Genomic DNA, 139,003 nt, shown 5'->3' on the forward strand with positions numbered 1-139,003 from the left:
GGGAGCTTTCTAAACACAGAGAGTGCCAGCCTAAGCCAGTAGAGATTGAGCAGGGGGGCAGAGAGAAAATGACGCACACACAATTGGTGGCGGCGGCGGCATCGCTGTTGTGCCAGATGATATGGTTCCTTTGTATTTATATTGTACTTTATGTATTTAGATGACATGCTTTTTTTGTATTGAGCAAGTCAAACACGCAGGCCATTAGTCATGTTGCCAGAAGGGAGTCGACTCACCTCACCAGCACAGATTGCTGGACAGAGAGCCACAGTGATGTCATCAAAGTTGCTTCAAGACAGGTGGAGTACTTGCAGATAGATCTTTGGACGGCCTGTGGACATCGCATTGGGAGAAAAGTGTATATTACATGTTCTCAAATTCCACTTTCATCCATTAAAATGATCAAGATGTACAATTAGCCGCAGTCAGACTCTGCTCATCTGAAATTTGTTTGCTATTTATTCAAGAGGCACACTCTGTTTAGTAAGGGAAACCTGGCGTTCTCATTTATTGTGTAGTCTTGGATTATTCTGCTGTCTTTGTAATTATCTGTAAAAAACCATCCATCCATCCATCCATTTTCTGAACCGCTTAGTCCCATAGTTTAAGTATTATTTGGATTACTCCAATACCAACTATGTTAATGATTCATAGATAAACAAATAAATACATTACATTAAATTACAATGGATGATGGATTTTTCAAATATTTTGAGGCAAATGTGCCTTGAATGCCTGAGATAGAAAATGTTGGAATTCTCACAATGTATGACATCAGCATGGAAGGCAAGCTGTCATCCATTTCACTAGCTTTCATTTCAGTCATTGTGTTTGTTTGGCTTTTGGTGACATTCCATCTTAACAATGGCTGATGAAAACTCAAATGCCCACTGGAGGATTTTGTTGACCTCAAGATGACGGCTCATAATGCTTGTAAATATATTTTTCACTTGTGGTTGAAAAAGTAGCTTCCAATCATTGGCAAAGGTGATTCCGAGTTTCCAGCTGCTAAAATGAAGGACAAAGCTTTATGCAATCTGAGTCTGACGTCTTTTTCCCTGGTTTTCTCAGTAATTTACTTTGCTCTGCTTCTTTATCTCGTCTCTGATCATAAACTGATATTACACAGTGTCCACTCGAGTCGCAAAAGTCAGCAGACCACCATGTTTGTTGGCATGTGAAGAACGTTCAAATATGACATGTCGCAATTCCAGCCTGGCTTATTTGGTCAAACTCACAAATTGGTTCACATAGTTGTGCGTTAAAATGGTTCTCTGTGTTCCTGTGAGTTGGATTCAGTCAAGTTCAGTTCAGAAGAGGTCATGGTCGCATCTCCTCTATGTGTGTATTCCCTAAAATGTTCATCCTCTCTGTCGTCAAGTATTCCAAATTGTATTTTTTAATTTTTTTAAACCATGATGATGCTATCTGACCTTCCAAATATGCACAGCACACTTTCAAATTCTCAGATCGACACAGGTTGCCTTCCCCTATAGCAGGGGTGTCAAAACTCTTCAAATGTTTCAAAATGAATGATTGAAATCAAATATTTAAAATTAAAAAGATCTTTGCGGGCCACCTAAAATGATGCGGCGGGCCGTATCTGGCGCCGGGGCCTTGACTTTGCCACCCTATAGCTTGCCGTTCTTTGAGACGGCATAGGGGTCAAAGGCGGCATAGATATCTTACACAAACTCATCTAGCACACTCCAGTGAATTTGACTGGACAAGCTTTGGAAGATGATGGGTTCATAACAAGCAGTTTATTATCATAACACTCGGCACACATCTGGTGAACTGTAAAATATGAACGTGTCCTCAACTCTGGAAGATCTTAATCTCTCTCGGCGTGTGCATTCAGACATGACAATGGCTGCTACTTGCTCATACCATTTTGTTGATGTTAAATGTGGTCCAGAGACATAATTCACCATTTTTACAGAAAAGTGTTGATTAAATGCTTGCGGCTTAATTCTTTGTATGATTGATGAGGACGAAAGCCATCAAACTAAACAGTCTATACGATAGAGAGAGGCCCAGCTGGTTTTAGCCGAGTGCTGCTCCTACTTCCTTATGCGGGGATAAAATTATTTCCAACAGGCAAGAAACAACAATAAATCAAGTTTCTTCATGAATGATTATCTCAAAATCGCCTCGACATAACTGAAATTAATTGACCAGAATCCAAACAATTTGAATAAATATTGAGTGTTTTTTGCGGTCCATCGCTCCCAACTTTCAGCAAAAAAAAACCCCCAAAAAAACACCTCACACAATTTACTGTAGCTTCGTCATGTTTATTTGAAACATCTGACCTTGTGACTTCATTGGATGCTGTATCTGCCCTAAGTTACAGCAGCTCTGTGTATGCATCAACTGTCACTGGCTGCTTTTAGGGGCCTTCTAGACTAAACCACCATGGTCATAAAACAGGTAAAAGTCACAAAAAATCTTGGGCTTGTTTAATGCACTTTCAAATTAAGAACCATAATAATCCTGTGCTTTAGATTAAACCCAAATATGAGCTGAAGCTGAAAAGATGCAGTGCATTTGACCTTCATCCTTTCTTGTTTTCTACCCAGAAGTGCGCTTTGTTGATTCCTTGCCATACTTGTAAATAAGTCAGCTAATTCTTTAAGTTGTCCTTTGCGTTTGCAGCCACTATATCATGTTTATAAATGCAACATCACGTTTTTGGATGGTTCTTCAAAAGCTCCGGTCTGTGTTTACAGGTTGAGAGAGAGAGAGAGAGAGAGAGGGGCTGGGCTCCAGGATATGGAGCCTGTACTCTTTTACAACGTTGTCTTGTCTGTCACTTGACAGTTGACTGCTGCTCAGCGAACAGCTCTGTTATATTTTCCATTCGAAAAATCCCAGAGGTCACCAGTATGTCTGACTATTTGTTGAAGCCAGATGGGGCTTTTCTTATAAACAAGTGTGGCACCTGACGCCATAACAATAATCACACTGGTCCAAGTTGCCATAAGTCACTATAGTTTCATGATAGCCAAGTTATTATTATGAAATGGCAAATTATTCCGAATCTTACCAAAACATAAACTTACTGGTGACTATTCTATTCAACGTCTACCCTGAAGCCTGACCTGGGTTAGGCGTGCCAAAACTACTCACTAAGGAGACATCAAGAACGTGTCTGTAACAGATGCTGAAACTACCCTGGGAGGAATCATTCCTAGATAGCCCAGCTCCTAATGTTTATATTATGTTTCCAGCGTCTATAGCTATCATGTTTCAGGCCACAAAACGGGTCTGGTGTGACACAACAAGCCGGGATGGGCAAACATGAGATACCGTGACCGCTTCATGAAGCAAATTTGAAGCTTCATTTTCCCATCACTAATTTAATTGGCCATGGCATGTCTGGAATCACTAGTTCCAGCATCTTTACTTCATCGTGCCTCATACGCCTTACAAAGTCCTTACAAACTGAGCTCTCTTGAAGACTATAAAATACATGCTTTGAATATTCTCGGAGTTGATGAATGGAGCAGGGAATCCCCCCTTATCGATCCCTACTGTATATTAATTCGCAATCAACAGTGGAAATCCTGTCATCATAAATTCCGTATTAGAGTTCATGAAAAACATGGTCGCCTGAATGTTCCAGATAACAACACAGGCATTCAAGGAAAGAGATGGCCAGATGTGATCACTCAAAGTAATAACTAGTGAATGATGAGCAGGACTGATGAAGAGATTCAGTAAATGTTACTTGCTGCACCTTTGGGTGAAGATATGAAAAATGAAGCCACTTTGTTATTCCCCATGAAATACTACAAGCTGTCTTTTAGGTCTGACTGAAATAAAGATAATGAACATTTCCATCCAATTGAAAGAAACAATAAACTATGCATCAGGCTTGGTAGCGCACAACTATAATAGGAAATACTAGTAACCAAAAGACCACCTTTGGGGTTGTCCCTCCATTTCTTCCTCAACTATGTCAAATAAAAACTTTGAGATAACCTCAGAATTTTATGGTCTCATAAATAGCCTTTGTCTCACTTTATTCTTCATTTACACAGAACATAAAAATCACACAGAATTGCTATGTTGAGCTACTGACTGGAATACGTCACAGCTTTGTCACTTTTGGCCATATGCCTGCGTTGTTTAAAAGCACAGACAGCAAAAATGGAACACTAATAAAGTTTTAGACTTAAAACCTTTCCTTTTTTCTTTTATTAGTTATAATGGCCTGACCATCTGACAGTTCCTGCCGTGCTTGATGGGGGTCATCAAGGGACTCATTTTAAATATGTGGATGACAACATTCACAGCACGTGAGCCTCTGAAGATTATTTTGATGGATTTAAATGCCATCTTTTCCGACAGCAGCCCTGGCAATCGCATGTCACATAAGCGCTCCCATTTAGGTTTGTTTTCGAATGAAAATAAAGCAATCTCCCTTACGTTGATGGTGGCAGCTTCTTGACTTCTTGTGACTGGTTGGCTTTGAGCCTGTGTCAGCTGTGCAGTGTTTGCATGACCCTGTGCAGCCCTCTGCAGGTGTCCAACACGCTGCCTGTCTCCTGGACGCTTAGAGTGGTCCTTGGAGCATTTAATAGCAATCAAGACCCACACTTGACTGCCCTGTGAGTCACTTCTCATCTCCAGTCACCTCAACTCCCCTTCCAGAGAGTCATAGAGAACAGAGTGTGTACATCACAGTGTGAGGCACACAACTAAGTCAGCCGGAACAGCTTGAGGGCTGCGATGAACTGACTTTAAACGAGTGGAAAAGACACAGCAAACATCCATTTGAGTGTTTGCATTTCAAAAAAATCCTCTGCAGCATCTGGAACTGGATGACAGACCAACATTTGGTTTGAGGAATACAAAAACAGAGTTGAGAATTTTCATATCTTGCATACATGTCGATTTGCAGCACGTCTTTGTTTTGAATTATTTTTTGACTTTGGCATGCGTCCCTGAATCAGCCATCAACACAAAAAGGGACCTTCCTGTCTCCTGAACAAACACCAGTAGCCTCCAAAGTGTTTGTATGAAAAATGAACTCCAGAAGTGAGTCCCAGACATGTTTTCTACGCAGGCCGCTTGCCTTCACTTTATTTGCTAAAAAGTCTCTAGGGGCCTGCACCAAAAACATACAGATTTGTTTTCTTTAATAAGATCTGCTTGGAGAATAGAATGGGACGATGTAACACACACATGTACAGTATTTAAGGCTTTCTAATAAAAACATGTTGTTCAAGAGAGGGAGGGGGGATTGCAGTATTATCAGTACTGTAATTTAACTATAGATTATTTGCGGTCATTATCAAATAAGCATAAGATCCCAAAGTCCAGTAGAAGTACCTCATTTGTCATTCCTGGCTAAGTTAGAAAGCACTAGCACAATTGTTGATTGTAGATGTAATCAACATTTGCTCTGTTTATTGATGTTCAAGCCTGAAAGCTTGTAATATCTACAGGACATCTATTTGACACATTTAGGGTTGAAGTAAAAAAAAAAAAAAAAAAAAAAGGACTGACTGGTTGTTTTCTGCGACTATCTGTCCTGTTCTAGGAAGAAAATACTGAATCCACTCAGTCCATATCTTGACACAAAGATTACATGGAGTGCATTTGAAGGAATAAAAAGGGTTCGCACATCAAAATAAACATTAGTCCGGCTTAACAGTAACGTGCGTTTAGCTCAGAAACGAGACAACAGTAAACAGTAAATCAAAGTCCGTTAAAAGGCTGGAGGAGACCGAGACTCCTCCACGCAGCATCAGGAGTAAACGCTTTAATGAAATCTTAACTGATGGGCTTTGCTTAAAAGCCCACCCAGCCTCAGATAGGACCCTCGCTGACAATTTATACCATGTTGACAACCCCCTCCTGGATCAGGTGAAGATACTCCACGGGAAACAAAGCAGAACACAAAAAGATGCTCATCTATCTTGTTCGAATTTACTGCCATGACTCCAATTGCTTCATCTGACCACCATATCTGAAGGAAAAGGACAACTTATGGAAAGCTTGAGGGCAGAATGTGGATAAAAACAAACAAGGCTGTCTTCAAAAGAGCCAGGTTATGGTCTGATGTTATCTGAGGCCACACCAGAGGGAATGATGCTCTGGATCTGTGTCGACACACACCAAAAAAAAAACCACACGTGGCACTTGGAGCCACATCAAGATGAAGAGATAGCAAGTCCCCACTTAACAGTCGTCTTTTTATCGATTGTCTCATCCTCGGCGAGATGCGAGCTAGCTATAGTATCTCCCCCCCCCCTTTTCGCTAATGATTCACAGAAGAAGGAGTGAATAGACATTAGGACACGCAACTTGAAGCATGGTATTTACGACTTGAGCGTATCTTTAACATAGTGGGATTCTAATCTTTATATGCTCAAGATACTGGTCAGTGACCAGTGGTCACCAAATGTATGATGTCACACTTCCCGCATTGAAGATTATTCTTGTGAGTCATCCAATGGAACGCAACGATGTAACGTTCATTTTTGGACTTCAATACGGCGGTTTATAGGGGTCCTATGACCTTTTAAGGTCAACTCATTCACACAGTGATTTAACAATACATTGGACGTGACGCCAAGCAAATTTCAAATTTTTTTACAATATACTTCTCCATGGTGTGCTAAATTTAGAAGCTTTTCAGTAATTACAGTTGTTTGACTATTTTGACCATATATTGTTTCCTTTTCCAGAACATTGCATTCTACATCACTTTAATCAGCATAGTTTATTTTTGGTAAATGACCGTGCTTTGTTTGAATTTGATACAATGTCACAGCCACAGCAAACAAATACTTAAGCATCTCTTTTAAAATAAATTGTATGTGCCAGATAAAACAAATGAGGTCGAAGTTAATAATGAAGCCATCTGATGAGTAATGCATGCTCAAATGTCCAAGGGAGGATTCACAGCCCCAATCAACCTGTCAGTAATGGAAGCTTGGACATCAAAAGACCAAGGTGACACTATCTGAGAAACCACTGGAGTTCAAGCTTTATTTTTAGACCGATGCAGTCCCAGCGGAGTCTTGGAATAGCGAAAGCAACAGCGCGTTTCCCTCTGCACTGCAAAGTTTTCCATGATGTCATGTGTAGCGCAGGAGAGACGCTAATTGAAGAGGCAGATGAACACAAACAGGAATCTCCACAAATTCAAACGCTCACTTCATCCCCCTCATTCTTCAAATCACTTTCCAGACAGAAGGAGAGACTTGACTTTGGCGACTTAGCATGGAACGCACCTTCCCCTGCCTCACCCTTGTCTAAAGCATTTTAGTAGTCCACATGATGGCATCATTAACACAAGTTTGACATTCGTGGACTTACTGCTGCCTCTTCTCTGTGGAATTAAATATAAAGCAACTATAAACATAAAACGCGGCCTGTGCATTGTCCCTTTTGTCGACGGCAAGCAACTCGGAGTCCCAGCCGGGAAATGAAATATTATATTTGCTTTATTGTTGATGAATCTTCCTGGGTGTTCCTCCCCTGTCTTTTGTCCTGCCAAGTTCATTAGATGACGTCATTATCGAGAAAACACCACCAGTGTGTCAACAATATGAAAATAAAAGAAAAAAAATAACTGGCTGTCCCTGAGTGACTAACACCACCCAGAGTTGCTTTCTACTTTTTACTGTCTTCAGTAAGTGTGATATAAATAAACATTCCTACACAGCATAGTGTTTATTTCACTTTAGAGGATTGTTTGAATGTATCCATTACGTAGACTCCCTGGATATAAAATCAGCTATATCTGATGGGACCATTCATCTATTTTCCACACTGCTTATACGGCCGTGGATGAATTGAAGCTGACTTTTTATTATTTTATTTAAAATAGCCACAAAGGGCTTCTTATGCTAATTTGAAATCCACACCACTTAAAGTTGACACAATTATTGCGGTGAGACATATTTTGTATCAAAGATCAATCATATAGATTTGAAACAGTGATTGTTAATTTAATTTCATATTTCATTGTGTTTTAGTGAACCCTATTTATGCATCTTTCTATATTGTGGCACACCTTGGGGAATATTATCTTTATGACTCCTCTTCTAAATGGGCTTTTCAGATTTGTAAGCTACAGAAGCGAATGTTTTTGGAAACAATTAAACTTTGCGTGATTGTCATTAATATGCCCCGGACAAATGTAATATTGAAGGAATTATGGGCTCACTCCAGAAGCTCTGATTCAAAGAATTCATTATTTGGAAAGGTCTTCATGAGGACAATTAAAGGAAAGAGTGTCACCATAAATACCAGCCACGGTTATTAAAAGCCTTCCGGATTTATAATGTGGACGCAGTAACACGCACCGACAAACATGCGGGAGATGGGAAAATTAAAGTTCACGCAAATCAAACATATCAGTAATCTCGGAAGTATCAGTAAACAGTAGAGTGTGACATTTAGAACAAACAAAGATCAATGTGAGCATTATTTCTTGATCAGCTCTTAGCCCAGAATGATAAAAACCATCTCGGATTATCTCTCCGAAAGCTCCGGAAAAGATGAGGTCACTGAGCTATATTGGGAGAGCTTTAACGACGGCATATTAAACAAAACGCTTCTAAAATTCAATTAAGAAACCACTCGGCCACAATGACCTGAAAATAACCCAGAGTTATTCTAAAACAAAAGGCTCTGCCGCCCAGCCGCCGTGCCGCCTCACATGTGGTTTGGAAACAGGAGTTCTTAAAACCGAAGATTGTGAGCGGCTGCAGAGATTAATGAAGACTTTCTTTTTCCAGGTGTTGTATTGTGGATACAAGAGCTTTGGCCCGTGAATTTCGACCAAGACGAGAAATCCGCACGGTAGAAATGAAAACAGTAACACAATATACAGCTCTGATCCGGCTCACGACGAGAGGTTGGAAGCGCATTCCAGAAAGAGGAGCGGGAGCGCGCAGATCGTTCCAAGATATTGATCAGGGGTTTAGGAACATCCTTTAATGTGAAAGGGGGGGAAATCATCTTCTCAAATATTTAAAAAAAATAAAAATATATACATATATAATATGTAATATATATGCGTATATATATCATATTATATATATAATGTATATATATTATAACATATATTATAATAATAATCCTATGATGTAATTATCAGAAGACTCATTTTTAGAATAAGCTTCTGAAAGTCATCCTCTAGACCTTTCCTTGATGCTGCCAAATATTTATGAAAATTCACCTCCAATATTGGATGACAAATTGGAGCAACAACAGTGAAAATTTGAATAACCTATTCAGAAATACAAGGACCAATCAGATATGTTTTTCTTGAAACTGAATACACTATGAATTAGACGCAAGGCTGAGCAAAAGAAGAATTTGTTCACTTGGATTATATTTCTCTTAAATCGTCAACTTTTTTTTGGTTATGAGGTCATGTACCAAAAATCAATGATATCATGGTATCGCTAGAAAAGCACGTGTCCAGTCATTAGGCCCTAGTTCATTCATATTGCATAAAGCTGCTTTCAAGTTACGGAAAAACAAAGAAATAAACATTTTGAATGAAGATAATTCCCAGCACAACTAGGTCATGTCTTCCAAGCAGCACATCTGACGGACTTTCCATCCTTACACTTTCCATCATTAGCGTGGCAATTGAACTTTTGACCTTTTCATCATTTACAGCCACTGAACTCCAAAACACGCTGAACGCAACACTGTTTTTGTTGAGCATTCTTTTTTAACTGCAATCACAGATCATAAAAATATCATATTAAAGCCTTTCTGCTCTGCTTTTATTGCGCCGCTTGCAAAGAACCAATAACCCCCATAACGTAGACATTTGAAGGAAATATGTACGATGGGCCAAGTACAATACGCCCTGCTTCTAATAAGCGTGCGGCAATGTACACAATGTTGCATGCAAGGTGAAATCATTCCATTGTATTCTCTCTCTCTAGCCGTTCCACTAATGAATAAAAATCATTCATTTTTACGGCTTCACTTGTGATCAACCCAGGTACCCATTTGTCAAAAGTGGGAGAAAGTTAGAACCATATGGAAATTTCAATGGGAGACACCTGGTTGCCATTACGGCTATCCAGAAAATATTCCACACACACACACACATTGGGATGCAAGACTCACACACAAACAATGGAATAAGAAGCACATAGCACAGTTATGTGTTGTGCGATAATAGCATGGATTGTCTACCTCTGTCATTTGATTGTGCTTCTAGCATCATTTTTTTTCCAAATATATTTGTCTAATTTCAAATCTAAGATAAATATCTGACAATATGACCACCCAAACATCCAATCACAATTTCTCGTGGCCAGCATGAGAAAATACCGTGCTTTGATTCTGACCTTTGGATTCTTTGTTCTTCATTAAAGTAGGGAATCCATGAAATGTTGCCTCCAAATATCTCCTAAATGCTGTCCATCCCATAGGCCAAGTATAACATAGAGGCACGGGTTATATTTTTAGAGTTTGTGCCTACATACCAGAAGCTATGGGAATGGGCTTCAGCAAAAATAACACAATACCAACTTTTATATTGCCAATTGTATGTCGATGCTATCAGGGTTTAAGTGAAGATGTTCTTCAATTAACGCCCAGGACAGCAATCTAGTCTGATCATTTTCTGTTTATGTACCTTGTTCTTCATTTTCAGAAGACCTTGGAAATTTCATTAAAACCAAGAAGCAGGTATCTGGCTTTTGATCCACTGTTTGCTTTCCTTTGACAGCTTGACGGCTGTCCGATGATACTAAGACACGCGCTACTTGGCTTTTCGATCAAATTATAAACAGCAAAATCCTGCTGGAAGAATGTTTTGCATCCAATAAAAAGAGATTGGTTTGTTTTAAATGTAAAGTTTATAGCAAACTATCTTATTTACTTATGTAGAACCAATTTCAAAATATCTCCAGTATCCTGAAATTAACACTTCAGAAATCCAGGTAATATCCAAGGTAGATTCCAACATACACATAAAAATAATGAATAAAAAAATATAAATAAAAAAGTATATAAATATATATAAAAATAAATAAAAGAAAAAACATTTTTTATCAATAAAACCTAATGAGATCCAATTCTGAGTTATGAGGTCTGTTTTTTTTTTTCGTGCTACTTTTTTCCGCAACGTACACCCTTCCCACGTTCTTTGTACATTTAAAGTATGCCAAATTTAATGAAAGAGAATTTCTTTTGATATATCAGTATGTTTTATTGATTCATGTAAATGTAGTTATTCATCAAATAGCAAGAGTCCTGGCCTGTCTTGCTGGTATGCAAGCTAGTGGCCAGCGTGCTCTCTGACCTGTGGAGTCTGGAGCCAACAGCAGACCTTTGGAGAATTTCAGACAGCCGTCCCCACAGGCCATAAGTGTTCCCGTGTCTGACAGACAGGAATGATAAGGGTCGCCGTGTAGCACGTTTCCAACCGCTAAGCAGCCAAATCCAGCCATTAAATACAAGGTCAAACAAGGTATTCAAACCCATCACTAGATGAGCACGATTCCAACAAGGCCAAGCTGGTCTAAAAAATATACAGCAGTGTCTTCCTCCGTAAATCATTTGAACACAGTGTCATTTTTAAAATGTATTTAATATAATATATAATATTTTATTTCATTTTCTATGTTCTTTTCTACTGCAAGTTGCAATAATGACTGAGTTTAAATTCACCTTGTATGGAATAAATTTACTTAAGTGAGCTTTTGGCCCAACCAACAAACACTATGAAAGTTAGTATCGACCTTATATTATTGTTTATAATGGAGATGTGATTTGGGTCCAAGGGTGGATGTGATAAGTTGAGAGGCCTTCATAGAACGAGTGGAAACGTGATCCCGACGCGTACATTTCTGTGCGGTCGAGGACACTGTGGGGTCGTCACAATCTCTCCCGCCGCCGTTTATGCTCCGTCCGTCCGTCCGTCCCTCCTCCCTCCCCCTTGTCCTCCTAGCCCGTGTGGAGTCGCTGAGTTATTTGGCCTGCAGTGGTGGCGCTATTCCATGACTCAGGCAGCCAGTGACATCATTTGCGTGTGTGGAAATTGACACCTCTGACACATCATCTCCTTCGTCACAATATGAATCGGAGCTGAGTATGTCATAAGATTATCTGACAATGAGAACGCCATGATGATTTTGCAGACCACTTTGCTTTTCGTTCCATAATAGAACTTGTCTATAAAGGAATGTTGGGCTAATAATGAATGTGAAAGCACTGTGAGTTTTAAACTGCGTGACATTTAGCATAATTTGTGATGCCATGGCTGTCATTTCAGAGTCTTTAGACACTGTTCCAAACATTTTGGACACAGTGACCGTACACAGGGTAATAATTAGGGAGTATGGGAGCAATACGTGTTGGAAAGCCGACTACTCGGCAAAGAAAGGTCAGACATAACTTTTGGGGGATCCTGAAAAGGTTGACAGAAGCTCAGTGTGGAATTTTCTGGACTGACACATTGCAACATTTACACTTTAATTGGTATGGTTACACATATTTTAAAATGGAGCTTTCCCAAATGATTAAGATGTATTTATTTATAAGATCCACATCTGTCTGATTTGGTCATGATTATATATCATCATCTACTTTCAAATAGTAAAGCTTATCAGGGGCTTCAAGTTCCTGGTAAAAAGCCACTATTCATTTTGCACAAATACTATCGAATTTTGTATTTTTTTAGTTCTACAGTGTACATGATCAAATGAATAGCATAATGATTGCCTGTGAATTTATCCGTGACTGTTGGTGCTTTGTTTTCGACTGCTGAGATGTGAAAATTGCCATCAACAATGAAGTAAAGGCAATTGTTTTTCCACCAAGCCGAATTAGCTGGAGCTTCACTCTCATATATAAACATAAAGGAACACGCCAGGCTGGGTTAACAAGTACACAGACTGCACTTAAAGCAAAACAATACATCATATTTTTGCGCCCTTTCGAACATCTGATGACAATTAAACATAGTCAGGGTGTCAAAAGCTACCTCGACTGTGTAACTCGTGAGCATGCAAACACATGTGACCCACGTGCACCTATGAAACACACATACAGACTCAGTCCTATAAATAAGTCTTTGGTATTGAAGGGTCAAGTGGAGTCCAGTCCCGCAGATAGCAGGAATCAGTCTGTAGCCCTTGGCAACCTCTGGGTTCTGTTTTCGATCTGTCAACCACTACCAATACTGTACCCGGATCAGATGAGCGTTTCTGAGACAATTTACATCTCAGAAGTGACGTCTGTGTTCATAGCATTGCGTAGATGTCCTACGGGGTTGTGGGGAGGACAGGGTAGGGGCATACCAACAACAACATGGCTCTGTTTGACCATCATTGAGAGAAAATATGTGCTGGCTGACAGTCCATGTTAGTGACACAACATGGCTAAATATTTGCACTGTTGGGTCTTTATATTGGCAGCAGTGCGGACAAGTGGTTAGCACTGTCAACCCCACAAAGACATTTCTGGGTAGGGAGATTTCAGCTTGGGGGGGTTGCTTGTTCTCAACAAGTACTCGCAACACCTCCCACCGTCTCAAAACACGTACAGTTGAACCTCTAAATTCGAACTCTCCCTCACATGTCGGAACTATATACCAAAGACAGTTTGCACATTTATGGTATTCATCCTAAAGGGAAAATATCAATTCAAAATTTAATTTTAACTTAATTGGTCCCTGGAGTGTATGTAAGAAAACATTTGGAAAATGTTTTTAACTGCATAACATTATTTATTAATGTAAGGAAAATGTATGTGGTGGATGTCTCTTTTATACGTATTAAAAAAAGAGCTCAAAGCCGACACGCACCATGCTTCATTTTATCCATAGTGTTCCACCCGATATTATTTCAACTAATATTGACACGCTTTATTTCAATTTCACCAATTTTTACTTAATTAGTTTCTCTTTATAATTCGTCAAGCATGATAATAGAGATGAGATGAGAGCCGATTGCTCCACTAAATGCGCCTTTCATCTGCTCCAGTTAGTCACGGGTACACACATTACCAACAACAAAGTAGACTTTAAGTTATTAAATTTCTGATAGAGAAAATTCAGGAATGCCGTGCAAAGCCTCTCGGTAATAGGCAGGTGTTAGGAGTTAAGCTACGGTGATGCGGGGCTCGTCTCTGAGCTTGAAGCCTCGCAGACGCGGACCCTCGTTCCTCCTTCGGCTGTGGCCCCTCGCCAGGGCCTGCAGACTCCATTTGAGTCGATTGCAAACAAAAAAAAAACAAAAAACTAAACAAGCAAAAAACATAAAACAGTATCTCCCAGCTCTGTGTTTATGTACATGATGGGAGACAAGCTATCTCCCTCCCAGAGCTCTTGCAGTGTTTGTGGATTCCTTTTGGAATTGGCGGCAGACATGCGGCGCTCTCGCCCAATGCAAGTGAAGGTGACCGAGCCACAGCCCAGATAAAGATTTAAGAAGGGGGACGGACGGGAGAGTCCTGGCTAAGACTTAGTTAGGTTTTCTATCACTTTTGGTTTGGCTTTTCATGAAACATCTCTCTTCTGAAGCTCACTTTAAAGACAGAGGAGAAACTGATGCTATCCTGGCTTTCCCACCTCTTTGCCTCGGCTCGTAGAAAAATATAGCTGGTGTATTTTGCACGCCATGCCCTTGGCCTCTGTTTTCTATTTTTTCATGAGACTTCATTTTGTTTGCCTTCATAATTCCTCCATCCCCATCTTTTTCTTTCTTTCGGAAGCGCCAGCTCGTATCGTGGGAAAAGCCCTGGGTTTTTCTGATAACACTGATTGAGTGCTGAGAAATGACGGAATCACGCTCACGCTGGCTGATGACAAATACAAGTTCCATCAATCAATGTCACGTGGCTTTGTAAATTGGCAAAACTTAAGGAAATGACAAATGATGAAAGGAAAATTACACCAACTGAAAGGCAGGAATTTTTCAATGATCTAAGAAACTGTATTTCTTTTTTTTGCTCCCAGGCTCTACATTGGTATGATTTATTTAATATATTTTTTTTTTGTGGCCAAAACACATAGTGTATACCTTCAGGCTATAACATGCACCTCAATACTGATTGCCAGAGTTTAACACACTGTATAAATACTGAAATACAAATTCATAATGTCAGTTGACTCGGTGACCTGGCTTGATATCTTTCCATTTTCATCAATCAAGGGTTGGGGCGGTATTGTAATGTGAGTTTTCATTTTCCCACATCCCAAAACATCCAAGTGAGGTTCATTACAAATAACATAAAACAAATAACAAAAAAAGTCAATTCTGAAGTTTCCTTTATGATATGTTCTATGCGACACTACTAGTCCAAACACGGTTTTGATTAAGGGGGTGGCCATTACAGCTACTAACAATCAATCACATAACCAAACTCAGAAGCAAATCTTTAAAATCTGTCTGCTCATTTATGACAAATGTAAGGCAATGTCAACCCAGTAAGCAACTCTCAACTCCCTTTAATTAGGCAATGGACAGTAAATCAATTAGCCAACCATAGCCAGTTAATATGTAATCAATGATGCCGTTTTTTTTTTTTGTTCTTTGTGAGCCCTCATTCCTTCAATAATCCACTCTCAAGTCACTGGTGAAAGGTGTGAAGTGGAAGCAGACAGGCAGGAAGAAGCTAAACGGATAAAGAACTTCTAAGCCTTCCACTTTCCTCTCAGACCATATTACAGGCATCTACGTATCACACTGGCTCCAATCAAAAAGTACAGTGCCTACCCAGATTTGGTTGGCACTTCGATGCCAGCGCTGCTTGATAATAACTTCCATGTTGGCCCCTCAGCAGCATAGAACAAACATGCCAGTATTTCATAATTCATTGGAAGTGATTGGAACAATGTGACATTCCAAAACTGTGTTTGTAATTCTTGTGCCGAATCCAGATGTTAATTACATGATTTTTGTGCATAGTTTGAGCAAGTTATCTAAAACACAAGAAATCACAGAAAACACAAAATGTCATTTAGTTGATCTAGATGTCTGTGCAGATGGCCAATAAACATTGTGGCATGTGTGTGTGTGTGTGTGTGTTGGCTAATACAAAGGCATGTGTCATTTGCATCCAACTAGCAGCGGCAGGCGCACTTTCTTATATACGATCCATACAAAATGTGCCTTTAAATCTCTCTATTTGACATATGATGATCATTGGCTCTCTCTTTTGGTCTCTACTGGTCCAGGCGGTTCAGATGAGACTTGTCACGTCTGTTGACATAGGGCCCAATTAAAGGGGAGGATTAAGCCAGGGCTGGGTGACCTCTTTAGGAATCTCTCCAAAACACTGTGTGTACACTGTCAAAACCTCAGACAGAACCTTCCCTTAAAGCACTTTCACCTGCTAATTAAAGATGTCCATAAGGCTCTAGTGTGCGTACGTGGAGTCTAGTGTAGTGTAGTGTAGTGTGTGCTTTCATTCACAGTCAATTGGAGACAAATGTCCGCGTCAGCGATAGATTTGCAGCCTTAGTAGCCTTTGTGTAAATATTTGAATTTTGTAGCATCGCATGGCTCTCTGGCGGACGCTCCGGCACACGTCAAGGCGCGGCGGGCTCGTAGCAAACGCATAGGGTGTTATTTATTAGATGAAATGATGACATGTTGCGGCGCGTCCATGCTCCTCTGCAACAAAGGCCAAGCAGTGTTTATGCTGGGAAGAGATTAAAATGGCTAGTAAAGAGCAGTGAGCTGGACAAAGCTCTCAATGCTCTGTGACTTATTAGTGCTGTGTCACAGCGGTCTTTTACAGAATTTGTACAAAAGGTCTGCAGGAAGATCACCCAAGGCAGTGAAGCTTAACATGTGGCCCAAGGGGCCATTTTGAAACCAAAAATTGTTTTTAAGCCATCCGCTTTGAGACTAACACTTGGAGGTTTCGGCAAATTAAAAACACTAATGTTGTCAAAACTGACTTTCTCTATAAAGTTTGGTTAATCCATATCAAGAAATGCACTTTTGTCTCCAAAGCAATGAAAAAATATGTACATACCCCAATTCCAATGACTAGTGGACATGATTTGGTGTTTTTGATTGCAGTGCTGTGCGAGGGATCAAAGGTCACAGGCATTCCATGGTGGTTTTTGGCCCAGAGATTTGTCCAGATTGTCTAAATCTTTTGATGATCTTATGGAGTGGATTTGATGAAATTTAAATTCCTTGAAAATGTACATACTGTGTGCTCACACAGTGGTGAACCTCACCCCATGTTTGTTTGTGAACAAGTGAGATTTAGGGGGCGTTGGTCTTTCTCACCTGACTCACCTGTTTCCAATTAAGCCTTTTTTTTTTTGGGCCCTTTTTTTTTGCCTGCTTGAATGATATATGTGCAAAAAAGTTCAATAGTTAAATCTTTTCTTCATAGTGTACTCAATTAAAAACATAGGTTTGAAATGATTGATAAACCGTTATTTTTTAATTCACATTTGGCATTCTTTTTTCCCAAATGAGGATAAGATTTCAAAATAATGGAAACTCCAGTTACAAAGGAGAGAGTTTGTTAACCACTATGCTTTTGAAATATTGATTGACAGGCTGCTCTACAGTATGCCACTCATTAGAAAATCAATTCATATTGTTGTGTTATCATTACGTGAGTAATCCCCTAGAACAACAATGTCTTTTTTCATCACTCAAACAATCATTACTGTAAATGTCACTGGTTTATGTATTACATTGCATTCCAGCTTCAAATGGATAAACAAGCTCAGAGAAGGCCTTGGCATGACCAACAGACGGACGGACGGATCTTGTTGACGGATCGCTTAAAGAGGAGCGGGCAAGCGGCTTAGCTCTGCTCGGACAAATATCTAGCTGCTATGTAGGAGCTGGGCGAAAGGGGGACTTGTTAAATACAGAGTGGAGCATCTGCATCCAACTGCTGATAAGATAATCCTGTAGCTCAGCTGCCGGGAGAATGACTAGACTGCCACTTTTATTATACAATGCCACGAAACTTAACTTCATATTTTCAGCTATTCAAATTCAGTGCAAATTTAGACATACGATGAATTTTCCAACCGACGGCCTCTTGACGTGCCTCTCTGTTCTGTTCCACTACTATTTTGCTTTCAAGAGTAATATCACAGCTGGATGCTTCTATAAAAGATCGGAGGAAGCATGAAAAGTTGCCTTCTACACCAAAGACAAATTCTTCAAAATATTATTTCTGCCTATAAGTGTTTCAAACCACACATCAGACACTGGAAGTTTACTTGTGACAGTTCGAACTAATCATTTGCACCAAACGTACCCGTACATTTATACGTGTGTAGGTCTGATTCATGGAGAGTGTAAAAAGTTTTTGGAAAGCTGCAGCTTGAACTTTTTCTGTGACTCTCCCTCCGCTCTCCCCTCCAATAACACACAGCAGGGCTGATAGGCAGATATATTTACACTGGTATCATGGGAGGAAGAAGTCATCAGCCAAACCCCGTCCAGCCTCCGGCTCCTCTTTAGCGCAACCCCCGGGCCGCCTAGCCCCTCCCAGAGCAGGGCATATCTCTGTGTGCTTCTCCTGACTCCGAGCTCAGAGCTCTCAGCTTAGATGGGACCAAAGCCTTAGCAAGACTCACACACTTCCACATCAATCCCCCGGGGGAGAGAAGGGGAGCACTCGGAGATCCATCCGCCGCCTGCTGTAAACACCATTTCTGCAAGGTCTGTAGATGAGATAGGCAGAGTCTACTCCAAATCATCTCAGTCTCGGGGTCCAGAAGACACCAAGACGGGCCCAGGTGTGCGTGACTGTATCTTGCAACTTTTGAACCCTGGAACTGTACTCTAAAGCATTATGACTCTTCTGGGCTCTGAACACTCCATACTCATACGAAGCAAGTTTAGATCAGGTAAGGACTTGATGGTTTTACACACCTGTTCTTTTCGAGGTTCTCCAGATCAACATGTGTGCCTTTTGCAAGTGGTTTGCCTGTCAACACATCTCACAACGGCGGACTCATTACGCTCTTCCCTGTCCTCAAGAACGACTTGTGTTGACACTCACGATGCGCTCCTTAGCTCCAAGCGACAGGTGCTCGTAATATGCAGGGATACGAGACGAGGCAAACGTGAAAGGATGCTCAAAGAACTTTCAATGGCTTGGATGTTTTTCTGTCATACAAAAATGTGCCATTCAAGAGTGGCGAGTGCACTTGTTGCACGTCAGCCGCTGAGAGAAACCAGTTACTTTGACACTCTGGCTGGGTGCATACTGATAAAGGAGATTGGGGACTGCTGCAAGGTTGGAGGTTATCTCAATAAGGTTGAATTGGAAGCTAATGGTGCATGGATGTGGGTGAGTGGACCTGGTACTGATTTAAATGGCCGCTTATGTTATATACCAATTACATTTTGTCTTTAAGATTCATTTATCGTTGAATGAAAAAAAAAAATGTCCAGAATGCAAAGCACTTCCTGGATTGTTTTATCGTGAGTTGCCAAAATTTGACGCGTTCATTTGAGGCCGCAAAATATTTTGCCAACAAACAAAAACAAACAGCGTACACGCCGGCAGCTCCTTACAGGAAGGGAAAACTGTCGTTTGATTTTTGTGTCATAAACAGAAAATAATGAGGATAAGCATGTGGAAGATGGACGGATGGACGGATGGATGGATACTTTCCAAGATGTGATCTGAGCATGCGTTTGTGCACTCGACTTTGTATACAGTACGTACGTACGTATGTGTGCAACACTGCCACCTCCCTGAAGAAAATCAAACTGATGGTGGCACAGATAGAAGCTCATTTTGGTTTCCAGAAAGCTCTTCTTTTTCAAAGTAACGAAACTGAATGCTGCACGTACTGAGATAACAAGAGCATGTGTCTGAAAAATGTAATTGCATTGGAGGAGCGGCGGACTAAATGGGCCTTTTCCTTTTATGCTGTTTAGAGTAGATTGGCAGGGTGGGAAATGACCCAGCGTGCTCAAGGGAACACGGGCGGGATGCTTCACTACAAAACGTGATGTTCAGGTTGGGTGAGGAGCTAGCTGCCTTAATTTGTCACAGATGTGGAGACAGACGTCTTTATTCCCATAAAGGTCATCTTACTCCAGATCGAATTGATGATACAGTCAGAAAGGATTAACCTTGACAAGGCTGAATTCATGAGTTGAAAAACTGTGCGTAAGGCAAGTAAAACGACTCGTAAATTCAACTGCGGTCAGGCACTTTTGGTTTTGCTTTTTTTTTAACGGTAGAAGCTCGCATTTTATCGAAGCATTTAGACTACCAATTTGCTGATCATTTTACAAGCCGCATTATCAAAGCCATGGGAACTGTTGCTGCATGGTTGAATTTAAAAGATAAAGATCTGACTTTAAGTGTTCCCCGCGGACCGACCAATGTTTTGGGTGAGCGCGTAACGGACTGCTTCTCATGTTGCTTTGATTAGCAAGTCAAATAGCTGACTGATAAGGTGTCAAAAAAAATCCAACTGATGTCACAGGGTGTCCCCTACTGCCAAATCGACCGAGTTACAAAAGCAGATCCTACAAATAAAAAATGTTTATATGGTCCTCAAGTCATGTAGCAGTTGTATTTTAAGTGAATCTTTAAAAGTTGCTTCCTTTTCAATTATGATTCAGTGCGTATCTGAACATCACTAAAAAAAAAAGTCCAGCTGTTGACTCTGAGTCAATGTCAGTGAATCGGATCCATGGTTTTTCTGCAACGACCTGTTGACTCTTCTCCGTACTACCTCAGGCTTACTTTCACAAATCTGCCAAAGATTGTCCGGCGTGCATGGGGATAAGATTGGCGAGTTTATATTCATGGGAATTCACGGCTATTGCTCTAAAATAAACAGTAACATTCTATTTAGGAATACCTGTTTATGAGAACTTATACAGTTGTGCTCGTACATCTCTCCTGAGCACATTTCTGTCTGCTTGAGGGGAAATTCTGGGAATTGATGTTGGAAATTCGACCTGGCTCATTAGCAATATTGACTTTGTGTGGAACTTCTTTTCATTCCTACATTGTGCCTTTTTCAAATCGCAATCTCACCGCATGTAATTATCGTCACTTTACCAAAGCCCGACCAGGCAAAGAGACGATTTATTGACACAATAAATCTGAAATGTTGTAAATATGGTTTTGCATTTATGTACCGGGACACCCACATTGGAAAACAAATGAGAAAAAAGGGCTCATACGTTTGAAAGTCCATAACAATGAGGCAGCTGGTGTGTGTCTCACAAAGAATGATTAACTTTGAGACGAAGAGTTAAAATCATAGACGATGCGATGCGGAGGCTTTTTGGGACAGAAAACACCTGTTTCCTTTTGCCGACGAAATATGTGCTGCTTTTGGAGAACATGGAACAAAACCCCAATGGGGGCTGTTTCCGTTCCGTGTTTTGGTCATCGTACATTCCGCAACTACATCCTCTCTGTTATGATGCGGCTAACAGGTCATGACTTGTGTCACTGTAAACTAAAGCAGATGTCAGATGGAGAAGCTTAAGCGCTTCCACTTACATAACAAAGATGCTTTACTGCAAATGCGTCGTGCTCGCTTACCTGTGCAGCCTGACTTCAAATGGGACCAAAGCACCTGAAACAGAAAATGACCAAAAAAAATGAGAGTCTGGAAAAAAGGAGGAACATTTCATACGTGTGTGTCACATCCAAGATGTCAGAAGACCTTCAGATAGCAGCAGGGAGGGAAACAAAGACAGAAAGGATAGCCACCGACCGACACAAGTCGACCGACAGACACGGGGGAGTCTTGATGTTTATGACCTTGTACTCCCACATAGACTCGCTCTTCTTGTACAATTCAACATACACACATGAAACATGCAGGAGTGCGCGCACACCCTCAGGACCACACACTGCTCAACAGATCTGTTTAAAGCCAGGAGCACTGTTTATCGCTGCCGACATCCTGCTCGCAGAAATATTTGTGAGCAAGCTGCTTTGTTTTTTTTCTCCCTGTTTGCACAGAATACATACGTGTGTTCATTCCATCAGATTGCGTGAAATTCACATTTTCGGTCAAAAATACTAATCGATGATGAAATTCAACAAATAAACAACTATTTTAGTAATCTGGTAATGGTTGGCCTTCATAGATATTCCCTAATGTAAGCCTATTAATAGTAATGATTTATTAATTTGTGTAGTCATCCATGTTTATCTTTAGTGTTTAATCAAAAACTTGATATTTGCAAACATCTGCTTTTACTTTGGAAAACAATCACCGCATCAGTACCAGAATTGATTTTAAAAAAGTCATTGCTGATAAATAGTAAATGGGAGAAAAATCACGCAAAATGAAACTTTACCTGATTATTCGATTCAACGATGGAATCATCAAAAGAATAATCAATTGTGAAAATATAGCGTTCATTTCATCAGCAACGTGTCAGTGTAAAATAAACATGCATCATGCTTTGAATTGATCTAAGGCTAAGCAAATATAATTTCCCCTGCTTTTTTTTACTGTCCCTTTCATTCCACTTCTTTATTTCTTGCCTTCTGTTTGTCTTGGCTATCTGTCTGCCTGACTCTGTCATCATCCTCTTCCTCCCTCCCTCCCTCCTCCACCTTCAGTGCTACAGTTAAGACTTCAGCAGAGGAGGACACGAGAGCAGCTGGCAGACCAAGGCATCATGCCTCGTGAGTAACACCCGCCAACACAGCTGCAGACGGACACATACACACTCTTGAAAATAATATCCCGACATGGAGTCTTGGTAGGCCTCTGCATCAATCTTTGGTCCTTACATTGAAGACGATGAAACCGATCAGTGTACCGATATAATAGGTTTTATTTTATATTACCAATATTTACGGAGAGTAGCATTTTTATTTGTTTTAATTTCTTTTTATTTAATAATTAAGGTAAAAAAACATCCTTACACATAAAAAAAAAACAACTACACAACCCAAGAAAGGCTAAAAAATAACAACAAAATCGAAGTCCACAAATATTTCAACATGGTCAATAAATATCAAAGTCCGGTGTATCCATATTAGTCTTTGGGGCCAAAACATAAACAACTTTTTAAAATGCCTCAGAGTACCTTTAAGATTTTTTTAAATAAAAATAAATCCTTCTTGTAATAGTATAATAGAGTTCATATGAATGCTTCCATGTTTAGCATCTTGGAGGGTTTTCCCAGCTAGCTTCTGCCATTCTGTGCATGCCGCAACAGCAAACAAAGTTTTAACGTTGCATGCATGAAATTTCATTGTGGTTGTTGCTTCTTACAATTCTTGATTGTGCTGCTGATTCTTTATATTTTGTTTGCATGCTCGTTTTGTCTGTTTATACTTAAGCAACTCAATAACTGGGATAGGTTGTGAAATTTTCATCTTATATATCGAAACTAAACCTTCCAAAAATCTTAACAGTACTATAGAGTTTTCCTGATTCAAAGTGGATAAATAGTATTGTTATTCCACTAGCAGCTGGACCATGCAAAAAGGGTGCCATTGCAACGAGACAGCACGGCCAGTGAGTCAGCAGACAAGTGGCTGAATGACCACCGTGGAATGCTTTCATGTGGAGGACGCACTCAGTCCCAATTTGATATGCGACCACATTCGCATCGACATGACCTGTTTACAACACTGCATTTCCGTACAGAGCGGCACCAAACGAGACCTGCCAAATATTGACTTCAATACTTGAATGTCACCTGAGACATGATGCTGAGGACACGTAGACCCGACGGGAATGAGAGTGCACACAAATCTAGATTTGCGGCCTTTCCTGCTCTTCAGGTCAGGCCTATGCAGTAATACTTTAGTATTGACTGCCCTCTCTCTATCCATTCTCCAGGGATTGCCAAGTCTTCATATTCATTGTATCTAAATTTGATGCTGACCTTTGGAAATACACACAATTAAGACTCGCTTGACTTTTTTGTAGGATTTGTATTGTTGCGTTGATATGATTTTCCCGCGTCTCAACATGACGGTTGAACTTCAAGCAAAGGATTTGTTGAACCGTATCTTTGCCATCCCCAGATAAACGGTTGGTAAGTGTGCAAGGGAACAGAATCCAGAAGTCCGTCCGGCACTGTCCTATCAGGTTGCAGGAGGCTGTCACTGATAAGGCAGCGAGCGGAAATACAACTCATTTCAAATGGCTTTTTATCTATTGATTACAGGAAAGTGGCATGAGTTTATTCCGTTTCATTTTAGCCTTAAACCCAATGATGCAAGTTTTCAGAAGAGTGCTTGCCTGGCAGCATTATTTTGGCGAGGTAGACGGACGGACGGACGGACATGGCACCGGGCACGGAGGGAACATCTGCTGTTTATTAGATTTAGCAAGCATCCCAATCGAGCCCTTCTGACTGGTGTGTAAATCCTTTGTGGATGGAACGATTCCTGCCTAATGCACCATACGTTCTAGCTCTTAGTGTTGTGTTTACCTTTGACAAATACAGTCAAAAGGTATATGTATTACAATGGCTTTCAAGTGTTTTAATTCGACCGGTGAATGTTTGAAAGTGTGTAAGCCAGCTTCAAACTCAGCGGATCGTGTTGCAGTCTACCTATGTGGGCCAGATTTGCAGTTGTTGAGCAGGTTTTTAGGCAGTTTGGTTACATTGTTTAAACAATCTTAAAACTCTGTGACATTAAATCAGGCCGGCGAGAGACAGGAGAGGTGTTTGGGACAGCAGGACAGACTCCACGGCTATAAACAGATGATGATGTCATCTTGACGCTGGGCAGCAAATGGCTTTTCAAAGTTACTCTTGAAGGAAGACTACTTCATCCCTTTGATGAATCATTTGTGCAGTTTTAACAAATTCATATTTTTTCAAAATCTAATTTGATGTGTACAATGGAAAGTCCAAGTCAAATCAGATCCCATGAAGGTGCAGTTGCTTGATTTTTGAGAGCCACAAATGAATAAAATATGATATTGGCAGAGATATCATCTTGAATTCGGGATTGCTTTTTTTAAATATAATGTTATACGTTTTTCATCAGATATTAATACCCTCTTCAGCGCAAATATCCTTCATTTGCTCAAATTCAGTTTGACCAAATAAGTTTTGTTACTCTTCCTCACACTCAGATCATCCAAATGATTTGGTGTGCTGTGCTCGCCTCATTTCTCGTCCAAGCAGGTTTGCCCTGGATGTGATTATTTGTACTAGCTTAAACGGAGCGAGATTGTGAAAGATTGAACATTTCACCTGCTGCAAGACCTTTAATTACAGCCAGTTCATTTATTTGTCCAGTAAGTCTCTTGCTATACATGGCGTGAGGCCGCTGGACAGATGACAGATACGGGAAGAGTAGAAAAGCACAATATGAAAACACTTGGAGTTCCTCAGTTAGCTTTGGGTGCATTTTTAACCCACACAAAAAAATGCAAAGCAAAAAAATTAGCGTTTGTTCAATTGAGTCAGTTCATATCTAGTGAACGCTATTGAATTCTAATTTCAGATTCAGCCTTAAAGTGCGTTGACTGCAAAGGTATTTGAGTATGTTTCCCGAGTAAATGCAATCCGATATTCGAGTCTACGGTATCCCTCCCGTGTTGTTGATGGTGTGGCCCTGATGTGTGTTCTCCAGACTCGGCCTCAGTCAGCTCCTCACTGGGGGACCAAATGAGGTTAAAGCGAGGCCGTCTCGCAGAGGAACTCAATGAGAAACTGGCTCTCAGGCCAGGGCCCCTGGAGCTGCTCCAAAAGAATATCATTCCGCTAGACTCTGCCCTCACCATGACAGGTATCAGCAGAGAGATGACCCCCCCCCCCCCCCACCCCATTAGAGTATTAACACACCATTTAGTGCACCTGCAATTCAACATTAGCATTCTCAGCATGCCTGATTCGAAAGAGCATGCTGCTTTTCTAATTACACCTGAATATAATTGAGCACACTTAATCATACTGCGAGGGGGCACTTGAGTTGATGTGAGTTTACTAAACACGACTCCACTTTTTATAATATTATACACAAAAAAGAATAAACAATGGGGGGAAAATGGATTGTAAAATACTAAGAAGATCAGCTATGACTCTCTGGAGTCCTTATTTTCAGCGATTAAAGTTCTGGTGTATTTGTCTTGAGGTTGAATCATTGTTTATTAGGGAGGTTCAAGTGTTTGGGGAGCCCTCTTGAAACACCCTCCTGCTCTCCTCTTTGATTCCAGCTTGGATGCACTTGATTTGGCTTGATTGCACAATGTCCGACCTGGAGCGGAATCCCCCTTGACGTCTTGAGCTGCCTTTATATCATTGCTGACAGTGTACATGTTTGACTATAGTGCTTAGCGGTTCTGTTTGCCTTGATCAGTCAGTAAACGAAAGATGCGGTCAACTGGTTTACACGACTGCTGCAGAAGGATACAAGTGCTTTATTGGGATGAGCCACAGCTGTATTTAGGCCCATGTGCTTTCTTGAAAGTGTGTTTTTGTGCTCAAATGTGTGTGTGTGTGGAGAGGGGGGGGGTTCATTTTGGCACTTGTATCAGCTTTAACGGGCACGTGTGGCTCCAGCGAGCCACCAACAAAGCCATCTGACGGGATCAGGCTGTGGCTTGCCTGCAGCATGAACCCGTCACCTTAAAGAGCTGAACCATGAGCACGGTTCTCCCGACCTGTGCAGTAATTCTGGAAAGTATGTGACCCACCATAACTCTTAAACAGCCACTTGAAGAGTGGAAGCTTCGTTCATTATGCCACCTCAGTCTCTTCACGCAATCTGATTGACGCGGTTTCAACATGAACATAAGTCTATTCAGCTCATGTGTGTGTTGCAGGGGGTCAGTGGGTTTCATGAGCCCACTAGCTTGATTGAAAGCAGAGATCTGTTCTGGCTTGTCACATGTTTGGATGCAAAAAGACAATCTTCTATCCCTCACACATACACAGCAATCTACACCACTGCGCTTTCTCAGATAGACACTCTCAGCTCGTCCAATCAGGACCAGGGCCATTGTCTAGCCAGCCAATCACAATGTGAAGTGGCTATGTCGGTGTTTAAGCAGAGCGGCGTAACACCTCCACACTGAGTGTGCACCAGGTGTCAGTGAGACATGCAAGTCAAAGGTGGCATGTCTAGCACCCATGAGCACACCATACAAACATATGAGCAATTTGATTTAATTTAAAAAAATGTATCCGTTTTTATTTTCATAAAGGGTCAATAAATCAAATCTGGGCCAACTTTTCTTTTGCAAATATTTTTATCTACCTATTTTGTGTTTTCATAGCTACATACTCAAATTTGGTTTTGAACCAAATCAAACGAGTCACATCCTTGAATCATATTGTGTGGATCTTCTATCTTTCCAGTAAACCATGGCAAGTTCCCCAAGCAAGAGGACTCGTATGCCTTTGAGGAGGACAGCAGCAGTGAAAGCCTGTCTCCCGAGCAGCATCACAGCGACGAGTCTCAGGGTTCGGCCTGCCCTTCGTCTGAGCTGGGCGGCAGCATGCCCTCGTCCTCTTCCTCACCTACACTAAGCAGCACACAGCAGGTACGAGCAACCTTGGAAAACATTTATTCATGTGACTGGTTTGGCCTCCATCCCCATCTGCTTGTTTGTGCCCACTTTGACGGGTTATATAGTCTGTCATATCTTAATCTGGTCTCCCACCCTGTGGCGTCAGAGTAAACTACATCCTACTGGAGGGGGTTGGATGGATGAATATTATTTTGTTTCTTTGTATTTTACATGCAGAAGTAGTATAAAAATGCCAGAGGTACAAAACAAGATCAAACGCAAGTCGCAAAATGATACATTCATAAATATTGATCCCGATATATTTTATATTTGTTTGCGAACAGGAGGGCACGACCAGAGAGCCGTCTGACCAAAGACGGGATGAAGGACTCTCTGGAGTTTGCAACAACCATGCCAGCCCCCCAATTCCAGTTCCTGCTATTGTCAAGGTTGGTTCATTAGGAATGTCAAGTTCTTATCTTTGATAAATATTTTGCATATGTTTCAAAACAGTCCAAGACATCGGACAAGAACCGCCATAAGAAACCCAAAGACGTGAAGCCCAAAGTGAAAAAGCTGAAATATCACCAGTATATACCGCCAGACCAAAAAGCTGATAAGTCGCCTCCACCTATGGACTCGGCGTACGCCCGACTCCTCCAGCAGCAGCAGCTGTTCCTGCAGCTGCAGATCCTCAGCCAACAGAAACACGCTCACACCAATTCCCAGTCTCAACAGCAGCACACGCAGATGCAGGGCCAGGCTCAGCAGCGACAGCCTGCCTTCAGTTACCAGCCGCACCCGCAGACGCAGATGCACAAGTAAGAACATGGCAAAGAGCAGAGACAATATCATTGAAACCAAAAGTGACAAATCTTTGATTTTTAGAAGGTCCAGTGATCAGCTGTCAGTTTGTACGCCCAGCGGCCAATCCAATACCGGAGACGGCAATTCTTCCTCACCAGTCAACACCGCATATCCCAACCAAAACATCTCCCCGGTAAAGCCTGGGCCGCTACCGGCCAATCTGGATGACCTTAAAGTAAGTGCTAGAGTTTATTACCATTGCGCGGTTCTAATTCTCTTCTTGGGAATGCCACGTAAATATTCAGGTTTTTTTGTTTTGCAAGGTATCAGAGCTCCGGCAGCATCTTCGTATTCGTGGATTGCCTGTGTCAGGTACCAAGACGGCTCTCATTGAGCGACTCCGGCCCTTCAAGGATTCCAATACGGGCTCATCTCCATCGGGCTCCTCCGATATCACCACAGTGACCTTCCCCGTGACTCCGACGGGCTCGCTGTCTTCTTACCAGTCTCCGTCCTCTTCCAGCACGCTTTCCCAGGGAGGCTATTACCCTTATCCCAGCAACTCCTCTACCCCACCTATCTCACCGGCATCCTCTGAGCAGTCCCTCAGTGGCTCACTCCCAGACAGCTTCAGCGATGTGCCTATGTCCTCTCCACCGCAGTTTGCTGTGCAGGCATCCCCAGGTCAGCTGGGCATGGATGATGGCCTGGGAGGGGCTGGATCCAGATCAGGAGAGGGTGGAATGACTGGCATGGATGCAGAAAAAGACAAAATGCTGGTGGAAAAACAAAAGGTGATTGAAGAGCTGACGTGGAAGCTACACCAGGAACAAAGACAGGTGAGAACCTAGTGTCGTACAAATCCCAGACAACTGGTTCATGAAGCAATTTTGAAGCTGTGTATGGTACAAGTCAGCATTCAGTCAAATATTTATTCTTGTACCATTGCTCTTAGGTTGAGGAGCTAAAGATGCAGCTTCACAAGAGAAAGCGTTGCTATGGCACCATGGCACCACAAGGCACCATCACTCCATCTGAGCCCCACAATCTACCCATGCATAATCAAACTCCAGAAATGATGGGCCATCATCCCTACCAAGTGAACATCAAACAAGAGCCAATGTCCTTGTCTTCAAGCTGTCCACTCTCAACTTCCAAACATATCAAGAGCTCCCCAGGGAACTGCATGGAGGACATGGGACAATGCAATAGCATGCTCCCCAATATGGGGGGTGATTGCGGGCCACATTGTATGAACTCGGGCAGTCCGTCCACCATGACTGCTTTCCTCAGTCCGCAGTGCTCGCCGCAAGATTCACCCATCGGAAAGCCTTCCGGAAGCCCCCAGCCATCGTCTCCGAGCAACCCTTACATGCCACCTTCCATGGGGAGGGACGGCTGCGCTCACCCTACTGCCCACTGCAATACCAGAGGATGCATTATGCAGGTATGAGCAAAGCTTAAATCATTAGTGAGACATTTAAGGTTGAAATAGTTCCCTTAGAGGAGACTGGGCTTTGGCTTGATGGTTACGACTGGATAAGGCTTTAACATTGAGCATCTTGTCTTCAGCAGGTACCCCATAAGAATGGTTCTCAGCCCGTCAACTGTTCTTATCCTACCGACCAAAGAGGCCTTCAGGGAGTTTATTCCAATACATCTGATTATAGCCTCAATCACAACGGCTCAGCCAAGCCTGGCAACCCAAATATGCAACCAAAGGTAAAGAACAATTCAATAGATTTCCCTGATTTGTCCTTTATTTCCGTGACATTTTGGGGGTTTTTTTGCGACCATAAAACCGCCATTTACAAAGACCCAATTGATTGTTCCTTCAACTTTTTTTTTTCTCATGACTTAAAAAGAGCCGATTGGTAAGCTCCACCTCAGAGCTAATGTCACTTCTCACCTGTTTCATGTAGATGTCATTTTTGCCCCCTCCTCGTCACGTTGGCCAAAAGTGCCAAGTCTCCTTCAATAGTTCACATTCGTCTGACTTAAGCCAGCTCCCATGCTATGAGGATGCAATCATGCAGGTAAATTTGAATCCAAGCTTCAAATTCTACAAATCATGGCTGGCCCTTCATTTATTATTATTAGCATTATTATTATCATTTTGCCAACTGGCATTTCTCTCCATTCTGCCATCATCTGTTGTATATCTTTCTTCTTGTATTTGCTCTATCCTCTGCACTGTTTTTGGTTTTTATAGTATACTGTATTTATTTTTAACCACGCATAATAAAAGGTCAATTATAACCGTTTCGATTCACAAATGAAGTCACTGAACGGATTAAAATTGTGAACTAAATTTCTACTGAATTGTAAATTACATGTTGGTCAGGGTCATTAGCAAAAATAGTACAGTAAATACAGTAAGACTTTATTTATTTAATAGAGTAGTCGCATGTACTTACGGTAGAAAGAAAAGCAAAAATAAATCAATTAAAAGCCATGAAATCCAAGAAAATAACCCACCTGAGCTCCAAAAAAGCATCTGCCAACAAACATTCTCAAGAAATGCTTCAGTAACTGTTCTGCTAATCTGTAGACTGCTTAATGGCTTCATCTGTTCCTCAATCAATATTATTTACATTCAGTAATGTATGTCTTACAGCAACTGACCAGAAGTCAACAGATGGATGAACTTTTGGATGTTCTCATAGAAAGTGGAGGTAAGACAAATGTTCAAATACGTAACTCATCTGCAGGAGCATTAGATACGTAGCCTCGCCCAATCTAATGGATCCACTAAACAAGCTCTCAAAATAATCATATTAAAAAGGTTAGAATGCGCACTTTTGGGATCAGCATTCATGTTCTACATTGTATTTACAAATTACAGTGACGTGAGCCACACGACCAAGAGACACGTCTTAGAATTCTGCAGAATAGCTCAACATTATTGTTTATTTGGAATATTTGGATTTGTGTCACACTTGGTTTAATATGTTATTTGATGCGAAGCAGGAGAGGTATTTCTTTGCTAAGCAAAGCCGCCCTTGTTATTATTCCTCAATAAATATACAGGCCTGCTAGTGGAAAAATAAAATCACCACCTTGAACTGCTGCTGAGCAACACTTAGCATGTTTGCATTTGATCAATTAGATCAGGGGTGTCAAACTTTTTTTTGTCGCGGGCCAAATCGTAGTCATAGTTTCCTTCAGATCGCCATTATGACCATAGGATGGTCTACCATACATTCATCTATCAATACATTTAGTATAACGAAACATCTTCTTTCCCTTCAAGAGATGCCAGCTAATGCCAGAGAAGAGAAGGAGAGGTCCTCTGTAACCAAAGTCATTCCTGTGTTCTCAGGGTACCCCAGCCTACTGGTCCCAAGGCTCCACCGCCACTACGACCACCATTCACCCACACAGCTTCACTATGACCACCTGGAGACTCTGCTGGGCCCAATGAACAGGGGAGGGGAGCCCATCTCGGTGAAGATGGCCACGGATGACGGGCACCAAGAAGACGACGGCGGGAACAGAGACAGCGAAGGATACGGCAGTCCCCACAATCACCAGCGCCACCCTCACCATCCCCAACAGGAGAAGGTCGGGGCCAACCGAGATCTGCTGGACACACCTCTTTCACCGCTCAACAAGGTGTCTGCTATCCCCGAGGTGCAGGGGATGGTCAGTATGGCTTTCAGTGAAACACCGTGGGAGACCATGGAGTGGCTGGACCTGACGTCACCGACCTCAACCACCGCCTTCAACGTGCCGGCGCCCATTGTGCCGAGCATTTTCAACGCAGAGTTCTTGGATGTCTCTGACATTAACCTAAACTCTGCTATGGACCTTCATCTGGAGCACTGGTGAACACAGACGCTTGGACAAGCCAAAGGCAAGACAACATGAGCTAGGAAAGTAATCTAACTCAGAAGAACAATCTGGATTCAGGCCAATCCTGAACCAACACCAGACTTTAACATGATGCACCTTATGTGTATGCTATGGGATTAAGATCAATTCAGTATTTAAGGAAACTATTTTTAAAAAATACATGATCTTGTATCAGTATAACAAATCTTATGTTTTCCCTTTGCCCACATTTATTTCAAGTGATATAGAAATTGGTAATACGATAAGCAACTAATTAGGTGCTAGGATATGTTTTCCTTGAGAGGGGGCCATGGGGTGGCCGAGGATATTTTAGGTGGTCCCAAAAACAAACAAAATTGTTCTGAAAGCACTGAGAAACAAATAATGTGAGAAATGATCACAGAAATGTCATTATAGGGGCCATAAAGATTCATCATACACAAAAGCGGTACAATACTAATCCGAGGCCACTAGTTTTAGGGATTAGGTTTGTGTCTTTTAATGTAAATATGAACAAAAACTCACTACGCACCTTTAGTTTAATTGATACAGTATTTGATACACTTGCATTGCTTTGTGATATGAATATGCCTTGAGTATAAAAGTCTACACACCCTTGAAGAATTGCCTGTTTTTGTGATGTAAAATATTGAGATCAATTTTTTTCCCTCCAATAATGTGACCAACAATTGTAAAACTCATTGAAGGAAAAATGAAATAATTGAGATAATATTGTTGCACAAGTATGCACACCCTGAACCAGTCACCTTCAAACATTTTTAATGGGAGTTTGCCACCAATCAAAGGAGTGATGGAATAATTTGCTTGGTGAACTAGTTGTAGTGCTTGACTCCGCTAAATGACACTCTCTGTTCAGCATCATTTGAAGTGCCTCTTAAATAAATTCCAGATGTTCTGGTCGACTTTTCCGAATATTTTCTCTGTTGTGAAAATATATTTATGTTTTCAGTTGAGTTGTACAGATTATTCTTCAAAGTGTGTGTGGGGGGGGGATATAGATTGTGGAATGATTGATCTTGGTCTCTCTCACTTTTTTTTTTTAATATATATAGTATATATCACAAAAACCTTTAAATAGGGTGTGAAGATTTTTTTTTTTATATGCATTTGTACAAAGATGCCTGTCATTCCTTTGAGGGACCCTTTTAACTCTAAACTCTTAATTGTTAAAAAATATTTATCCATGGAGTGGCAATTTTAAAAACAAATTTTGCATTTATCTTCCAAACTGCTTATCCTCACAAAGGTCGTGGGCGTGCTGGAATGCTTATGACAATGATTTTGATCAGCAGAAATACATTTTCATTTCTGCTTCCACGCAAACAATGTTAAATCAATTGAATTGTAATCTATTTTTCTAACAAATACTTTCCGTCCTAAAATGTTCACCCCCTTTTAACTCAAAACCAAGTACAATTATTTATTTGGTGAAATATTCTTTGTACTGTTTCATGTATTTATGCTGACATTCCTTTCTATTTCGAGATTGCCGCTTATTTTGAATGAAATTGCCAACTCCAGTGCATCCGTCTTTTAAAATGTGATGCAAACTGAAATAGCCACATTTTCTTAAATCATTTGTCATAAGGAATTGTCCATTACGAGCACTTGTGGATAATAAATGTAATATATATAAATATACCTGTATACAAATTTCTACTGTGAATATTGCCTTAAAACTCACCACAGCTGTCTTTTACCAAGTACGTGCCACAATTAGCTGTTTGACTTTGTTACACATGTAAATACTTAACACGCGTTTGACAGCTCTTTGCTTTCTTGTGGAATTTGCTAGATGCAAGAATATGTTTTTTTTTCCCCCAAAAACATCTGACTATTACTTTGAGTACATTTTCCATGAACACATATTCTCTGCAAACCAATTTATTGTTACGTTGGACATGGCAATAGAAAATTCAGCTTTTCCCTGCTCCAAAGAAAGAAAACACCAAAACAAAATAGATTAACAGTTAACTTGCTTTTTGACACTTCAGATAATGCATTGGCGTTTATCTAGGAAACATTTTTCTTTATAGGAAAAACAATCACAGAGATTCACTGAAGCTAAGGCTATGAAGAAATGTAAACTCAATCATCCATGTATGCTGTATTTCTGTTTTATGTTTAAGATGTGCACTGTATATAATAAAATGTGTTTCCATTGGTTATTTACTGTGATGAAAATGCATGGTTCAAATTGCCAGACAGTACTTGGACATTCGACACATGTATATCATTTGCTGTTTCAAGAAAACAATACATCACATAACTGATACTTTCTCTTGTCATTTTGAAATACATAAGTCAAACCACAAAGAATATTTTGGAATAATTTCCCATAGTTTCACAATCATACAAATAATAATTCCTAGCCATTACTAAATCTATTTTCTTTTTTTTTTTAAATGTACCTGACAGAAGCTGCAAAATTGCTTAGCCACTCATTTGTTGGTTGTTTTTTTAACTCCTGTGCAAAACAGAAAATTAAGCAATAAAATCACCACATTAAAATAAGAAGTGTACTTTTTTTTTAGGTAAAAAAACAACAATACATGCAGTCTTTTCCACAGGAACTTTATTGATAACCCTCGATAGACATACAATATAATATTAATTGCCCTTAATATTATTTTATAATCTAATATGAACATTCTAGTAGATTGCAATTTATACACGTATCCCAGTCACTGGGGCTAGAAAACATACCCCATAGGTGAGGAACAGATCTTTTTTTTGGTAGGTTTGCACCATTTCCGCATTACAGATAAAGACAGACAGATAAGTAAGTAGTGACAGAATTCTCCAGTTGACCTACTGCAATAATTTCAATATTCCCAATTTACGACCTCTCTGGCCCCTATTAGGCAAATTCTGGCATTTCCATTGAAATACATAATGTGGTGTTTTATTTCTTTTTTTGTTCAGTGCAAGAGCGACATGCTTAGAGGAACATGCTGAGTCCGTGTTTGACTATTAAAGTCTTTCAGCACTCCCAACAGTTTATTCGTGGCAAAAGTGGAAGAGGACGTTATTGAGCAGCATTTGTCGTTTTTTCCATTAGGAGGAGGAAACCCTTGGCAGGCTATTTCTAAAATAGTTGGACCTGTTTGTCTTTGTAATGCAGCATGGTGGATCTGTGATCAGTGTGGATGAGCAGTCAAACTGTACAGTGCAAGGACAGGATGCTAAGAGGCATCAAGGCCGACTCCGAAACTGAAAAGTCCACTCAATGATTTCTTTTCTTTTTTTTTTCAACCTGCACTCCCCACCAATCTCTTTGTTTTGTTCGACTGGGCCTTAATGGTCTTGCAAAACCTGCCCAATAACAGCAGATTAGATGCACTATATACATACACATATACATCAGTGGACATCAAGTAACTTTACATCAGGCAAGGATTGCATTAGCCAGTTTGTCAAGTCACAGAGATAAGCATTTATTTTGTCTGCAATAAAAAAAAAAAAAACTCACTAAATTGATCAGTGTGGTGTGAAAAAAAGCAGTTTTAAATGTAGATTTAGATATCCAATCATAATTATAAATAGTTCTAATAATATGCGAGTAAAAAAAAAAAAACAATGCTTATCTCGGTGACTTGATTGCAATTACAGGAGAGACGCAAACCGGGCTGACCTTGAGCGTGAGCATTAACTATTGCGGTAATTGTGTGTTAAGACAGACCCTCACAGTTTCCACATTGTAGCGCAAAAGAAGGACATGAAGCCACACAACCAGATCCAGAATGATTGACCCAGATAAGCGCGCTTTACATACTTAGAGTGCAGCTAAAATCCAAGATGGCTGTGTGTGTTTACAGAGTATGTCTAGCTGATTACATCTGTACATTTCTTCAGGAGGTGAACACACAAAAGTATACGTACAGTCGACAACGCACAATCCAATAGTGGGCTATTTTCAGCCATGAGCACCATTGCTCTGTCTTTTTATTTGGTTGATTCTTTTTTTTTTTTTGTGAACAATGAGTGACTTTAGATGAGGTGTGGTAGAATCGTTGGCTTAACAATATTCATCTATCTCACCGCACCACTCGTGTTCCTGTCTTCTTTGGAACGTGACTAAATTGGTGATTCTGTAAAAGTCCAGGAGCTAAGATTGCAGGCATTACCACACAAAGCTTGATGGTTTTTCCTCCCAACTCCTTCAGTCCACATACATAGGAGAGATGGGAGAGGTGGGGATCTGATCCAGGATCCGGCACACGTAGCTGGCCACATCTACAAAGCGCTCTTCGTACATGAGAATGAACGGATGTTTCTGGGGGAGACAAACACACACAACAGAGCTCTGATGTTATTTAAAAATTATAACAGTACAACATAAAAAAAAAAAAAATCAGATTTATATGTGACTTTGACTAATATCACATAATTCTACAAAACAAGTGTGGTGTAAATAAAAATTAAAAAAGTGAGTAAGTAGGGTTGCCAACTGGAAATATAAGTATACGTCCTGAACTGACTTGTAAAGGCTCGCACTTTGTCACATAATACCGAGAGAGCCAAAAATAGTCTGGAAAATGTTGATGGAATTAACGAGCGACAGTGCATAACGCCTTACAGCATAGGTGTCAAACTCAAGGCCCACCATGTCATGTTATGTAGCCCGCTAAGACAAATTGTGCATCGAATTCATGTGCCAATACTAAAATAGAAAATTCTCTTCACTTTAAAAAAATGAAATATATTGCTAGCAATTTCCATTCATCTTTTTAAAATATTTGAACAGTTTTGACTGATTTGGAAACTAGTTATTCATCAGTTTGTGTACAAAAATTGAATTTAACACCCGTGCATGACAGTAACGTTCCTAGAGTGCTCCCCTCCTCATCTTAATGATCCAAGTACTGTTGCTTGCCCAACTGGGTCGCAGAACAAAACAAAGCAGCATGAATGACAATGACATACCTTGGAGCGGCAATGCGAACAGCAGCAGTTGTAGGCTTCTCCCCAAAAAAAAAGAAGCAGTAACGGTTGCAAAAATACCGAGGACTGGGTAGCAGAAAATACACGGCTCCAAAAAGTGTGAGGAAAATATCCATTGTGATGTTTGCTGGCGCTTTTTTTTTTTTTTTCATAGCCCATGTTGGACTGACAGACCTCAAGCAATAAGCTTCCGGTGGTCGACGCATACACAACACTGGAGAAGCCCCAGACAAATTGCTTGTCCACCAGGCAACACCAGAAAATGTAAAGGATTTTTTTTAACCCTCTGATCAAGGTTAATATGGGATTGTCAATGTCAGCATTGTATTGTATTGGTGAATCGATTAAAACATTTATACAGTTTTAAGATAAGCAGGAAAGGTTTCTGTTTTTTATTTTGATAAGTTTCAGTGTTAAGGTTTTGATGGAGAAAGGGAGCAACGTTGTAAAGTTTCACTCACAAGAAAAACAAAATCACACTAAGAAAGGTGAAGGCAATCAGGTGGGAGAGTTGGCAACCCCATCACTAAGTCAAAAGTCAGAAGACAACAAGAACGCAAACAAAAGCATCTTTTATGTGGACTGCACTTCATAATGGATTCTGAAAAACATTTCGAACTGTGACCTTGCACCTTTAAGTCTTGTCAACATGAGTGAGGAGGATAGGAATAAATAAATTGACCGCTACCCCTTTTGCTTCAACAAATACACTGACCATTGATGAGATGATGCACAATTCTTTTTCTTTAAAATTGCAATTTTCCATTTCTATGGTGTTGTTTACAATTCATGTGTCTGCTGTAGAAATGTAGCCGTGACATTTTTATTGACTCAGACAAAAGGAGAGAGACACTTACCAGCAACTCCCTGTACTTTGGCCTTTTGGATTCATCCTTTGTAAGGCTGGGGAGAAGATACAAGTGTAATTTTACAATCCACAAAAGATGATGTCATACACAGGAACCGTTAACATTTTCAATTTAATGTTGACTGACCTCACTGTTCAAATGAATTTGGCAGGATTTGAATACCATGACAGAACAGAGAACATTTTCACAGTGGAGGCCTGTCAAAGCTAACCATTGATCAAATATAACTCATGATCCCATTGTATAACCACTTGTCTAATTAACTAAGGACTTTTACAAGAATTGGAAGGAGAATGCCAAAAAGCGGCATGTTACACAGTTGTTTCATTTGATACCCTAATTTGCTGTTTGAGTGTTCAAGTTTTAAGTATGACTTTAGCGCCATCTGGTGGCACATTGAAGAAACCTGAAAATATGATCCATTTCACTTACCATAAGTTAACAAAATTGATGAACTTGGGGGAGAACTGCCTCTCCTCAGAGTTACTGAGCTGCGGAGGCTCTCCTTTCACCACTTGGGTCAGCTGATCAAAAACGCTGTTCCACTTGGGGTACGGAAACCTTCCAGTGGCCAGCTCATACTTGAAGCAATCAAAACGCGTATCAATCCACTGGGAAATAAAAGACACTATATGTTGGGGGATGGATTTCTTACCAAGGTGATTCCCAAGCTCCACACATCCGAACGGACATCGTAACCTTGTCTCGAGGCACTGGGGTCTATTCTTTCAGGCTGAAAAACACAAAATGAAGTTGTTTTTTGGGATGAGGACAAGGGTGTAAACATGTATTTATTTCTCTGGACTTACTGCCATGTAAGGCCTGCAGCCAGCATCTCTGGTCTTGGCTATGGAGTCCACCAGCTGGCCGCTGATGCCGAAATCACACAGCTTAATGTTACCCTTTCGGTCCATAAGAATGTTGGAAGGTTTGATGTCTGGAATGGTGAGATTAATAGAAAATGATCGCTTGTACCAATAATTCATCCCATCAAATCCCAGGAATAATTGTCAATGCAGCATGGCCTCACCTCTGTGAATTATTTTCAAGTTTTCCTTTAAGTGGTTCAGTGCTTTCACCGTCTGTTAAAAAGGTACATAAACAGTTATAATTCCCATCATATACGTGGGGGAAAAAAAAAGTTCATAGCTTTACTCACCGCTAAAGTTATTTTGCCCAATATTTCCTCTGGAATGACATCATCGAATGCACAATATACATATTTATAAAATTTGTCTAATGAGGTAGACATAAGCTCCATACAAATCCAACAGTCTCCCTGAAACACAAATAAATAAAATGGATAAATAATACTATAATATGATGATTCATTGAGTGTTTCTTGTCCTACCTCCCTGAAGAGAGCCCCGTAGAATTGAACAATGTATGGACAGTCGCTACTCCTCATCACCACGTCGAGATCCATCAACAGCTGTTTCTGCTCCTTTTCATCAACTGTGGAACGAATCCTCTGAGGGAAAAAATTGATTTTTGAATCATTGATGATCGGTGCTAAATTAGTAAGCGATACAATCAGCGCCTAAGTGGTTGGATGTCAGACAGTATCGTTTGCTCCTATTGATGAAGTCACCTTGACTGCCATAATCTGGCCCGTGGGTTTGTGGACCATCTTATTGACGGAGCCATAGGCCCCGCGGCCGATCTCCCCGAGGTCTCTCAGATCCTCTGCCGTGAAGTCGCAGTGCTGCTCAGGAGAAATCTTCAGCTTCCCTGATGATTCAATGCTGTGTGTTCTCAGCCGCTCTCTGGATGGACCATCATGATGGAGGAAATTAAACCATAAGAGAACATTATTATTGAAATGTTCATTCTAAAATAGTCTTGAATCACCAGGATTGCTCTCTCGCCATGACAACGGGCAAAATAATGACTGAAAATATTGCCTACTCACATGTGGGTGCTTTGGAACGCAGGGGGTGTTGGATTGAGCGGGGGGCGGGACGCTGGCTTCACCGGAGGGCTGGCGAAATTTAGCTTCAGCGCTTTACGTTTACCTGGCAGAACAAAAAGAACCAAAAAAACAGACCAGTCCATAGTGCCACAACATGCACATTTCATGTGATGCACTGCAAAACATGGCCTTAAGTATGATAGAATGTGATGGGAGAATGAGGCTTCAAAATGATTCATCAAACACTTGCTGTGTCATTTTGACCCTATGAGGATTGGAGATATTATCAAGAAACTCAAACTTATTTAAACTTGAAGATGTGTGTGTATGTGTGGTGAGGCAACTTATTGATCATGGGAAATTGTGTATCCCAGGATGCCACCAGTTGAGAAGCCCCCGCCCGGTCCAGAACAAATAATTTCACCATCTCTGCATTCCAGCGTTAACATCCTCTTTGTCATGCCCAGTTCAAAATAAGTGCAAAATAATCAAATACTAACGCAAACATACATAGATAGCTTTCGTGGTCAAAGTTGAGTTAAGCAGTGGACAGACTCCCAATCTACCAGAGCACCACACAGGCTTCCTCAATAGTATACAGTGGCTTCCTTTCACCCACTTCAAAACATCAAATGAAGAGATCCACATGATGCTGAATGACACACCCATTAGGAAAACCACCTTAGACTACTGAGGTATACATACGTGTACCCAAAAAGAGATTAGAGCGGCGTGATTAGCGTGCAACTTATTTGCTTACTTTGGGAAACTCCAGAGAAGCTTATCTGAAATCCTGAAGTAAGAATAAAAGAACACACACTTACTTTTGATTACGATTGCATCATTATTAGAAAGTCTCATACCAGTATGGATATTTGCTGATTATAATGTGCTGGAGAAACCACAACTGAGTGTTCCCTGTGACCGCTTGTGAATTAAAATATAGTTCATGAACCAAAGCATGATTTAGTTCAAAAGTTTATTCGTAAATTAGTGTCGATCAAGGTTTGACTGTATTGATAAAGTGAAAAATAATAAGAAAGCAAAAAGAATGGGATGGTTTGAGACGTACTGCTCGTATTTGCCAATACAAGAACCAAAGTGTAAAAATGCAAAAAAAGATCATTTCCAACAGCAGACTAAAGGATTGTAAGGTAAATATGAATACCTGTTTCATTTTGACATCTCCAGCAGCTGTTGGTTTCTGTAGGGTTTAAATCAAAGATTTGATACGACACATGGGCCACAGAATAAGATCATGCAAATACACATTCGAGAGGAGAGTGACGTCACAATTTTGATGTAAGGGGCTGAAGTAAAATCATTCAATGGATATGTCATTCATCAGCTAGCATTAACACTGATGTTGTCTAATGAGCCATCATACTCTTGTCCAGAAGAATTAGTCATTAATTGTACAAGTGTGACAACATTGTGTCAGCAGGTTGACACATTTGTCATTCCAACCCAATACGTTCAGAATTTGCAGCTGGGAGTTTTATCACATGGGAGATGACCCTTATCCTATAAATATACTTTATTAACATTTAAGAATAGATAACACAGCCAATCATGTTTGAATCTGGTTTACAAATGATAATGCTGCATAAAACATTATTTGATCTAAATGTGTACCGTGTTAGATAATAAAATCGGCTCAGCCACCAGCATTTGATGACAAAAATCAAGTGACATGTTTTATTCTTTTAGTTGCAATGATATATAGAGAACAGAAGAGTAGCCTAGCTGAGGAGAAATACTTTCAATTCGGGCCTGGCTTGCTCATTGCTAGTATCAGCAGAACGGCAGCATTAGCTGTGACGTTGCTTCTATATTTACTTAAGAAATGTGTTGCACATTTTTATAACCGCTAGTTTTTATAGTAATGCGGATCGTGTCGCATTACTTTTGCAAGGCTCCACGATGCCAAACAGGCCCGACGATGCAGTAGCAGTAGCTAAAGTAGGCTACTGCATCATTGCTAACATATTAGCTCTAAGTTGGTTGATGGGCTGTTTGAAGCTAGGTAAATCAAGCTAAGGCATTAGCGGAAACACTTCAACATAAACTTGTCTTGTTTTACCTTACTGTTATTTCTTGTGTTATTATTTAAAACTACGCGACAAATTGTTCATGATACCTTTCGCATTTATAATCTTTAAATTTTGACACTTGTTCTATTACCTTATTTGTATGTTAAAACAATTAATTTAGGATACAAGAGAACATTTTATTTTATTTTGAAAAATTAGACTAGACAGTGCGATGAAAATGAATTTTAATTGACAACAGTTCCTACTTCTGGGAGCTAATGCTACATTTCCTCACAGCTCGCGCTAGACAACAAGATGATCAATGTTTGTTGCGTACCTTGCATATTGCTACTCGGTGTCTGCTGGTGGAATTGATGCGACGCGGATCCTACAATGCTGAAGCTGTTGCTGGAGCTCGAGGAGTTGCTGTCAGGACTGGGAGTCGCCATTGTTGTGTTGGGTTCCGGCGGCCGGTGGGCAGCAGCGCTCGGGCTGCAATGCAGATAGTGAAAGTTGGCCCTCTCGCCGCCTCCAGTCCAGACGGGACACTGCGCAACTTGAACGCAGCACATGCGATATAGCCACGTCTTTGCTGGTGCTGCATTCAGGAACTGTCGGACAAACTATTAGCTTATTGCCACAATCTTTCCGAATAAGAAATGCTTTTTATTACTATATTAGTTCACCTTAGGTGTATCGGTATAGCACGATAAATCATAAGAGATCCATCTTTTGCCGTTCAAAAAAGAAATATATTGAATAATCGGTGTTGCTAATATTGTGCATCGCCTATGTAGCCATGGTAACCAATTTATCATTATTTGGCTCAAGGTGGAATTAAAGAAATCACTCCTACAAAAATTGTTCTTCCTTGGTCAGATTTTTTAATGTGCTTGCAATATATTTGAGATATAATACAGGTTGCACCAAATTTGAGATTTTGCTGAAAGCTCTAACAAAAGTCAATATACCTGTCAAAGATTTTACATTTTTATTTGTTTCTTTGTCCTTAAGCAAGCCTTATAAGCCAAATATTTGTTTCACAACTTGTCTATATATCACCAATGCATTTACATAAATATATCTAGAAAACTGCCCGACTTGACCCCCAAAAAATCTAAATGTTATACAATAGATTCAAAATTTAAAAAAATCTTGCCAGTGTAAAGGAAAAGACTATGAATTCATAAACATGCCTTCCTGAAGACATCACATTGTTTTCCCTCATGAAATATTTGTTGGTTTCAGTGCAAAATAATTCATGTGCAAAGTTTAACCATTTTTCTTACAAACAAATTTTTCTTAAAATCAAACCTTTAATGGCCTACAAAATGATGGCCTCCACAATGAAGACAGTTTGCAATCTTTGGTTGTCAATGCCTCAAAGACTGGTGTCAGGGAAAATAATATCAATATCTGGAATCCTCCCAAAGCCCTTCAACACCATCCTGTCTTCATACACTGAGATGGTTCCAAAGGCGTTGCTGTCTGGTGGCGTCTCAATGACTCCCTCCAGCGTAAGGTGGTGAATTCCCGTACTTTGATCCAAGCAATAGCCACCTTCATGATCATGTCCTGCTATGAAACACACCACACTAGTGTGAGATTGGATAGTGGATAGCAGCTCATCAAAGTTCCAGGCCAGGCACACGGGAGTGGTGGACGATGGATGGACTGGGAGGTGGCCTGAAGAAGAAGAAGGAAAAAGGACCATAAATATTACATTTTTCTTACTTTGGGCTAGACTTTGGACATTCATTACTTTTCTGTCACTCATCTGACATTAAGGTAGTCAGAAAAATACCACTTACTGACAATGGTGACTTTGTCATGTTTCTTGTCACTCAAAGCCAAAACAGAATCAAGCCAGTCCAGCTGGGCCTTGCTGAAACCACCATTAAACTGGCAGAACCTCTGCTCTAGGTCATCATATAAACCTGGGACAAGTAGAAAAAACACTCAACTGACTAACAGGTGACATTTCAGTGGCAAGAGCCTGCAGGATGTTACCTGGAGGAGAATTGAGGTCCTCGTTGCTGTTGTGCTTTCTTATCCAATTGAAAGCCGTGTGATACTGCACACTGTCCTCATCTACACCAAGCAAGCTCACATCATAAGCGTCCAACACAACAAATGTGAACCCAGGGAAGGGACTGAAGCTGTAGGCGTAAATGTCACCACCGAGGCTGCTATCGCCAAGGACGGAGCTGTTCAGCTTGGAATGCAACAGCTCGCTTCTACTGAAGTTGTAGAATTCATGATTGCCCCACACATGGTGAACATCGATGGCACTGAGGCTGAACTCTTCCAAGACCTTCTCCAGTGCTCGGCTTGAGGCGCCGTGACCCTTGTTAAAGCCGTCAATGATGTCTCCCAGTTGAATGATGAACTTTGGACGGGCGGCCGAGTTAGCCCAGCTCTCCCTGGCTTTCCTGAGCAGCCCAAGACTACTTCGATAGTATCGAGTCCTTGTCTGGCTGTAATTGAGCCCGTCGTCCATGTCGGCGTACTGAACGTCAGCGATCACGCCGAATGTAAACAATGGCTCGCGTTGACAGCTGTCCTCCATCGCCGGCCGGTCTTCCCTTAGCTAACAATCGGGAGCAGGTAGATGTGTTTATGGGAGCGTTAGCGGTGTGCAGCATACGTAATTCTGAAAAACCATGTCAACGCAAGTTCCTCATTGCAGGGGCAGAGTATTTCCCTCACGTCAGTTCCGAAGATGACAATCCTGGAGCGTTGTCCATGTCCGTAATGGTGTGCCCGTATTCATTTCCGGCTTATACCTTCAAAATAAAAGTAAAAAGGTAGAAAGTTACAATTAAGAAGTGGGTAAATATTAAGAAAACAATAATTCTATATGACTTATTAACTTCCGTAAAGGACGAAATGGCTTTCTATAGATAACTTTTAACCAACTTCACACTTTTTTAAACACCTGTGTTGCTCTTAATCGCCACCAGGGGGCGACAAAATCGTTATAATAGCAGCTGCTTCCATAAATAGTATGTATCCTATATCATGTGGTAGTTTTTGTTTTATATACGTATATATTGTTATTATTATTATTATTATTATTATTATTATTATTATTATTATTATTACAAAGATTAAAATCCATATGGAAAAGAAATTCCTTCCATTCAAATAATCAAATGATTGTCTGCATTATTTTCACAAATGACTGTTGTAAACTTGTAATCTCAAACAGATAATAGACTATGACCTGTGCTTAGCACCCCCTTATTTAGACAACTTGAACTCAACTTGACATTTACTCCTAAGCCATGAGATTTGGCCATCTGTTACATTACAGACTACAATAAACTCTTGTTGCAATCCATCGCATTCAGTCTGGCTTTCAAAGACACACAAGGAGGTGCTGGTCCAAAACCATTTCAATCAATAGAAGCACATAAACACTGCAGTTAAAACAAGCTAATTTTAGTATCACACATAGTCCCCTAGAGAACACTCCCTAAGAATATCTACTAAATCGATGGAGCCCATACTTGTAAGGCTGAAGGTTCATAGCCTGCTTGTTCATGATTTAACACCCGTCTTGTCAGTTTACAGTCATCTCATTTTCTCCTGCATGACCCTGACAAGGGATTTTAAACTGATTGACAGTTTAAATACATCACATCAAAGACTATAATAATATAGGGGAGAGCGGGGCGAGTTGTCACATTCCAATTATATTCTTCACCAGAGGGCACATACTAAAAGTGGAATGTTTTTTTTTTTTTTTTTTTTACTTTTACTTTTTATGGCCAGGGACCTTGTTCTGGAGGAGAAGAAAAATAGTACATTGTAAGCCAATTAACCAATAGATTGCATCCAATATATCATTTTGTGATTAGTAGTCATTTGAAATATGCAAAGAATGGGCTGATGAAAATGGAGTGAAGGGATTCATTTGTCAAGTTTTGTTTGACTGTTTGTAATCCAGTGCATGTTGCATAAGTATATTTAATGGCTATTTCAATCATTGTTTTTTCATTATAACCATTTTCATAGCTTGATTTGATCATGTATGTGTGCCTAAAATTGGCAGCACACAAAATAGTATAATGACTTAACTGTGTGTCCTTCAAAGATGGAATATTGAGAATAGTCCCTCGGTATTAGCATGTATTGACACATACTTTGGCCAGCAAACAAAAGTGAGCGAGCGAGCCCATGATGAGGCATTATTCGAAAGCTCTCTTGACTTAGCTTTCTGAGATTCACATGTACGTAGTATGAGTGAAATCAAACAACTGCAGCTCTTGTGTGTTGTGCTTGTTGCCAAGGCTGAATCATCTTTGATGGAGCCTTAATTGTTTCGGGCTTTGTATCGCTTGTAGAGGTCGCCATCGTTTGACATTCTTTTTTTCTTTTTTTTCATCTTTAATCCCAGTAACTCCGTGCCTTGGGTTTATAACAAAAGCTCAGTGATATCCCCCATTAAATCACATGCCAAAGTAATCGCTCCTCTACCCGCCACATGGCTTTGCCCTAAATATAGGTGTTGGAGACCTTATAAAAGACTTTAGCGCCAATGGCGTTGGCATTTTTCAGCTGAGACGTCTGCTGGTAAGTATGTTGGACCCTTTTGGGTTGTTGAGTGATGGACTGATTGGAGATAATAATTCATATTACTGTTGACTTGTACTTTTAGAGAAGAGTGCAAAAATGGATGCTGACATGGCTGTGTTTGGGGACGCCGCTCCATATCTAAGGCGGCCCGAGCGGGAGCGGATTGAGGCCCAGAATCGGCCCTTTGACGCCAAAACCTCCGTCTATGTGGTAGATCCAAAGGAGCTTTTTGTTAAAGGCACTATACAGAGCAAAGATAAAGGCAAAGTGACTGTCAAAACAGACGCCGGAAAGGTATGCCAGATCAAAAAAAAAAAAAACAAGTGTATCATCCAATTGAACCGTTATTAACATTACAGGTTGTCACGGTGACGGATGACGATGTGTTTCCAATGAATCCGCCCAAATTTGACAAAATTGAGGATATGGCCATGATGACCCACCTCAATGAGGCGGCTGTGCTGTACAACCTCAAAGAGCGTTATGCGGCGTGGATGATTTATGTGAGCATGGCAGCATTTGCTTGGTCTATATTCTTGCCCAATTAAGTTTTCGTCAAGTTGAATCCTCTTCTAAAATATGGAGTAAATTAAAAAGTAAAAAAATTAACCTCTAGGTTACTTGCAATTATTGTCTCTTGTATTGTATCCAATCATCTGCTTTCAAATGGACTGTTTATGTTTTTAGACCTACTCGGGACTCTTCTGCGTCACTGTGAATCCTTACAAGTGGCTTCCAGTGTACAACCAAGAGGTCGTGGTGGCCTACAGGGGCAAAAAGCGTCAGGAGGCACCACCACACATTTTCTCCATCTCTGACAATGCTTATCAGTTCATGCTCACTGGTAAATTTAAATCCAATTCAATAAATGCAAATGAAAATTTAGAATGCAACGATCCTTTTGTTAATTCCAGATCGAGAAAACCAGTCCATCCTTATCACGTAAGTTGCAAGTTTAAGAAGGGAAATGGAACAAAAATGGAAAATGACTCCTGTTTATTTCTATCGGGTAGCGGAGAATCCGGGGCAGGGAAGACTGTCAACACCAAGCGTGTCATCCAGTACTTTGCAACAATTGCAGGCTCCGGGGACAAAAAGAAAGATTCTGCTGCAGCTGGCAAGTTACAGGTGACTAGCAAATGATTTCTGTATACCTTCTCATGTAAATCAAGTCACATTTCTTTGCATTATATGCTGTGTATGTATTTTGAGTTCGTTTTTATCGTTGTAGGGAAATCTGGAAGACCAGATCATTTCTGCCAACCCTTTACTTGAGGCTTTTGGAAATGCCAAGACTGTCAGAAATGATAATTCCTCACGTTTTGTGAGTAAAGCAAGCACACTGAATGAATGAGATCCAATTCAAAAATATTTTATTGATATACTAGATTAATTAATATACTATATATATTTGTTTTAATTCCAGGGCAAATTCATAAGAATTCACTTTGGAACAACAGGGAAATTGGCCTCAGCTGATATTGAAACATGTGAGTTGAATCAAAATCAAAGATGCATTTTATTGTTGAGCTTTTACTATCATTCTTGTTAGATTTGCTGGAAAAGTCAAGAGTCACTTTCCAGCTATCTGCAGAGAGGAGCTACCATATTTTCTACCAAATCATGTCCAACAAGAAGCCTGAGCTAATAGGTAACATTAGGGGAAAAAAATTATATTGTGAATAACATTCTTACCCATTGCGGCTGAAAATGATCTTTTCAGAGGCTCTGCTTATCACCACCAACCCGTACGACTACCCGTTTGTCAGCCAAGGGGAGATCAGCGTCGCCAGCATCAATGACAGCGATGAGCTGATGGCTACAGACGTAAGTAAATAAGAAAATAAATCAAACAAGATATTTTATTGAAGGATATCATCATATTATTCTTTTAGAGCGCCATTGACACCCTCGGTTTCAGCGGAGACGAGCGGATGGGCATTTACAAACTCACCGGTGCTGTCATGCATTACGGCAACATGAAGTTCAAGCAGAAGCAGAGAGAAGAGCAAGCGGAGCCAGATGGGACAGAGGGTAATTTGGATCATCACATGATCAATCGTCATATTTGTTTGATTCGCTGGTTTCTTTTCATCAGTGGCTGACAAAGCAGCGTATCTGATGGGCCTGAACTCGGCCGACATATTAAAAGCTCTGTGTTATCCCAGAGTGAAGGTGGGCAACGAGTATGTCACCAAAGGACAAACTGTGCAACAGGTACGTGGGAATTGCAAATAGCATTCCGACCTCCTATATATACTGGATAGAATTATGCAATCCAATTTCTGTCTTGTCATTATGCAGGTGTACAATTCCATCGGTGCTTTGGCCAAATCAGTGTATGAGAAGATGTTCATGTGGATGGTCCTTCGCATCAATCAGATGTTGGACACCAAGCAGCCACGGCAGTTCTTCATCGGCGTCTTGGATATTGCTGGTTTTGAGATTTTTGACGTACGTTCCCATTGACATGGAGTTGTTGTTTTTTTGGTAAAAGTCAAATTGTTGTGTTTTTCAGTACAACAGTCTGGAGCAGCTTTGTATCAATTTCACCAATGAGAAACTGCAACAGTTTTTCAACCATCACATGTTTGTGTTGGAGCAAGAAGAATATAAGAAAGAGGGCATCGAGTGGGAGTTCATCGACTTTGGGATGGATCTGGCTGCTTGCATAGAGCTCATTGAAAAGGTGGTTTACAAATAATCTTGGCATTGTAGAAAAATATTCATTTTTTTTTACTGCCAACTCATTCCAGCCAATGGGCATCTTCTCCATCCTTGAAGAGGAATGCATGTTCCCCAAAGCCTCCGATAGCACCTTCAAAAACAAACTGTATGACCAACATCTTGGAAAGTCCAACAACTTTCAGAAGCCCAAGCCTGTGAAAGGCAAAGCCGAAGCTCACTTCTCCCTGGTGCACTATGCTGGCACTGTGGACTACAGCATCACAGGCTGGTTAGACAAAAACAAGGACCCGCTCAATGAAAGTGTAGTCCAGCTCTTCCAGAAGGCAGGCCTAAAATTATTGGCTTTTCTCTATAGCAGTTATTCGTCATCAGACGGTAAGACGTATTATCTCTTTTCTTTTTTATGCTTGTAATCACATAAGACGTTTTTTATCAGATAACTCAGCTGGTGCAAAGAAAGCGGCCAAAAAGAAAGGCTCCTCCTTCCAGACTGTTTCAGCTCTCTTTAGGGTAATATTCTATTCGACTTGGGCAAGTTTGCAATATTATAATGACGATGACTCTCTCCAATCCAACAGGAGAATCTCGGGAAGCTGATGACAAATCTCAGGAGTACCCATCCACATTTTGTTCGGTGTCTCATTCCAAATGAAACGAAAACTCCAGGTATTTCAAATTAGGGTACCTCAAATGCAGGTGTCTCCTTGTTCTAAATTATTAGCAGTAATAATGGATTGCCATACTTTATCTTTCAAAAGTATGTATACGTTTGTCAGCAAGTTAGTTTTTGGTGTCATTGAAAATGGGAGATATTAGAAGAATTGGATTTTTTTTTTCCAAACAATTTGTATACTAGGGCTTTGAACAACTGCTCAAAAAATTGTTTTAATTTTTACACGATAATATTTCTGTCAATTAGGAATTATGGAACACCATTTGGTTATCCACCAACTTCGATGTAATGGTGTGCTGGAGGGAATCAGGATTTGCAGGAAGGGCTTTCCGAGTCGAATTCTCTATGGGGATTTCAAGCAAAGGTTTGGGACCAAAGCGCTATGATTTCATTTCATTTTGTTGTTCAAAAAGAATACAAGTCAAAAACTTCATTTTTATGTTATTTCCTTCTAGGTACAAAGTATTAAATGCCAGTGTTATCCCTGATGGCCAATTTATTGACAACAAGAAGGCTGCAGAGAAGCTCTTAGGATCTATCGATGTAGATCATTCTCAGTATAGATTTGGGCATACAAAGGTATTTTCACTCCAGCCACCCTCATCATATTCCATAATTGATCTTTTTTTGCTTCTTTGTAGGTGTTCTTCAAAGCAGGCCTATTAGGTCTCCTGGAAGAAATGAGGGATGAGCGACTGGCCTCGCTCATCACCATCACTCAAGCCTTGTGTCGGGGCTTCCTCAGGAGAAAGGAAATCCAGCAAATGTCGGAGAGGAGGTAAGGAGAATCATCGCAACGCAAATATTGATCATCATAATGACCTTGCATGAAATCCATTCCCTTCTAGAGAATCGGTTTACACCATTCAGTATAATATTCGCTCCTTCATGAATGTCAAACACTGGCCATGGATGAAGCTTTACTTCAAAATCAAACCACTTTTGAGAAGTGCTGAGACAGAGAAGGAAATGGCCATGATGAAGGAAGAATTTGCAAAATGCAAAGAGGATCTAGCTAAATCTGAGGCGAAGAGAAAGGAGATGGAAGCCAAAATGGTTTCCCTCGTGCAGGAGAAAAATGATTTGTGTCTGCAGATCCAAACTGTGAGTAGAAACTTTAGGACGGACGGACGGATGGATGGATGGACAGACAGCAGGATAAAACTATATTGTTGTGTTGTTTATTGTCATTTAGGAAGGCGAGAGCCTGGCAGATGCAGAAGAAAGATGCGATGGACTCATAAAGAACAAGATTGCATTGGAGGCAAAAACCAAAGAACTGAGCGAACGACTGGAGGATGAGGAAGAGGTGAATGCCGAACTCACGGCAAAGAAGAGAAAGCTGGAAGATGAATGCTCGGAGCTGAAAAGGGATATTGATGATTTAGAGCTCACCCTGGTCAAAGTTGAAAAGGAAAAGCACGCCACGGAAAATAAGGTTTGCAAACCCAAGTGTGGAGCAAAAGAGGAACGAACGTCTGATGACTTGATTTCAATTTTCTTCAGGTGAAAAATTTGACAGAGGAGATGTGTTCCCTGGATGATACCATTGGCAGGTTGTCCAAGGAGAAGTCAGCCTTGCAGCAGGCACACCAGCAGACGCTGGAAGACCTGCAAGCAGAGGAAGACAAAGTCAACACTCTGAGCAAAGCTAAGATCAAGTTGGAGCAACAAGTCGATGATGTCGGTCTTTGCATTTTGATCACAATTCAGACGAAGATATGAATAATACAAATATATATTTGTGTCAATGGGTTAGTTGGAGGGGTCGCTGGAACAAGAGAAAAAGAACCGCATGGATGTGGAAAGGACCAAGAGGAAAATTGAAGGAGATCTTAAATTAGCCCAAGAAGCCATCATGGATTTGGAAAATGACAAACAAACGTTGGAGGAACACCTTAAAAAGTAGACCAGTACAAAAGTATTTCAACAGCATCAGAGTTTCATTTTGAATGTACTCATTGTTTTTTTGGGACATTTTCAGGAAAGATTTCGAATTAAGCCAACTTACATCCAAAATCGAAGATGAGCAGAGTGTAGCTATGCACTCGCAGAAGAAGCTCAAGGAGCTGCAGGTAATTCACCAATGATGGACCTTCTCCTAAAACATCAATAAGTAGTATGAAGTTAGTGCAATCCAAATCCAGAAATTATTCCAAATGAATTATTTAAAATAAAATATGAAATGTAACATGTATTGTTATTTTAACTGTGTCATCATAACATTCTAATTTGACGCTCTTTTCGGATTGTCAGCCAGTTCTGTAATTGTTATTTTAACCGCTTCTGTACAATTGTATGATATTTCCAAATGGTTCCTTCCCCTAGGCACGCATTGGAGAGCTGGAAGAGGAGATTGAAGCAGAACATGTTGCCCGAGCCAAGGTGGAGAGACAGCGTGGTGAACTCGCACGGGAGCTTGAGGAGATCAGCGAGAGGTTGGAGGAAGCCGGAGGGGCCACCGCAGCTCAGATCGAGATGAACAAGAAGCGTGAGCTGGAGTTTCAGAAACTCAGACGGGACCTCGAGGAGTCCACGCTTCACCATGAAGCCATAGCCGCCGCCTTGAGGAAAAAACACGCCGACAGTGTTGCCGAGTTGGGAGAGCACATTGACAACCTGCAACGGGTCAAGCAAAAGCTGGAGAAGGAGAAGAGCGAATACAAGATGGAGGTGGATGACATGTCTGGCAACATTGAGGTTACAATCAAAGCAAAGGTAAGAAGGGATCGCTGTCGAAATGCTTTTTGGGAATGACTTCATGAATTTCAATCGATGAATACAGAGTCATTACGAGAAGCTGTGTCACTCCATGGAGGACCAACTGAATGAATACAAGTCCAAACATGACGAAGACTCTCGCTTGATCACGGAATTAAACACACAAAGGGCAAGGCTCCAGAATGAAAATGGTGAGAACGTGCTGATGACATTCCTGTCCAAATATGTGAACACTCGCTCAATTGAACTCTTCCATCAGGTGAGTTTACTCGTCTTCTGGAGGAGAAAGAGGCAATTCTTTCTCAAATGTCCAGGGCCAAGCTTGCCTTCACCCAGCAAGTTGAGGAGCTCAAGAGACAAGTTGAGGAGGAAACAAAGGTCTGCTGTCTTCAAAATACAAACAATGAGCATCTTAGCGGCTAATTGTCATCAGGAACCAAAGAGTAGCCTCGAAATAAAAATATCTGTTTGGTGTCCCTTTCCGTTAGGCTAAGAGCGCCCTGGCTCACGCTCTGCAATCTGCACGTCATGACTGCGATCTGCTTCGGGAGCAGTTTGAAGAGGAGCAGGAGGCCAAAGCCGAGCTCCAGAGGGCAACGTCCAAAGCCAACAGTGAGGTGTCACAATGGAGAACAAAATACGAGACTGACGCCATCCAGCGCAATGATGAGTTGGAAGAGGCAAAGTCGGTATTCTACTCAAAGGGATACTTGGAGTCATTGCTCAACTCTTAACGGTTGCATTGGTTCAGGAAAAAGCTCACGCAACGTTTGCAAGAGGCTGAAGAGGCCATTGAGGCTATGAATGCCAAGTGTTCCTCGTTGGAAAAGACAAAACAGAGGCTTCAAGGAGAAGTGGATGACCTCACGGCTGAAGTGGAAAGGGCCAATGTGCAAGCAGCTCTCCTTGACAAAAAGCAGAGAACCTTTGATAAGGTTAGAGGGAGGGAGGGAGGGATGATACTTAGTCACTCTTGCTTCCTAAAAATAGAAGATGACTTCACTTTGCTACTGGATGGATGTTAATGATGTGTTTAGATTTTGTCCGAGTCGAGACAGAAGTTTGAAGAGAGCCAAGCTGAGTTGGAAGGATCACAAAGGGAATGTCGTACCCTCAGCACAGAGCTCTTCAAAATAAAGAACTCCTACGAAGAAGCTTTGGATCACCTCGAGGTCCTCAAGCGAGAGAATACAAATTTACAGCGTAAGAGCCTGTTTCTTTTCAAAACAAGATTCTGATCTGTGTCTGATAGTGACTATGAACTATTCTTTGTAGAGGAGATCTCTGAAATCTCTGACCAACTTGGTGAGAATGGCAAAGTCATGCACGAGCTGGAGAAGACTAAGAAACATACAGAGAGTGAAAAAACGGAGATCCAGACTGCTCTGGAGGAAGCTGAGGTAATATGGCCCACTTTTGGACAAAGAAAGCTGCTTGGTCCAGAAATTTCAAAGCATCTTAGAAAAACTTCCACCACTGTTGACTATACTAAAATTTGCCAGTAATGTGCTCATTTTTATCTTCCAGGCTTCTCTGGAACACGAAGAATCCAAAATTCTCCGCATCCAGCTTGAGCTGACTCAAGTCAAAGGGGAAGTGGATCGCAGGCTAGCTGAGAAAGATGAAGAGATTGAACAGATGAAACGTAACCACCTGCGCATGGTGGATACTTTACAGTCCACCTTGGATGCTGAAGTACGCAGCAAAAACGACGCTATGCGAATCAGGAAAAAGATGGAGACTGACCTCAATGAGTTGGAGATGCAGTTGAACCACTCCAATCGGCAGGCGTCTGAGGCCCAGAAGCAGCTGAAGATCATTCAAGTCCACCTCAAGGTTCCCAAACGCTTTCAGTACACACACACACACACACAGCAGAATTTCAAATCTGTTTCTTTCTGCAGGAGCAAACTCTTCACCTTGATGATGCGCTACGCAGCCAAGAAGACCTCAAGGAGCAGGTCGCCATGTTGGAACGCAGGAACATCTTGATGCAAGCTGAAGTTGAAGAACTGAGGGCTGCTTTGGAACAATCGGACCGAAGCCGCAAGTTAGCCGAGCAGGAACTTGCTGATGCCTGTGAGAGAGCTGGGCTGCTGCACTCGCAGGTGGAATTCATGCAGCTGCTTGTGCTCCTGTTTTATTCTTCTGGAATAAACTGAGATTTTTTTTTATTGTTTATCTTTGGAATACAGAACACGAGCCTTCTCAACCATAAGAAGAAGTTGGATTCTGACGTCAGCCAGCTGCAGGGTGAGCTGGAGGATGCAATCCAAGAGGCTCGCAATGCTGATGAGAAAGCAAAGAAAGCCATCACTGATGTAAATATCATGAAGATAAAAATATTATGGTCATACTGAAATGACGCCATCTCATTGATTACTCATTTCTGAAAACGCAGGCAGCCATGATGGCAGAGGAGCTCAAGAAAGAACAAGACACCAGTAGCCACCTGGAGAGGATGAAGAAGAACATGGAGACCTCAGTGAAGGACCTGCAGCACCGGCTCGATGAAGCTGAGAGCCTTGCATTGAAGGGGGGCAAGAAACAACTCCAGAAACTGGAGGCTCGGGTACACGAGCATCTTCTTAAAGTCTCGGAACATTACAGAGAGTGAAGCTAAGTTCTAAGTTTGGATTATGTTTCAGGTGCGTGAACTGGAAAGTGAAATGGAGAGTGAACAGAAGAGATCTGCAGATGCTATCAAGGGAGTCCGGAAATATGAAAGACGCATCAGGGAGCTCACGTACCAGACGGAAGAGGACAAGAAGACTGTTTTGAGACTGCAGGACCTTGTTGATAAACTGCAACTTAAAGTCAAAGTGTATAAACGGCAGAACGAGGAAGTGGTAAGGTCTTAATTGAGTCGCCTATAAATGACAACTCATGTTGATTTCAATTCATCATCTTCTCAGGAGGAGCAAGCAAATCTTAGTCTTGCCAAATTAAGGAAGGTCCAACATGAACTGGAAGAGGCCCAGGAACGAGCAGACATTGCCGAGTCGCAAGTCAATAAGATGAAAAGCAAAAGCAGATCATTTGGAAGGGTAAACTCATCATCTACATGTTTTCAAACCATTTGGATTGAATGAAAAGTGATTTTTCTTCTCTCCTATTTGTTTGTGCCCAAGGTTGCCGATTCAGAGTAGAACTGGAGAATATCTACCACCAGAGAATCGTCAATATCAACCTCGAATTAAATAAAAATGAATATCTGAATTTAATTAGATGAACTTGAACAAAAATGATTAAATTGAGTGTCTTTTATGCATGTTTACTTCATGAACCAGTGTGTCTTTTGTGTCTAGTTGAATTGTTGCAGTTCCACATGCAGGCAGGCCTGTGGACACAAATGACAAGACAATTAGAAGCATTCGATTGAAGGAGTTGACTTGAAAATGCACAGGCCATGTCGGGCTTATTTGGAAGATGCAGACAGAAAGTAGAACATTAAATCAAATGCATTAAAATACCTGTTTTAGAAATTCTCTGGTGGATTTATGCAAACTCTGCTTTGTCTACATCTGGTCGTTGAAGACGTTAACTGCCAACGTTGGCTTCTGCAAACTTTTTGTGCGGCCGGCCGGCGTAGCAGGTGGACCAAAGCATAAAAAGGAAATGGACATGTTCATTTGACTCTGGGTTACATACAAGTGAATGGGGGCACTGCCGTCTTGTGGTAGCTTGGCGTCATTACATGAAGCGCTTCATAAACTACAGTCTAAAAGCCTCTTGTTAATTCATTACATTTTTGGATATTATAATAAATGTCACGCCTTTATTTACGTGGATGAAAATAAAAAATAGCAAGTTTGTCAATTTGAGTGAATTACAATATTCTTTGAGTGTAGTTTTTACAAATAGCAGCCTGTGAAAACTGGTTTGACACGTTTGTGTTTCTTTCTTGTTAAATGTTACCCCGTTGTGGCAATCACGCAACATTACAAATTTAAAGTTTTTAAAGCTTTTATTTTTTAGTTTCTCATTTTCTGGGTTTTATTTTGAAGTCGTTCTTGGTTTCCTGTTTGCTCTTCTTCCCTTCACGCGACTTGACATTTAAGCTTTGTGGCCTGAAACGGAGCGCTCAGGCAAGTAAGCATCGCGCAGCAGAGCAGCGCGGCGCGGTGCGGTGCGGTGCGGGGTGTACTGAGCGTGACCACCCTGCAACCTGTTCATCTACTTTTAACAAGTTTCACAACAAACTGTCATTCTTCCGAGGTGCGGACCTTTGCCGACAACTTTGGCATCAGGCAGCTTGTGTCTGAAAACTTTTGCTTTTCCGGGCGATGTCTGGATCATACTGCAAAACTTTGTACCCGTTCAGTGGAGATCAGCACCAGCAGGGACTGAGCTTCGATGCCGGGGAGATGATCATGGTGCTTCAGTCTCTGCCTGGAGGCTGGTGGGAAGGAGAGAAAGATGGAACCCGAGGATGGTTTCCTTCAAGTTATGTCCAGGTGCTGGAGGTAAGATATATATATTTTAATTATACTCAACATCTAAACTTGCAACACAATTGTAAAATATTGCACAAATAAAAATTCAAAATCATTTCAATTAGGTCGACTCGTTTAACAAATGGCAGCCACTAAAAGAAAAAGTCAGCATGAAGTGACACATGCATGAATGACTAGGTTCCCCGTGCTGTGTTGATCAAATTGGGTGAAACTTCTTCCAGGGACTGGCATCTTGCTGAGTGGCCGCTCGCCCGCCCGCACGTACGCACACTTCCTCATTCCATTCGCATTCCATTCAAATTCTCAGGTCTCCTCTGAGTGCGCGTGAATGCACTGGCTGCTCTCGTTCCTCATGGTCAGCTCCTCACTTGAAATGTGGGCGCCTACATTCTTGAAAGTGTACCCTGAAATTAACTCACGATGTAGTTGTGGAGTTTGGGCCAATACGAGTGAGCAACAAAAATAAAAATATTGTGGAAGCTGTGCAAACAATCACAGCACCACTACAGCATGCCATGCACTCACAACCGTTTTATGATTAGATTAAGGAAGAAAAATCACTTTTAAGCTCCATCCATCCATGCATGCATCCGCCCATCCATCCATCCGAAAATTATCTATAATATCAGAATTTGCCATTTTTTAAATAAATGTATTGATGAATTGGTTCATTATTATAAAATCATTGTGAACTCTCCGTGCTTTCACAGTATCTTTGACTGAAACTGTGGTTGGATATTTGTGATGTTTGAATAAAGTTTCACCTTTGAATGACTCACGCAGCTTTTGTTCATTGAACGGAAACTAACTTAAAATTAACTCTTGGCAAAGGGAAAGATTGGCTCTTATCATGCAGATGGTTGAAGTTTGGAGTTGACATTTTGTTACTTTATGACTGCACCAAGATTTTAAACATTGTCATGAGTAGGTGTGCCCAAACTTGTGAGCAGTGAGCTAGTTGCATAAAAAAAAAAAGTCCTCAGTGCTAACGTCACATCCAAAATCATCACACAAATACATACAGTAAATAGAAACGAGGTGGTGAAATGTTTGGCTGTGACACATCCTCTTTCCAACTTGGCCTCAAACTAAAGAACACATTTAAGGTTTTCACATATCTTGTGGTAAAACTGTCAGTGAGTACCTCGGGACAATTTGCTTTGCATCTTCCCAGCACGTAGTTGCTACTAACTGGAGAAAAAAAGCCTTTTGTGTTGTGGTAACAGTCCGAAAGCTTTAAATTGTGAGAAATTTTAGCTACCAATTTGAGGTTTTTGAGGTGAAATGAACATTTTTTTTTGTATACTGGAAGCATGTCACTGTTTCTATTTTGAGTTGTGTTTTGGAAAAAAAAAAAAAAAAAACATTAGCTCAGAGTAATTATAGTGATTTTCATTTGGCCTAGCTAGCTTTACTATTTCATTCCTCATGATGCAAATGAAATATATCCTAAATAATATCCTCCTAACAATTGCTCATTACTACTATTTTACTCTTATTATGATTTACTATCCTGTTGCTTCAATGTCAATAGTAACTAGCCTAACGGCAAAGTGTCCCAATATTTTCTTCGACTTTCATGGAATGATTATGGTTATTCTGTTCTTGGATTATTTCCATATTGTAAATTAGGGAAATGGGTGGTAACAAAATGGTCATTGTAAGGACTTGCCTACATGCACGCACGCATGCACGCACACAAGACCTTAAGCAGACAATGGCAGCAGTTAGTGTGCGCATATGTGCATGCACTGAACAGTGTCAATGTCTCCTCCAGTTTCTCAAGTCTCCCACATTTCCCTAATGCATAAATCCAAGTAAAGATAGTATCGGAAAGCCTTGTTGTTCTTCCCCCCTTCCAAACACTCATTATCCTTCGCTCGTTCCTGTTCTATCTCGGGTACATTTGTCAGGCAGCTTAGTGGCTCAGTGTATGTGTGAGAAATTTCTCCCTGGCTGGATTTTTCATGAGGTCTTGACTCTTGCTGAGCGATCCCAAAGGAGTTGGGAACTCTGTGTGTGCTCCAAAGAGTGCTTACAGTACAGGGCCTGCTTATGGCGGTGGTGATGATGGAGTTATGACTCCCTTGAGGGACTGTGTGGGAGTTTGTGCGAGGAGAGTGTTGGCTTGTTTTGTATCGGCCGTCATGTTTTTTTTCAGCTGACGTGTGCATTTCTTTTTTTTTTCTTTTCACATTGTGATAATGTTATTTGAAAAGAACAGCCTCTGGAATACACATGGGACAACTCAAGTCAATGTAAATTACAAGCAATGCTCTTGAAGTCTTTTTTAAACGGCAAACTATTACTCAACAATTTAATTGATTTATTTATGGCACTCTTGCATCCATACCTGTCACCTAACATGAGGCTTGTTCATTCAATGAGCCGATCTATTGACAATTTGGACTGCTGAGTTTGCTTATTCATCCTCCTCCACACAGCCAGTGATCAGGTGGTCTGACTGTCTTTTACCAAAAACCATGTGACCAATAGTGACGGTGACACAGATGATGACAGTTGGGACAGTGTGACTCACCTCTTCAGGACAATGGCGCAAAGTCTGTCCTCAGACGTTACTAACCTGCTGATGAGTCAACACTGAAAAGAAAGAAACGAAATGAAAAAGTTTAGTTGTTGCTCAAGGTTGGAGTTTTTTGTCAACTGGTTACGCCAGTGTCAATTGGGTCACGTCATCATTACGTGCAACAATGTTGAGGAGGTTTTGTGGCGTTAGATGAAAGACAAAGAAGAGTACCATCATGTTTGAATGTTTAATTCTTTTGTGTGGGTTTTTCTTAGAGAATGGATTTTTGTCTTCATTAGAATGTCTTTGGACACATTTGAGTTAAGTTAATTAGTTGTCCTGTGATGACGACCATTGCATTTAACACAAAAGTCGAATTCAAATGACAATGATAAGAAATGCAGAATCAAATAGCTTGCATTGCTTGCTCATAGCAGTCCTGATTGTTGTGGTTGCTTCTCAGTCTGTGCAGAAGGATGAGTGCGTTTGCCACAGGCTTTTCTGGCATGCTGTGAATGTGGAGCCAAAGGCACTTTTGTTCCGTTATAGAACTTTAACCATCTGGAATGGTGCATTATTTAATGTCGCATATGCTGGGACAAGAATGCTCCAAGATTTGACACGACCTGCCACCACTAAAGTCTTTCTTATATGCTGGACTCACAGAGTTTGGTTCAATCCTGGAAGGAATCCCCAGGCAAATTAGACAGACATCTTCACATAGTCAGATGTCAATAACCTTCAGGAATTGCTGCCTAAAATCCATGCTGTTCAAGCCACCGCCGGATGGCCACCATCTGTGGCCGAAAGCTGTAGAAGAACAATCCTGGGCTTTAGTCACTAATACTGAACATGTGACATCAATGATACAAGCAGGAAATATAGAGAATGCTCAAGCATGTTTTGTGGGATGTCAGAATACATTTAAATACATCAATAAAATTAAATTAAATGTTTGGATTTTCCTTAAAGCCAACTGTTTTCAGTCAACATGAATAAATCATTTGGCCTCACTGTCCTAATACTTTTGGAGGCGAGTGTTGCTGATAATCTTTTGACATGAGAGAGCAATGCCATTTAGTGGACTGTCAATGATCTCTGCACTTTTTCAAGTCCCTCTGCACAATATCTTTACAATGGGCTCTTTCTTCCTCTTCTGTATTCCTGCTAACCATTTGCAGATGGATGCAGTTTGCCTTCTTTTTGTCCTTTGCGTTCTATGGCCGGATTTGCTCGTTTGTACATTATGTAGCAGCAGGACGCTCTTTGCTCTGATGTCATTGCTTGCTTGCTTGCTTGTAAAATGAATGAGGAAATTAAAACCATATAACATTTTTGTATCTCCTGGGAGGCTATAACATTTGTCTGGACAATATTGCTGCTTAAATCCTTCTGCTTATTTATATTCCTTCTTCTGTTTTCACAGAGAACGGCATCGTTAAGTCAGCTTCCGCTGGAGGATCTGAAAGAGCCTCTGCCTCCTCACTGGAAGTGCTACATGTCTCCACAAGGGCGGCGATACTATGTGAACACCATGAGCAATGGTATGAATATATCAGAAAAATAAAGAAGGCTCACCTGTTTTCTGAGTTTGATCATATGACATTCGCGAGCTGAGCCACGATTGGTCGCTCGTTACCTGAGCCCTGAGAAATGGTGATGGCCGCCACCTAAGATGGATAAAAACAGGTTCATTCATAGCCCACTAAGTGTATTATTATTGCTAGTGGGGCAATTGATGTGCCATGGATGCAATAAAAATGTGTTACAAATCACTTTTAGGTCACTTTATTGTTACGTATTGCTTGGTTAAAGCGAAACGACTAGCAAGAAAATATTACGCAAACTGGTGGTGTGACAATTGAGGATGTTGGCCTTGACCGCAGCTTACGGAAAGATTAAAACACAGTTGCTGATGAGTGATAGTTTCCCTAGCAACTGTTTTTTTGTTTTGTATCATTTCTAAAGAGCAGAGCAAAACAGATGAAACCACAAAGATTGTTCAACCACAGAAAGCAATGCCTGGGGTTAGAAAATACGTACCTATTCTATTATCAACCACCACAGTTAACCACCCCTTTAAAAGCAAAAATCTTAATATGCTGCTTATTGTTGCTTGAGGCGTAAGAGGACATCCTACATGTGTAACCACATCTGTGGATTTGATTTGACATCAGAGCATAACCACTTTCCCACAAAGCTGTTACCATCTTGTTTGTGTCTGATCATGTTTCCAGCGGTCAAATTGTGGCCAGGACTGAATCTAAAATTAGCCGAGCTAGGGCTCATAACAGAGAGGAGTCACTCGTCCTAATCCTCTTTTCGTTTTACTCACATGAACTTTGGTGCTTAATGTGATGATTGTTTTACAAAGTCCAGACTTTGGAATCCTGAGAACTCATATTATTATATACAGGAATATTTAACATTTTAAGTCAAAACTGTGTCATATCATGTAACATTTTATCAAAATGAAATTAAAAAAAAAAGTACGCCATTCAAGTTGCATCTAAAATTTAAAGCACCATTATGTATGATATCATATGAGATAGCGATATATGCAGACAAACTTTAAATTACATAAGGAAATTTCAATTCAGCTGGCATCAGAGGGTTAACATTGCAAAGAGGCGTGTTTAAAGAGTGCAGTAAGCATTCTACACACACACGCACACAGCCTTATATTTACAACTAAAGTAAAAATACATTATGATCTATTCTCATAAGAGCTTTTTACTGAGGAGACCAGACTGCACTGCAGGTGTGGACTTCTTTTCAAATGCACAACTCTTATCTGATGACATTCTTTGTGAACAATAAGCATTTATAGCATGTCTGCTATTTTCTCTGGCCTCTTTTCATTACGCTGCGATATGCAGCATGATCAGATACTGTCCTGTGTGCGTGCGTGTGTGTGTGTGTCTGGGTGCCATAGTAACGGAACTACATGCGTAGGCGAGGGCAGTGTGTCCTTGTTCTGTGTTTTGGAGGTTTTTCCCTTCCTGTGTTGCTGGGTGCTACAGTTCTTACCAGCAGTCTTTTGAGAGTCTCCACTCATCCCTGTCTGACCAGTGGGAAATTACATGCGCATGACTAACACCAAGGAAAATAACCAAGTGATTCTGAAAAATTGCCCAATGTGTAGGAGGAAGTGTGTGGGTGTGTGTGAACCAACATATACAGGTTGTGGTCAGACCGCAGAGGTGAGACACTAAGCCATCTTTTTTAGCCCACTTTTTGATATCCTAACTCATTCATGCAAAGAGAAAAAGCTTATTCATGTGCTGCATGCTTTCGTTTCTATTTTGAATCTGCATAATTAAGGCTCCTTTCTGGTGTCAAAAGAGGCTGGCAGGAAATGAGCCATGTGATACACAATTTAGATGCTTTCGACTTGCGGTGACGAGGAAGTTGATGAGATTTACTGCTGATGATGCGGCATTTATAAAGCTGGCAGGCTTCATAAAAAATCATCCAAATGACTAGAAATCATTTCGCCTGGTTTTAATTGTCCATTCCTGTTGTGGATTTGAGCCGAGAGCTGTGCTTTCTGCTCATGGTTCATCAAATTGCAAAGCAGGCCTTTTCTCCTTCAGCTAGCTGCCAGTTTTTCACTCCATGCGTGTCATTTAAGGAGATGGGCTTGGCCCAACTGCCTCCTCTGTTCAACAGCACCCCATAGAAGCCGGGCCAACCCAAAAGGCCCAAATTAAATAAGAGTTCTTTTTTTTACACGTCGCCTTTTGTTTTCTTTTTTTCTTTTCGCATTCTGACACTGAAGGCTAATTTTGATGGATCCTGTGGTGAGAATGGACCTGTGCAGAAAAACAAAGAGCACTTATGAGTCCAAGTGCAGGAAAATCTGGATGTATGATTGTACTTCTGGGGAGCTTGATAAAAAAAAAAAGTGTTTTTCTATTTTATACATTTATTTTAAAGAAGCATTAAACAGTTACCTCCATGTAACCATTTTTATAAAAGTGTTCTTGTTGTATTTTCATCAGAGACAACATGGGAGAGACCCTCCAGTGTTCCAGGGACTCCCAAATCATCCTTTCGCCACAAGAGCTCCCTTCCTGCAGGTTGGCTATTTTATATGGCTTGGAATCATTTATCAGTGCAACTTCCTCATCTTTTAGCAATCCCAGGCTACAAATTCTCCTCAAATTCCACAGTGGCACAAAGAATCCTTTCATTCACACCACACACATCCAAACAGACACTTCCTGGAACTAATTTTATCTGTAGCTTCAATTGCAGAACTAAAGACCCCTTTGTCACTCTTTTGGCTCTATCTGTCTATCTATCCACCTAAAGTCTGACAAAGACAGAGCCTGGGAGGATTCGAACATGTTTCCAACTCAACCACTGAAAGTTGCTCTCATTTATATCTATCAGCTCCATTGGAAAAAAAAAAAAAACGTCATTCATATACATCGTGTCATGCTTGTCAAATTATAAAAGAATCGACTTGTCGCCGCAGTGAACGGGTTTCACTCAGACGAGAGCCCCTTGCATCACATGGAACTTCCACACAGCAATATGATCCGGAAAGGCAGCACTGAGCAACAGGTAAAACACCACACTACTATATATCAAAGTCAGGAAAAGTAGTTCCGAAAATGGCTTTTCCTAACTTCTTGTACGCGGCACTCGGCTATAATTACAGATGAACTCGGAAGCTTATGCTTGATGCTAAAGATAATGACGTGTAATGTTTTTCCACATTAAAAATCCCTTTCCTGGCCGAGATGCTGACAGCAATTAAAAGTAGATTAATCCCGCCTCCACTATCTGTTCCTGTGATCATAATTAACAAGGCAATGTGGGAGCAGCAACAGCAGCAGCACTTTCAGAAGATCCACCCACCACTTTCTTTCTTTCCTTTGTCCCGTCATATTTACTACTTTCCTGCCCGTCACACCTAAACACAACAAAATATGAAGTACAACTCAAGCATCAGCATTAGAAAGAAATAAACTTGATTGCAGCCTTTGAAATCATCTTCTTTTCCAATACTGTATTTGGCGCTTTCGCAACAGCTGTTGCAAAGTAGAATTTATGAGCGAGAACACAAACCCCACATGGACACTCAAACACAAAGCTGTGCTGCACTGTCTTCACTTCTCTGCACACACACACACACTTCCTCACATCATGCATACACAGCAGCAGGAGCAGAGTAAGAGCTCCACATTGGAAAGGAAAGGAAAGGCGCTAGAACAACTGTATGAGAGTGTGGAGTAGTCATGTCTGACATGGAAGATGCTGGCTTTGACGGACCGTCCTTCCTTTCTCCTCAGAGCCCGGGACCAACGTCGCCCACCAGGAGACAGAACAAGGAGACCACAGTGACGGTGAGTGGGAACACTTTCCAACAACTACCTTCAGTAGACATCAAAGATCTCATTTACTATCAAGCGGGGACTACATTTCCAGTTTGAAGGAAAAAAAAAAAATGCTGATATTCCTGGTGGGATCTTTCTTTCCACCCACCATTATAGCTGTGGTACATCACCTGTGTGAGCAATTTTTCAGAATATGAAAAAGCAGGAAGACTCATTTTTAGATTCATTATACATCAGTGGAATTTCTTTCTCGTCTTTTCGTTCAAACAAGATCCGAGTTTACGGAAACAAAAAGAAACGTATTGAAGACTTGGGTTGAAGCTACAAATCTGAGTCAGAAGGTCCTTTGATGTAACAGACACGGCAGTAAATCAGTAGGACTTTGGTTCTGAAACACCGCATGTGCATCAAACAGACTCCATGTGGTCAGTCCACTTAGTAAAAGCCCAAAGGGTTTACGTCACTAAACGCCCGTCTTACCTAACACGCTGTCAACAACTAAACAATATACACATATATTTCTACTATTAAGATAGCAATGGAAAAAAATCAATCATGGAATGACAGGCCAAACTTGATTCTGTATGTTGCTTGTTTCATTTAGTACTCGAGCTGGAGTCTCGTGACCTAGTTTGAACTCTAATGTTCTGCACCTTTCTGTCTGACAGTTTGTTCAAATTCAGAATTGTATGACTGCAGGGGCGTTTGACATTTCTGTTGGTTCCCACCAAGCACAGCAGTGAAATATTACCTTTGTTGTCATGGGATCTGACTTCATCCATCCCCTCACAGACAAGTGCTTGTTGCTTCAGTTCCATCTGAGGAATTCTTTGGATTTTCTTTTGGCTGGAGGAAACACCCCTGTGGTTCTCTTTAAGGGGGAAAGTGTCAATTATTTTTCCACGCCTGATCATGTAAATCATGTTCACAGCTATATGTTTAAAACAACACGAGTATGACTTACAGTACTTGACCTCTGTGCCCGTTTAGAAGATTTATTTTTCAGGATAAATGAATACAATCCCACTGACACGTTTTGAGCTACACAAACTGAGTGTTTGATCCATAAGATTTTAAGAAATTTATTTTGGCACAATACAATTTTAAGAATTGATTCAATCCAGATGCAAAATTCAGATTAGCCACTTGGCCTAGAGGCTATCATCTTTTTTTGCCCTAATTTGTATTTTCCAAATTGCCCCAACTTTATCCAAGTTGTGTTTGTCTAAATGAGCCATTAATCAAGTCTCTCGCTGTCTCTCCCTCCGTCCCTCCCGACAGATTAATAGTGTGACTTTCCCTTTGCCTGCCTCCATGACAGAACAACAGCTGCTTAAACCAAACGAATGGAGTTACTGTGACTACTTCTGGGTGAGTTCTAAAAAAGTCTCAAGCAAAATCACCATAAACAGACAACATTCCAAACTGTCACTATAAAATCAGCCAACCGCATTTGTTTTACATCTCCCAAGCAGAAACAATCCATTCAACTCTGTTTACATTGCCCGTCTTCCCATTGTTTGACTAAATAACATCCCGTGTGGCCATATATATATAAGCGTATCCTTTCATGTTTTCACCCTGACGACAATCCATGCTGAGAATCAGCGTCGGCTTTAGTGAAATCTCGCCGAGAGGCCGGCCGGCCGGATAATAGATTGCGTCGATCTCTGCTAGCCTCTGTGTGGATCTCCTGCAGTGTAATCTCTACCACGTGTGATGTGTCTATTATGTCTACAAATTGAAGCTGAAACGCATCCGAGTTACATAACATTTCCGAACAGTACCGTATACTAAATTCACTTGCTTCATTTCATTCTGTGCTTGTTGTACACAGTTTATTTTCTTGTAAATCCCTCGATGGGAGCAAACAGGAAAAGTGGAGTCAGCAAAGCCAAGACAAATACTGACCATTTTCAATTTTATTATGTGACGTATATTGCTAAGGGAGAAAAGTAATATGTTGTATGTTTGAAGTTTCGAAGCCAAGTCTTGAAGTTTCTAAGCAACAGTATTTAGCCTAGATTTGAATAAACACCACAAGATTGTTTGATTGCATTGTATTATAATAATAAGGCTCCTCTCTAATTGCCATGGTAACTCCCAAGTCTTCTCGTTGCATGCAGTGTTTACAATTTTTTTCCGCTTCCAACGGCACGGTTAGCGTTGTTTTTGACACCCGTTCAATTTGGCCGTGCCTGCTCCACTTCCAGGAGTTTGCTTTTGATGTTATTCCGCTACCTGTTTGCTTGCTTTGCCACAGATCAAACCACGAAGTACGACGCTGAGGTGTGACATTCTCATGTTTGCCGCTAAGTGTTTGTTCAAAGTGTCTCTTGTGTGCTTGTTTTGTTGACCTTTTAGGCTGATAAGAAAGATCCCCAGGCCAACAGCTACATCAGCGGGTTTGAAGTTTTATTGCAGAAACAACTGAAAGGGAAACAAATGCAGAAAGAGATGGCCGAATTTGTACGAGAGAGGTACCCACAGTCTTTTGAGTCTCATTCCTCTTTTTTTTTTTTAATGTTTCACTCTCAAGTTACCATGAAAACCACACAGTTCCCACATGTGGTTTCCCCTTTTTTTTTGTTTTCTGCTACATCACTGTGTTGCACAACACAGGAAGTGCGTCGTCATTAATTGCACTGTGCAAATGCACAACAGGTAATGAAACTCTTTACTTCTCTCTCAGGATAAAAATAGAGGAGGAATACGCCAAGAACCTTTCCAAACTTGCCCAGATACCTCTAGCAAGCCACGAAGAAGGGTGAGTCAAATCTCCTCTCAGTAGTTGGTTCAAAATAAAGTGAAACTTCCAAAAAGCAGTGTGATAGCATTTCCACTTCAGTCAAAATGCAATATGGAAACCATTAGAGAGGGAGAAAAAAATATTCCTTCCTAAAATGCTCACATCATGCATATAAGACTGAAGATAAACAAGGAGGCTGAAGTGGTGTGGAATTGTTCAATATAGAACCTTGAATGGGTCAGCCCACACTTGCACAATACTTCCATTCTATCTCCCACGAAGGCCAGCTCTGTTGTCAAGAAGGACAAACGCTGTTTTGTTGCTTGCTATTTGCAGCCCAGCACCGCCAGCCTTCATCACTTTTTTTTTTATGCGGTACAAATGTGATCACAAAGAATGTGACCACATTTTATTCCTTCGAATCCTGCAATGCGTCTGTCCAAGCAGAGGACTTGAGTTTGTTATTTTACATGGCAGTAGCTTTACAGCTTTGGTCCTAGGTGATCTTTTCCACCTCCACTGACCTCCACCAGGTGTTTTTTGGTCTTCCTGACTTTCGTTTGACCTTCGGGATTCCAGGATAAGGCCCGCCTGGTGGTGATAAAGTGATGTTTCCTGAGGGTGTTTCCAAGCCACTTTCTCTGTCCTATCTGTGTTTCAAATTGTTTGGTAATGGTCCCCAGTTGTTTATTACTTCTAATCAGGATATTGTTGCTATGTAAAATTCGACAGGTTTTCTTATGTTGTTTTTTCCCCGACTGGACTTTTGGAGTATTATGATTTAGAGATTGGAAGGCACTTCTATTTTATGAGCTTTAAAAATCTTAGGGTGTACTTGTCTTCCACTGAGGAGCAAACTTTGAAACAAGCTGCTTTCCTAAAGTCTTCCACCTCTCACCCCATCATTAATAATCCTTCTTTCTGTCATAACAAATATTTAGCATTGCAAAAAGATGTGCAACATCTTTGCATAATATGCTCATTTATCTTTGAGACACCACAATCATTTGGAAGTTGAGCCATAATGCGGGAACGGCGCACATATCTCATACATCCTAATTATCTGCTGAAGTGCATTTGGACCTCCAGCTCTCCAGATTTACTGGTTAGCGGTGTAGCTGGTGAACTTTTGCACCGGCTCCTCGACTCATCCGCAGCTGCGCGCACTCACCGTCGTCTACGGCACTCCTCCCTTTTCTCGACACTTTCTGCCCATTTTTCGACATAAAAGTCTGTGCGGTCTCTCTCTTAGGACACTTGGGAAGGCGTGGGCCCAATTGAAGAAGAGCCTGGCTGATGAAGCCGAGGTTCACCTGAAGTTCTCCTCAAAAGTATTTGCACTTTTCAAGCTATTCAAGCTGTTGTGGATATTAAAGATAAAATACAGATCTAACCTACAATATATTTTCAATTGACCAAAAAGTTTAACAGACATCTCGAATGTTTAGCTCCAGTTTATACATAAACTCGCAGGGTCTATTGACTTTGACGGTAACACTGTCCGACATTGCAAAAAAAAAAAAAAAAAAATGCTGTAAGGCAATTCGACAGATTATAAACAAAAGACTCATTGAGACTAAATATTTGGCTCAGAGCTGAGTAACATTGAAATAGTTTTTTTCTAATTGTACTGTTAAAGTTTACTTGAAACTTGTTATGCTTTCACCTGTCATGATTCTACTTCATCATTTTTTTTTAGCTTGCTTCAAAAAAACAACAACCAGTTAGCATGTTGTGCACATGGCCATGCATTTGATCCCATTAATTGTTATTATTACTAAAAAGCATACCTCTATTGTGGTTCAGCTGCAGAGTGAAGTGGAGAAACCTTTCCTGAGCTTCAGGGAGAACTTTAAGAAGGACATGAAGAGGTTGGACCATCACATTGCAGATTTACGGAAGCAGCTCGTCGCTCGCTATGCTTCTGTGGAAAAGGTAGATGCAGTTTCACATTGCAGTTCTGCCCAAGTATCAAAATGTCAGCTTTCATTATTTGGATGTTTGCAACCGATGTTTCCCTTTAGGCCCGTAAAACTCTGGCTGACAGACAGAAGGAGCTGGAGTTGAAAACACAGCAGTTGGAGATCAAACTCAATACCAAGACTGAGGAAGATATCAAGAAAGCCCGAAGGAAATCCACTCAAGCAGGTCAGAGTTGGGGAGGGAGGGAGGGCGAGGTCAAATGTAACACCCAGGTGTTTATTTTATGAGCTAGACCAGATGCTTCAACCAAATAGGAATTTTTGCCTGCTCCTTCTGGTGACATAGTGGCAGCAGGCGTTTACTGAATATCATCCACTTTATATAGAGTATATTAAATGGAGGCTGTCTTCTAGCTTTACAAAAAGAATGTCCGTCCAACTTAACATGACTTTGCACATAAGATGCATTTTGAAAAGCATTGCATTCAAGAAGAATGTGAGCTTATTGGGATGAAAAAGCAGATGTCCACTCTCTCTGCCATGTGATGTCATGAGTCGGCCAGGCACCGACCACATGCTGTCACAAACAAGTGTGAAAGCATCCATCCAAATAGACAGAGAACACAGTCTTCCTTCCTTCCCTCCCTCCCTCCTTCCCTCCCTCCTCGATGGCGCTGGCTTATGCAACTGAGGAGAAAAACGGCATCAGTTGTTGATGCTGCTGCTGCTGCTTGCCCGCACTGCACTGCACTGCACTAACTCCAGTGTGACGGAAGAGGAGCAAAGACTCCCATAACAAAGACTCATTATCGTTATCTTGTGCAACGTTTTATGTAAGCTCAGGTTTTCCCAACATCTATTTCGCCACTCATAAGTTTTACTCTACGTACTTCCTCTAATTGGAATCACCTTCTGTATTATTATCATCGGGTTCAATTTATGGAATCCACCCAATCGACACCCATTTTTATAATCTCACGTATATGCACTATACGTAAATAAGTACATGAACTGGATTTTATATTTGATTTGTCTTTCTGAGTTATACAAAATTGGCTTGATCTAATGAAACAAAAGAGTGATTGATATGCTTCTGTCAAATCTTAATTGTGTTTATAGGAGACGAGCTGATGCGTTGTGTGGACCTATACAACCAGTCCCAGTCCAAATGGTTTGAAGAGATGGTCACCACCAGTCTGGTGAGTTTGCGTGTGGACTTCAACTGTTTGGGAATGTAAATAACACATTTTTTCTTCAGGAATTGGAACGGTTGGAGTTGGAGCGAGTGGAAATGATCCGGCAGCACTTGTGTCAGTACACCACATTACGACACGAGACGGACATGTTCAATCAAAGTGTAAGGAGCCATCGACTAGATTTTGTGTGGTCAACAGTCTTACTTAGTCTGCTGCTTCTTTTTGTCCAGACGATGGAGCCAGTGGACAAGCTTTTACAGTGCGTGGATCCTGCCAAAGACAGAGAGCTCTGGGTGCAGGAGAATAAGACTGGAGACATCAGGCCTGTGGACATTGAGATATAAATTAGAAACAAGACAGCTCTGCTCCCCTTGCAAAATCACCAATGATCCCCATATGACTTTGAACAAAGGGTGGGGATGAGAATCTTCCACCGAGAACCTGCTGAGGATGATGATAGTCGGATGAAGGCAACTATTTCTTTATGCACACTAAAATGATGCCAGGACTTTGTCTCAAGGATGAAGAAAGACAGAACAGTGTACATATGTTAGATTGCCCTTTGTCACTGTGTGCTTTTGCTACATGTTCTAATTCTCACCCGTATGACTTCAGAAGTGAAAATGGTTTAACCCATGCTGCTGAGCAAATTGCATTCCGATCGATGAGTCTTGTATCACTGTATTATGACTGAACTGAACTGATTCATACGTAGTACGTCACATGCAGCGCCCTGAGCTCACACTCTTGCTATACGTCTCTCCATGTAGCTCTAAATATTGACAAGACGTTTCAACTGCTGTGCTTTTTGAGGACTGATTTCATTTTGACTACCACTACGTTAGTTGATTCGAATTAGAACGGACACATTATTATGGTTGAAATTGCGTACATTGTACAGTTATAACCACAGCGAGTTTTATCAATCGTTTGTATAATTGTACTCTTGCTACTTTTAGTGTAATATAAGCTTGACAAGGATGTCCAAATCTAAATCTACTTGACATTCCATAGAATTGTAATTACCCAAATGCAGAATAAAAATCTACAAATTGCAAATGAAGAGCCAAATCGGTTCACTAAACGTCAACAGGAAATATTGGGCATTTATTATATGATCAGGGATCATACAATGTACACGTGTGACATGCAATACTGAAGGGGCTCAAGGATGGAAGAAAATGAATAAAAGACAAACTACTCAGTTATTTGTCAACTAATTGTTCATTCATTGTTTAAACTATCGAGAGAACGTGTGTGTGTGTGAGCTATTTCAAGGATAATATGAATGATGCTTTCCTCAAAATTTAAACCGATTCACTGACAAATTTCCACATGACATGGCACAAAGTACAAGACCTGAGGTTCTCCGTCCCGTTTTTGCTTTTAAACCTTAAAGCACAAAAGTCAGATTGATAAGTGACAGAATTAACAACTCAAAGAACACATTTTATTTCCAAAAAATGACATTTCACATTCAGCAATAAAACGCTTTGGTCAAGTTTTGTTACAGTCAAGGGCAGTAATAAGATGTGCTTCAAAATAAAAGGAATAGTATTCAATATTTTTAGGTTTCAATGAATCTAAATGTCAATTCCAAATGAATTAGTTAACCAAGAATTGTCACTTTGTACCCACCTGCTAGTTTATGGAGTGTTCAAAATGAGACAAAATATAGAATTCAATGATTGTCTAGTTTGTTGGCTACTTTGTTTATCCGACATCTTCAATTATGATTTCACCTCAATATGCTTTTTTTGCATTTTAAAACCAATTTGTCAGGAATAGCCAAAAACATAGTCGCTAATAAATGGTCCACATCTGACGTTTCAAGTGCTACTTACATTTATATAGTCAACAGTAACAGACATTTATTAAGTGGAAATTATTCAACACACTGCAATTAATTTGGCTGTGGCCATTAATAAAATAAAGGCCGCTCTACTTTATGAAGAATGATGCTATATGTTGTTTTAAAACACTATTTAATGTCACTATCAATAGTAGAGGTACAGGATAATATGAAGTGAGTTTAAAAAAAGTGTTCATGACAAATAAAGAGATACTGGGCTTTGTTCATTAAGTGAAAGTGGAATAAAAATACAATTTCAGTCTTACTTTTCTCTCTCGACTTCATACTGAACGTAATTTCTTCCGGTGGCATCAAGATTTGAGTGATGTCACGTCGCAGAAAACTTTTCTAGTCGACCATAAGCTTCTTGAGGGAATTGAGATAAGCCGGAATTAGAGAGCTGACCGACTCGCCGTCGTCGTTGAGGATCTTCTCGCTTCGACCCTCGGAGCCCACGGAACTGGCCGAGCGCACCAGACTGGGATACGGGGTACTGTAACCCTGCACGCCACAAAAATACACAATACAAATTTTAGGATTACATATTATATATATTTAAATTGATATGACATACAGAGGAGTATCCCTTGCTGAAGCTGCCTCTCTTCTTGGTCCTTATCTTAGTAAGCGCCGACTCAGCTATGTCAGCTCGTTCCTCAGCATCATCCAGCTCATGGACCGTCTTCCTGTACTTGGCCAAGTTCATGTTGGCTTGCTCCTCCTGAACCATTTTGGACAAATCAAAAAGATTATGAAATGATGCCAAGATGCAATTTGAATCAGAATCAAACATACAGCCTCTTCCACTTGTCTCTTGTAAGCCCTCATCTTGTTCTGCAGCCTCTCCACCAGGTCCTGCATTCTCTGCTGGTTCTTCTGGTCCTCCTCAGACTGGAAAACAATTTCCTTGAGCCGGCGTTCATTCTTCCGCAGCGTCTTCACCGTCTCGGCATGTCGCTTCTGCTCCGACTCCAGCTCCAGTTCCAACTCTTTCACCTGCAAGCGCGACATCGCTTGAACACAACCATGCAATTCCAGCAGGGGACACGAGAGGGTGGCAATGCTCTTGTCCTGCTTTTTGCAAGAACTCCATGAGATTTTCCTTTCACCTCCTCTTACACCACAAAACCCAAACCACAAAAGAAGTATTTCCTTGCCATGCTGGCATAGGCAGATTAAAAAGTAACATCTGTTTTTTCATATTTCATATGGTGACCATTATGGAAGGAACATCCGTGTTTCCAATCTGTTATCTTCAACTTTTTTACATGTACTTTGTATGGATGATTAAGCTTGATTTTCCCATCACTACTTTCAGCCCAATGTTAAACCAAAAGTGTTATCTCAAGGAGTCAAAGAAAAAGTACAAAAACTGTTTCATGAAGCAAAATCGAAGCTTCATTTTCCATCACTACAGATCAGGAGGTACAAATTGCTCCTCAAGCAACACCTCATTGAGTTAAAAATAGCGAGTCACTGACAGTTTACCTTTCCTTCCAACTTTTGGATGGTCTTCTTGCCACCTTTTAGCGCTATCTGCTCTGCCTCCTCCAGCTTGGTGCTCAGGTCTTTCATCTGAGCCTCAAGCCCTTTCTTCACCTTCTCCAGTTGGAGCGTGTGTTCCTGCTCCAGGCGTAGCTCCTCCCCCACTCGGGCCAACTGAGCATATTCAAAACCTTATTGATCGCTTGATATCTTCATGATTTCCTCTCGTGTCGGTGTTTTACCTCACAGCTGGCCTTCTTGGACTTGTCTACGAGTCCCCTCATTTCTCCTTGGAGCTCCTCGTGCTCGTGTTGTAGAGCTTGGAGATCCACCTCGAGTTTCCTCCTGCCGCTCAGAACCGGCTGGAACTAAATAGAACGGGATCAGGTTACAGGATGATCAATTAACTGATGATCATGAAGTGAATTAACATCTCATGTGATGCTCATTCTTTTTCTCTGGTCACCTGGTTATTGAGATCGCTATATTTTTCATTGGAATCTCGCAGCTCTATCTCCAAGGCTTTGCGAACCCTCTCGGTACTCTCCAAGGTAGAGCGAGTCTCCTCTCCATCACTAGCCAGCAGAGCGCAACGTCTCTCCAAGGCCAACATCTCCTCCTTGTGCTCCTCACGGGCCCTCACCTCCTCCTCCAGCTGAGCCTGGAGCTCCTAAAGAATAGAGAAGTCATCCTGTAAGTTGTTGAAGTAGCACAACAATGGTGGTGGTGGTGTTGTCATCCAACCTTGATCTGTTGCTGTGTCTTTTTGCTGCTCTTGCTGTACTCAGTGTTGCTCTTGGTTAGAAGATCCACTTGCAGCTCCATTTCAGTGACATCAGCCTCGAGTTTCTTTTTGAGCTTTGTGACCTCCATCCGACCTTTAATCTCCACATCCAAAGTGGCCTGCAGGGATTCCAAGGCTCTCTGGTGGCTTTTTCTGATCAAGAAGAAACCAGAGTGAGCTCATCTTAAATGTTATGTATTTTTTTTCTCTTTTTGAATGAAGAGGAAGCAGAAGAGACAGAGCTTACCTCTGTAGTAGGTTGAACGTTTTAAAAGGAAATAGAGGACAGTATTAAAGTCAGAAAGGAAGATAGTGTGTGAGATTCTCGAGAAGCGGTACCGAGCAGCATCAATCTCTTCTTCTTTCTCTTGAAGTCTGCGCTCCAGGTCTGACTTGGCCTGAGATAACTCCAGCTGCATCCTCAGTAACTTGGTTTCCTCAGCCTAATAAAAGAATAAATCCAACTTGATCATGAGTGAAATGATGGAAGCTTTTTTTTTAATAAATAGCTGCACTGAACCTCTAAAGCTGCCTCAGATTCTTCCAGTGATGCCTGCAATTCTTCTTTCTCCATCTCAATCTTCTTCTTTGCTTTTTGGAGCTCATGGACACTCTTCCCTCCATCTGAGAGCTGGTCCGTGAGGTCAGCTATCTCCTCTGTGCGGAGTGAGTTTGAAATCAAGAGCTATTACTGGACTTTAATTCTTAAAAATGGTATTCCTGTGTTCACATTCATTTAATGGAGTTATGGTAACTACGGAATACCTTGGTGGGCCTTGTTTTCCCTCCGCAGCGCTTCCAGCTGCTCCAGAGACTCTTCGTGCAGTGTCTTGAGTTTGAAGAGCTCGCTTGCATGTTGTCTGCTCTCCTTTTGACAGCTCTCCACCTCGGCTACCAGCTCCTCACACTTTTGCTTCCAGTCTCCCAGTTGCTTCTCTAGAACCCGCTGCTTCTTATCAAGAGCCTGTCCACATCCGCTCGCCTTAGATGGAGAGCAAAGTGGATGTTGAAATTTGCTAATCATGGACTGCCATTGACGTCCAAATGTCCACTGGGCTGGCAGTGAATGAGTTAAAGAACACCTACCTTCTCCAGGTCCATACAGAGCTCCTCCACCTCTCCCTGGAGCCTCTGCTTGGTTTTCTCCAGAGAAGAGCATTTAGCTTGAGTGGCTTCCACCACCTCTTCTGCCTCTTGCAAGCGCAATACCAATTTTTTTCTGTGACACAAAAATTATTCAGAGCAGTAGACCTGAAGGCAGCACAGTTGCCAGTATCAACTTGACCTACTTGGTTTCCTCCAGCTCGTCGGCATACTGGATGGAGTCCGCCTCGTGTTTGGTCTTCAAGTGTGTCACCTCACTGTTGAGTTTGGAGACGAGCCGCTGCAGCTCTTGCTTGCTCTCCTGCTCCTCCTCGAGCTGCTCCTTGAGCCCCTCGTACTCCTGCCGCACCGAGCTCAGACTTGCGCTGACTGCCTGCTTACACTGGCAAAGGCAAGATGTTTTGCTATTTTTTTTCACTTGCCACATTCAATACTTCATTTCCGTTTCATTTCAATTTGGGAGTTTTCTATATCCACACTGTGACATTTACTTTGACCTCTTCATCCAGCTGTTTCTTCAGTTCCTCCATCTGAGATTGGAGAAGAGACTTAGTACGACTCAGTTGGCCAGATCTGTTCTCGGCCTCTGCCAACCGTCGACTTGTGTCTGTATTATCGGCTTGAGAGGCAAATGGGATTTTTTTTTACTTCTACTAAATTGACATGAAATGAAGAAGGTCTCTCATAACTGTACCTGTGAGTCTGTTCTTGGACACAGTGAGTTCAGTGAGTGTCCTCTGCAGGTCATCGCCTCTCCTGTTGGCCTCGCAGAGCTGTTCTTCTAATTTCTTCAGCTGGCTATCTGAGGACATCTGCGGTAACAGAGGAACACATGAGCCCACACGGGAATAGCATATGGCTTAAGTTACTCGAGTTGAAACTGTTTTCCATGTCCCCTAACCTTGGCTTTTTGTAGACCTTCGAGCGAGGTGGACAGATCGTCCACTTCCATTCTCAAGTTTTGCTTCTCCTTCTCCAACTTGGCCCGGGTCCTCTGTAGGGACTCGCACTGCTCATTCAGCTCGGCAATGACATCGCCATGGCGTTTCTTCAGGGTCACAGCCAGCATCTCTGACTGGACAGATGTTTCTTCCAGGTCTCGTCTCAAACGCTGGAGCTCCGCCTCTCGCTTCTTGTTCATCTCCAGCTGATAATCACACAAATTGTGGGATTTTTCAAGTTCTATCTCCTAGACTAGGGTCTTCACTTTTTAAGCCAGATCATTGTATTTGGAGAATGAGTGCAAATTTAAAACATCTGTTTCTTGAAAGCATAAACATCTTCTTTAGCTCTCAGTAAAATTATACAGCTGGACTACTGATGGCTTGATATCCTTGAATGACTCCTGGAAGTCCAACCACGGGGCAAAACATTTTTTTTTTACCTGCGAGGCAGTGACTCCACCTGCTTCCTCCAGTCGGTCCGTGAGCTCTTCTAGTTCCCTGCCTAAATCTGCTCTCTGCTTCTCCACCTGTCAAATAGTTAAAAACTTTTTATATCTATTTCCAAACTAAATTCAAAACATGTTGTCAAAATTACCCTGTGATGTGCACACGCTTTTATCAAATATAAAATGTTACATTAAAAGCCCCTTATCGAAAGTGAATGCAAAAATGTCAAGTGACCCAACTGAAGTCCCAAGCACAGTTGTAAACCACTTACAAGTTCAAACATGCGCAACGTAAATCACACAAAAGACTTTTCTAATCTTGAACTTTTACGTACACATTTTTTCACAGCTGTTTTAAGGACAGAAGGTTCCCAAAGTATCCTGTAAAAAGCTGTAAAATCCTTCATACTAGCAAAGACACACCTGAAGCTAAGGCACAAGTGAAAACATATACTAGGCCCTATTTTGGAGCAGTCCTTCAACAGCTACCTCAGCCTGGTATGTATACAAGTGTGTGGACATTCACATGCTGAAACTAACATGACTCACCAGAGCCATGTGATTATCAATCCCATAAGAAATGGATGATTATCTAAGCTTCAAATGTGTCAACCACATGGATGCTCCTAAGGGAAGATAATTACCGTATTTTCACATGCTTTGAACCATGCCGTTTATCTGTGGGTTTTTCCAGATTTTTATGATATTGTAAGATTTGTGCATATTCTCTTCTATATGGAGATTAAACATTAAAACATCTACTGTTTATAGTCCAGTGCGGCTTATATATGAACGAAAAAGAAGTCCCCCCCCCCCCCCTAATTTTTGCTGGTGTGGCTTATAGTCCAAAAATGACGGTATTCTTTATGATAAAAGTTAACATTCCATGTGGGCGAAACCTCCATGAGAACTACACTAGTTGTGTCTGTCAGCCATTGTCTCCTGGTGATCTCTCCCTTTTTGCACAATAAGGAGCTGTTCTTTGTGGTGAAGTAATGCTCTATTTGAGATCTTCCGCTGGAACAGATAAAGCAAGGCAAGTCCTCACTTGCTCCGATCTTCACTCATGTGGCTTTAGGTATCCCATAACAAATAAAATACCACCCAGAATGGGGAGAGGGGAGCAAAACATCCCCCAAGGGCCCACTCTCAAATATGTAGGTTTTTTTTTGCTACTGGAACATGCAAGTTTTCAGTCTTCTGAAGAGTTGTGCGTCTTAAATACACACATCAAGTCATGTGAAACAACAAGCACTTCAATAGACCGCCTTGGTAGATTCGCTTTATAGAAGCCAGACCGGCCACCAAGCTTTAGGCTTTTTTCCACCGATCAGTGAAATGTTGCTAAAAAACGATTTCATATGCAAAATGAGTAATAAGAAACAGGTGTGTGTCTTCCGTAGATCATTTGGCTCAATGATCCTTATCTTTTTTCGGCGAGGGCAGTCGTGCATCATACCTTTACTCTTATGGCTCGTTCAGCTTCCAGTTCCTCTTCCAGCTCCTCAATTCGGGCCTAAGGAGACACAGTTGGAATGGATTTAGTGCGGCAAATGTTTTATTCATACTTAAATATTGTAAGTATAACTAATAGAGTTATCTTATGCATCTGTATGAGAGCATCACTCCAGTAGATGGTTTGTTATTTCAGGGCAGTTCAACTCTGTTGGTTTCCGCCAATCTCTGGGGATTTGGAATGTTTCTGGATTTTACTCAGGTAGCAATTTAGAGCAAGAATGTCTGAAGCCACAGTCATTGTTGGTATTCCGACCAAGGGCAGGGTCTACCATGTCGGGTTTTGGAGCCTATCCTAAAATTTGAAGAATTTATGGGTTTTTTTTTTCCCTTCAACTTCTTCAGTTAAAGCAGATATTGACAAGCAAATGCTTCATGAAGAAATGTTATACAATTACTGATCAATACGTTCAATTTTGTATTGGCCCCATCACTCATAAAACATCTTCATGCAACCCACAAACGTGCAAGGTCAGATGAGAGAACAGCATTAAAGCATTGGCAATAAATCATTTCCAATGCTTTCATCAGTTAACCTCAAGCCAAAACACAATTTTGTTTGACTAATAGGAATCAAATTGCCAGTTCCTCCGAGAGTTGTTCTTCTCCCCGTGTTGTGTCATGTTCCTGTGTTATCTGCAACGTCGATCCAGTGTCGTATTGTCAGGAAATGAGTCTGACAAGGCGCGTAGCCAAGAGCCAAGAGCCAAGAGCCATTCACGTAACAACACAGGTGAAAGACATTCACTTGCTACCCACAACTTCCCAAAAACTAAAAGGCATTCTCAAAAAAGAAAAAAATCCACACCGCATTGATTGATAGTTTTGAATGCATGCAAATATCCTCCGCAAAAATATTTTAGATATTTTGCAAGTCCCTAATCAACATTTTTTTTTATTCTCCGGCCTCTTGAAGATGGAGCCAAGTTTTGAACAACATAAAGCACCTTAAAAAGTCATCAACTCACATGCCAGCGAAGGACCTCTGCAGAGAGAACAGCCATGGTTACACAGCAGCTTGACTGACTGACTTGTCTCTCGCTCGCTCGCTCTCACACACACACGCACACACACACACACACACGAATGCCTACAAACACACATTATTAAAGCCCCACAGTCCTTTCCAGTCCACACCCCCTTGTGTGTGCTTGGTTTCTTTTCTCAGCATGCACTATTCACATTTCTACTTTCCTGAACCTTAAAATAAACATTATGGCTTTCACACAACACGTCAGCATCGATAATGCCGATTGGGTGAATACATACAATTTCTTCTCTTGGACTATTTTTGTAGATGAACAAGATTGCAAATGCTTGATGCATTTGATGTGTACTCCTTTCCCAGGCAGGACATAAAAAAAAGTGTCTCTGAATTACATTCAGATGTGGCCTTTGTAAGGTCTCTTCTCCCGTGTCTGATGGGAATGTCAGCAGGCGTGGGTCGTTCCATCTATCCTCTGTGATTCCCCCGGACTCCATCAAAGGGGGAAAACATAAGCCAAACAACTGCGAGTAACGCTCGGCAATCGTCAACACCGAGCCGTGCGGACCTCCTGCGGAGCCCTCGGCCATACTGTCCACACATGCTCACATAATTCAGGTCCTCAGCAACACTGTTGGAATTTACCACTTTGTTCTTTTTAAATGTCTTCAGATGGCTTTTATGGCTGTTTGCCTAGCTCGAGAGATCAGCAGGTGACAACAGGTTCTCTTGACCTGCTTAGTGATGATGGGGTCAAAGAAGTAGATATGAAAATGATGGGGAAGAACATTTTCAAAACGGTGTTGACTCTGTCGTGCCCATAAAGTGTGGGGGATTTTTTTTTTTTTTCCTTAACCACATGATTTAAACCAGAGAGCCTTTGGGGTAAGAAGAGCTTCATTTTGTCAGACTTTGATGACCCTTCCTCACCTGTCTGTTTTATGAGCACCTACTAAAAGAGCACAAGATTGTTGTAAAGAAATAACCATGAAACGTTTAAGAGTTTAACCTTATTGACATTTGCTCTTGGCCTGAATTACAGCTCGCTTAAGAGCAGCTTTGTTGTGAAATAAAAGTGAAATGAAATAAAATAAAGATCACACAAAGTATTGTGCATAAAGTAAAACAAAGTAGATTTCCCTAACAACTGTTCCACCTTCTCTACGGCCAAATAGTAGTACGAAAATAAATGCAATTAAAATTGACCCCAAAAGCTCAGGTATGAAATTGACAAAAATGACAAGAAAAAATTACACTAATTGTAGTTATTTAGTTTTTTCTAAACTCCAAATTAATATAAAATCCCAATTGTAGGTCTTGAAAAGAAGGCCAATTGCTGCTTGCCCTTTAACAAGTCTCACCATTTTGGGGAACTAGTAGATGCTTATCATTTTGAGTTTCAACCTTTCCCTTGACATGACTGGATCTGTGAAATGAGCCCAGCAGCTCTGTTGAAAAGCAGGAATGCATCACTTACTGCTTTGCAAACTACAGGCCGGCATGTCCTTACTTAAACTGACCTCCGGCGATGACCCCAGGGTTTATTTTCATGTTTGCCTGTTTGAAATTTGTAAACTTTTATCTTCCACATCAAATACTCACGTGTGACACGTAAAATCAATTCAAAAGAGTAATAATAATAATAATAATAATAACGACCTGATCAGAATGTCATCTTACCTGCATTTCTTTGCTCTTCTTCTGCAGTCCGTTGTTGAAGGTCTCTTGAGCTTCAAGCTTGGAGAGAGTACTGCTCATTTCCAAATCCTTCCTTTATTGACAAAAAAGATCAAGAATTTGATTTTAAACTAGAGAAAGAAAATTCCAAGAATTGAATTCCTGTCATTCGGTTAAAAAAAAAAAAAACATTCTATCCATCTTCACCAAATGACATTGATGAGTTCACATTTGAAAGTGACAAAGTAATCCTGCTGCGTCAATAAGTCGAACATGAACGCAAAATGTACGATAGCGATCACATTTGTGTGATGAGCGACGTGCCCGGGAGGGAGTCTTTATTACCTGTCATTAACGAGACAAGGCTTGGCAAAAGAAAATGTCCTATTTGATTTTTTTCTCTCAAACTCTAATCAAGCACAATATATTCGGAGACCAATATGCAATGGCAATAAAATGAAAGAAATATAAAATGAGTGACAGGTTTCATATTAACTTAGGTCATGGACTGTTGGAAAAAGTGGGTTGCTTGGCAACAGAGTGACTCATTCCTTTTTATTAATGATCCTTGTGACAGGGAATCTTCTAACATAACCACTGGCAGGTTGAAACATTCGAATGCAGATTAAAGTGCTCATTGGTGCGTGTCACAGAGGCTCTATTATGACACTTGTTACTGTGGATGACTCTGTTTGCTCTTATTAGCGAGTGCATGTGGGTGGATAGTGAAGCTCAGAGGAGGAGACATCCTCCAGCATGTCAGAGTTTAAGCGGTCATGCTTCACCAGAGGTTCATTATCGGGAAATGACAAGATGTGTTTTTTTTTTTTTTTTTTATAGTTCAGTGGTTTGGAAATATTCTCAAAATGAATATGTCACAGTAGTCAGTTGGATGGAAAATCCATTGTGTTGTTTTTTTTCCTTTTTGACAAGAATAATAACAAGTATGGAACATACTAATATAGGATATAAAAAGTTTACACACCCCTCCCTGTCAAAAGCCAGGTTATTATGATATAAGAAAATGGCCAGCAGCAAACATGAGTGCTGACCTTTTGTTGACCTCTTCTGGACCATTCTTTGTCTTGTCCACCCCTTCCAGATTTTCCTGATTGCACCCGTCGTCAGCCTCCATCTTCCTACTGTTCTTCTCCAGCTCCTCATGCAGATGTCTCTCCAGCTCCTCACGCTGATGGCGCTCCTGCTCAAGCTGATACTCCAGCTACCAACAAACCATGCCAATGCACAAACGCACAGATTATTGTCAGAGTCAAATTAGTTGGACTGCTCTTGGTCACAGATTCTGTTCATAACCTTTATATACATAATAGAAGGATACTCACATCTTCTACTTTCTTCTCTAGTTGGGTTTTCTGTTGGATTAATAGATCCACCTTCTCCTCCTCACTGTGCAGATCCTCTATAGCTTGCTGCAATGAGAGCAAGGGAACACAAAACAATAATGATAACTATGGATAATGGCAATAGGAACATAGAAGTGGAGAATCTGTGAACCGGCAGAATGATCATAAAATATTTAAGGCAGTATTTTTGTGCACATTAATTGATTCCTACAACGATAGAGGGTTCTATGCTGTTGTCTTTTTTATGAATGAAAGCAAATATTTCTGCAGAGCTCAGAATTTTTCAGCTTGCATCTCAATCAAATTCACAGAAATGATGGAACACCTGCCGCGCCACAATTTAGACCCGTTTTCAACTCTCTAAACTTTGATTCTGTGACACACATGAAATGACCCTTGTATGTGAAATGTGCTGCCTGGATATTATTTTATGATACCTCAAGAATGCTCATATTCAACTTTGGTGAGATCACTCTGGCGACAACATACAGTAAAATATCATTCAGTGTGTAAAAGTGCAAATGATTCTCTACCGCTTTATCGTGTTCACATGCAACAAGGGCGCCCTCCAATTGGTCGAGGTCCTGTCTGAGATTGTTACACTCTTCCTCCATTCTGTCTCTGTGGAAAGTCAGCTGAGTAGAACGAGCCTCCCCTTCTTCCAGACGCTCTGACAAGCCAGATAATTGTCGCTCCAACTGGCGTTGCGTCCGCTCCAGCTGGACACAGCGCACTTCTGACACGTGGGCAGTGTCCTGCTCCTGAAGGTTCATTCACACACAATGGGAAAAGTTGATACAAAGGTGCACGCACTACTTTGCACTACATGCAATCCTGAGCAAATCTCAACCAAATTTGCATTCTAAGACAAATTTTGTCTTGAATAGTTGATACGTGTACTACTTTTGTAATGCCTTTTTTTTACGCATGCAATCCTTAGCACATCTCAATCTGATTTGCATTCTAAGATAAATTGTATGATTTAACATTTAGATTGTTCCCTATGTTTAAAGGTTTACTCAAAACAATACTCAAAATGATGCTCATAACTGATATGACTTATATGCATATCTTTCCAAAAATAACAATGACCTAGTTATATATTTGGCCTCTTGATTTATGAAAAGAAACCTTAACAAGTTCAGTAGACCATTGTCAAATGATTATTATTATCATTATAATAGAATGCAACAGAGATGATGGCTAGAATCCATTGTGGTCCTTTTCCATCTTTCAAATAGTGACAAATGAATAAACAATAATATGAGTTAGTAAAAGTGTTTGAATAAAAAAAGAAAGGCTTTCAAATGTGCTAGATAAATGAAATCACACAGGACAAACTTACCCCAAAACGTGTGTCCCTCCCTACAGCCAGAAGAAATCCTTCCCTTTGTTAGTCTAATCTCTCCTTAATATAGCTCTGCTACAAAGATCAACACAGTGACGTGAGGAGCTGACCTGATGGACCAGTTTAGCCTTATACTGGAGCTCATGGTCAGCAGCAACCATCCATAACAGGAGTGAAAAGACCTCATTGTCAAGTCTGCTCTGGATAATATTCATTTCTTATGAAGCAGTCATCACAGGCAAGGTATTTGCTCAAAGAAAACACTACCCTCATATGTGGGCATTTGTAAAATTACCAAGCAACCTATTTTCCATGTGCGGGGTCTTTTTTTCCCATAAAAGTACTTGTCCTGCGCCTTGGCGGCTTTTCTACATGGCTGCTCCCCAACTTCTATTTTTAGAAAATGATATGAGGGCGAAAAGGTGCCGACCAAACCTGCTAGTAGAAGGACCCGAGGCTGCAATTGGAAAGTGTGGCTTACCCATTCAAACAAAATAAATACAAAAACATAGAATAAAGTATATCAATATAAAAAAATGACTCAAAAGTTTAAGTAAAATCATCAACAGGATGTTACGCATTCAAAGCAGTAAAAGTCCACCATCACCGTACACGGCACTCACAAAATCATCACTGAAGTGCCAATAGGTCCACCAAACTACAGTTAGCATAATTAACATTTACGTACACTTTGTATTCTGTTGTCCAATGCGGTGCCAAAGCCATCCCAGTCTAGCTCATCAGGTTCCGGTTGTGTTCCGGGGTCATCTTGGCTTCTTTTACTCTCTTCTGTGTCAGCTAAGAGGAAGTGCTGAAGCTGAGGACACCTTAAAGACATCCTCGTCGTAGAGACAAACACTGCTTTCCTTTCTTCTAATTGATTGCCTCTTCTGTATCTCAAGATGTGCAGCTGTTCTTGGATCCTGGCTGAAATCACGCTAATAATTCGCTCACTGATGTTGATCCAGCAAATGATTGCCTATTCATTGTCTTCTGATGTCATCCAAACATTGCCGTCATATGTTTATCCAGCTTGCTGCCAGGAACAATCAGCAACCTCTGGCGTCCGTTTGTGATCAAACAGGTCATACGACGGTGATGTGAGGCCAAGTCATGCCATAGAAATACTGTATATCCCTTTAGTTGTTGAAACCATACAAGACACTGGCAAAAACTAGATTTGAGATTGCAAAATGTCCATCCTCCTTTCATTCTTGATTAAGTGTCATAAATGTCTCACACCCACATGGCCGCCCACAATCTCGAATTCCCCTGGGAAGAACACTGAGGGCCTATTATGCTTTGCTCGATGTGGCGACAACAAAATGGATGATGTGCTTCTTGTTATTTTTGCCGAACAGGTATTGTGACTGCTCAATCCTTGTTGTACTATCCGAGCCTGTGTTTTTTTCCCATAAGCTCTACTCTGTAGTATTTACCACAGACACAATCTAAACCTTTGACTTAACCACAACCAGGTTTTCATATTTGCCATTCAAGCAAGTTGGCTTTTCTCACCATGCACTAGCTTAAGTGCTTTGTTGCAGAATCAACGACTGGCTTCTGGGCAAACAACTGACATTCCTCGAAATGTTACAGTAAAGTCAAAACAGCGAGAGAGAATTCTTCAAAATAAACAGTCCTGAATTGAATAGATATACTATATATTCATATTTTTGTGGTAGTTTATCCTGGAAATTAATGACAAAACATCTGAAATATTATTTCCATGTCTTTACATCTTTGTTGACTCCACTCACTTTTTATACAGTATTGCAATTTAAAAAAATAAAAGATAATCAGGCCTTTGGGGCTCTCACAGGGCCACAATTTCCTATTTATGATGTCCATAGCGAATTATTCATTTGATCTTTGCTAAGTGTCATTAGCCTCTCCTCACTTGTCTCTTTGGTTCTCCATAATCATTCATCATTCCCTTTCAAGTTTTTTGTCCCACACACGGATTGAGCATGGATTGCTCTTTTCCACGCATGCAAAATTGGGACATCTGGATACTTTATCTATCTGATCCCACGTTTACTTTCCATTTGCCCAAATTTTGAAAACAAGGGATGTTTGTCATTATCTTATGAAAGAAAAAAAAAACTGCTAATTCACACGCTTTAGAAAAGGAACAATGCAGCCCAATTGGAGGATGCCCAAAGCATAAATTCAGCCCAAGCTAAAAAGTAGCTGAAGGATTAAAAAAAAAAAAAAAACAACAGTAGAAAAAGTCAACTCACAGTGTGATATTTGGAAGCCGCATCATTCTTTTCCCTCTTAAGCTTCGAGTTGTGATGTTCTAGCTCTCCAACCATTAAAATGAGCTGTTCGTTTTGTTCCCTGGTCCTTCTTAACTCCTCTCTGTCCTTCATCTCTTCCTCTGCTTTGTCAATGTCCGACTGCAACGTCAAGGGCCCCACCTGGGAACACAAATAACATTCAAACCGTGCCATTTATTAGTGTTGCAGGCTAATTTAAATGAAATGTTTACAGTTCCACTCATCTTGTAAGTTTTAAGACACACAGGGCTTAACTCATAGGGGTCAAACTCAAGGCCCGGGGGCCAGATGCAGCCCGCCACTGTTTTTTTTTTTTTTTGTGGCCCACAAGACAAATTTTGCATCGACTTTACTACAATTACAAATTGTCTTCACAAAAATAAATATTGCTTGCTATTTTTATAACCATTCGGCTTTTCTAATTTGTTTTGTAGCCTATACAACTAACTTTCTTTCGTTTAAAAAAAAAGTGCAAGATTAAAGGAGAGTTTAAAAGAGGAAAGTGAATGAAAGAAAAGGCTCGCAGGAAAACTTGTTCCTGCTTGAATCTGGGGTCTGTACTTTTCGGAAAACAAGCTGTCATTAGCTGAATCCGGACAGTGATCAACAACAAACTTTACATTCTGTCAGTGGGAAATTATATGGGCAAAACATCTTCCACACGTGCGTCCATAATTGCCATGGTGTCAGAATTAGATTTAAGACGTGTGCTTTAACAGGCGTGAAGCTGCGCGCATCACTGAACATACCCCGGCCTGTAGTTACAGTACTTGAAATTGTCAATATTTACCTGTCAGCGCAGGATTTGACATGGCTGGCGCTCACTATCAGTCTTGGCGCCAATGCAGAGAAATCACTTTTACACATCAGTGCTTCTTCACCTTTCACACAATTACAACTTTCAATCAATAAGAACAAATCAAACAGGATCTTTATCTCTCTGTCTCGGTGGTTGATGGATGGGTACTGGAAAATAGAGACTCGCTGTCAAAGTCATTTTTTCCATCTCGTTGATGGAACTATAAAACCAGTTCTCATATAAAATAGGAAAGTCTTTTCCCCCTGCATGCTTCCAAGAGGATTAATTCCATCATTCCATTCTCTCACTTGAGCAGCTGTCTGGCATTGGAGTTCCTCTTCACACCTGCATGGTTCACATGCTACTGGCTTTGGAGCAGCGTCACCCAATCATAGGTTTAAAAAAAAAAAAAAACAGGCTCAAATTAAATCCCAATGTCAGCCAGCCACCATTTTGCTGAATAAAGATTACTTTTAGGGTCCAATAAGTGCTTAAGTGAGATTTTACTGCACACTTGAGACTGTTTATGAGAGTCTTGCTTGAGGTGAAGGGACTGCGGGGTGAGGCCTGGCCCCTGGCTGAACCCCGAGCCCAGGTCAAGAGGAACGCGGTTGCTGGCTTTGATCAGTGAAGCACGTGGCATTTCATGCAGTTGACTGGCCGCAGGTCAGGTAGGAAAATAAATCATATCAATGACATGATTGTTGGGAAGTCATTATGAAGAAGCCATCTCTGTTGATATTATAAAGCTGCCTATTGTTTTGGTAGGGCTGAAAAAATAGTTGACGAGGAGATGAATTAGATGTGATACAAGCAAATGATTTTTGGTTGTGGCTTGAATATTTGCAAGATGAGAAGCCTCCATGTTTTGCTTTTTAGAAGAAAAAAAAATGCCCCTGCAAGGTTCCTCTGGTAAAAAAAGTAAAATAAAAGTAAAAAGACATGCTAAAAGGGTTACAATTTGCCAAAATACACATCGACTGGCCGAAAGAGAGAATGCAGCAAATGATTTGTGGCCTGCTGAAATTAAAATTGTTGTTTTTGGGACAGAGGGGCCGCAGACAGTTCCTCAGACAACCACCAATTCAAGTCTACAGAGATTTGTGAAAATGAATGTCAGAAAAAGAGTTATCTGCCCTCTTTCAAAAGGTATTAAGACGATTTTTTTCCCTCATTCAGACTGGGCCGTAACAACTCAATATAACCGCAACCACGAACAATTGTCATTGTGTTAGCTGCAGCAGCTCAGTGTTTGCATTCTTCTGCGGCATGTGTATGTGTGTGGGTTGGACACAACAGAAAGAGAGGAAGACACAAGCTGCTTTTTCCTTCAAAAACACCCAAATGAAAAACATTCAGGCCTAAAAACGTGTCCTCTTTGCTCTTAGATGTACTGTAGTGAACAAGACACACCCCCTCTTTGGCTTCAGACAATCTGCCAGGAGGAGCCCAACACATCCAAAATCGACATGACCCGAGCTGACCGAGCACAGGAGACTAGGAAGACGAGAAGAGTTGCTTTCTTACATGCGCCAGACGTCTGACGGTAGGCCGGTATTGATGGAAGTCCGTTTGGATCACACACACTTTCTTCTCCATCCTCACAGCTCCCAGCAGCCCATCCTGTCTTCACCCATCAGGCGTTGAGGAGGAAATGCACCCAATGTGTGTGTGGTGTGTTTGGGATTGGAAGGAGGATTTGCGTGATGCAGAGAAGGCGAGACAGGACAGATAGAAAGGGAGAAGGTTTGCAAAAGCACCGTGTTGAGTCTGCGAGCCAACCTAAAGGAAGGGAGTGTGATGTGTTAAAAAGAAAACAGGAATCAACTTGCATGCCTTCCCCCCCGTTTACCTCATCGGACCCCCCACCACACGCACACGCACACACGTACGCCTTTTTTGTCTTGATTTGCAAATCACAGTACAGTTCAATATTATTGCTGTACTTCACTTTCATTTAAAAATGTATTTCTTTTTGGAGTTCTTACTGGTTTTAGCCAGTTTACTGTGAATGTGACGGAGCTTTAGTGCTTGCCAAAGTGCAGCAGGTAAGCTCCAGGATCTGTGAGCTTCCTTTGATGATGATCTTAGCTCATCACATGCCTCGGAACTGGCTGGCCATCAACCCTTATTAGGTGCCTGCTGAAAGCAAGCACATACAGTCTTACTATGCACATTCTTTTTCTATTGCTTAGTATCAGTTCCACTTTGCCTCCTTCTCGAGTGACCCATTGGCAAAATAGTTTTGCAGTAGAACTAACACAATTCACTCCAAGTCACTCTTTGCATCATATGTACCACATCTTCTGTCCGGATGTTTAAATAGGCAGTCTGCCATTCCAAGCGTATCAAGAGCAAATATTCAACTTACTTGAGTCACTCCCTTCACACTCTTTCCAAGAGCCCCCAGCCTCTGAATACTTTGCAGATTGAAGAAGAATGGCTTTGTCACACCCTTTTCGTATAGTTTCTCCAGCAGGCATCTGGCCCAGTACCATTTCCCTAAGAAAACCACTTGCCATTTCCAGAAGTCACAGTAGGATGGTGGTGGATCACATTTAATACCATCATCATGGGCAAAAAATAATGTAAACCTACTTTTAAAGATTTAAGATACATGTAGAAGTTTTTTTTTCCCAGACCAGATAACAGGACTAATGTATATAATATATTTTTTTTCATCTCACCTGTTGTGACAGTGAATGAATTCTTAGGTTATGTCGCCATCTAGTGGTAAAGCTTCAATGTTTTGTTTTTGTACCTCACAACCAGGGTAAGAACAGAACACAATTAGTTCTCCTTTTTGTGTGGAATGTCTATTATTGATCTAGCTTTAAAGGAATTCCCAGCATGAAGCAGAGTGAAGAGGATTTGAAAAGAACTGGAGCGCAATGGGTCAAGGATTTAAGTCAAGAATTTATTTCTAATACTAATGCAAGATTATCGTCACACACAAGAAGGTCAATAATCATTGAATAAAAATGTATTTTACAGAAGAAACAACACTGAGCCTCTCTCTACCTTTTCATTCAGACCTACCTCCCTCAAAAGGAGATGGCTGTCAATCTCAAGCGGCTATACATAAATAATACTGCAAATGTCTTTGGTATAAAAGTAACAACTATACCAGCCTAAATATAAGCCCAGCCTCATAAGACATGTTCAACAAAACTTATTGTGAGTTACAGTACGCAAACCACACAAGGTTTATAATAGCCATCTACTCTCCTCTATATGTAACAATATTCTTATCTGTCTCATGAATTTTAATTTCATAGAGAACATTAGGTGCAATAGACTTTGCCATGTTGTTCCATATGTAAACAGCCAGGTTCTCAGTTGTGCTAGGAGACAGAAAATAAAAGTCGTTAGGAGTAGTAATAGAAAAAAATATCACTCAAAAGATAACGGCTGCATTTTCATGTCATCCAGACATGACAAAGTGGCCTTAAGCAGGAAGTGTCCCTTACATCTGACTGTCATCTGCACAGCAGTGAAAGGAAATACGATGATTTGTTATCGTGATTACAATAAAAAAAGCAGGGGCCACAAAAGTGAACCCCGTGGAACACCATTTGAGATTGGGGCAGAGTGGGACAACACAAAAAGTTCTGTCTGTCAAAAAGGACTGTAAAGGGGCTTTCCTGCATCAAAGAAACATAATTTTTCCCTTTGTGGTCTTTTTTTGTTTCCTTCAAATGAAGTAGTTAAGCTTATTTGATTATTGTAGTTGATACATGTTGATTTAGTTTAATTTCACCAAATATTTGCTCCTCCTCGATCTTCAGAGGACAGTTGCAAGTAAAGAAACGAGATGTGCCTAGTAGACATTATTCAAATTAGAGACAACACAACATTATCTATGCTTATTTGATAGTCGCCACGGTATAAAAAGAAGTATACTGTCACAGAAGTTGCATACCTGGGAATAGTAGCAAAATACGGGACATCCTTATCCAGGTTTTTATGATCAAGTGGAATCATGATGACTTCCTGAAAATAGAATAAATCACTCAAATGACATTCAACTTGGCTAGATAGCAGATGTCAATTAATGCAGTTCAGTGATTTAACTTTGACCAACATGTTAGTTGGCTTTTACCTAATATTTGGAAGATTCAAATCATTTCTTGCCATTATTCTGCTTTTCTTACCTCTATGGACCTCTTCAAGTCAGTCAGGTTCATTACCATGCCGGTGATATGATCAATCTATACAGAAACACACATGCACATAGATGGTTATACTTTTCTCCTTTCACACTGCAGGGCAAAGATTTTTTGGAATCCAATTCCAAAAACAAACTTCAAATGTGGACTCAACTGCAAACATATGACCAATGCCGATGTTAAGAGGTAAATGTCACATGTCGCCCACCCAGCCAGCCAGCCAGCCAGCCAGCCAGCCGCTCACTTGCATTGACGTCACAGCCACGCCCCCGCAATCAAGTAACCAACCTTACCTGTCCTGGTTTGTTAAGTGGCGTGTTAAGTAGTTAAATTCGGTCAGCACTCCCAGCTATTCATTATCAGTCTAGTCAGTCACGGGCCTCCCATTACAGAACCCCCAGTCCAACCAGAACTCCTCCTCTCCACTTTCCCTCAAATCAATAAAGTCCCCCTCGTGCTGCATTTGGCTGTCACAGTAAACTCGGCTGATGTAATCGGCAGGTCGCTTCATCGGTCAGGCTTTATGTTGTACTGGTTAAAGGCAGTGTATTTTTATGACTGTTGAGACATTGTATGCTTGGCATAAAGTGTCATGGGAAGTTAAAATAAATAAATAAAGCTTTACACTTACCTTTCCACGCACAGTTATCTCCACTGTGGAAACAAATAAGTTGTAATTAATGAGTGGGCAATATTGAACCGCGATAGGAAGAGTTGCAGACACTCATTTGTAATATGACTTAAGTATATGCATTGTTGGAATGGAAAGCCTTCTATCTTAAGGTCACTTTACACAGGATCATGAAAGAAAAAAAAACAATGAGTTATCCAAAGTTTACTTAGACCAACCAAAGTTCATCCCAGGCCACACAACTTTAACAATTGTGCTGCACAAGTGAATACTCAAACCAACCTTTGTAGTTGTGTCCATGGCCGTGAGGATTGTTACATTTCCCAAAGACCTTTAGATTATCTTCATCAGTCAAGTGAACACTACAAAGGAGATAAGAATCATTTACATTGTGTACTTTTCGGGGCAAACAGAAATTATGAAGCAACAAATTTAAAGGTTATTTCACCACAAGATTGTTTTTTCTTTCACTTCAGACTATATCTTCTTTGCAGAGTATTGAAATAAATAGTCTTTAAATAAATAAATGTTGAAAAATAAAAATCTAAACTGCCCCTTTAAAGCATCAGCCAGAAATTGGTGTCATTTTGAAAGATTTAGAGTCATAACTTAATATTTGTCTGATAAAAATGATACTTCTGAGTTATTTGATAATGCCAATCTCATGTAACTCAATATTGAAAATTCTAAACATGCACTGTGCACAAAGAGGATACTGATAAATAATTCACATTTCTAACATTAAAACTGAAAAGTACAGTCACGGGTATTTTTATTCCAACATTGACCATAACAATCATGCATCAGTTGAGCAATAAGAGAAAATATTGATCATGCAATAGTTTCCCACAACAATGCATCCAGTGCACACAATTGCTTACACGGCCTAATGAAAATGAAGAGACAGAAAGAAAACTCTCTAAGTCTTACATAACATGTCAAACACACAGAGTGGATATCATCGTGTGTTTCCTGCTTACGCAGGCGCTTTCCTCGTGGTCCTAAACTCCCAACGCAATACATTTGCAAAGCTGCCAAGGTGATCATCGTCCTCCAAAAGCGATCGTACCTGTGCAGGCGGTGACAAGCGCTGAAGCTCTGAATCCGGGTCAGGTATCCCGTCGGTTCCGAGAAGCCGTTCATGGTCGAACCAGGCATGTTCTGCAGCCGACTGGCAAAAGGCTGAGCAATGAGCACGCACGCACTGTGGGTGGGTGGGTGATTAGGTGGTTGGGTGGGTGGCTCTTTAAAGCTGCAGCGGCGGCAGCAGCTGAGAGGCTGCAGCTTCTCGTGACTCATCCAGCAGCGTAACAATTGGGCGTGCTTAAACTAAGCTCACATGATGCACACAATCAGAGTGATGCGTCTTCAGCCCAAGTAAAAAAAATAAATAAAAAAAATGTCAATATAAGGTCAGTACTCATGGTAAATGTAGCAATGTCACGCTTTTAATTCCTCAACATTTCAATATTCACATTTAGAACAACAAATACATTGTATTCATAGGACCATTGGAACCCACATGTATTGGCAAAGGGCTCAACAAAAGCAGTGTGCATACTGGTTTACATAAGTCATTGATTTATGAATGACATAACTGTGTGATGTTCATGTGTAGCAGCTACTATTTCTACAAAATACTTTGGAGTAGTTGAACATTCCTCCATTGCTAGTTGAAAGCGTCTTTCCATCCATTCTTTATAAGTGCATTCAAAACTCGCTCTCCTCCAGAATCTCCTCCATGGTCTCTCCTAGCGTCATTTCCCCGTCACTACTGGACAGACTCTTCCTGGTCAGAAAGGCAAGATCTGTCGCATCATATCCTTTCACCATCTGACGTTGATTCTCTTTTTGTCCACGGGTTCCACCGCTCGCTTGGGGAGCCACCTGGAGCAGGTGTGGGTGGACGGTGAAACTTGAAGTTGCTCCTTCATCACAGGAGTTACTTTGTTGACACTCTGGGTGGTGCATTTTGGTGCACTTCCATAGATGCTTGAGTGGTGCACCTTGAAAACAGCTCCTGAACTGGAAGTTGTTGTTGAACAAGAAAATCTGCCAGCGCTTCTTCAGCTCAGCTTGTACCTGATCACAGGAAAATGGAAAATAACTAGGAAGCAAACTGTTGCTAACCTATGTTTGGTAAGGAGTCAAAGGAAATACTAAATAAAGGAAATCATTTTAGTTTGACACGAAACCATACCTCTCCATTCGCGAAGCAATACAACACTCCGACCAAGAAGCCCTTTAGAAGAAAAAGCATGATCGTAATGATTAGATTACAGAAACATAGTCAAGCACGCAATCAGAATGATTCATCTTGCCTGAAAAGAGCTGAGGGTGAGATTAATGAAGTCCCGAGCGTATCGACCGCTCCCCTCCATACATTCATCAACGAGGACAGTGAAGACTACTTCGTGGATTCCCAGAAGAGGAATAAGCACCAGTGTTGCCCTGGCTAAGCTGGCAATCATCACAACATACAACAATGTTTACCCAATATCATATTTTTCAATCTTAAATGTCACCAGTCAATATCTCTTGCAAACAAAAGGGTAAGTGAACTATCTTTATTTATTTACAAGCATGGTGCAGGAAGGTTTGATTTAATCCACATATCAATTTGAACAAATGGAGTTCGGGACCACACTTTCTGAGAACGACCCATATAGCTCATAAGTATGGCAATACCTGTATCTGTAATCGGTAAATTTCACCTGATCCGCTTTGAGCTTGGAAAGCAGCAGTAACAGAATCTTGATGAATATGAAGAAAATGATCTGCAACATGCATTGAATGTAACGTGAGCAAAATCACAAATGTTCGAAAACAATTACTGTGGCAACATTCAGTTACAATAAGTTCTTACCAGCACTGCCAATGTGATTGGGCCCTTTATTATCCACCAGAACCATCTGTTCACAATTGACCAGCACCTTTAAATCATTGGAAATACATCTTGATGAAAAATAAAAAGATTCATTTCATTAATAAATGAAAATGAAGCTACACTTACTCTGTGTTTTCATATAAAATCTTAACAACTGTCCATGGTGTCACAAAGAAGACAGGCATTCCTGAAAAAGCAAAATGAAATCACGTTTTTACTCACAAACATTTGACCTATAAAATCATACTGAAGAAGGCGCAAAATGACATTAAGCCACAGGAATGTGGATTGTTTCCGAGAGGAACAAATCAATTTACGCCGCTTGCACCGATTACGTCATACTGACAGGCTCGTTGCTCTTTGTGTTTTTGTTCGATGAAAATGAAAAATGAGCATACACCAGCCAACACGTAATACTTACGTAGAATTTGAAAAGGACATACCCCATCCTAGCAGCATGTAATTCTTCAACAGGCGCCGTTTAGTCAACACAGCAGTGAAAAGCAGCGTGTGAAGGAAAATGGCTTCCACCAATAGCCAGAAATAGTTACAGGCCACAAAATACTCCATGGCCACTTTTGAGAATTTGCACATCAGAGATATCTGTCAGTGAAACAAAAAGAGGACGCATTAGTTAGTCTTTTGAAGCAATTCAAATTTGATGAATGCTGATTGTACCGGAGAACTTGAATACGAGTTCCATCCAGGATCATCCTTGGGGAGGTTGGAATACATGATGTACAAAACAATTTCTTTCAAAATGACAGCAACAGCTCTCAGGATGAAGGAAACAAAGAGATTCATGTGAATGTAGTTCCTGGTACAATGGAGCTTCCTGGAAAACACAGATAACACAAATCGTTACAGAATACCGTTTGCTTCATTTTGATGAAGTGGACACTAATTGGATGATCCAAAATAGTAAAAAAAAAAAAAACACTGAAGTAATCTGATGACCCCAAGTAGGTTCTCTTTTCATTTAAATGGAACACTGTGTAAGAATTGGAATTGGATCTGCTTTGAAAGGGCCTCTTTCAAATATAATTGAAAATTAGATAGGAACCATCTGTGACCAGACTGCTGCGTAATAGGACAATTTGAGGCTGATGTCTTCGAAAAGCACATCACATGTTCAATGACGTCTCCATGTAAAAGTCAGCCGAAAGAAAAAAAAAAAAAAAAAATCTGCAATAGCACAGTCCATTATTGATGCTAAATTAGAAATAAACCGACTGACTTCTGACCCGGCCTGGCATCTCATCTCGGCCAGGATCACATTTCAAACACTGAATTTAAACACGGCTTTATCATATGCATTTAAAAATGGAAGTATCACGCGCCATACATGATGACTGACCTAAACATGCCCATGAGGAGCGTTGCAAACATGAGGGAAGCCAAGGAGAGTGAATAGCCAATGATGGAGACCACCCGCAGGGCTGTCTGCCGAAGCATTTGCTCTTCCTGCTCACAAGACAATGGGCACAATTGAAGACTGCATGCTCACATGATGCCTTGTGTAAGCTTTTTCAGATGCGTTACTGTGGTGAGGAGTGATGTAGTATCTGGGATTGTTAAGCAATCCAAAATAAAAATAAAAAGATCACTTCATTAAGGATGGCAAAAATGTTACTCGGTCAGTAATCTGTTGGAATGAAATGTGTCCTCACCTTGTCTTTAAAATAATGATCCCCTTGACATTCCGAGTCATCCCTCCAAGGCTCGGAGGAATTTTCCTTCTGCCGCCATCTTCCATTTTCCAAGCATTCTCTGTGCGCCTTCCTCGAAATGTCTGCAGCTAGTTCATATTTACATGCGCGATTAGTTTAGGGACACAAAGCGTGAAACGATGTCAACTGTACAATTTTGTTAAAGTGCATCATTAGATTTGTTTTAGTCATGCTATAATGACCGTGCGTAATCATTTTTCAGGCTTTTTGTTAGAATACAAGGCGTTGAGATGGCTTTGTCATTGATGAAAAGTCCAAACATTACCTATGCTGATCCATGGTAAGTAAGGAGGGCAAGGGACGGAAACATTTCCGGGAGGTGAATGAGGCCAACACACAAATGCATCAAATGTTCCTTTACAGTAGATTCCTGCAAGGCATAAATCAGAGTAAGACAGTGGAACCAATACATTCTTTTACATTACATCACAGTATTAAAAAAATAAAAAAATGGTGTCATTTATCCTTTGAGTTATTTCTTCCTGAAAAGAAGAATTTGTTCAATGTACAATAAATGAAGCTTACCAGTTTTGGGAAAGCGTGTACTTGATGTGAGCGTTCTGTTGCAGCCCTCCCAGTAGTCTGTGCGCTCTGCTATCAGACTTTCAAGCACTGAGCATGTTATCTTCTATGCAGAGGTGGAAAAAAAAGACACAAACAAGATCATTCCATTTAGAACATTCTTTTCATTCATAATTTGAAATGACCTACGTGTTTTGGGAATCTACCCCTCCATTGTGAGATTTTAACCACCACCGAATGATGCTGCCTTAAAGACATTCTTTTAAACAGCTAATACTGCACTGACCCTGACCAAAGAGACATGTCGATATACGTCCTTGCAGGTCAAAGGTCATGTTTGTCAGTCTTCCCTCAGAATGACATCTTTTGTCACGCGTGGCTCATTGTTTGGGTTGTCGACCTTTTTGTAAACAACCTCGTATCAAAATCTGGGTCAGTTATGGTCGCTTTAGTCGCTGGCGGCAATAATTGTAAAACATTAGGATTGAACAAGAATCTAAAGGTAGCTGTTCTTTTCAATGACCACTTGGGGGGAGTATTTGAAAACATTTAGCCGCACTCATTGTGTATCAATTTATCTTTTAAAAATATACACTGCCAGCTTGAATAGACATCCTCTCTTAATCAAAGCTGAGAGTAAATTCATCCCAAACTATCTTTATTTTACTCTTTTTGGCTCATTTACATTCATTTACAATTTCCAAGCAGAGAGCAGAATATTTGACTCTTTCTGAGAATGTTTTGAAAGAAGTCAGAAGGCAAAGATAGATAGATAGATAGATAGATAGATAGATAGATAGATAGATAGATAGATAGATAGATAGATAGATAGATAGATAGATAGATAGATAGATAGATAGATAGATAGATAGATAGATAGATAGATAGATAGATAGATAGATAGATAGATAGATAGATAGATAGATAGATAGATAGATAGATAGATAGATAGATAGATAGATAGATAGATAGATAGATAGATGGATGGAGAATTATATTTGACATGTCTTTCCTTTATGTATGTTCTAGTGTATTTTCACTTACCTGATGTTTTGAGATAATAAAAAAGAGGAAAAAGAGCCTCCCTCGTAAAGTCGCCCAGGTCTTCTTGTTCAGGATGGATGGCAGGGGTGACATTGCCATGTTTACATTTAGAATGAAAGTTATTTCATGAATTTGCTCGCAACTTGTTAGCTCTGTGACTTCTCTCACACAGGTGCACTTAGTTTGCACCAGTCACATTGCGCCCAATGAAGATTCACTGCAAGCATTGAAATATTTGCAGAACAAGATGGCAAAATTAATAGTCCACACTTGGTCGATATTTTTCCAAGGATTGTCTTGTCTGACCTGTAAAAAGGAAAAGTCCATGCGCATAATCCATTCTTTCTGCGTTTGAAGACGTCAACGCCTTCAACGCCGCCCTGCCTATAGTTTGAGTTCATCTGAAAAAGTGCATGAAGAACAGATCGCCTCTCCTACTCTGTCCTCCTCCCACCAACCAATCAAGAAAAGGACCAGGGACTAATCTCGTTGTCCCGGAAATATCTTCCATAAGGAGCAAACACGCAAAATTGCAAACACTTTGATATAATGTAACATATCAGAACACTTGCACATTGCATAATTAATCATAATAATAATAGTTTGTTATGCAGCACTGGTTCATTTTCAAATTTCCCACATATCAAGATCATTGTATATTTTCCTAATGATTATTTTTCAGTGTTGCTGTAACTTTCCTTTATTTATGAGGGTTTTCATGTTACTTTTCCTCAACGGGTATTGTGTGGCTTTCATTACATACAAACAACAAAAAGGGTGGAGTTTCTAAATGTCTTTAAAGTATGAATGTGACAGATAAATTATGATTCCTTTGTTCCAGGATCTAGTGCATCAGCTATATATATATATATATATGTAACTATGATGCATGAAGGAACTGCTGAAATTCAATTGCTGCCAGCTCCATAAGTATGACAATATGTGGCCGTGATAGAATCATATGTCCGCATTGGGCTTCAGTAAAGGCAACATTTAGAGCAGAGAAAAAAGCATACGTCAAATAGATTGGATTTTCCTGTTAGATGATCGAAAGCGCAATAAAGTCGCTGGAAAATAGAAAGCACCTCAGAGGTAAAATCTCTTTCATTCTTCATTAGTCACTGATGGTGTAGTGGTTCACTTGGCTGACTTCTGTGCACAAAGTGCGAGTTCAGTTCCCAGTCAATGATAGTTGAAAAGTGCTCATGTGGTGTTTTTTTTTTTTTTTTTCATGTGACCTCTGACCTGCAACCAGGTGCTGTCAATAAAAATGCTTGAAAACACTACGTCAGAACACTCAATACAATTACTAGCATGGTGATAGTATTCATCTATGGAGGAGTAAGGTCTCTATAAAATCCCCTGTCGGATAGTTTTACAAAGTTATGCACGGGCACATACCAGAAGATTACGTTTAGAAGTCATGTCAAGTTTCTTGATATACTTTAGCTTCCAAAAAGTGTTTTGACAACCCCCACCAAAGATGTTGCTTTGAATGACCTGGGGATACGCAGCCTCATAAATACGGGTACTATTCCACTTAGTTTATGACCCTATTAAAAGAAAAATGTTGGGGCTTCACAAACAGAAGGGGAAAAAAAGTCCATGAATATTCAATTAGCTCCTTTTAATTTTTATGGATCTGCTTGTGTATTGCCAAATGATTGAGTATAGCTAAAGAAAACTACAATGTTGTCTTTGCGGGCCACATGAAATGATGAGGCGGGCCACATCTGACCCCCGGGCCTTGGGTTTGACACATATGAAAGCTCCAAAATGACCGTATAAAATACACATTCATACAGCACAACCAAACACTCAGGGAAGATTTATTCCTCATATCCTTTGTCTGTATACAGGTTATATAATCCAAGCATGCTGTCGTTACAGCCAGCAATTTAGGATGTACGTAAGTGTACTTTCTCCTCTTACGTACACGTACTGCTTTTCTGTTTTGAAGATGTTACATAAAATCCACAAATAATCATAAATTAAGGAGGTGAAAGTGGAGTCAAAGTTGAGAGGGTCAGCCACATTAACATGCCGTGTGTGTGTGTGTGTGTATCATACCTTGGTTCTCAACTCAAGTGGGGGTTTGGCTTCTGAGCACGACTTGGCTCCATGCACGCAGCTGTGAGTGTTTACCATCCTCTAAAAATGCATTAGGAAATGTTTAGCAGACACGCTGTGTGCTATGCGGAAGGCTAAACATGTTGTACCGCTGATGAATAAACTGTTTGGCTCTCACATGCCTGCAGCTATGTTCTGATGAATCTGGGGAATTGCACCATTTTTTTCTGATGAAGTCTGCAAATATTTGATGGGTGTGAAAATAACATCAAATGCTAATCGAGTGATGACATAGGCAGTACAGGGGGATGATCAATCATACTGTACAGTACATTTCCAGAATACCCAAACCAGTGGGAGTTACAATTTGGATTTATTTAATTTTTTGCCATACATTTTATACTTCTGTCATATTTTATCACAGTTTATTTTATTTTAATTCATTAGTTTCATTTTAATTTGTTGGTTTGTTCCTAAAATGCTTTGCTTTAGTTTTATTTGAGTGTTATTTTTCTTATTCACGCAGTATTTGTCAAGTGCAAGATTTTAAAAAAGGTCACTAAGTATTACGTCATAAAGTAAACTATGTCTGTTTGAAATAACCATCCGGAAGTTTCTCTGCTTATGAACAGAAGCAAGCAGCTTGTGCCTTACTAGTTTACCAAAACGGTTTTATTTTATTGTTGTGACTTAAATGACATTTCATGACTATCCAGGTAAAACTTGTATCTGTATATTATACATCGCCTACAAAAGGTGAATATTTACATTCTTTCATGAGCAGACTGATGACAGGGGGTAATGTCAGCTCAGTCGGAAAAACAAACAAGTGGCGGGAGCGAACAAAGCCCAGAGCCTGTGGTCGCTCAGGAACATTGCGCCTTGGTCAACAGCGGTCACAGCTCCAGGCGCCGCCACGTAGCTTGGTCGCCAAACAACAGCATCAGCACGACATCTAGTTTAGCTACAACGCTGTGGGCCAAAGAATCTAATCACTCCTTTCATTTGCCCCTAAATCCAGAATGTCTTCTTTTTTGAAATGTAAAATAAAATCTTGATTTTATTTCCAAATCAAATGATCCTTCAACCAATAAACACACTTCCAAGCAAAAGTGAATTGTCACATTTACAGGAATGAGGACCAAAATGCATGAAATGAGTCATAGAACAAAACAAGATATAACACAATTAACACAACTAATTTATAGGCCTTATGTCATCAATAGGTCAGGGGCATTTAATCACTGAGTAACCATTGAATCGGCAATACTACGTGAAATGTTTGATGTTGAAATGTAATCCCCGCCTGCGTGTGTGGTGCTACAGACAAAAACATTTGCTTCGCTTTGGCGTGTAACACCAGATGCAGTCGTGTTGACATGGATCCAAACAATGTGTAGCTAGCTATTCAAAAAGACTTGTACGCTGAGCAAGTCTATATATGGAGCACGTACAGTCAAATGTCTTGTACATCTTACAGATGGCCCAGATGAACGATATGTTTGCAAAAGTTATTTCAAATATCTGCCAATGAGATGACAGCAAAAAGGAATATCTTTTTCATTTATGTACTTGCAACTTCTCATATATAGTTTGTGCTGAATTTGTTCAAGCTGCTGAGCAATATTGGAATTCCTGAAGTGTGCGTTGATATGCTTGCATTACTATTTGACCCAATTAAATGCCTACTGTTTAGTTCGGGGTCTTCATAAAAAGCCGACAGGAACAAAGGTGGAAAAACAAACACATTTCCATGACGTCGTACTTCCTAGTGCGACTCATTGACAACACAGCCAGAGTAACTACAAAGTCTGCTTGGAACAAGAATGATGCAGTGGCTCGGATTTTCAAACGTAAAAGATGTCTGTCACATCGTAGCTGCAAGTCAAGGTTTGTCTGAATCCAATGCCAGTGTCAAACTTGTGCAGGGGACCTGGGGCAAGTGATAAAAACACCTCTTAAGGATGTTAACAGGGCGGTGACACAAGACTCAACCCTCTTAATTCTTCTTAACTGCTCCATTTGTTCTTAATCCAGGTGGCCCACAGACACTGAGATCCATCTCAACCTGAACAAAAGCTCTCTACAGTCCTCGGTGACCCCTTTCATTTACAAAATCTATTAATCAAACCAAAATGTCCTTCAGGTATGAACATAATTGATTTATATGAAAAATGGATCTTTGACATCTATAGCTGTCAATGGAGAGTTTATTCCAGCTCCTCCTGTTATGCCTGTGAGGCCACACACACTGACAAAAAACATAGAAGTAAAATAGAGTCACTAACTAAAATTAGATTGTATGTGAAAGTTCCAAATGTGCCAATTGAGATAGGTCTAGGAACCATCTGTGAAAAAAATGTTGACGCTTATGTACTCCCCTCAGAATTCCTCAACATAAACACCATCAATTGCGTCTGTTTGCAGGCGGTGGTCCAAACACTATGTTTGGGTTCTGTTTGTACAAGTTCTTCCGTCACAAGCAGATTTAGCTGCAAGTGTCTTGTCTTCTACTTGATCTCCCTTCCCTTCCATCTCTTTCTCTTCAAACATGACCCATCACTTCATTGAGACTGGAAGGTGGGGTTGAGTTCTGACTGAGTCCACATTCTTTATCTTTGAGGGATTACAAAGTGAAGGGTCTGGTAAAGGGCCATTTTCCCATTACATAATGCGAAGATTCTTCTCCCTGCGAGAGAAGATAAGCTCCCACGCCAAAAAAGGACGATGTGCAGACCGATGGTGTCCAATGTCAGTTGTGTCTAAGTCTTCCAGACTATCTGTGCTGCATCATCCTGCATGCTCATTTGTCTGCAGGTTGTTCCACACGCTCTTGTTTTTCTCACATTGTTGCTCGCTTAAAGGTCAGGCGACTATGTCCTGTTTACTTTGTGCAGCTCTCCATGTTTTTTTCTCCATCGTACTGATCATTCTATGACCTAAGTAAATATATTGTCTGTTTAATTTTCATCATCTAACATTTAAATGGTAATATTTGAATCATTAATAATTATAGGATAGAATAGAATTAATAATTTCATGTTTATAAAATGAACATGATTCAATCTGGTAATATTTGCTTGAAATCCATTGCGTAGATTTTCTTTCATGTTGAAATAACACAAGTGCATGTTTTCTTTCTCGTCTTCTCACTTTTACTGCAAGATAAGCAACTGAAGAGATGCAACAAAAGCGACATGCGAGTTCCCCTCATGCCTACAAAGTTTTCTATTAACTGGAGGGGGCAGTGTTGTACTTCTTGACTTGTGTATGAACCTGTGCAATTGGTGCAAAACATGAATTTAAAAAAAGAAAAAAAATGCTAATTTTCTCACCTGCCTTTTATTTTGACATTTAAATTCCCCACACTTAACGATGCCTAAATGAGCCACTTTAATGAGCAACTTGTTGAGAAAATTAAAAAAAAAAAGAATAAAATGTCATCACTGACAGACAGATTGTGAGTTTACTAAAGTGCTGGCATAAATTGCGGCAATTACAATTAGACAAAACGACTCAGTAATTATGCACACAGTAATTGGAGAAGAAAAGCACAGAGGTGATTGTCTTTCCCATGTAGGCTAAAAGATTGGCACCTTGAGTGAGTCATGTGAGATTTTGTTAGCGGGGAGTGGGCATATTGTCTGCTGCTCTAACGACTTGATCTCTGGAATAAGCTACGGGAATAATAAAAGTGATGATGGATGGAAGACAGAATTATGATTGAAACCATCGGATTTAAGTGTTAGCGATGTCAGCGTGTAATGTGCCGTCGTGGACAGGATGAATACAATGTTGTTTAGTGTCATATGGTTCAAAAGGTTTTAGTGTCACAAAAGATTCATTCAAAAACCCTGATTATGATAATGCATCGATCTCCTCACAATGCACTGAGCATCTGACAGTTCCTGACTGAGAAGAATTTGTCAGAAGCAACCTCCCGACTGACTGTTTGTTTCCTCTTCCAAGGTACAGACAGGGTCACAACATTTTGCGCATAAAAATAACATTTAATACAAACATGTAAACAAAATACTCTAGGTTACGCAAAGTTCAAACAGTCAGGCATAAAAGTTCAAAGCAACAGTCTCATATTGTAACAGAAAACTATTTGGGAAAACCCAAATTATTGGGAACTCGTCTGTTTCGAGTATGAGATTTAGAAGTGCCAAAATAAATCCTGTCACAATTTCATTTCCTGTACTTAAAAATCATTCGTCATTATACTGTATGTGTCTCCTCCATTATCCTCTCAATCACATTGCAGCGGGATAAATGGAGGAAATGAAATCAGACCGCATTGTGCTGGAGGCAATGAGACAAAGAGAGCGCCTTGCAGAGTTTCCACTGCAGAATGGGCCATTTTGAGTTTTTCATATCAGAACTAATGATTATCAATGCGCTCCTTACTCATTGTGAGTTGTATACCGACCTATCGAATACTATGTGCCTGAATACGGACTTATGGAGATAATTCATCACATCAACGCCATTCCTATATGGGCTTATATGTGATTTTAATCATATTCATTTTGTAGTGTGGCAATAAAAAACAGAGAGCAAGTTTTAATTTGAGTGTGGGAGTCCCATAGCTCATCATAACAGAAAAGAAATGATATCCTTAAAATATTTATGCATTACGTGCACCGCAGTATCTGCGGAGGCTGCTTTATTATCAATGCTGTGCATGTATTGCAGATTTAACATGTCAATGTATCAGCCAATAAGTAAATAAATAAATCTTTTCTTTTTTTTCTTCTTGCTCGGTTTTTGTGTTTGTGATTTGCACTCCAGGCCACTGTTGAGCATGCATGTAAAAGTTATATACATTTTTTAAATCCAATCAGCCGGTGCGCACATAAATTGACCATTTTCAGCAAAATATGACAAATAAAAGGGGAAAATATGCTCCACCCGATTACTCGCAGCCAACAGGCATCCTATTTAGTCTCACCTTCACACAAAATGAAACGGGCCCCAGTCCAGTGTGAGCGCCTCTGATGAATACTAAATTTATGGCCAGTAGCAGCATTTTTCAGCTTGCCATTATCTCCTGAGCCGGCCGGCTGTGACATTTTGACGCTCATTAGGATGCAGCGGTTACTGAGACAATGGCTGTAACCTGCTTCCTTTGATTTATTTATTTATTGGACTATTTAGTATGTATGCTGGGCCACCAGTCGAATGGCTCAATTGTTTATTAAGAAACTTCAGTTCCCCAGACCAGTCCGGCCCTAATCGCTTTAGACCCAAAAGAAGGGATTCCAAAGAGAGAATGTCAGTGAAGAAATAATATGGAACACTGATCCACTGCCCATTCAATTTGTAAGCACTCCATAACGAATTGCTTCATTTGCATACACGTGGTGGAGAGAGAGCAAGCCATCTTGGTCACATCAGATTGGTCAAAGTAACGGCAATGTGTCAGTGTGATTTAATTTTTTTGCCCCTTTCTAATATTACACAATAGTAATCAAAGAAAGAGACGTTATTTTTATTGAGGACAAATTGGATTACTTGACTGTGCTCGATTATCTGATGACAGATTATTCCTGCCGCTAAATCTCGTCTCGGCTGCCTGTCGGCGCTAAAACTTTGGCATCATTTTTTTGTTTTTCCACCAGGGCTTTTACTGTTTTCTGTTGTTGTTTGTTTTGGCTTTTTGTGCTTTTATTATTATTTTAATGATCCTTTTCAATATGCATTAAAAAAAAAGAGAAATCAGGGTTGCCATAGAAACAGACAACTGTAGCCTAGATTTCTTTCGACTTTATTTATTTAGGTTTCTTGATGTTATTAATTTCAAAGTCTATTATTTCTTTCACATTCCCTTTTTGTAAAAAGAGTTACTATTCATAAAGTCAAGTTGAGCCAGCAAGTAGCTATTTTTTTTTTTTTTTTTTGCGGCAATCAATTATGGAGGTCTTCCTATTTTGTCGTCAAGGGGGAAAAACAATTGTTTTCAAGTGAGTCAAGTCAGCAAAATGCAAAGACTCATTTTTACATTTTGACAGTTTGACCTTGATGTCGTCCGCCATTGTTTTCCCAATATGTTGCCACGCTGCATCTCATGTTTAATTTGAAACTGTATTTGTCAGGTTTTAATCAAGGTCTCCTTTTTTATTTGGTGTTTTCCTCTTCCTGTATTTTCCACCTGCACACCTGCTCCCAGGCAGCTGTCCTATAACAATCTCTGGCTCAGATTGTTCAGTCTACTGTGAAGTATAAATGTCAGGCCTAATTACTGAACTTGTTAATCTTACCTGATTTCTCCAACATTCTAGCTCCAGATGTCTCTAGCAACCTACCCTGGTTTCCAGATAATACAATGTAGCGTTCCACACACCTTAGTGAACACCATACAATGTCCTTTTTACAATAAAGCCTTAACTCAAATAGAAAAAAAAAAGGAGAGTGACAAAATCGATTGAATCATTTGAAACAAGATACAATACATTTGAAAATAGATAGAAATAAATTGGGGGAGAAAAGCATTTAATATTAATCTCAATGCTCTACTGTTATGGATGAGGTGACAGAAAATTGCTCACCCAACAATAAAAACGACCTTTAGGAGAAAATGTGACAGGGTAGTTGGTCCATGTCAAGCTGTCAGCATGTGAATGGTTCACTGCGCAAGCACTCTTTGCTTCTATTGTGCAATCTTTTAGTATCCATCCATCCAGCCAGCCAGCCAGCCTATAAAATACACTGAGCTAAATAGTATACCTTCCCAAAATGCACATAAAACCAAAGAATGGGAACATCACCCAACAAAAAAAGTTGTAGAGAAAGTATAGACTTTGAAGAAGGAAAAAAAAAGATAGTTTGAAATTTCTTGAGACCAAAACTTCATGATAGGGGGAGGGGGAGATGAGGAAGATGAATGAATGAGGGACATGGCGCAGATGCTTGGATAAATTATTCACTTCCTTCTTCAATAGTGTCCTGCCAGCTGCCTTTCATGACGCCTGTCAGGTGCCCACTGAAGATAGTGAGGGGAAATGTCACTCATGTCAAAGAGTGGGTGGAAGAGAGGGAAGTTAGCGGAGAACCATTTTTTCTTCAAGTTCCCAAAATAACAGAAAGCTTTTTTGATGAAAGGAAATCTGAACATCACTTTTTAATCTTAATTGATTTGTTGAGAACAAAGTAGAGCAAAGATCAATGCTGATCATTTTCAAAATAGGAATTAAAGATAAACATTTATATACCAGGGATTGGAATACAGCTAGGTTTTCAAAAAATGCTCTCCAACCATGCTGGAATCAAATACAATGTAAAAGAGAACATACTTTATTTGGTAAATCGTTCTTTTTTAAATGCAGGTCATCTTCAAAAAAGTGCACTGTAAGCAAGCTATCCTGAGTTTTTGCAGAACAGTCAACTGACAAAAAAGTCATTTACATAGAATCACCCATCACCGAATTTCTCCACTCATGCAGCGAGAGAAAATGTGTCATGTTGAAGCAGAATAGAAGCAGTTAAGTCCAGTGTGATGTGAATGCAAGCCAGCAGGGGACTGGGGATGGAGGCTACCAAGAACGACGACGTCCACACAGATATTCGCCCAAAAAATGCTTATTTTCCCATCTTGGGTGTTATAATCTTCACCCACACTGGCAAATTTCTGTCCTCATGGAAAAGGATCACAGGCTGTCAGGCACATGCATGCCAAAGCAATGGGGGTGGTACGTACTATCATGAGCTGGCAGACATGCTGCTTCACTATTGTTATCTGCCACCCCCAAAAATGACCTAATTCAGTGGCTTCTTATTGGCTAAAACTGACTTCTGCATTTTGGAAAACAACTACAGCAATGATGACACCATACTATGTGAACTCAAACATGTGTTGCTGTTCCTAATGATTGGAATCAAAAACGCGGATTTTGCAGACTGACCTGAGATTGAGTGCTGAACTCCTCACGCAACAATGTAACATAAAAGCAAACTAGCAGATTTTCACTTAAGCCTCACAAATCTCAGTCTGTTGTAGTAAGCCCTGCAGGTCTGTCTCCCTTCCTATGATGTGCAAACGCACCTCCCACATTTGACATGATTGAAAAACAAATCTAATCAAGCTCGTGTACTGAATATGTAAGTCAGCGTCGTGGTCATTTGTTTACAGGCTGATAGGTGCTAATTGCTGTTCAGCCATGGGTCTTGTTTTTTCAAGCTTGGCTGGACTGGCCACTGGGGTTATAGATAGGCTGCGATTAAAAAATCCACCAGCTGGCCGAACCATTTCGTGCGCTCTCCATATGGAAAGCACCGGGCATTCTTTTCATCACAGCCCAACGACAACCTCCTATGGACAGCTGTCAAATGAATAGACCAATCGACAAGTAATCCACTTTCAAATTTTTATTTATATTTACCTCTATTCATTAAGAAGTCAGCTAAGCTTCCTTGGAGGTTAGCAGGGGACCAAAAGAGGAAAACAAATATCTTAAGATGGCTGCAATGGCTGCTCAGCCTGCTCAGCTGTCAAACAACTGACAATACTGATCAGAAAGTCAACATATAAAAGGAGATGCAGACCGAGACTAACGCAAGGAGGAAATCAAGAAAGATTGTTTTCTCTGGTAAGATAAACAGAGAGGTGTCAGTCAGTCAGACAACAAATAGCCCTGCAGGGCACTTGACTGTGTAGGAAAACTAATTGCAAACTCACTGCTGTGCTGGATGGATGTGGAAGATGAAAACTAAGAAGACAAATGTGAAAAATCCATCATCAGAAAATGAGCATCATTATTAAACTTTGAAGCCAGGTCTCTGACGTGTATAGTCTGACAGGGTCTCAAAAGCCAGAACATAAACAACAATGACAAATGGATCACAATGGTTGAATTCAACGAGCATTTCTGGTGGCACATCTTTCTCTTGCGGAAGGTACTTTGACAAATTTGTGTCACCTTATTAAGGCACCTGGGAAAGTTTGAGGGGGGAAAACACAACGACATGAGCGGTCTGCTTTAAAATTCAAGCTTTATTTTTCTATGGCCAGGGGCTTGTTTTAGTTATCTGTTTTAATAACTAGGTCAGAAACTGCCGTTGTGTTTTGTATTATTCCTCCTTCACCCAAAATAAGCCTTTTCACTAATGAAGGAACACGTACGTTTATTTCCTCAGCGGGTTTATGTATGTACGAACGTACGTACAAATCTTCATTCGTATGTCGATCCATTGTGGACTGGAAAGAAGTGTGGACAATGTGGAGTGGAAACTCACTGGGGTCATCATTATTCATTGTTGTTGTGTGCTCCAGGCTTAACCTTGATTTTGAATTGTTATATATCCACTAGTGACCAATTACTAGTCAATGCACTGTATAGTGATTTTTTGAAAAAATAAATAGGCTCCCTCTAAAAACAATCTTAAGCTCCCATCCCACTGAGAAGCAAAAGAATTGTGAGTGTTTTTAAAGGCAGCGAATTCTTGTCAGAGTTCGTTCAAGGTCGCAAATGTTAAAGGTCCCGACACAGTTCCCTGTTGTGCTCCGGTGTCAAAAATTCATTTATTGCCTATTGTGACAAAAAATGCAGTCAGCTAAAGAAAATCATTGGCAAAGAGTAAACTGGTGTCTTCAAAGCAGCTTGAAAAATAGCAAAAAAAAGAAAATCCACTTGTGAGATTATCCAATGGGTAATTGTTTGAAATTGGCTACAGAGCGGACCGCAATGAAGTTTTATCGACGTAAGAAGCTAATAACAGAAAGCTGAAGCACCTTTTCTTCCCTCTGAGAATTGACGCTACTCTTTTCACCTCAGGCACAGAGACTTGTCTTGCTAAATGAAGGTTTGCCAAAGCTTCATAAACAAAACAGACAGCTAAAGATTCAACCATCCGTCTTTATCTGCACAGACAAGATGCTATTATCTCATTGGTACACAACGCTGTTCCAGAACGTTGCAACAACGGAGACTAATCAAAGCGTGACTTCAAAATGAAGACCTCAATTTCCAAAAATGTACTTAACAGTGCGAAGAGAAGAAGCCATTGAAGTTGTTTACTGTGTTCCCATTTTTAATTAAGTGCGCCAGACACGCTCTTGGCCAGAGGAGAACGTGCTCTATTCAGTGGAACGTATAGCTGGCTGGTGATGAATGGGCTGTCATCAGCCATTGTTGCCAAACCTCTGTCTCCTTGACACGGGGCCATTTCCTCAGCAGCCAATCACTGCCTCAGACTTCTCATGGTCTTAAGGCCAAAGGTCACAAATGTGGGCACAAAGCGGAGCAGTTCATAGTCTGCCGGAAGATGAGGTCAGACTGGAACAACTTGAAATGCTTATCGTAGCTGTCCTATGATGACAAACGCAATCTTCGTTTCAGGAGTCTTGTCAGACAAAACAATATACTATATAATGATTCTGTCACCAATGAATAGAATATGACAATAGACCCCATATGATGAAAATGATGGCATGTTGATGCATTGTGTTGTGCTGCTTTGTAAACGGAAACATTTCGTTGATAGTCTTACTGTAACATTTGGCTCCAATCATTCAGTGGATAATAAAGGGCTTTAGTTTTTGTGCAAATTTAGCATAACTCACTGTCTAAATGTACGCAGAGTTGGGCTCAAACAAGTTTTGGCATTTCCGCAGACGCTCGCAGCTTGGCGCTTGGCACTGTTCTGCATAAATTTCGCCCTAGTCGAAGAGGCTCTTCTCGTTCCTTTTAGAATGGAAATAGAAGCGCTGTCCGTCCTTGGCATGGCATTACCACAAGGTCATTGTAACTTTTGGAGACAAAAGGTATTGATATTATAATATTTTTAAGATGTACTGCTTTACCTTTTCACTGTGAATAATTGAGAGACTTACATTTTGTGAATGTTACTAAAAAAACTGCAGTAATTAAATGTTTTATAATGGCAACAGTAAGTCATGTTTTGTTTATAATTTATTCTAATGGAAACAATTGGCAGTAAACAATAGATACTTTGACTTGAGTTAGGGATACGAAATTATATTTAATATCATCTTCCAGAGGTCATGAAAAGAAATGTGGCTATCTGCAAGTGTAATGCTGTGACAGGTGACATGACATGACAGGAGCAGCAAGCATGTTCTCCTGAGGGAGTTGGCCACATGAGGCATTCAACACCACTTCACCTGAATGTCAAAGTCAAATAGACAGCACGATATTTCTTCTTTTATGATATAATTTAAAAGCCCTTTACTGAGGTCCCAGGTCCGTGTCTTACAGGAATTGGTTGACATTATTCTTATTCACAGTCCTGTCAAAAGTTGCCAGCATGAATGTCACTGCATTTACGTCTGACAAGCTTCCTAAAATGAAGATTGTATTTAGTCTCCTTGAACTAAAAGAATTACACTTTATGACTTACTTGGAATAATTCCTTGCCCTCATTGAAAACTTTCAATCACCCAAGCAGGATTTATGCCGCTCATGAAAATAGAGCCGCCAAGCTTCACTTACATGTTAAGGCCAAAAATGCAACATTTAGTTGAGTTGTGTTTTTAGCCTTGCACACTCAGAAGACGAGAATGGCATCGTATACGTATGTAGTCAAGACGATCTGTATAAGAAGTCTAAGAGCAGAGCATTTGTACCGACACGTCTGGAGGACAGACGTCCCTCCGGAATGACAATGAGGGAGTAGCGGAGAGCCACAGCTGGACGTGACAGAAAGAGATGAATGAGGCCCGAGAGGGGAAGCTTCAACCCCTCCAACACACCTGCTCACACCTGTGCTCCACTTTTACTGGTGCTTCTCTAGAAAACCCCAAATAAGATGAGAAATATGAACGTCTCAACGTTTCGGACTCACTTTGCAAACTTTGTGGAGTGGCAAAAGATTTTGTAAGAAAACAAAATGTCAGATGCAATAAGCAATGTGCAAACAAAGGTTTTTTTGTCATTACCTTTATAAAATAACGCTCATCAATGATGAAGCAAAGAAAAAAAAGGTTCATTATTTTTTCAAAAGACAATTTTAGTACTGACATGAATTTCATTTGTCCTGGCGGGCCCCCGGTCCTTGAGGTTGACACCTAGGCTATACAGATTTGATTAGGGAATTAGCACCAAAGCATGACAGATGTGATCTTGTATAGGGGGGGAAAGTCGAACACGCTATCTTGACCTACTTTGAGCTAGCTGACAGATACTTGTTGCTTGTTACAGGATGATGCAAAAGAGACACAGAGAGAGAATCAAATGTGGAAAACATGATCCAGAATTTAATTTGGTAACCTGGAGCTATAGAGCATCGAAGTCTGCTTCCTTCTGACAGCTTTTCTTTGCCCCCATATCCAGCGTATCCATTCTTTAATCACAGTTATTTTCTCCCCTATCTGTCAGTTAAAAGCTCATGTCTAATTAAAAGCTTTGTGCTGCAGGAATTTTCTATTCAGTGATTACCCCTGCTGGCCGGCCGGCCGACGCTGTGCGCTATCTAGGTCAGAGCGGCAGTGAACCCTGAGGTTACAATGTGCTCGCTGTACGCTTTCAGGATGTATGAGCGCCCCTCTGATCATATCCTAATTCCCCAGATCTTTTTGGTCTCTCTATTTTGGTTTGGACGGGAGCGTGCCGTGCACCAAACTTCAGATTGACTTCAACAGCGCTGGGAAAGCCACAATGTGCGTTCTGTGCTGCAAACGTACATCAATGCCAATTTCACATTGAAGTGAAGAGGTGAACCTTTGTTTCCATTCATGTCAATCAACTTTTAGCTCCTTCAAATCTAACAATTTGATTGCATCCCATTTTAGCCATTACAAAAAAAACATTGAACGTAACCATCCTTTTCAAGAGTGTAGCTTCAGGGCAAAAATCTTTTGTCTTTCTCCGACATGTCATATCCTCCCATTAAACGTTGCTGCTGGACAGTGTTTAAGTCTTAATTAAAGGCTTGTGGTTTGGTGGAATTGAAAAATCTGTACAGACTAGTGATTTGTGACTTCCAAAGCCGACGTGACAACTTGAATGACTCGCTCTGAGGATGTCCACTGTTGTCACAATTTTCTCTGCAGACTTGAAATCTATGGTTTCATCGGAAAGAAGTTTCTTACATTCTCCAATGAATAGCTCCTTTGTTGAAACTTTCAAACTCTCCCTGTTTGTCTTTGTTGGAAAAGTTTTATAATGTACCAATTCTATTGGACTTGTTGCCTGCACAAATCAATAATGGCCACCATCCACAACATCTGACAGCTGGGATAGGTTCCAGTGTGGCCAGAACCTGTCCTGAAAATTATTCACAGGCAAAGAAATTCAGGATGGAAGGTCACAATGTGTTTATCTGTTATTGGCACAAGGTTAGAAGTGCTTCCTTCCACCATGCTATGCCTTTCCCCAGATTTGAAGAGAGTCTCCTTCAAGAGGTTGTTTTGCATTCCTTCGTTCATCCATAGCTAATGGTGGAGCATTGCGAATGCAAAGTCTGCTCTGTAGCTAAACTAACCTGGAACACACAAACAGACAGTTTAATGTATAATTGAAATATTTCCCCTGTATCATTATGGATTAAAAGGCGTTGCTATATAAGCTGATTTATTTTGTTCAGTTGGTAGGCTGACTATTTAACCCTAAGCGACAATCACGCACCGTTCATCTCACATTGACAATCAATGTCACAGGAGTTGCTAATTGCTGAGCATCGACTATCTCATCTGAAGAATCTTTCCGTTTTCTTTGAAAAAAACCTTATCTGATTTGACTCGGCGAGAATGCATTCACTTAGCATATTTGCATCCATTTATTGATGCACCGTGGGGGTAGAATCATGCGGGACAATGAAGAGACATGCATGAAGAATTCGATGCAAAAACATGCTCCTGGTGGATTGGATTGATTTTCGCACCACCGTGTTTGTGTGTGCATGAGGGAAGGAGGGAGGGAGGGAGGGAGGGAGGGAGGGCCGAACTAAATGCAACAGGGTACAACCAGGATAGCCAAATCATTTTTGTAGGTACAGTATGTTCTGCCATTTGCAATTGAAAATTGTAACCATTCATTGTTATCATCTGCATCACAAAGGGAAGATGCAGCTCCAATTGATTTATATCCAAGCTTGGCGGGAGAGTGGTACAGCATGCCCCCCCCCCGCCCCCCATCCCATCCCTATAAACTTGCTCATACATCTCAGGCGAATGAATGGACCGGCGATGGCTGCGATATTGTCTGATATGTCGTGTGCAGCAAGTAATATGGAGCGTTTCAATTATCTTTTGATGAAGTGTGCACAATTTTTGTTCATGAATTTCGGCATATGCATTGTCACCATTCATCACGGTTTCATTTCATGCACTGTTAACACGTGAATTGCCAAAATGGCAAACAGGGTGAAGCAATTCTGCTTATCTAGTCCCGTCCAATTTCATTTTTTTATTCTGTCTGAGGATTCTTGCGGGATCAATTCTTATTTAGTGACTATATTACATTTTTAGACTGCCTATTATCATCTCATTTTAAGTAACCCATATCCAATATATCCTACATTAGCCAATTCCACAATGCCCTAATAATAGATTGGGTATTTATTTACCTAGTCTTAGTCACCCAAGCAGGACATTGCCTTGACCAACGCGTACATTCATCCACCCGTTGCAGCTTCATGCATTCCGAAATGACATGCATGAGACCACATGTTTTTAAAATGCCTCTTTGCAACAACCTATTTCATTTGCAATAACTTCATTTTCCCCAAATAATGCATCCATCCTGTTTTGCCGATGTATTTGTGGTCCAAACTTGCTCTTACTAATGTTGGATCCAGCCGCCTTTGGCATAGCTCCTCCGTCACAGTCAAGCTATATGGCATGTTTTCCTGCTCACAGTCCCAATGATTCTTCTTTCTAAGAATCCTCATCTTCCGTGTAATTGGGCGATGTGCCCTAGCACCTGAGACCCTCAATAACATTGGGAAAAACAAGAGTGCTCGGTTGCGAGATTCTTCACACAAACATCTTATTTGAAAGTAGGTCAGGAACCTTATTATGTGATGTCTGCAATCTGTTTGTCGGAAGGTGGATAGACGCTGCTGTTCAAAACTTTGGGGTCACCCACACAAATGAGTGTTTATCATGAAAACTAACAGAATTGGGCACGGGTTATAAAAGGGCTTTCTTTATTTGAAAAATAAGGATATCTCGAAGTGACCCCCAAACTTTTGAACGGTAAGGTATTTTGTTTTAAAAAAAAATGAATTTGCTGTCGTCTAAACCTGATGTTGTTCACACAGGCATGTCAATTATGGGGACACGATATTAGTTTGCCTCTAAGGGGTGATATCTCATCCTAATAAAGTCAGCAAATGTGTTTTTGATTCCTTCATGAATGGCTTTGTACTTTGATAGCCTAAAGGTTCCACCTCTTTTAAATTGAATATTGAGCTGCATTGCACTTAAGCTGTGAGAGAATGCTAGGGAAGAAGGGGTAATGACTCCCACAAACCAGATCCAAGGAAGCCTGTAAAGCATCTTCATTTGCTCGTGATGGAGTCTAACGAGCGAGAGATGCACTTTGCTCATTGTTGGCTGTAAATCACGTTAAAATTAGTTTGCACTTCAGGTGAATTTCTCAGCAAGTCAAGGTTTGCCATTTAGACGCACGCGACAGTGAGAGAGTGACTTGAAGCCTCCGAGGGATCTTGACATGATTTCACTCTTGCTGAAATTGATTTGCCATGTGAATGACTCGCACCTACACAAACATGCCGGCAAGCCTGAACTGCAAGTGTAACCTTGACATCCATTTCATCATGAGACACATTACAGGAGTGGGTCATTACAGGGTCTCATTACGAGCTAGCAGACCCAACATCATCATCATCTGCGCGTGGATGAGATGATTTAACGAGGACCTGGCTTCTACGTGTTACAGGTCTGACTACTTGGTTGGAGGTGTTTTAAAAAAGAAAATTATAAATACGTATAAACATGTCCACATTGTTCTTTTTCTGAATAGAATTTGCAGCAATATGCGGCCATGCATCAGAGTTTCAGGATCTAGCGAGACATTTCTGCACAGAGACAGTAAGATAAGGTGAGAGGTTGCAGATTGGGGTTTCCACCCAAACATCAGCGAGCAAAGGTCTTATTTGGCCAGAGACCTGCAATTACCTTCCCTTCATAGTGACATGGTCATTTTCCAAAGCAATGGGTCGCAGAAGCTCAGCTCTTATCGTGTATATCATGTACGTATATGTACTGTAATGTACCTCAGGCTAAACCATGGCTCACCTAAAAGTCACATTCTAAAAAATGGAAGTCTAAATAAGTCAAATGTGTTTTTACTCCCATGGAGATGACAACATTTGGAAGCAAAATAAATGTTCCTCCAAGCGTGATAAAACTTTCAGACAGTTTTGTAACCACCCCAAGTACAGACTCAGCTTGCAGGTATCACAATGACAGTTGGGAAGTAAACAAAGCAAGGGACAAATTATAAATTATAAATATTGTTTTTCCTTATTTCACATCGCAGTATAAGGTAAGAGACTGTGTGCAATTGCATCAAGAGAAAGAGTAGAGCAGAGAGAAAGAGTAAATTGGTTGGTCACATGATGAGATGATATAAAAATTCTATTATATTTTAAAATTCTATTATATCAAAATGTCCTCCAGCATTCAGCAGTAAGCATCCTATCATTTATGTGTACCTATATGCTCATTTTGCTTTACATTTTCAAAATGGGATGATCCCTCATCATATACAGCACATTCCAAAACATACTGTTGGCAGTGGATGTTTTCATGCTTCACTAGTGTCAAGACGGTTATTAGCAACTGCTGGCATGTTTTCAATGCCACAAGAATAGCAAAACTGCCATAGCAACTGACAATGTTTTCCAGACTGGGGAAAAATAAACAATATTTTGTCATATATTTGGTTTCAAGTTGTTTTTAAGACAACACCATGTGTGCGATACAGAGCAAACTGGACTGTGATTTATTTGATATCCCTTTCCAATGTCAATGACACCAATTAGACTTCTTCTGCTTCTCGTGTTTGTGTTTCTGATTATGATAACAGCCATTCCAATCTTTTCATAATCACTCTTCACAGCAGAAACTTGCTATCTATTTTCCACTTTAGCTATGTGAGAACAATGAGACATTGCAGATCTATTATCAGACCCCTTGCCTTAGGTCACAACGTGTGACACAAACTTATTTGGGCATTCATCTTGGAATGTGTCTAATCTGCCCGTGAGACAGAGAAGGAGTCAAAAGGAAAGCACCTGAAGCGAGATATTCCTCTGAAAGTGATTCCAACCTCCACTCGTGTCACGGTAGAGCTCAATCATAAGGTGACGAGGGAAAGTGCCTGCAATCAGGAAAAGCCACTTTGGAATAGCTAATCAAACTGTGAGAATGGCTTTTGGCTTCTTGTGTATGTCGACTCCACACGTGTCTATGTGTGGCTTTGAAATGGAGACGTGGAAGTGAAAAGAGAAGAGAAGGGCAAGAATGATGACTTTTAATCTCAAGAGAGAAACATGTGCAGTGTGTGAAAAAAAAAATCATTTAAAGTATATATAAGCCCTGTCGCCCAACACATTGTTTTCCATTTTATAGTGTCATTAATAATGAAGATGATAGACAATATAGAGCAATTCTTTTTTTCTTTCTGTCTAGGCCAGCCTCAAACATAAAGCTGTTGGCAGTTAGGAGTGAACACCCTGATGATGCAAAGACGTGATTACATTCCAGACAAGAATGGCTTTTATTCAATGTGGCTTTTAGGTCCAATGACCTTGAAGAAGTGATCAACTAAGTCGCTGGATTAGGGCCCAGATGGGATGGTGACGTTTTTACAGGCGCTTTACCGTGCAGTGGTGTGAATCACATCATATATATATAAAAATATATATATTGAAATGAGTTTTGGAATCAAATGTTTGCAATTTTTCTAATAGGCAATAAAGGGCTTTGCAAAATGAGCTCTGCCAAGATCTGTCTGGAAGTGCATAGGTGGGTGCGTCAATCAATTTTGCCGCTCCGTCATTTGCCAGTAATGTAACAAGATGCTCACCTCTACTTATTTCTGTATATTATTATCTTGTAGAGAAAAGGAAAAAGATTGAAAGCCAAAACTTCTCATCAGTCTTCTGTTATGTGACTTTTTGTTCTGACCAAATTGCATTTCATTTTTATTTTATTTTATGTTTTCAACTAGTGATGGGGAAATGAAGCCTTGAACAAATGTCTGTTTATATGCCATCCTACTGACTGTGCTGGATCGGAGCTTGTAATGCAGCGTGAAAGTATTCACGCATATAATCATTGACTGCGTGGTGCGCATGTCATCATCATCATCGCTCTTGCGCTCCTTGGGTGAGTGCGTGTTTGAAAGGGTGGGGGCTGAGGAGCCCACCGTACAAAATGAGCGAGTGGGCTTCAGAGGAGAAGCAGATGCGAGAGGCGCGTGGAAGATCCACACAGCAATTAGATCAACAGGGATAGATCATCGATCGGATTGTGCGTGAGCATTGGAGGAGGAGAAATCACTGGGATTAAATCAGTGCTGGGCTTTGTTTTGCTGGCTGGAGCTATGGGAATAGACCGGCGGCGGAGAGCGTCGCTGGCTCTTACCTTGAACTTTCTGGCCTTGTTCCTCGCTGTGTCAGCTCTGGGAACGAGCCACTGGTGCGCTGGCACGCGCAAGGTAGTCAAGCCGTTCTGCAGCGGTCCCGTGACCACCAAGCAGTCTTTCTGCATCAGGTTCAACAGCTCCAATTTGAACGACACGCGGCTGGTGCAGTACATCTGGGAGACCGGCGACGACAAATATGTCATGAGGAAGTTTCACACCGGCATCTGGTTCTCCTGTGAACAGAACATCAACATGACTGGTAACTTTTGCCATTTAAAACCTCTGCTAACTACTGTGACGAACACAGACGATGAATATTAGCAGTAGAAAACTATTCACTCTTTTTCTTTTGCAGGTGAAAACTGCAGGAATTTCATCTATGTAACACCTGCCAATGAAAGAGGTAAGTTGAGAAGGAATATGTCTTCCCATTAACATCAAGGTCCATCTTGACAATTATTTTAGGAAGAGACTTTGTGTTTTCCTTTTACTCAGAATGAGTTTTACCTTTCCTTGTTTCGACATCATCTGCCGCTTCTTCGAGAGCTTAAAAGGTCCTCTTCGCCTTCTAAATACTTGAATTCATGTCGTCACATTGTTGCCTAAACGTATGGTAGCAACAATGATGAAGAGCATGCAAGACTGAGATCTAATCAGTCCAGGTGTCCACCTCCACTGATTGGAAATCACTCCCAAGCGTGTTCTTCCTTGCTCTCTGGAAACCAGAATATAACTGTGAGAAATAAAACACAAATCAGACACAACATAATCAACAAGAAATTTATTTTGAAAGCGTAACAATTTGGAACCTGGAGGTGGCATGTTGGACCGCGTTTGGCCATTTACCTCTCCGATCCAACAAAAGCAAACTTGCTGTCGAAATGATCTTTTTGATAGCAATCCATGAAGCGTTTATCACAAATCATTGCCTCACTCCGTGAAACACAAGCAAGTCATTAAGTCACTGCTTATTTAACCCCAAAGCAAAGCAATGCAACACAGCTAGCACTTAGCACTGATTTATCTGCGGCAAGGTAGGAGGCGCAAATCAATCTCCTCCATCGATCGGTTCACTCTCGTCTTATCTGTTCCCTCAGCTGTGCCGCCTGGAATCAATCTTTTCTGTTAGTGCCCTCTGAGTGTGAGCACTAATAAACTGTTTTTTGGCATTCCCATATTCCCTTGAGTGGTGTGAGGACAGTCCGCGATACTGTTCTGGTCTACCTTTCTAAAATACAAACTCACTTCGATTTACTTACATAAATGGCCAAAAAAAAAAAAAAGGTTAGAATGTCCCAAAGAGGTAAATGCATGTTAAGTGTCCCTTCTTACAGCAGTGAGGAAACAATCCGCAACATTTTAGGAGAGAGCGACACTACAAAAACACCAGATGGCTGCACGTGGCTTTCCAGGGAACACTTAAATGCTCTCCGTCTATTCTTTGGCCAGCAATCTGTTTTAACCAGACAGCATTCATTGTCTGCCGCACTAATGTCAGCTGGCTTTAGTTGATGAGGTAAAGTACGCTCCGTACACATTGGCCCTATTTTTCCAAGGAGAATACTTGCATAGCTCTCTGGTCCATCTTATGATAAATGACTTCATAAAGGCTTCATGCTATACATAAATGCAGCATACATATGATGAATGGGTGACATGCTTTTTCTGCCTATATGTGCAGGATGTCTCTCTGCGGGTCATATATCCTTTCAATGACTGTGAAGGTTAATCATATGGGGTCGCTCAGGCAGGCAGCCCAGCCGCTTCTTTGCATGTCCTCTCCAATTGCCCTTGCTTAGCATATTTGTCTTGGCTTTCCCATTTCCCATTTGACTGCTTTCGCAGTCATCTCCATGAGTCAGTCACTCAGCCCTAGCTTTCTACACTCCAGCAAGTTGAATTTGAATGATTGGTTCTTGCGGTGCTGTCTTGAAGGGGTGCTGTGGCTGTGCATCGTCGCAGAGTGCCTGTATATCATGCTCATGGCCACCGGAGGCATCCTCATGTGGATAGAAGTGTGCCAGTTTGGCAACGTCATCGACGGCCTGAAACTCAATGCCTTCGCTGCCATATTCACCGTGCTTTCAGGTAAGTCAAAACGTCTATTCGTATTTTTTTAACTCCAATTTGTATTTCTTGAAGCCTACTTATTGTAAGCAAAAAATCTAAAGTAACTTCTCAACACCACCATTTTTACATCCATGCTTAATATTGAAGCCAGTTAAAGTCTTCTGGGATTTCTCACCACTTTCCAAGCCAGCCTTGCTTCCTTGATGAAGGAATTAATGATGACCTTCTCTCTAATCCACTGTGGGAAAATATAGCCACCGCCAGCGCAGTGTAAAATACGCTGTTTAGCCAAAAGGACTTTCTGCGTGTAATTGACTTGTCCGCTTCGAAGAACCATTGGCTAAATAATCGAGTTCCTGCTCACCCTTCAGTCCACATTGAAGAACTGTAATTGGATGTACATACACTTTGCGTCTGTTTCATTACAGCCATCCTATAGTGCTTTCAAGGTTGAAAGTTCAACTTCATTCCATTGGGGCTTGAGTCAATAAATTGTTGGGAAGGAGAATCTTTCACGTATGCACGACCTTATAATATAAAGCAAAGGGCACACGGACAGTACGCACCTATTGACTGTTCTATTTATTTATTTCACCTTGTCGTCTTTTTTGAAGAAGCCTTTTTGTTTTCTGCAACAAATTGCATCTAATGCGTATGGAAGGCTGTTATTCAATCTCCTCTGAGCTCAATTTTCATCAGCTAAAAGCCCGAATGTTGCACTGGATGGCACATCCATTACCTTTAAGAAACATAAGGCCATTTATTTTGTACCTATTTCACACAAACGATCCCACTGCTGGAGCACATAACAGGCAATAATTGTGCCTAATAGACTTCGGCCCCTTACAAATTTACTGTTTTGTCAACACCCGTATGTTTACGACGCATTGGAATCAATTCCACTCAAAATTGCTTTTAATATTTACATCCAAAAAACAAAAACATCTTTTTTCATCCATTATGCAATACGTTATGGGATTTCAGCTGCAGCTGCAGCTACAGTACGTCCCCGATCAAAACAGAGGAGGTATCCGACTCGACTTATTTAATATTGTTATTGTCAGTTTGCTTCGGCTGGAATTACCTGCAGGGGATGGTTGAACGTCAGCAAATTATTTTGTTTTGAATAATACATCTAATAAATACATAAATGCATAAGTAAATCAATAAATTATTGGTGTCTGTGGTTTTTATAGCTAAGTGGAGAAAAATAAAAATGTAATTTGAGCTCCCTTTTATGGCTTCTCCAAGCATATCATCAAATTTGCTTATAAAATGTTTCAACATGGAAGTTAAGCTATTAAATGCTTTTTTAATGGAATGAATAGATTGGTGGCAGGAATGAGAGTCAAGAGGAGCTACTGTACACATGATTACTTTTACACTGGCTGTTAATCATCCACGCGAGCGTGGATGAGGGTGTGCAAGGACAATACAAAGACCTGGTTTTACTGCCTTGTGGTTCAGCTGACCAGCTTTACTGTCACTATAAAAACTTTCTTTGGGGTTTAACTGTCTGTGCTGCGAGTGTAGAGAAGAAACATAAAAGTTACACCATATGAACATAAAAAAAAAATTAAAAAAAGAGAGAATGTTGAACTGATGCCAGATTCTGGCTCACAGTCTCTGTTGTTTGAGATCAGGTCTGTGTGAGTGTGAATAATTGTCCCTACATGTGTCATTTGAACAATAAATAGTTGATTTATTATTATTTATTCATTTTGATTGGCTTAAGTAAGGCTCAACTGCCAACCAGTGCAGATTGGAGTCCACAGAAATCAGATGGAATAAGTGGCATGGAAGATTAATAGAGGGAAACTCAAAAGAAATGTAATCATTTATTGAATTCATTTTCAGCTGTAGATATTCTTACAGAAGTGGAGAAATGCCTTAGAGATTCTTTTGAACTAGGACAACCTCAATCAAGACAAAAGCTGCTTTATATATATTTTGTTTTGTTTTGTTTTGTTTTTTACATTTTTTTTCTTTTTAAGTGGAACGAACTGACTGCTGCTGTAAAGGGAGATCCCAAAGCCACATCCATCCTTAATTATGGTGCTGTGGGCCCTCAGTTGTGTTCTCGTCATGACTGAATGAGAGTGGCTCGCTGACTCCGCTCTTTCATGCAATGTGATACTGACACGAAGTGGTGCTACCGGAGAAGTGCATCATTTCTTTGTGTGTGCATCAGGCCTGCTGGGGATGGTGGCCCACATGATGTTCACCACAGCCTTCCAGCTCACAGTCAGTATGGGACCAGAAGACTGGAAACCCCAGACGTGGGATTACAGTTGGTCGTACATGTGAGTTGACAAATGGATGGGTGGATGGATGGATGGATGGATGGATGGATGGATGGATGGATGGATGGATGGATGGATGGATGGATGGATGGACGGACGGACGGACGGACGGACGGACGGACCGACGGACGGACCGACGGACCGACGGACGGATGGATGGATGGATTGAAATGCTCCATGTTAGTAACATTGAAATTGTACCCCTCTTTAGATTAGCATGGAGTTCATTCACGGCGTGCATGGCGTCTTCCGTCACCACTATCAACCGCTACACCAAAACTATCCTTGAATTCAAGCACAAGAGAAGGAACATTGAGAAGAACCTGAAAATCAAGCAGAAGCTGTTGGAGTTGGACGCTCCTGAGCAGGTGTGGGACATGTACATCAGCTCCGTGCCAAGTACCGCAGAGGAACTGCTGGACCTTTCGTCCAATGACCGCAAACTCTCCAATACCTCCATCTTCTTGGACCTCAACGACCTGCCGGACCAGCATGGGGAAGAGTATTGCTAGAAAGGGCTAGTTAGAAAGTAACTCATTCACTGTCAAACATGACTTTGCAGTGAATGAGTTGAACATCATCACGTTGTGTTTTTTTTAATTATACTCTGGATTATTTGGTCGCAGAAAAAAAACCCTGGGAAGCATCATGTAGCTGTCTGATAAAAGATCTGCACTTATCTGAAAAGCAAAACAAGACTTGGCCATTTATAACATCACTGACAACATGGCCAACTGATCTCATACAGCAATTAGGAATAATCTGTTTATCGTTAAAAGTGGATGTATTCTTGCAGATTAATCATACAAAAATTAGATGATTACTTTGCATCAGGCAGAAACAGTGAAATTTTACGCAAAGCGGACAAAAATAGAATACTTCTGGAGCAACTGTTGCACAATTCCAAATTAAAAGTGCCAAAGTCTACGTTAAATACATGTAAAAACGTTACTTTTTTATCTAAGCAGTTTACTTTTTCCCGAGCATGCATTTGTGTATGTAGCGTATACTGATGCTCATGAATGAGTCTAGTTGCTGATCATATTAATTGACTCAACATGCCTCAACATCAAATTTCACATGCTCAATAGGCCCGTTGATAAGAAATTCTGTAAAAAAAAATGTGTTAAGGATGAATTGGGTTTGGAATGTACAGCAATAGCTAATTGTTTCTCGGTCTGTTCTTACATTGCTTTGCTGATTGGCTATCATGACTCGATTACTTAAAATAATTATAATAATAGTAATAGTTAAAATCATAATAAACTAAAATAATAATAATAATAATCACTGCCCTGTATATTGTTATATATACCCTTGGTCAGTTTAATCTAATTTATATACCGTATCAAAATGTCTTATAATGATTACTTTTTGATGTTCATTACCTCCACCAAGGAAACTTTCATCATAATTGATGTGCATTTAAATTCTTAATGTATTTTTTTTGCATTGGATCTTTTACTGTTATTGGTGTATCCCATGCCATCCGGCGTAGGTGAGTATGCACTTATGTGGGCACACGAAAAAAAAGTCGATTACTTTTTATTGAATAAAAAAGTGCAGAACTGCTGTGAGTGCATCAAAACGAGCTTGTCTACTAATGGATTTTGGGTCCTATAGAGTAGTTACTGTACAGCCTTCGTAACAGTAGAAATGTGTATAAAAGACGGACGGACGGAGGGAGGGAGGGAGGGAGGGAGGGAGGGAGTCTCTACTGGCTGTGCTGAGTGCCTTTGCTCACAGCAGGATGCTTTCCATAAAAATAAAAAAAAGTCTTATAGCTCATATGAATGAGGGCAATGCTGTTTGGTGATTTAGTATACAAGAAAACATGTAGCAAATGCGCAAGCTGCCAAATGTTATCAGTGAAGGGTTACAATGTGTGTGAACCTACAATGTATCTATCTGGCTGCTGTGTTACTATATCAATGTACAACACAACCAAGTCATCTTAAGTGCATTTCAAATAATATGTGAAAATAGATTTCCTATGCTATGTTCAAGTCTGAATTATATTTGATTAGACTGAGTACTGAGCATGTTGTGTCCTTGGGAAATATTTTGTGGATTATTTATTTGTAATTTATGTTCCATTAAAGATTAAAATGGAGCTTTTTACAACGTTGGCCACTAGATGACAGTACTGTCATAGCAGTTGTGTTTCATTTTCAATCACAACTCGGAGTCCTGGAATACAGAGCACCTAAAAAAAAAATGCATGAAAATACAATTGAAAAGAATGTTTCACGGATTTATTTTCATCTTTAAATAAGTCAACATACAGTGCAACACAGCAACCTATTTTTGCACTGCAACTAGCTGAAAATGATTCACATTGCTGCCGGGACCCCCCAGAAAAAGTCACGTTAAAAAATATTTGCAAAGCAATCAAACGCTATAGGCTCAGCGAGACTTTGGGAACAATAGCTTGCGAGATTTATTCTTTTAGTTTTTGCTTTAAAAATACTTTTATATTTCTTTTCAAACTAGTGCAAATACATGCAAAAATAAAACCCTGTAATTAGGTATCACAAAGCCTTCCCACCTCCCAAAATAAATGGACTTGGCTTGAGCCTGCATGATTCTGAACTTGTCTGGTATGGGTTTGTCATCTTTTAAAGAGCATTTGGCCTTCTCACCCACCCAAAAGTGTTGACCCAAGAGAGTGCGCACACACGCACACACACAGGGGCCAAGTGATCCACATCACTTCCACCACCTCCATCCATTTAGCCACATTCATTATTCAAGAATACAAAACCACTCAGTCAAATGTGAGCTCATTTAAAGATTCTCTCACTCATCCTTCTCCGTCGTTTGCCGCATAAAATATTCATTGCTTTTTCGGGAACAGGACTTGGATGATGTCACTGTATGATTGACTTGATGAAGATTAAGAACTAATATGTAAAAAGGAACTATGTGCATCTTTATGGATACCAATTAGCCACATCCGCCATAGACATGGATGAACTGGGAAAATGGAAAGCTGAGAATTGTTTTATTTTTCTATGCGTGGCTGATTGTGACCAAAAAAAAAAAAATGAGCAGCAACAGGATAACCCAAGTGTGTATTTATTTTTGTCATTTCTAATGCTCACTGTGCTTGGAACCACACATAGGTACTACAAATACTGTACAGCTTTTTATTACTCGGTTTTGTCAGTAGAAAAGTGTCAATATTGTGGAGAGGTGAGTAAGTACCATTCAGTGGAAAAGGAGCATTGGTATGTATTCATGGATTTTTCTTTTCTTTTTTTTTTTTGCATCTGAATTAATGAATGATTTGTGCGCTAACAAAATAGTATTTGCCATTTTCACTGCCATCCAAAGTCCTGCCCCGCCATCTGATAAAAACGCTGGTTATGGGGCTTGTAAAAATCTCTCAGTTTCTGCATCACTTCCGTGTCGATGGAGGCATGCGTCCTCCCTTTGGTCTTCCCCAAGCAGTGGGGTTTACTGCTCCCCTCGGGCTTCTTCAGGCAAGGAAAGCCTTTTGTTTTGTTGAAGTAGAAGTGTTTGTCCGTGACGATCCTCTGGAGACCCAGAAAGTCCTGGACTTTCCCAACTTCCCCAGCTGGATCGGAGATGAGCCTTTCACCGCTGACCAGATGGACCTGACCCCGGGGGAACCAGGCAAGCCATCGCTCCAAGTGTTGGGCGTATAGACCGATCCATAGAGGGCTCCATTGAGCATCAATCTGACCTGGAGCAAATACAGTAAAGCAGTCGAAACAAACTTCGAATCACATCACACATTCACTCAGATTGAATGGCATCATTAGACAAGTCTGATTCTTTTCTTTGCATTTTGGTTTCTTTGAACACTATTGAAGATGTCAGCTGCATTGTATGAGAGCCAATCGAGTACCTGTGGTACGGTTCTTAAAGGCGAGGCGCTCAAAGGGAGGGATGTCGTGTGTCTTGGAGATGATCTGCGTGTAGTCAGATATAGCTCGGGTCACCGGGTCCCGCACGACCACGATCAGTTTCACCTCCTGTGACATGGCGTGGACTCTTGCTGGCGTTTCCGCTGTCACAAAGTAGCGCGGCGTCTTCTCCATTACAATCTGGCCATCCAGTGCTTTAGGCATCATACTCCTGCAAAGAAAATTCATATTTGTACTGTCACAAATGATTGAAGAAAAAGCCAAAGAAGTGATTTCCCCCTAATCCTTGATGTATTTAGACAGGCATGTTTAACCGACAATGTAAACTGACAATGTTACTTAGCTAACATTTGGGCACTGGAACAATCTAAATGCGGCTGGCAAATTTGACCGGATGTCAAACTATGCGCTTGTCTGGACTCCAGCGAAAGCCTCTGCAGATGGGACTCATTTGGAGATAAATGACTCAAGAGGCCCCACAGGACCTGATGGAGACATCTGCTGCTACATCTGCCACACACCTGACCGACTGACCAAACCAAACAGCGCTGAATCAGCATCTCATATCGTGTGATGTATAGCATAGATCTCAAAAGTCTATAATTATTCTGAGATTGACTCGACATGATTGAGTGTATTTTACTTTTTGCCCGTGGTGTTATTGGATTCCTTTTATTGAGCCAGAAGACACAAGTGAAAAATGCAAGGAAGTCATTTATGCGGGATTTGTCATCAATGGGGAGAGAGAGACCAAATATTCCTCCCTTCTAAAACTCCACATAGTAAGTAAATATTAAATATGTGATGGAGAAAATCCCATTTAATTTTATTCAATAAACTATTGCCAACATATATATGACATGTATCCCAAAAATGGAGAGATATGGATGCGCCTCTCTTATCGGCAAAGGTTTCATATGTGCCGGTAACTAAAGAAGCCATCAATACAGTCACCTCCCAAAGCTGTTTATGAATCTGACATACACACACACACACACACACATTTAATCGGATCAGTACGAGACTTGCAGTCTGCGGCCTTCCTTTGTCCTTCCAATAGCGTGAGCAGCAGGAGCCTTGCAGTCTGCATGCATGCATGCACAGATATCTAGACACATTTTCAAATCACTTAGTCAGCTATTTGCAAAAGCATCCTTTTCAGTTCTTTTCTTGTCCGTGGACATATTCATGACTGGCTATAGACACTCCAATGACGGATGAGTGAGTAATGATAGCAAATACACCCCCATTAGCAATCTGTCTGTGAATAGCCAGGAGCCAATCCCCCCCCCCACCATGTCATTACCTTAACACAAAGAACTAATTAGTGCCCTCAACATAAAAAAAAAGATGATGTGTCAATTTATGAGGTTTGGCCAGACAGACTAAACGACTGACAAAACCAAAAAAAGACTATTCATTTATACATTCATTCAATATTAGAGGTGTCAAAATGAATCAATCAATTGATTATCACGTGAATTGCCTTGTGTTTCAATAATTGAGTAATCATTTAGAGACGTTTTAATGAAAGATTACACTAAGTTATAATTCTTTGATTTCTATAGTGCTTAATGAGAGCAGACTGATTTATCTTTTGCATTTAATCAAATTTGTTGTCTTATTAATAAACAAAAGAAATGGTTTTAATAAACAGTAATCGGTGGAAAAAAATGATTTTTCGTTTAATCGATGGACGAATGGATTCTAAAAATGTTCAATCGTGACAGAATGTTGTATGAAAAAATCCAACAGGTGGAACATTTACAAGTTTGGGAAGGAGGAAAAAGATCATTTGAACACAGCCCACACCACTGTTGTTCAGTGTTTGTGTCAAAATGGGAACATTTCTATTCATGCTTTGGCTTCCCTGAGAAGGAAGCATGAACTATTGCCCCGCTCATTTATTTCAATGGGACCACTGTGGCGTTGTGATGCTCAGTGAGACATGAGGTTCCAGTCCTCTTCCAATCATAAGAATGAATGCAAGCCATGATTGCCCAATTTAATTATTGATTGTTGAGACAAAATACAAAGTGATGGCAGCCATTATAAGAGTTCTGTGTGACTGGATTTGCATCCATTTGGCATCAGTGGAGACACAGAGGTCTTGGGAGATAGATAGTACATAGTTGGAGGTCCCTCGGCCCTCATTATGTGGAGAGAAAAGAGGCAAAACTGAAGTCTGGGCCGGGAAGATTTATTCTGTAATTCATGAGAAAGTTTTTCAGCAACATTTGGAATTCATTTTCTGCTTCTGAAACTTTGCCATCCATGTTTAAATCTGCTTCATGAAAAGCACATCCACGGCTTAGATTTCAAACATCCTTTACGGAGGCGCAGGAAGGGACTTCAACAATGCCCAATTCAGGTTTTCACAATACTGGTCATTTCTGTCTATTTGCTCAGTGGCCCAGTAGTAGAGTGTCCGCCCTGAGACTGGAAGGTTGTGGGTTCAAACCCCGGCCGGGTCATACCAAAGACTATAAAAATGGGACCCATTGCCTCCCTGCTTGGCACTCAGCATTAAGGGTTGGAATTGGGGGGTTAGATCACCAAATGATTCCCGAGCGCGGCACCGCTGCTGCTCACTGCTCCCCTCTCCCCCAGGGGATGGATCAAAATCACATGGGGATGGGTTAAATGCAGAGGACAAATTTCACCACACCCAGATGTGTGTGTGACGATGATCATTGGGACTTTAACTTTAACTTTAACTTTATAGGGAGATTATCACATGTCATGTAATGCCAGGTTGGATAGCAAAGTCAGATTCAGGGAGCTGGTGGTACAAAGCCCTGGACAGGAATTTGATTTGATGTTGCAGTATTACCAAAAATATTCCCCTCAATCCCTTTTTTTCCTCACCAATTATCTCAACTTTGAAAACCAGCTAGTAACATGACGATGAAATCTGACTTTTGACTGAATGAATTGGCACTTTGAGTAAAAGATCAAACATCCAATAGGATAAACACAGGGATTAGCTAGCAGTTGATCATAAGCCTCTGTTTGCCTTTGAGGAAGCTCTCTTTAGTTTGCCATTCTCAATATTTCATCTCCACTCCCTTGTGACTCGCCAAAGCCGCTGGCAATTGATCTTCATGGGGGCTTAGGGTAACTAAGCATAAGTCCACCCGGAAACACTGTCCACCAGTGTGATTGACACGTGGACAGAGAATTATACTGAAGGTTTTAATGCAGGACTGGAAATAAGAGTGGCAGGTGCAAACTGGGGAAGTCAGGACCCTCTAGAGCCCCATCAGTAGCATGCTGAGTGTTAGAAAATATCAAATCTTCATCCGCGTTGGATGCCACAGTATTATAGGCTTTCCTGGATCAAAAAGAACATTGTGTTATTTATGAGACAAGTCTAAAATGGAGTGCATAAATATGAGTCTGTATGCATGAGTGTGTTATTAGGAGGCCTCTCGTTGCCTCTGTATGGGGGACCATTAAGGGGTCGCTCTATTGTGGCTGCGCCCTGTCCACTTCCAAGAGACATCTATCATAGGGTCTCCAGGGAAGGCCTTAATGAGAGCCGCCGCTCCACCCATCTGGGCCTCGTGACCATGGCTTCCAAAACGGGATGTGGACCGACAACACCTGAACCCCATTTAATCACACTATAAACAAAATCACAATCAAATTTGGTCACAGTTCGTGGAAGAACGACGTAGAAGCGTGTCGAAGTTCTTCAAAACGTGTTTTCTACTGCTGTTTACAAAAAAAATAAAAACTTGAGCCAGCATTTTGTTTTGTAACCGCCCATTGAATGGTGCAGAACATCCAATGTTGTGGCAGGCATTCTTCTTTGATTTGTATGCCAATTATATGCCATTGTAAAGACACAAAAACACAAGTCGCACCATACGCTGTGTCATGGTGGCACAAAGCCACAAACGGCCTCCCTTAATGAGTGCATTATGAATTGCGGATGGAGCCGAGTCAACGGAGCAGATGATTTTCAAAACAATGACTCAGTTTTTGTGTTTTTTCTTTTGTCATTGGACCATCTCGACTTTTCAGAGTCTCAGCGATAGATAGGATATCATACAAAGGCTTGCCACCTGACTCAAGGCAGCTTTATTACTTGCATGCAGCATAAGAGCCAAATGCTGCTTCACCGTGTTTGCTTTGAACACTGGGCCTGCAAACCACAAAGTCCTACTGGTTTTTCAGAACCCGAGCTGAAGCATTCTGAATGAGCTGCAGCTGTTTGATGCTCTTTTGCGCGAGTCCGGTCGGAGGACAATCACAACAATCGGGTTTACTGGAGATAAAAGAATAGTTATGAGGACTTGAGATCGTAAAGATGATTGTGGGCTTCAGGAAACATCCTTGGCCACACTTGCCCCTGATGTTGTCCAACTGGATAGCTTCTTTCCTCTTTCCATTAACTCTGAACAGTTGACTTAGGCTTGATTAAATATTATGTAACAGTAATCAGTATTAGTGTCCTAATCTTATTAACAAAAAAGAACAAAATAAAGCTCACAGTGTTTTTTGCTCCTTTGTTCTTTTTCATTTGGCTTGACATTGAGACTACACGGAAATAACCTGGCCAGCTTTGCCATTAAGCCACGGTCAATAACATTGATAAATCTGAGTGTACCTCGAGAACAAAATACAAGCGGACCCGCTGTCTGAAGGGCAGGGCACAACGGCTCTGTGACACAATCTGAAGGTTTCCACATGATCCGAGAGAGCTCTTATCACATTCCCCGGGGTTGAAGCAGAGGTTAGCCCAGATGTGCAAAATTGCATTAACAGTATCAGCCTTCACCCTTAAATCCAGCCAAGCTTGATTCTACCTCTCCTGCCTGCAATTTCACTTCTGCCCTCCATCCACTAAACATCAAATGTGAATTTTTCCAGCCAGCACTTTTAATGGAACTACAGAGCTGCGTGTAACATGAGCGCTTGTGTTTGAGATAATCCCGCTGCAGGATAAAGCTTCCTGCTAATTGTAAGAGAAGCTGAGCTGACCAATGTTTAGCTCTCTAATGCTGGAGTCAAGCCAAGGTCAGCGAGAGGAGATAGAGCTATCGATCCCAAACAGCACACAGTGGGCAGTAAACTTCCAGGCCATCTCAGGGTTTATCACAGTGATTCAATCTCCCTTTAAAGACCATTAATGCATCTTTGTTTGGGGCTGTGATCTCAAACGCTGCTCCGGGGCGGCTCAGATGAAGATTTAACAGATCCAACTCTATTTGCATTGTGATTGGAGTCTGGGGGACTAACTGCTAAACCTGTTTTATTTTAGCACTTCCATTCAAAATGTAAAACTGGTTTTGTAGACATGAATCTTTTTAACATCATTTAGACAATTAGAATTTAGAGATAGCAAAGAAATAATGTCTTATTATTGCTATTGTTTCCATTACTTTTGTCAATGTGAATGTTATTTCTGACACAGGGATGATTTTAATGTTTAGATTTTTGTAATTCTATCATGGCTATAATGCTATGGATTTTAATGCCACTGCAAGCTGCTGGACAAGTCAAATATTTTTAAATCGTAAACATTCACGTGACATTCTGTTGCTGATATATGCACGGGAAAATCAGCTTTGGCTATTTGTCCAACATAAAAAGCTAAACCTGCAAAGCTGGAGCAGGAGCTCATCCGAACCGACTTCATGCCATCCTGGACGTACGTAAATGGAATCTGACCACTGACACAAACAGCAACAAGATTGGACCAGCTCTCTTACCAAACATCTGAGTTTCAAAAGATTTGCCTTGTTCTGTGTGTACTCTTGGTGTGTAGTGTTTGTTAATGAAGTGGTATGAGCACATCATTAAGTCTCATTGTATGGTGACCTCAAGTCAGAGGTCAATTGACAGATCTGACAGCGATGTCAAGTGGCTCGACATGCCGTGAGCTCCATCTGGCCCGTAGGGATAGGTGACACTCACATCACCTGGTGTGACATTAACCCCGAAACGCAAACACACACACACTTTTCTGACACAATCCAGCAAAATTCAGAATGTCTTTTGCACAAACAAATTCTCAGAAATAGGAAGCTCAAGTATATATTTTGAAGAATATTTTTAAAAAATATATACGTCTCAGTTAGATCATTTGGACAGTTGGTGGAAAAATTGGACTCGCCTCACATTGCGTGTGTGTGTGTGTGTGTGTGTGTGTGTGTGTGTGTAGCAGGTTAGGCTGGCACTGACATCATTGAGCCAGAGCCAATATTGGGCCTCAGCAATATACAGTAAGCTGGTTAGCATTTCATGACACAGTCCAGATTAGGGTACAATTTTAATCTGCCATATTGGGATCATATTTAGGGGGCTTTATATCATTGCAAAATATGCACCATTTTTAAGAAGCAGAATGCATCCATATATGACTTTAGTTGTGAGTAGAGGCAAAATTGAGTTTCCTCCAAACATTGTAAGAAGTGACAGCTCTACTCCTCCCCTTGTTTTAGTGCGTGTTGGACGTTTCGATGAAGCAGGCTGAGAACAGAGCCACATGACAACAGTAACATCTGGCTGGAGCACCAGAGATGATTACTCTGCAGCTCTGCGAGGACTCATCTTGCAGGCCTGGTTTACACAAACACGCACAGATTGCTGTAGCCAGATGGCACCGTCTCTTTGACTGGCACCTCAGCAGAATAGTTGTAGGGATATGTTTTGGTATGCAAACACAGCATTGAAAAACTGTTAAGGCTGTTAATTGGTCCCTAAAGCTACAGTCAAACATGATGATATAGAAACCACATACAAACTTTATGGACAGTTTAGCATTCAACCATTGATAACTTCACGTAATGTAAATATATGAGATCCACAGTCCTAAGTCAATAAGCAATGGCTGTTTGGACACAAACGGTGCATCAGCACATATAGACAGACAATATAACAATAGTCAAAAGCTCATATTCTTTGTCCTTTGAGAAAAGTGGCTCATATTTACTGACTAAATAGTTATAAATGATTGAAGTTGAAGAGTTGCGACTCATACCTGTACCAGTCCAGTCCTCGTGCGTAATGCCTGTCAAAGAAGTGCGGTTCGGATCCAAGAGCGCGGATGTCAGGATGGAGCCGCAGAAACTCCAGCAGAGCTCTTGTTCCTCCCTTCTTAACCCCGATGATGAGGGCTTGGGGTAACCTCCGCGTGGCCGTCCATTCTTTCCCGGAGCTGTTCGCCTCCAGCCCTCCCTGAGCCTGAGCCTGAGCCTGAGCCTGAGCCTGAGCCTGAGCCTGAGCCTGAGCCGCAAACGCGCCGTCCCCCGCTGACGCGTTCCTCTCGTACGGCGTGAGCAACCCGTGCGTGGTTGGCTTGTTGTCCGAGTTTTCGACGATTCCAGACTGACAGCATCCGGTGAGGAGGTAAACCAGTGAGAAGCAAAGGATGCTCAGAGACGACGCGAGAGTGAGCCGGTGGAACAGTCTCCGCAGGTCCACGTTTGGAAGATGGTGATGATGAGTGTAAAAAGATGCCATCCCTCAGAGATCCATGTGAGATGAGAGGCCATTCTACCTCGCGTTCGGCTCGCATCCCGTCATATTAGCCCTCCTATAAAAAAAAGAAAAGAGAAAAGAAAAGAAAACTTGCAGGGAGTTCCGTCTTGTGCGCCACGAGCGCCCGCGCGTCACCAAATCCGTCGCTTTCTCAAACTTGATTTACTTTTCTACGATTTGACCTCCCTGTAGTGCACAGTAAATGTCAATCTTGAAATCGAATCGTGCAGAGTGTTTTTCACCCTTTCCCCTCCACGGAATTACTTTGCAACTCTCCAGCATGCTTTAACTCAAGGGGATAACTCGCTGCCTCTCTCTCTCTCTCTCTCTCTCTCTCTCTCTCTCTCTCTCTCTCTCTCTCTCTCTCTCTCTCTCTCTCTCTCTCTCTCTCTCTCTCTCTCTCTCTCTCTCTCATATGCAATTTGGCAGGTCTAACATATACTAATGCAGTTAAAGTCATAATTGCAGGTCAAACATATTCTAATGCAGTTAAGTCATAATTGCAATAAATAGGAAAAGTTCTTGTAGATCCATAAATAGAACACAACAAACATCATAACAAACTATCATCATTAGAGAAAATCTTCATGTCTATAGTGTACCCTGCAAGTGACGAGCTGGTACCCAGGTGGCCTCTTGTTTAAAGTCAGGCTGGATAAGCTCCAGCTTAACTGAAACCCTAATTATATATATTGTCTAGAAAAGAGGTTAGATGAGTGCATCAGGAAATGTGCTGTTATGTTGACATGTACTTGTGTTAACTCATTGACTGGCAGCCCGGTTCAAATGGATATTTGACATCACCAGTAGAGTTGTTTAGAATTACAGACCCAGTGACCCCAGGTAAACAAATAGAGGTCATTAACGTCAGCGGGACCTGCGTTGTAAAACGGATAACCTAATTAGCTTAGTGGTCAGACAGCATGGAGTAAAGCTGCCGTGCAGTCAGTTGATCCTCACCTACAGGATAGTCTGTGTCTGGGACATGTGGAGGAATTCTTGTAGCGGACGTTTTTTTGTTTCATATAGAAACTTGAATGATAAATGTTATCCAAAATCCGGCGCATTGTTCTCGGTCCAAAAATAACAAAGCGTAGGGTTGATTGCATCCATCAGCAGAGGTGTGTTGTTGTTATTGTCATTAGGGAGCGCTGCCGCCTTGCATTATTGCAGAGTGGGGCTAAGGTACAGATAATAGCTCATAGGAGACTCATTAATTCCCCCTTGCAACCCGCACGGCTCAAGCATATGCACCCTCCCGCCCGCCCGCCCGCCCGCACTCACGCCAGCCTCACACATTGACTAGCACACGCATGCTTCATGTTCCATTTGGCTTCCCCCTGTCATTATCCCATGGCAGATGTGACCCGTGCCATAAAACCACTGCATCGTCCTCCAGTGACTAAAAAAAAGACCCGCCCTCCATTTTTTATTTACCATTAACACAAAACTTTATGCTAATCTGCCTTCTTTTTTTTGTCCTGACAAAGTATAACTAAAGAAACATAATGAGAGCGGCATACAAGTATTAGTGTGTAGCGATGCACATTCACTTGGAGCTAATGACATCATCAAAACTTCAAATGAAATGGTCTGGGTTGATTCATTAATTATGTTAATTATATCTATTATTGATAATATTATTAGATATATAATGATTATCATGATTATTATATGGCTTGCACTGAGATGTCAAGCAGTGGTTTATATACTCATTGGTCATGACTGTAATGTGATGGTTCGGTCTTTGTCTATTTTTTTCCTTAACCTCTGTCCACGGATGACCGGGGCAAGGTCGTCAGGTGAGGCTTTTGTCTTCAGTGGCCCCGGCAGATTGTTCCGTGATGAAGTGGTCGTCGAGAAAAAGCATGACCTCAGGGGTCAAGGCAGTGAATTATCATGGGACGCAGTGACTGAGCAACCTGATTAATGCAACTCTGCATGTGGACTTTTATCAAGTGTTTTTAACTCAACAGTCTGGGTGCACTTCCAATGCACCTGTAGTTTACTTCCATCCATCCTTCCGTGCTGTGTGACATTCCAATTAAGTAATCAAGATTCAATTACAGCCATTAATCATGTACAATTTGCCAATCCAGTGGCATACTAACGAGCTTTGCACAGTGACTGGATATTTCATAATGCCTTTTTAAAAGTGGCATGGTATTTTTGATTATAACATTTACTAAGTATTCGGCTCTTTTCACTGCTTTTGCTTAACATACTGTACACACGTAGTAATTGCGAGTACACAGCAAGTCTGCACCTCCTACTATTATTGAAAGTCAGAGTAAGTCGTTTGAAAGTGGTTATCAAAGATTTAGAATGTGCTTATGGCATCATTATTAAGAATGTATAAGCTTCATTGTAAAGTGGCGCCGAACATTATACCAGTCCAATCATCATCATGTGTAAGTGTTGTTGTGCAATGCCGGAGGGCCTTCATGTCCTCCTGCAGCTGCGTCAAGCCAGGAATGATCCAAACACATGGGCCTTACATTTGGCCAATTGCACATGTTTGACCCACAGGGGTGAGCAGGGATCACAGTTAGGAGACAGCTCAGATCAGATCAGAACAGAACACTCCAAGAAGGGATAAGCTCTACTTATGCAGCTTTGGGCTTGGGTGTGTGTGTGTGTAATGTGTGCATGTATTTGTTTGGGCCAATTCCTCTGTGTGAAGACTTCTTTTCATGTGTATATACGCTTTGGCTTTTAATGAGCCCGCTAGCTCTGTGACCCCGCCTTGTCAGAGCCGCACTGAGGTTTTTGTCTTGTTGCAAAATACAGGTCATGGTCCACTGATTGACTGAGGCTGAGGTCACCTTGTATTTGAATTTGGAGACTTTTCAAAGGTACATTGTGTTATTTCTTTCGGGGCGTGTAAAAAAGTGGGAGGTGTTGAGTCAAGAGAAATATTCAACCTGCAGGATATTACTTGTGTAATTGTGACCATCTAGTCTTACTCAAATCAAATTTAGATAACAGCTTGACCTCATATATATTAATTTCATAACACATTTGAGACGAGTAGAGACGAAGGGTTCTCGCATGGAAGGACAAACAACATTTACAGTCTGGTTAAATACCCCCGCAGCTATTTGGCTCAACTCGTTCCTATCGACAACGTCCTAATGGAATATTAATGAATAGCAATTGCCAGACAAGCACTCCGATGCATTTTTTTTTTTCTTTTTCATCAAACTGTGCAGTCAGTCGGATCATGAACACCTCAACTCTGATATTGATTCAGCTTTCGCAAGCTTTCTTTCATCATCACAATGCATTATTATGCTTTGCATGCATACAGTCACGTCAACAGCTAGCGCTTAATGTTCTGCGCACTCACTCAGGGACAGAATGTGCATGAGAAGGAGAGTGACATTGACCCCCCCCAAAAATGAAGATAAAGATTACCTGTTGGCAAAACCTGCCCTCATTTCCCCAGGCCGCCATGCACAGCTGCTGGCATTGTTTAACATCCTGTTACAATGCGACCTGGATTATTGGTTTCTGACAGGAGGGGAGGCAATGTAACAACATGGATTTTTATCCTGGATAAATCTGTTATCCGGGACTACTACGAATGGGATATTCACTGCAAGGGGATTAAAGCACAAGGGAGAATAAAGCAATATGGGAGTAATACTATCTAGTTTCCTGCTTCATATTTTATAAAACCGTCAGTCGCAAATATGTTGTCTTGTTGTAAGAAAATTATCTCATCATAAATGGTATTATAGGTTACTCTATTTATATTGGGTCTAATTGGACTGGTGGATATTATTATTATTATGATATTACAAAAAATTATATATATATTTCATAATTAAATAAAAATTATATTAAACGGTACATACTCTTAATATTTTGGACTCAATGCTTAAGCCCCAGACATAACAGTGTTCTCATTTTTTAGATTTTAAACAATGGGACTTTTATTTGAGCTCATTGTTATCTGTTAATTTGCATTGGGTGACCCACTTTCATGCTTTTTCTGGATACAAAACCTTATTTGCATGTCTAGTCACGGATGTGGCATATGCTTCATCAAAATGTGTTATCGTAGTTTGAGTGTTGTTCTTAATCGAAGCTAAATGACCAAAGGCAGCCATTACGTATATACTCGAATACTCCCACAGAGGCCACAGTGGTTTGTTGTTATTTCCCGTTAGCAGAGAAGATCACAGCCTGCAGTCTCGGCATCGATCCTCAAGTCCCCTGAGTCCGGCACAAAATCTACCAATGTCCCTGTGGTGACCATTGTAGCTGAGCCTCCATCGCAACTGATAACAATCCCAAATTTATCCATTTATAATTGGGTCTTGTCATTGGT

General features: G+C 40.8%; 10 protein-coding genes and 3 long non-coding RNA genes across 35 annotated transcripts; 5 read left to right on the forward strand and 8 right to left on the reverse strand.

Annotated features, from left to right (window-relative positions):
• Window positions 1-269: 269 nt before the first annotated feature.
• Window positions 270-42,422, reverse strand: map2k4b (mitogen-activated protein kinase kinase 4b). 5 transcript variants are annotated; one of them, XM_049759684.2, is made up of 14 exons: window positions 42,173-42,422; window positions 40,971-41,006; window positions 40,563-40,595; window positions 39,803-39,905; window positions 39,482-39,656; window positions 39,242-39,361; window positions 39,050-39,169; window positions 38,921-38,972; window positions 38,700-38,827; window positions 38,546-38,623; window positions 38,323-38,471; window positions 37,879-37,924; window positions 21,514-21,547; window positions 270-331 (listed from the first exon to the last, which is right to left on the reverse strand). In XM_049759684.2, exons 1-14 carry the CDS (start codon window positions 42,405-42,407, stop codon window positions 291-293), a joined length of 1,350 nt encoding a protein of 449 aa, XP_049615641.1. In that variant the 5' UTR covers window positions 42,408-42,422; the 3' UTR covers window positions 270-290. The 5 variants fall into 5 exon arrangements, with proteins under 5 accessions (XP_049615641.1, XP_049615640.1, XP_049615637.1 ...); XM_049759683.2 differs by lacking the exon at window positions 270-331 and adding an exon at window positions 21,033-21,427; XM_049759680.2 differs by lacking the exon at window positions 270-331 and having other exon boundaries at window positions 21,033-21,547.
• On the forward strand, window positions 18,465-34,770 carry myocd (myocardin). Of its 7 annotated transcripts, none has more exons than XM_049759668.2 (13): window positions 18,465-18,838; window positions 22,549-22,614; window positions 25,537-25,692; window positions 27,264-27,448; window positions 27,760-27,864; window positions 27,929-28,236; window positions 28,304-28,457; window positions 28,546-29,061; window positions 29,178-29,669; window positions 29,798-29,944; window positions 30,145-30,258; window positions 30,840-30,897; window positions 31,545-34,770. In XM_049759668.2, the coding sequence occupies exons 1-13, from the start codon at window positions 18,784-18,786 to the stop codon at window positions 32,051-32,053; spliced, it is 2,865 nt and encodes a 954-aa protein (XP_049615625.1). In that variant the 5' UTR covers window positions 18,465-18,783; the 3' UTR covers window positions 32,054-34,770. The 7 variants fall into 7 exon arrangements, with proteins under 7 accessions (XP_049615625.1, XP_049615624.1, XP_049615631.1 ...); XM_049759667.2 differs by having other exon boundaries at window positions 18,468-18,838; window positions 29,795-29,944; XM_049759674.2 differs by lacking the exon at window positions 25,537-25,692 and having other exon boundaries at window positions 18,469-18,838.
• Window positions 42,423-42,696: 274 nt separating the features above from the next.
• Window positions 42,697-54,318, reverse strand: adprm (ADP-ribose/CDP-alcohol diphosphatase, manganese-dependent). The gene is made up of 6 exons (XM_049759689.2): window positions 54,245-54,318; window positions 51,325-51,388; window positions 48,112-48,235; window positions 43,846-44,621; window positions 43,647-43,772; window positions 42,697-43,521 (listed from the first exon to the last, which is right to left on the reverse strand). The coding sequence occupies exons 4-6, from the start codon at window positions 44,402-44,404 to the stop codon at window positions 43,217-43,219; spliced, it is 990 nt and encodes a 329-aa protein (XP_049615646.1). The 5' UTR covers window positions 44,405-44,621; window positions 48,112-48,235; window positions 51,325-51,388; window positions 54,245-54,318; the 3' UTR covers window positions 42,697-43,216.
• On the forward strand, window positions 46,515-56,306 carry LOC125991601 (myosin-4-like). Of its 2 annotated transcripts, XM_049759659.2 has the most exons (37): window positions 46,515-46,710; window positions 46,776-46,919; window positions 47,104-47,260; window positions 47,331-47,358; window positions 47,430-47,544; window positions 47,648-47,740; window positions 47,843-47,906; window positions 47,969-48,067; window positions 48,140-48,243; window positions 48,312-48,450; window positions 48,515-48,633; window positions 48,721-48,870; window positions 48,935-49,105; window positions 49,173-49,479; window positions 49,541-49,614; window positions 49,683-49,770; window positions 50,024-50,141; window positions 50,233-50,356; window positions 50,419-50,555; window positions 50,626-50,881; window positions 50,973-51,215; window positions 51,284-51,460; window positions 51,537-51,682; window positions 51,762-51,852; window positions 52,106-52,495; window positions 52,563-52,689; window positions 52,758-52,876; window positions 52,987-53,183; window positions 53,250-53,433; window positions 53,536-53,701; window positions 53,774-53,898; window positions 54,026-54,334; window positions 54,403-54,606; window positions 54,694-54,819; window positions 54,900-55,070; window positions 55,147-55,347; window positions 55,414-56,306. In XM_049759659.2, exons 1-37 carry the CDS (start codon window positions 46,525-46,527, stop codon window positions 55,588-55,590), a joined length of 5,826 nt encoding a protein of 1,941 aa, XP_049615616.2. In that variant the 5' UTR covers window positions 46,515-46,524; the 3' UTR covers window positions 55,591-56,306. The 2 variants fall into 2 exon arrangements, with proteins under 2 accessions (XP_049615616.2, XP_068505612.1); XM_068649511.1 differs by lacking the exon at window positions 46,515-46,710 and having other exon boundaries at window positions 46,785-46,919.
• A 251-nt stretch (window positions 56,307-56,557) lies between these two features.
• On the forward strand, window positions 56,558-71,901 carry LOC125991605 (growth arrest-specific protein 7). Of its 2 annotated transcripts, XM_049759678.1 has the most exons (15): window positions 56,558-56,716; window positions 56,823-56,964; window positions 60,909-61,026; window positions 63,487-63,564; window positions 63,966-64,054; window positions 64,786-64,839; window positions 66,112-66,201; window positions 67,195-67,310; window positions 67,523-67,597; window positions 68,832-68,910; window positions 69,386-69,514; window positions 69,604-69,727; window positions 70,621-70,700; window positions 70,760-70,858; window positions 70,928-71,901. In XM_049759678.1, the coding sequence occupies exons 2-15, from the start codon at window positions 56,866-56,868 to the stop codon at window positions 71,039-71,041; spliced, it is 1,344 nt and encodes a 447-aa protein (XP_049615635.1). In that variant the 5' UTR covers window positions 56,558-56,716; window positions 56,823-56,865; the 3' UTR covers window positions 71,042-71,901. The 2 variants fall into 2 exon arrangements, with proteins under 2 accessions (XP_049615635.1, XP_049615634.1); XM_049759677.2 differs by having other exon boundaries at window positions 56,573-56,964.
• On the reverse strand, window positions 58,305-66,117 carry LOC125991611 (uncharacterized). The gene is made up of 4 exons (XR_007489400.1): window positions 65,582-66,117; window positions 61,061-61,152; window positions 60,147-60,292; window positions 58,305-59,556 (listed from the first exon to the last, which is right to left on the reverse strand). It is a non-coding gene; the product is annotated as an uncharacterized lncRNA (long non-coding RNA).
• Window positions 71,902-72,125: 224 nt separating the features above from the next.
• LOC125991602 (myosin-16) lies at window positions 72,126-89,029 on the reverse strand. 4 transcript variants are annotated; one of them, XM_049759663.2, is made up of 23 exons: window positions 88,810-89,029; window positions 86,445-86,624; window positions 83,387-83,614; window positions 82,833-82,919; window positions 82,542-82,711; window positions 81,493-81,583; window positions 78,772-78,828; window positions 77,307-77,393; window positions 76,824-77,069; window positions 76,617-76,734; window positions 76,414-76,541; window positions 76,108-76,304; window positions 75,905-76,037; window positions 75,584-75,800; window positions 75,339-75,475; window positions 75,158-75,261; window positions 74,779-74,971; window positions 74,501-74,704; window positions 74,277-74,402; window positions 74,038-74,208; window positions 73,345-73,545; window positions 73,124-73,270; window positions 72,126-73,050 (listed from the first exon to the last, which is right to left on the reverse strand). In XM_049759663.2, the coding sequence occupies exons 1-23, from the start codon at window positions 88,879-88,881 to the stop codon at window positions 72,898-72,900; spliced, it is 3,447 nt and encodes a 1,148-aa protein (XP_049615620.1). In that variant the 5' UTR covers window positions 88,882-89,029; the 3' UTR covers window positions 72,126-72,897. The 4 variants fall into 4 exon arrangements, with proteins under 4 accessions (XP_049615620.1, XP_049615621.1, XP_049615622.1 ...); XM_049759664.2 differs by lacking the exons at window positions 86,445-86,624; window positions 88,810-89,029 and adding an exon at window positions 84,890-85,381; XM_049759665.2 differs by lacking the exons at window positions 86,445-86,624; window positions 88,810-89,029 and adding an exon at window positions 84,199-84,428.
• On the forward strand, window positions 87,784-90,673 carry LOC125991612 (uncharacterized). The gene is made up of 2 exons (XR_007489401.2): window positions 87,784-87,953; window positions 88,671-90,673. It is a non-coding gene; the product is annotated as an uncharacterized lncRNA (long non-coding RNA).
• Window positions 89,290-93,300, reverse strand: pts (6-pyruvoyltetrahydropterin synthase). Of its 2 annotated transcripts, none has more exons than XM_049759692.2 (6): window positions 93,152-93,300; window positions 92,365-92,444; window positions 92,083-92,105; window positions 91,437-91,493; window positions 91,205-91,275; window positions 89,290-89,424 (listed from the first exon to the last, which is right to left on the reverse strand). In XM_049759692.2, the coding sequence occupies exons 1-6, from the start codon at window positions 93,238-93,240 to the stop codon at window positions 89,370-89,372; spliced, it is 375 nt and encodes a 124-aa protein (XP_049615649.1). In that variant the 5' UTR covers window positions 93,241-93,300; the 3' UTR covers window positions 89,290-89,369. The 2 variants fall into 2 exon arrangements, with proteins under 2 accessions (XP_049615649.1, XP_049615647.1); XM_049759690.1 differs by lacking the exon at window positions 89,290-89,424 and adding an exon at window positions 90,179-90,626.
• Window positions 93,301-93,489: 189 nt separating this feature from the next.
• On the reverse strand, window positions 93,490-99,732 carry LOC125991604 (glucagon-like peptide 2 receptor). Of its 2 annotated transcripts, none has more exons than XM_068649513.1 (13): window positions 98,266-99,732; window positions 97,225-97,324; window positions 96,965-97,069; window positions 96,640-96,767; window positions 96,327-96,433; window positions 95,648-95,804; window positions 95,413-95,572; window positions 95,096-95,156; window positions 94,949-95,015; window positions 94,771-94,859; window positions 94,404-94,542; window positions 94,283-94,324; window positions 93,490-94,164 (listed from the first exon to the last, which is right to left on the reverse strand). In XM_068649513.1, the coding sequence occupies exons 1-13, from the start codon at window positions 98,362-98,364 to the stop codon at window positions 93,793-93,795; spliced, it is 1,626 nt and encodes a 541-aa protein (XP_068505614.1). In that variant the 5' UTR covers window positions 98,365-99,732; the 3' UTR covers window positions 93,490-93,792. The 2 variants fall into 2 exon arrangements, with proteins under 2 accessions (XP_068505614.1, XP_049615633.1); XM_049759676.2 differs by having other exon boundaries at window positions 97,225-97,327.
• A 10,507-nt stretch (window positions 99,733-110,239) lies between these two features.
• Window positions 110,240-119,617, reverse strand: LOC137839820 (uncharacterized). Of its 3 annotated transcripts, none has more exons than XR_011086113.1 (3): window positions 119,418-119,617; window positions 118,910-119,143; window positions 110,240-110,642 (listed from the first exon to the last, which is right to left on the reverse strand). It is a non-coding gene; the product is annotated as an uncharacterized lncRNA (long non-coding RNA). The 3 variants fall into 3 exon arrangements; XR_011086112.1 differs by lacking the exon at window positions 110,240-110,642 and adding an exon at window positions 112,286-113,775; XR_011086111.1 differs by lacking the exon at window positions 110,240-110,642 and adding an exon at window positions 115,493-117,641.
• On the forward strand, window positions 118,691-124,855 carry gsg1l2b (gsg1-like 2b). The gene is made up of 5 exons (XM_049759363.2): window positions 118,691-119,169; window positions 119,266-119,313; window positions 120,846-120,998; window positions 123,172-123,283; window positions 123,495-124,855. Exons 1-5 carry the CDS (start codon window positions 118,869-118,871, stop codon window positions 123,793-123,795), a joined length of 915 nt encoding a protein of 304 aa, XP_049615320.2. The 5' UTR covers window positions 118,691-118,868; the 3' UTR covers window positions 123,796-124,855.
• A 669-nt stretch (window positions 124,856-125,524) lies between these two features.
• Window positions 125,525-135,017, reverse strand: hs3st3l (heparan sulfate (glucosamine) 3-O-sulfotransferase 3-like). Of its 4 annotated transcripts, none has more exons than XM_049759686.2 (4): window positions 134,910-135,014; window positions 134,168-134,722; window positions 127,158-127,387; window positions 125,525-126,992 (listed from the first exon to the last, which is right to left on the reverse strand). In XM_049759686.2, exons 2-4 carry the CDS (start codon window positions 134,647-134,649, stop codon window positions 126,604-126,606), a joined length of 1,101 nt encoding a protein of 366 aa, XP_049615643.1. In that variant the 5' UTR covers window positions 134,650-134,722; window positions 134,910-135,014; the 3' UTR covers window positions 125,525-126,603. The 4 variants fall into 4 exon arrangements, with proteins under 4 accessions (XP_049615643.1, XP_049615645.1, XP_049615644.1 ...); XM_049759688.2 differs by having other exon boundaries at window positions 134,168-134,364; window positions 134,401-135,013; XM_049759687.2 differs by having other exon boundaries at window positions 134,168-134,364; window positions 134,395-135,011.
• Between the last annotated feature and the right edge of the window lie 3,986 nt (window positions 135,018-139,003).

The sequence above is a fragment of the Syngnathus scovelli genome, chromosome 21 (assembly GCF_024217435.2).
Source record: "Syngnathus scovelli strain Florida chromosome 21, RoL_Ssco_1.2, whole genome shotgun sequence".
NCBI lineage: Eukaryota > Metazoa > Chordata > Actinopteri > Syngnathiformes > Syngnathidae > Syngnathus > Syngnathus scovelli.

What these genes read in the sequence shown, in the direction of transcription:
- myocd (XM_049759667.2), top strand. Translation starts at nt 18,784, where the DNA reads ATGACTCTTCTGGGCTCTGAACACTCCATACTCATACGAAGCAAGTTT. An exon ending in ACGAAGCAAGTTTAGATCAG is followed by an intron (nt 18,839 to 22,548) that starts GTAAGGACTTGA and finishes CTCCACCTTCAG; the next exon opens with TGCTACAGTTAAGACTTCAG. An exon ending in AGACCAAGGCATCATGCCTC is followed by an intron (nt 22,615 to 25,536) that starts GTGAGTAACACC and finishes TGTGTTCTCCAG; the next exon opens with ACTCGGCCTCAGTCAGCTCC.
- map2k4b (XM_049759679.2), bottom strand. Translation starts at nt 42,407, where the DNA reads ATGTGCTGCGTTCAAGTTGCGCAGTGTCCCGTCTGGACTGGAGGCGGC. An exon ending in GCGTTCCAAAGCACCCACAT is followed by an intron (nt 39,657 to 39,802) that starts GTGAGTAGGCAA and finishes TGGTCCATCCAG; the next exon opens with AGAGCGGCTGAGAACACACA. An exon ending in ATCAATTTTGTTAACTTATG is followed by an intron (nt 37,925 to 38,322) that starts GTAAGTGAAATG and finishes TCTTCTCCCCAG; the next exon opens with CCTTACAAAGGATGAATCCA.
- adprm (XM_049759689.2), bottom strand. Translation starts at nt 44,404, where the DNA reads ATGGAGGACAGCTGTCAACGCGAGCCATTGTTTACATTCGGCGTGATC. An exon ending in GGACCTCAATTCTCCTCCAG is followed by an intron (nt 43,773 to 43,845) that starts GTAACATCCTGC and finishes TACTTGTCCCAG; the next exon opens with GTTTATATGATGACCTAGAG. An exon ending in TGACAAAGTCACCATTGTCA is followed by an intron (nt 43,522 to 43,646) that starts GTAAGTGGTATT and finishes CTTCTTCTTCAG; the next exon opens with GCCACCTCCCAGTCCATCCA.
- LOC125991601 (XM_049759659.2), top strand. Translation starts at nt 46,525, where the DNA reads ATGGCTGTGTTTGGGGACGCCGCTCCATATCTAAGGCGGCCCGAGCGG. An exon ending in TTATCAGTTCATGCTCACTG is followed by an intron (nt 47,261 to 47,330) that starts GTAAATTTAAAT and finishes TGTTAATTCCAG; the next exon opens with ATCGAGAAAACCAGTCCATC. An exon ending in CTGCTCTGGAGGAAGCTGAG is followed by an intron (nt 53,899 to 54,025) that starts GTAATATGGCCC and finishes TTTATCTTCCAG; the next exon opens with GCTTCTCTGGAACACGAAGA.
- LOC125991605 (XM_049759677.2), top strand. Translation starts at nt 56,785, where the DNA reads ATGTCTGGATCATACTGCAAAACTTTGTACCCGTTCAGTGGAGATCAG. An exon ending in GCCGAATTTGTACGAGAGAG is followed by an intron (nt 67,311 to 67,522) that starts GTACCCACAGTC and finishes CTTCTCTCTCAG; the next exon opens with GATAAAAATAGAGGAGGAAT. An exon ending in ACCTGAAGTTCTCCTCAAAA is followed by an intron (nt 68,911 to 69,385) that starts GTATTTGCACTT and finishes ATTGTGGTTCAG; the next exon opens with CTGCAGAGTGAAGTGGAGAA.
- LOC125991602 (XM_049759663.2), bottom strand. Translation starts at nt 88,881, where the DNA reads ATGGAGAAGAAAGTGTGTGTGATCCAAACGGACTTCCATCAATACCGG. An exon ending in CGGCTTCCAAATATCACACT is followed by an intron (nt 83,615 to 86,444) that starts GTGAGTTGACTT and finishes ATGAACCTTCAG; the next exon opens with GAGCAGGACACTGCCCACGT. An exon ending in CATGTGAACACGATAAAGCG is followed by an intron (nt 82,920 to 83,386) that starts GTAGAGAATCAT and finishes CTCTCATTGCAG; the next exon opens with CAAGCTATAGAGGATCTGCA.
- pts (XM_049759690.1), bottom strand. Translation starts at nt 93,240, where the DNA reads ATGCCTGGTTCGACCATGAACGGCTTCTCGGAACCGACGGGATACCTG. An exon ending in CCATGGACACAACTACAAAG is followed by an intron (nt 92,106 to 92,364) that starts GTTGGTTTGAGT and finishes TTGTTTCCACAG; the next exon opens with TGGAGATAACTGTGCGTGGA. An exon ending in ACTTGAAGAGGTCCATAGAG is followed by an intron (nt 91,276 to 91,436) that starts GTAAGAAAAGCA and finishes TTCTATTTTCAG; the next exon opens with GAAGTCATCATGATTCCACT.
- LOC125991604 (XM_049759676.2), bottom strand. Translation starts at nt 98,364, where the DNA reads ATGGCAATGTCACCCCTGCCATCCATCCTGAACAAGAAGACCTGGGCG. An exon ending in TACACGCTTTCCCAAAACTG is followed by an intron (nt 97,070 to 97,224) that starts GTAAGCTTCATT and finishes TATGCCTTGCAG; the next exon opens with GAATCTACTGTAAAGGAACA. An exon ending in CAATCACATTGGCAGTGCTG is followed by an intron (nt 94,860 to 94,948) that starts GTAAGAACTTAT and finishes TGCATGTTGCAG; the next exon opens with ATCATTTTCTTCATATTCAT.
- gsg1l2b (XM_049759363.2), top strand. Translation starts at nt 118,869, where the DNA reads ATGGGAATAGACCGGCGGCGGAGAGCGTCGCTGGCTCTTACCTTGAAC. An exon ending in AACACCTGCCAATGAAAGAG is followed by an intron (nt 119,314 to 120,845) that starts GTAAGTTGAGAA and finishes GCTGTCTTGAAG; the next exon opens with GGGTGCTGTGGCTGTGCATC. An exon ending in CATATTCACCGTGCTTTCAG is followed by an intron (nt 120,999 to 123,171) that starts GTAAGTCAAAAC and finishes TGTGTGCATCAG; the next exon opens with GCCTGCTGGGGATGGTGGCC.
- hs3st3l (XM_068649472.1), bottom strand. Translation starts at nt 134,649, where the DNA reads ATGGCATCTTTTTACACTCATCATCACCATCTTCCAAACGTGGACCTG. An exon ending in CGAGGACTGGACTGGTACAG is followed by an intron (nt 127,388 to 134,167) that starts GTATGAGTCGCA and finishes TTTTCTTTGCAG; the next exon opens with GAGTATGATGCCTAAAGCAC. An exon ending in CTTTAAGAACCGTACCACAG is followed by an intron (nt 126,993 to 127,157) that starts GTACTCGATTGG and finishes TATTTGCTCCAG; the next exon opens with GTCAGATTGATGCTCAATGG.